Source organism: Oncorhynchus masou, chromosome 30 (assembly GCF_036934945.1).
Source record: "Oncorhynchus masou masou isolate Uvic2021 chromosome 30, UVic_Omas_1.1, whole genome shotgun sequence".
Lineage (NCBI taxonomy): Eukaryota > Metazoa > Chordata > Actinopteri > Salmoniformes > Salmonidae > Oncorhynchus > Oncorhynchus masou.
The window spans coordinates 56355207-56498518 of NC_088241.1; the positions used below are offsets into that span (position 1 = coordinate 56355207).

The 143312-nt window shown below is 43.5% G+C and overlaps 7 protein-coding genes and 1 long non-coding RNA gene across 12 annotated transcripts in view; 2 read left to right on the top strand and 6 right to left on the bottom strand.

Moving 5' to 3' along the window:
* Positions 1-2310: 2310 nt before the first annotated feature.
* On the bottom strand, positions 2311-18967 carry LOC135522842 (myb-related protein A-like). Of its 2 annotated transcripts, XM_064949473.1 has the most exons (16): positions 18546-18967; positions 13800-13899; positions 13543-13614; positions 13179-13271; positions 12009-12229; positions 11585-11783; positions 11400-11474; positions 10893-11003; positions 9803-10039; positions 9336-9701; positions 9044-9183; positions 8799-8913; positions 8551-8664; positions 5298-5402; positions 5025-5216; positions 2311-4783 (listed from the first exon to the last, which is right to left on the bottom strand). In XM_064949473.1, exons 1-16 carry the CDS (start codon positions 18566-18568, stop codon positions 4652-4654), a joined length of 2295 nt encoding a protein of 764 aa, XP_064805545.1. In that variant the 5' UTR covers positions 18569-18967; the 3' UTR covers positions 2311-4651. The 2 variants fall into 2 exon arrangements, with proteins under 2 accessions (XP_064805545.1, XP_064805546.1); XM_064949474.1 differs by lacking the exon at positions 10893-11003.
* Positions 18968-22848: 3881 nt separating this feature from the next.
* Positions 22849-46079, top strand: LOC135522843 (serine/threonine-protein kinase Sgk3-like). Its single transcript, XM_064949475.1, has 17 exons — positions 22849-23029; positions 26872-27175; positions 31976-32059; positions 32836-32908; positions 33200-33275; positions 33599-33674; positions 34037-34086; positions 34279-34336; positions 35011-35094; positions 35210-35341; positions 38024-38136; positions 38827-38863; positions 39487-39573; positions 41231-41326; positions 41448-41603; positions 41837-41926; positions 42040-46079. Exons 2-17 carry the CDS (start codon positions 27002-27004, stop codon positions 42205-42207), a joined length of 1554 nt encoding a protein of 517 aa, XP_064805547.1. The 5' UTR covers positions 22849-23029; positions 26872-27001; the 3' UTR covers positions 42208-46079.
* A 3075-nt stretch (positions 46080-49154) lies between these two features.
* Positions 49155-52645, bottom strand: LOC135522845 (uncharacterized). The gene is made up of 7 exons (XR_010452726.1): positions 52538-52645; positions 51122-51177; positions 50850-50886; positions 50572-50625; positions 50012-50062; positions 49748-49796; positions 49155-49507 (listed from the first exon to the last, which is right to left on the bottom strand). It is a non-coding gene; the product is annotated as an uncharacterized LOC135522845 (long non-coding RNA).
* Positions 52646-55093: 2448 nt separating this feature from the next.
* On the bottom strand, positions 55094-57788 carry LOC135522844 (transcription factor 24-like). Its single transcript, XM_064949476.1, has 3 exons — positions 57695-57788; positions 56373-56827; positions 55094-55810 (listed from the first exon to the last, which is right to left on the bottom strand). The coding sequence occupies exons 2-3, from the start codon at positions 56808-56810 to the stop codon at positions 55703-55705; spliced, it is 546 nt and encodes a 181-aa protein (XP_064805548.1). The 5' UTR covers positions 56811-56827; positions 57695-57788; the 3' UTR covers positions 55094-55702.
* A 1194-nt stretch (positions 57789-58982) lies between these two features.
* On the bottom strand, positions 58983-70179 carry ppp1r42 (protein phosphatase 1, regulatory subunit 42). Its single transcript, XM_064949922.1, has 8 exons — positions 69955-70179; positions 67134-67300; positions 66336-66474; positions 63501-63617; positions 61500-61617; positions 61185-61316; positions 60785-60920; positions 58983-60177 (listed from the first exon to the last, which is right to left on the bottom strand). Exons 1-8 carry the CDS (start codon positions 70084-70086, stop codon positions 60099-60101), a joined length of 1020 nt encoding a protein of 339 aa, XP_064805994.1. The 5' UTR covers positions 70087-70179; the 3' UTR covers positions 58983-60098.
* Positions 70180-74784: 4605 nt separating this feature from the next.
* On the bottom strand, positions 74785-79497 carry cops5 (COP9 signalosome subunit 5). The gene is made up of 8 exons (XM_064949478.1): positions 79157-79497; positions 78667-78901; positions 78347-78475; positions 77834-77899; positions 77413-77498; positions 77033-77144; positions 75955-76103; positions 74785-75058 (listed from the first exon to the last, which is right to left on the bottom strand). The coding sequence occupies exons 1-8, from the start codon at positions 79291-79293 to the stop codon at positions 74968-74970; spliced, it is 1005 nt and encodes a 334-aa protein (XP_064805550.1). The 5' UTR covers positions 79294-79497; the 3' UTR covers positions 74785-74967.
* Positions 79498-79922: 425 nt separating this feature from the next.
* LOC135522847 (centrosome and spindle pole associated protein 1) lies at positions 79923-105003 on the top strand. The gene is made up of 30 exons (XM_064949479.1): positions 79923-80007; positions 80231-80331; positions 80496-80586; positions 80712-80815; positions 81162-81242; positions 81630-81722; positions 81907-82298; positions 83149-83247; positions 83924-84015; positions 84617-84713; positions 84865-84922; positions 85468-85835; positions 85945-86063; positions 86990-87077; positions 87334-87454; positions 88459-88606; positions 90928-91059; positions 91170-91282; positions 91507-91656; positions 91755-91898; positions 91992-92105; positions 92438-92504; positions 92705-92834; positions 93397-93545; positions 100055-100192; positions 100267-100310; positions 100450-100513; positions 101008-101129; positions 101662-101818; positions 103162-105003. The coding sequence occupies exons 2-30, from the start codon at positions 80233-80235 to the stop codon at positions 103377-103379; spliced, it is 3792 nt and encodes a 1263-aa protein (XP_064805551.1). The 5' UTR covers positions 79923-80007; positions 80231-80232; the 3' UTR covers positions 103380-105003.
* Positions 105004-105808: 805 nt separating this feature from the next.
* The window catches only part of LOC135522848 (brefeldin A-inhibited guanine nucleotide-exchange protein 1-like), a 123069-nt gene continuing 85565 nt past the window's right edge, over positions 105809-143312 (bottom strand). For 3 of the 4 annotated variants that reach the window (XM_064949483.1, XM_064949482.1, XM_064949480.1), the window contains 29 exons: positions 140784-141018; positions 139954-140053; positions 139706-139845; positions 139498-139606; positions 131341-131542; positions 130571-130682; positions 129449-129654; positions 129121-129205; positions 128451-128616; positions 127401-127681; positions 125253-125411; positions 124866-125010; positions 123245-123335; positions 123068-123108; positions 122769-122938; positions 121763-121914; positions 117925-118097; positions 117514-117674; positions 116286-116416; positions 116051-116180; positions 115697-115832; positions 114615-114753; positions 114020-114092; positions 113735-113888; positions 113362-113501; positions 111157-111328; positions 110785-110923; positions 107642-107759; positions 105809-107496 (listed from right to left, as the gene is read on the bottom strand). In XM_064949483.1, the coding sequence (XP_064805555.1) occupies positions 107269-107496; positions 107642-107759; positions 110785-110923; positions 111157-111328; positions 113362-113501; positions 113735-113888; positions 114020-114092; positions 114615-114753; positions 115697-115832; positions 116051-116180; positions 116286-116416; positions 117514-117674; positions 117925-118097; positions 121763-121914; positions 122769-122938; positions 123068-123108; positions 123245-123335; positions 124866-125010; positions 125253-125411; positions 127401-127681; positions 128451-128616; positions 129121-129205; positions 129449-129654; positions 130571-130682; positions 131341-131542; positions 139498-139606; positions 139706-139845; positions 139954-140053; positions 140784-141018 (4288 nt within the window). In that variant the 3' untranslated portion in view covers positions 105809-107268. The remainder of the gene's footprint in view (positions 107497-107641; positions 107760-110784; positions 110924-111156; positions 111329-113361; positions 113502-113734; positions 113889-114019; positions 114093-114614; positions 114754-115696; positions 115833-116050; positions 116181-116285; positions 116417-117513; positions 117675-117924; positions 118098-121762; positions 121915-122768; positions 122939-123067; positions 123109-123244; positions 123336-124865; positions 125011-125252; positions 125412-127400; positions 127682-128450; positions 128617-129120; positions 129206-129448; positions 129655-130570; positions 130683-131340; positions 131543-139497; positions 139607-139705; positions 139846-139953; positions 140054-140783; positions 141019-143312) is intronic. The other variant, XM_064949481.1, reaches the window with a different exon arrangement.

Sequence of the window (143312 nt, forward strand, 5' to 3'; positions counted from 1 at the left end):
TCTCCAAAACAGGCTATAGGCTACATGTGCACAACCAAGTTGGGACTGTAGGCTAAATTAGCTACAGTATATCTTCCTGGCATATTACATAATTTATGTAGCAGCTGTGCTCACTTGTCATCAAACGTTGTCATCAAAGTCTGGCATTCTCTGGATGTATGGTGCTTTCAAGACAACTGGGAACTCAGAGAAAAACAAGGTTGAATCATGATGTCAGTGATCTTCAGGTTGGAGTTCTAGAAAGAAGTCGAGTTCCCAACTTGTAAGTCCGAGTTGGATGACTGTTCAAAATGTTTTTTTCAGAGTTCCCAGTTGTCTTGAACTCACTGAAGTCTGAGATTTCCCAGTTCTGAGTTTCCAGTTCTTTCAATGCAGCAGAAGTCATGCTGTACAGCATGGCCAATGTATTCAACTTTTTCTGGCCCATGGTTTTGCATGTGAATGTTTATCCTTTTAAGCTTGGAAAAGAGACCCTTAAACCCAGACCTTGACCACACACCCTCTCCACCAAATAGCAGGCTACAGTAGTGATTGCTTTGCAAAGCTTTCAGTTAGCTACTGATTCCTTTCAAACCACTCATTGTTGAATTTGCAATTTCCAACTTGTGTAATGTTTGTCCAATGGCCGATGATAATTTCTCTTCATATGACAAGGTTTGAAAGGATTGAAAGGATTTCCAGTAGACTGTTGACCTGATTCATGACGATGGCTGCTTGTCTAGCTTGCTAGTTAAGACTTTGAAAGTATGATGTTGACATGATCAGTACAATCAAAGCTACGGTAGATATGTGATTTTACATAATTTCATCTGTGGCCAATGACCTTGAGCCTTCTTGGATGGGCACTTCTAATGTAAATCTACAGCATCACCCAAGGGGCTTGAATTTTCGAGCTCTCCCTGTAAATTTTGCAGTGACGTAGTGTCCCCATGAGTGACAGAACACCGAGTCAATCACGGCACAACTAGAGAACATTACCAACCCTTAATCTCTGTATTTTCCAATGGCTGCCCCACCACCACAGAAAGCACTGAGCTAGGCTGAAACACCTGCATATTGGAGCTGCCTTACTCAAGAAAGCAAAACAATACCATGTTTGTATGCTGCTTCATTAACTTTTGTAAGTTTTTATTTTATTTTTTACAAACTGATATATGACACGTATCAATGCCAAAATAACATGCAAAACAGGCACACAGAAAAACACCTTCCCTGAATGACGGGTCACCACTGACACACACACACAGCAAGGTTTGCAATGGCGCACCTCTGTACATTAGGCCACATCCAAAGCACATACTATAATAAATGGAACAGTATGTTACATTTCATTGAAGTAAAATTTCTCTAAAATCACTGAATTTGTTACTCATTGATTGAGTGCTACTACCACAATAAATGACTGTCAATACACTGTATAGTTTACACATATCTGTACTGATATGCAACAGGTGCATGTGTGGCCAAGCTAAGTCAAGAGGTACACTGTGCAGAACCAAAACAATACACTCAGTAAACATAACACTTTACAGGCTGCTGCCAACAACCAATTAAAAGGCACTTAGCCTTTGACGTGTCTCAAAGCTGAGCACAGACCGTCTGAAAGCAACAATAGCTCAAATCAGATTCAGTGTTTAGTGGTCACATGTACAGGGTTGCAGGTGTGATTGCAGGGTACAGTGAAAATCTTAGGCTCCGAGCTCCAACATGCAGGACTAAGTGAAATAAAATAATGAAAATGGTAATAAATCCTGCCCAGAAAAGAGCCATAGGCAAGGGAAAATACATTGATGTAGCGGATATTTGTTTGTGTTGCTCATGCTTCCCTAACAAAAGGCAAGTCGCTGGGCCTTGTACCCCTCCTTTTGAGGCAATTGAGTGGATGGGGATGTAAAAGCAACAGGCCCTGGGGACAATGGGGCCCGGGGACATTAAGTCACGGATGACTTGGCGTATTTAGGGCCAGCAGCTGACCCTGTGGAGAGGCATCTTGTCCTGGTGGAGGGGGGCTCGTGTCCGCAGACTCCAAGCCAAGCTGACGGCACCCCCAAGTACACCACAGACAGGGGAACATATAAACAGGGCAGGGAACGGGGGTCGGGCCTGCAGTCAACCCCAGCCACTGTTAATCCACTGCCATCAGGACCTGACAGGGTGGGACTGGGAACAGAGAAGTCCTTCCACTGGACGGTAAAGGGATATACAGAAGGTATTTGGATAACCAGGAGGTTAGACATGTGATTAACACTGAAGTGTTAAAGGTGCAACATCATATTGCTATTACATGACACAATAACAAAGAACCACAAATGCAATGCAATAACATTTTATTACTATTCCATATTAAGTACATGGTTCCATTTGCAGTTGGCAGGAATTCTGTGTTGCCTGGTTACGATTACAGCAGAAAGAAAACAAGACAAGTGTTACGTCTGTGATTACTGTACAAACATGGTACTGGAAAGGTCCAGCGTATTGCTTGTTGTTCATGCATGATTATGACAACAACTACTATAAATGTACTTCATTCCCTCATAACATAGGGTTAGATGTCCAAGTATTAACAAACATGTTACAAACCAAACATACTGAAGTCAAACCAACCAACAGAACATACATATTTAGTGTAGCCGATGAAGGAAAATAAGAAAGATCATAGACTGAAGCTCTGTGGAGCTCAGAGAGGGTGAACATACATGATCTTTCCTTGTGAACTCTCCTGATGAGATTCCCTTTTTATTCTCAAACACACTTAATGCTAGATAAATTATAATCCAGATTCTAAACAGTTGGAAGACCGTTGGAACGAATGACACCAATCATCACCACAGGGACCATAGATACTCTGCTGCACCTTTTTATTACAGAGGTAACCAATCAGAGCTATAGAAAACTGCATTGTCACATGAAGACATACAACAAAAAATAATATTTTGTCTGTTGAAAATCTTATTGTCCTGGTGATTATTACTGATAAACAATTGATCTAAAAAAAAAAAAAAAAAAAAAAAAGCTTAATCTTTACAATATTTCCATCTTTACAAAATGTTCAATCTTTACATGCCATGTAAAAACATACATCAAGCAGCTCCATCTATACCTATTTAGGTCAATGTTCAATCGTCACATGTAGCGAGACATTCATCTAACGGCATTGGATTTGAAAAAAAATAACAAAAAAACACACACACATAAAACGAGCTATGTCATGCTTTCAAACAAATGAACGAAACAACACTTAAAACAATGAGCAAAGTGCAATTTGTCTATGATTAGAGACTGGGTCCTGCTTCAAAAAAAAAAGTGATTCCAGGGGAAACTGTTCTATCAACAACAACTCAGTGATGTCACTATACAAATGGTAATTAACTCAATCTGATAGTTCAAATAATTACTGAATAAAAAGGAATTAGTGGCAGTGCTTGTTTGCTTGGTATGTCTAATTTGGAGAGATTAGGTGAAAGGTAGCCCAATCCTTTTCTGATAAGAAGAAAATATAATTATTTGATCATTTATCTTTGTATTGAAATAAATAAATGAGTAAACATTTAATAAATAGAACATACAGCCTTCACGTGAACAGGAGGATCCCCTCAACTAAACATGGTCGTTTTAGCACTCTGAGCACTATTGGTCAGTACCAAACATGACACCTGGATTCTGATTTTGGATCAGTGTACCCTTCCCCAATCACAACCTCAATCAATAGAAGGAAAGAAGTAGAACTGACAGACCAAATCTTAGGGGCAGGGAAAGGCTTTAGGAATATTTCTCAAAGGAGAATGTGTTCAATTTACACTTATATTAATATCTACGTTTTAGAATAGAAATAATAAATAAAATACGGGGGGGAAAAGTACCCTTCCATTTGGAGTTTCTTCGCAGTTTCATGCTATGAAATACATTCAACAAATGTCTCAACTTGAGACTGCTAAAGGAAAGTATGGCCTTGGAACGGAAACTTGATTGCATTTTGAAACAATACAGTCACATCACAAGTGCTATCCAGTTACCTCCTCAACACTGATCGCTTCTCTGCAGCCAACCCCAACTCAGTAGTGCCATACAGACAGCGCTCTGTCTCTCTCCTAAGACTTCAAAACAACAGGTGTAGCAGTACAGGGTAGTTCTACAAACAAGTTAGAAAATATACATGTAATATTACATCATAAAACAGATTTTTTTCATTTTTATTTAAACAATATATAAACAATATGAGACTCAGCCACTGCTAGTAATAATCAGTCTATTTCTACAGCTTACTACTTACTGTATGTGCAGGTTGTTAAGTTTTAACACATTATAGTGCAGAAAATCTAGTACTTCTTATCTGTACAAACCTGTTACATGGCTAGGCTTGTGTGTATTCAAAAGACAAACCAAGGAATTTATGGCTACAAAAACTCAAATCAAGGACGTCAAGGTTCTTGGGTAGTGTGACTGAGAAAAAAAATGCTTGACTTGGCTTTTTCTGTAAAGTATTCTGTGGTACACTTGAGTGTTCACTTAGGGATCTTATCAATACACAACTTTCAAAATGATTTGAGTTGCCTACGCCAGATTGTCTAGGTATGCTAAGAGTCGTTAGGAGAAGGAGCGTGGTTTACATAGCAACTCTGCCGGACGGGTGTAGTTTGTGGTGACTATTGCCTCAGAGGACGAGGGCCCTCGAGGTGCAGGCGGAGGATGGGTAGGTACTACCCAGATACTGCCGGGCCTGCTCTGTCATGATCCGCTGGTCCTCAGTCTTCCCATAAACCACTGCTTCCCACTCGCTTTTTACCTGCATGAGAAGAAGAGAGGATTTATCTCTCCCACCTCTCAACCCTTCTATCCCCTTGTGACAGCCAAGACCTTGATGCTCAATAAATACATTTTTACTAAAAAGTGGCCAGCTGAACCCAACATACTGTGTAATTTGGACAGACAATATTTTCCCTCTCTCCGTCATTATATAAATAATCTGAGGAGCAATAATGTGAGGTTAGTTAGGATTAAAACCTAAGAGACATGTCTGTGTGTACCTGTCTAAGTGAATCGTGGTGGGACATTCTGACCGAAGGGGGGTTCTTCCTCTTGTGGGGGCTGGGGAGGTGGAGCAGGGGGGCACAGGACCCCTCCCTCCCAGATGAGGGGGTGCAGGGGTGCTCTTCTCTGTCTCTCTCAGGGAGGGGGGTCATCAGTAAGGAGCTGGTCAGGAGACTCTCCTCTGGGATCTGGAGGGGGGGTAGATATTGATTAGTTGGTTGGTTCATTGGTTGACTGACTAGTCTGATTGATTAGTTCCCAGAACACACCTGTGCATTATTGCGCTGTTCCTGGAATAGCTGGACGTTAAGACAGTCTTTCCCCCAGGAGTCCAGCACCAGGGACTTACGCACCTTCCTGGCTGGCCCATCCACCTGGAAGGAAACAGGGACAAGGTTGTGGTTAGACTGGATTAGAGGTTGACCGACTATGATTTTTCAATGACGATACCGATTATTGGAGGACCAAAAAAAGCAGATACCGATTATTATTATTTAAAATTAAAAGAAAAAAAGAAAAAATATATTTTTAAATCAGCCAATTTTTATATATTTGTTATAATGACAATTACAACAATACTGAATTTTATTTGATTTTTTACCTTTATTTAACTAGGAAAGTCAGTTAAGAACTAACTCTCATTTTCAATGACGGCCTAGGAACAATGGGTTAACTGCCTTGTTCAGGGGCAGAACAACAGATTTGTACCTTGTCAGCTCTGGGATTGGATCATACAACCTTTCGGTTACTAGTCCAACGCCCTAACCACTAGGCTACCTGCCGCCCAATTAAAACTTATATTTTAACTTAATTTAAAACTTGTTAAGGCTATGCACAATACTGCCCCCTTTGGAGGAATTGCGTGCCCATAGTAAACAGAAATAAAAATCTGTCCAAAATTGCTAATATATGCATATAATAATAATTATTGAATAGAAAACACTATAAAGCTTCTAAAACCGTTCGAATTATGTCTGTATGTAAAGCAGAACTCACAGGGCAGCCATTCTCCCAAACTCTCTCTCTCTCATCAGGAAGGTTAGGCCAACTTTGACGTCATCGCCCCCACCCTTCCCAACCAGCTACGGATCTGGGAACAGTTTCTGTGTCTTCAGCGTGATGTGTTCTTTCAATAGGGCGAGTAATGGAGAAAATCCCGGGAGCTTTGGCCCGTTGGCGGGCAAAATACTGAAGTGTCACGAGAATATAGCAGCGCGTCCTGGTGTAATTGTACACAGGGCATTCTTTGTTCCAGCTAGTCTGAGAAGAGTTGCGTTCTTTCGGTTGAATCGCCACTTAGTTTGACCAGTTTAGTCGACATATAATATGTCATTTTGAAGTTTTGATGCGCAACTGTGCGGGACCAGAAGTCATTTTGGGTGAATTTGAGCTGAAGCTGTTAGCATATGCTAATACAAAGACACACACCCAATACATCGTTTGGTTTCAGGATAAGTATGACTCATTCCACTACATTCTGATCGAAGACCATCAAAGGTAAGGGAATATTTATGTTGTAATTTTGTATTTCTGTTGACTCCAACATAGCGCAGAAATATTGCTTACGTCTGAGCGCCGCCTCAGATTATTGCCTAGTGAACGAATTCTGTAACGTTAAAAATAAATGTAACACAGCGGTTGCATTAAGAAGCAGTGTATCTTTCTAACTATATGTAGAACATGTATATTTAGTCAAAGTTTATGATGTGTATTGCTGTTATCTGGCGTTATCTGGCAGAACTATCTATAATTGGCTCAATGTAAATGGAAATTTCTGGATATAAATGGCATATTATTGAAAAAAACATAAATGTACTGTGTAACATGTCCTATTACTGTCATCTGATGAAGATTTTCAAAAGGTTAGTGAATTATTTTAATTTTAATCCTGCGTTTGTGATTGCATCTTTTGCTTGACAAAATGGCTACATATTGAATGTGTCTTTGTGGTGGTTTGATATACATATGTGCTATGTTTGCCGTAAAACATTTTAGAAATCTGACTCGCTGGGTAGATGAACAAGGTGTTTATTTTTCATTTGAGCTATTGGACTTGTTAATGTGTGGAGGTTAAATATTTCTAAGAATATTTTTGCATTCTGTGCGCCACCTTTTGAGTTGAGCGTGGGGGGGGGGGGGTGCCCTTGGGGAACGTGGTAGCGTGATGTCAATAATACAGAAATAAAATTGATTTAGTTTCAAATAAATAATGAAACATGTTCAATTTGCTTTAAATAATGCAAAAACACAATATGTGCCATGTAAATTTGCTTTAAATAATGCAAAAACACAATATGTGCCAATATGTGCCACGTTTAAGTTCCTTGCTCAGAACATGAAAGCTGGTGGTTCAATATCCCCTTTTAAGAAGTTTTAGGTTGTAGTTATAGGAATTATGACGAGTCAACTATTTCTCTCTTTTCCATTTGTATTTCATATACCTTTGACTATTGGATGTTCTTATTGGCACTTTAGTATTGCCAGCCTAATCTCGGGAGTTGAAGTCATAAACAGCGCAATACTTGAAGCACAGCAAAGAGCTGCTGGCAAATGCAGGAAAGTGCTGTTTGAATGAATGCTTACGAGCCTGCTGCTGCCTACCACCGCTCAGTCAGACTGTTCTAACAAATCATAGAATTAATTATGATCTAATAACACACAGAAATACGAGCCTTGGGTCATTAATATGGTCAAATACGTAAACTATCATTTCGAAAACAAAACGTTTATTCTTTAAATATAGAACCGTTCCATATTTTATTGAACGGGTGGAAACCCTAAGTCTAAATATTGTTGTTACATTGCACAACCTTCAATGTTATGTCATAATTATGTAGAATTCTGGCAAATTAGTTCACAGTTTGCAACGAGCCAGGCGGCCCAAACTGGTGCATATACCCTGACTCCGCTTGCACTGAACACAAGAGAAGTGACACAATTTCCCTAGTTAATATATCCTGCTAACATGAATTTCTTTTAACTACATATGCGGGTTAAAAAAATATATACTTCTGTGTATTGATTTAAAAAAAGGCATTGATGTTTATGGTTAGGTACATTTGTGCAAAGATTGTGCTTTTTTTTCAGCAATAGGCTTTTGTTAAATCGTCACCCTTTTGGCGAAGTTGAAGTAGGCTGTGATTCGATGATAAATTAACAGACATCGCATTGATTATATGCAACACAGGACAAGCTAGTTTACCTAGTAATATCATCATCCATGTGTAGTTAACTAGTGATTATGTTAAGATTGATTGTTTTTTATAAGATAAGTTTAATGCTAGCTAGCAACTTACCGTGGCTCCTTGCAGCCACAAGGTCCATTTGATGCTGCACTCGAGTAACAGGTGGTCAGCCTGCCACGCAGTTTCCTCGTGGATTGCAATGTAATCAGCCATAATCGTCATCCAAAAAGGCTGATTACCGATTGTTATGAAAACTTGAAAATCGGTTGACCTCTAGACTGGATACCAATAAAGACAGCCAGCACTAACAACTACAGTTCTGTAAAAAAACACTTACATCATGTTTCCATGGCATGAAATGTGGTTGTAGTTCCCTGGTGAAGATGTCTGATCCAATCTCCTGCTTCAGCACCTCCCTGAGGTCTTCCTCCAGGAAGGCCAGGGACTGGGGCTGAAATATACACACACACACTTACATTAATACGAGCACTGTCACAAAGTACTTACACTCTTAAGCACACACATTCAATTATAAAATACTTAGACTACAGGGCACAGACAGAGCAACTTTACACTGACACTTACCACCATCTTTAGTGGCCCATGCATCTTCTCCTGGGCGGCCAGGGCATTCTTAAACGGAGTAGGAGTTCTGGGAGTCGGAACCATGATGGACTTACGGATCTTAGGGGTCCTGAAACTGAGTGAGGCAAAGAGAGATATTCTTACAACACCTGCTAAAATGAAGAGATCAATCCATCAACACACATGTAATATAGCCAATTAAAAGCAATTTTGAAGATATGGAGGAACCTGGAGCCGCCTCCTACCCCACATTCTCTTTCTGGTGTTTGGGCGTGGTCTCCCTCAGGAAGGGTGTGTTGAGGAGACACTTTTGGTCACAGACCGGGGTGGAGGTCAGAGCTGGATTGTCCAGGCTCAGATGCTCTCCTCCTGATGTGTTGAAGAACTGGAGAAAGTCATGATCACAACAGTTAGAGAAGGGAGATGGAGAAGAAAGTGGGAGTGTAAAGTAAGCGTCTTTAACAGACTGTACTACCAGAGCCAGATGCATTGTGCCATCATGCTTTAGCTTGATCTAATTCCTAGCATCAGTCTTACCTGGGAGGGGGAGAAGGGCAGTGCTTTCGTGGGGGTGTTCTTGGGCGAGTTGGTGCTGGGTGAGTCTAAGAAAGATGGGCAACTCCTATCAGGAGACTGGTCCCCCCTCTTCCTCCTCCCCAGGTTAGGCAAACTCGATCTGGGCATGTTGTTTGGGGTGTGGGGGAGGGCCTTCCCCTGACCCATGGGGGCACAGTGCTTGGTGGAGATGCCGTTGGGGTGGTCAACTGCGTACCTCATCCCCTCTGTGGTTCTCCCCTGGGGTGCGTAGCCCCCTTGTGTTTGTTTCGGGGGGGTAGTCGCCTCAGACATGTCGAAACTGGACGCCTCGCTCCACGTCATAGGGTCCTGTAGAGCCAGACACATCTACAATGGATTTTTAAAACATCCATACTCTGGGTCTGGTATATGTAAACACACACTGCCACATACACACAGACACCAAATGCACATCTACACACACTTACCGAGTCGATGAGCTCCATGGACTCTGCGAACTCAGGGATGGTCTGCAAGGTGGAGAGCACGGAATTAGCCTCCACAGACAGGAACTTACTGGGGGAGACGTGGTGCTGGACCTGGAGCCCTCGGCCCTCCTCTGGGCCCCTCCAGCCTCCCTCAGCATGATCCTCCAGACTGCTGCTGCTGGTGGTCATGGTGTCATCTGACACGCTGTCTGCCCAACTGGAGTAACGCTCCACATTCTAGGGGAGAAGAAACTGGGGTTAGGGTGGAGGTGATTGTGGTGGCAGGATCAACCAGGGCTACTGTACAGGTCAGGGTTGGGCCAATGACATTTCAAAGAAGTTTCAATGGAAGTTGAGCTGACAAGGGGAAAGCAATCTAAACCCAAATGTATACCCCAAACCTTATCTCCCAACTGCCAAATTTAACCCCTCAGTATTAAACTTCATGTGAACTCTTTAGTCCCCTAGTGCTTGCCAGATGTTGGCATGGTGTGAGATATTGGCATGGTGTGAGATGTTGGCATGGTGTGAGAGAAAGAAGGGAGAGTACAGGGCAGGACACACACTGTACAAGTGGGGTGACAATAGTCAGTGGTAAGCATGGGTTGCACTGCACTAAGAGATTTATCAGATAACATCTAAACCACTGACATCATCATAATAGTTTGATCTTCAATGCAGGTGAAAATCAGATACATGGATGGAGTGAATAGAAAAATGAAGAAAGGAAAAGTCAAGGCTGGTCTCAGAGGGGATTCTGGTTGAGAAGCAAATTTGGGAAAAAAAAAAAGAGTTGAAAAAAAAAATTAAAATAAAAGACGTTTGGTTCCAAACCAAACTGCTGGCTGAAGTGACACACGGTGCACTACTGCTGTGAGGAGCAAATAAGAGATTGGAGGGAGGGAGGGTAGAGGAGGTTTATGTTGGCGGCCGCATGGCAGGATGGCAGGAAGCACTGTAAATGGGGGTGGAAGGGGTAGAACTAGGAAGCACAACTAACGGGAGTGTGGAGAGAGGGGTGAGATGGGTAGGCTACTACGACAACACTACAGTACAACTAGGAGCTCACACACAGAGAGTGTGTCCTTACACATGGGCCTCGGCACTGGGCCTGTCTCCGGACCTCGGTCTCTGCTGACATAAGCAGAAGCTCAAGCTCCTTAATTCTCTGCTCTTTGTCTGGGTCGTCATGGCAGGACGGCTGGAATAAACACACACGGGAAGGAGAGGAGGACAGGACGGAGGGAGTGAGGAAAAGGAACGCACGGAAGGAAGGAGACAACAAATGCACTCGCAAATTACTCAAGTCAGACTCAAAGACTTATTCAGATTAACACCAATCCACACATTTGTTAAAAGACACAGAAGCAGCAAGGATTCAGGCAGATCGTTCAGTTGTTTGATTGAGAGACTGATTAATAAAAGGTGCAGACTGAAGGTAGTAGAGTGGGAAAGTATATGATGGGGAAAGTGGACAGGATTGAACGACTTGTCTACTGATTTAGGATCAGATGCCCTTTCTTCAGTCCAAATGTTGCACATTCTGAGGAAACAACACACCTGACTCTGGGTCAGTTGTAAGGGACAGGTCACTCACCGATAAGTAGCTGGAGGAGTCTTGGAGGCTGTCCATCAGTTGGCCACAGTGAGGGCTATAAGGGTAACCCCCGAGCTACAAAGCACAGGACAGACCCATCAACAACAAGCCTTCAAAACTCAAACAAACCGAATGATCAAGACAAACCTATGCAGAGGATCTGAACTGAGAGACCCGTGTCTCACCTGTGCTGGTCCTTCCATGCCCAGAGGGCTGTGCCCGTGGTGGGGGGTGTCTGGTTGGGGGACACAGGGTCTGTGGTGACTTCTCTTCACCCCCCCATGGTCAAAGCCAAATCCCCTGCAGCCCTCCTGAAGATACCCCTCGTGCTCTACCTTCCTCCTCATGGTGGAGTTCCAGTGGTTCTTAATGGAATTGTCCGTCCTATAAGCGTGACATGACATTTTAGACTGGTCTGAACAAACCTTGTGCCCTAGGCCCAACCCATTTACCAATAATGTAGCTGTAAGCAATATGGCACCACCAGTTGGAGCCATCACCGTACTGAAGGAGATCAGACAAGGAGAAGAAGGGAATCCATTTTACTCTGTTGAGTTGCAACCGCCCACGTCCTCAGGCATAGAACTGTACAGTATATCATTATGTTACCTTCCAGGCAGCAGCTTGGAGATCTCAGCCCAGCGGTTGCCCAGGCGTTTGTGGGCCTGGTAGATGATGCAGTCCTCCTCCTGGGTCCAGGAGGACTTCTTTACTTCAGGGTTCAGGTGGTTGTGCCAGCGCTCACGGCATTGCTTTCCGATGCGTCCCTGCAGGTGCTTAGCGATCACCGACCAGCGCTTGGGGCCATATTTGTGCACCAGGTCGATCACCTACACACACAAACAAACAAAGAAGACAGGGAATTGTAAGTGACTTCTAACAATGCAATCCAGACTGGCATTCCTCTGGACCTCTAAAAATATCTATACTGTTTAATATTTAATCTTTGACTGGAGGGATATAGGCCATTTATGAAACTCCACTACAGCCCCTTACTTCACAAACAGAGCTGCCACATCATCATTGGCAACGTCGTAGAGAATGTCCAGAATGAAGTAGAAGAAGTAGAACTCGGTGCCATAGCGCTTCTATCATGGAGCCAAACATTTACATTTACATTTAAGTCATTTAGCAGACGCTCTTATCCAGAGCGACTTACAAATTGGTGAATTCACCTTCTGACATCCAGTGGAACGTGTGATGATATCTCTCAGCAGTCCCACACCAGCCAGCGCTATTATCTTCCTGCATATCTTACTTCTAGCATGTCACTAAGGGCAAGCCAGAACAATCCTATCACTGGCATGTGTTGTGATGTGAAGCCTAGATGTTGGAGGAGCAAGACCCCAATCTTGACATTCCAGCAGGCAAGGCATCATGTAGTTTTATTTAATGAATGCATTGTTCACCTTCCAACTATGAGAGATATGAACCTACAGCCTGGCTGAGGAGGGTCTCACGACCAGGGAGAGGCTGTTTAAGTTGTTTAAAAGCATGAGGTAGTGGGATGTTTGCAGTCAATGAAAACTACCACAGGGGCTGCCGACGGGGACACAGCGCAGGAGAGGAACGTGTGTACTGTATGTTACTTTCAATGTTTCAGATTACAAGAGACAGGTCTGTTATGTTTATACTGCAGCTTGTTTGTATTATCAATGACCTGCTCAAATAATGCACTCGACCTTCCTTTTCTACCTCTTCCCCTCCTCCCTTCCCATTTCTTTCCCTCTACTCCCCCCTCACTCATGCCAGGTTGGGGTAACTCCCATCTCCACTTACCTTCTGATCCTCCTCTTTTGTCCAGGGTCCTTTCACCAGCTCTGGGTTGAGCACTTTCTGCCAGCGGTGCTGACACTGGCCATCTGTCCTCCCCTGTGACAAGACAGACACAAAGCAGAGCATGACACCTCAGTAACCCCCCCCCCTCCCACGAACACCATGTGTTATTAGTTATTCACACCACACACTGGCTAATAACCCATTCCTTACACAACACCTGTGACCCGTCTTATCACCATTCTTATCCAGATAACATACTGAGTGTGCAAAACATTAAGAAAGCCTTCCTAATATTGAGTTGCATCCCCGCCATTTTCCCTCAGAACACCATTTTCTAGCAGTGTGTCACAGTTGTACCACTTACTGGGAAATTATTAGCTACTAATTTCCAGGAGTCTATTCCATGCTGCTCCACTAACTTCTTCAGCCTCTCATCCTGCAGAGAGAGAGAGAGAGGTGAGGAGCCAACCTTCCTGAGACACTCCCTGTATCTCCAGTACTTCAGAAAAGTAAACGCCCTATAGGGCTTCCTTCATAGCATGATAAATAAATGATAAACCAGTGTTGAACAATACAGCACACATTTACAAAATAAATCATATTCTATCTACTTTGACCCACCTCGTCACAAGACCATTTGACTTTACACAGTATCTTCTTGTCTTTGCTCTTGTCCTTACCCTCAGGATCTGTGGAGTGTAGATCTTCATCGTCAGACTCACTGAAAAGGAGAAAGAGAGAGAGAGGTAGAGGAAAGAGAGACATGGAGGGGAGAGAGGGCAGATAACTGTTCAGAAAAACGACTGCATGAAACTAAGCTTACTCATATCACTTCATTATAATCAAATCATTACTCTTCACATTTCTTTATCATTGAATCAACATAACTGACATAATTAAAACAGAAAAATACAAAAACAGGAATAGTACATTATTCATGCCACAACTGAGTCACATACAGCACCAACCCACAGATACCCCACTACAAATAACCACCCAATTTAAAACTGAATCAGATGTCAATGGATTGAGCAGGCACAGAGTAATTCATAGTAAGGCCAGATTGGCAGTAGTCTCAGTGAGTGGCATGCAGCTGTAAACGGCACAGAAATTCATATTAAAAAGGACATTCCTAACCATAATTAGAGTAGCCTAGCCTCCCATTCCCCGCTAGATCAGACATAATGATGCCTGGCTGTGGCGGTCTCTATGCCTAGGTTGAAAAAGGGTAAGAGATAGTTTTATTGGTTATAGTGAAACAACTGTTACCCTTTTTGAAGAAAATCCAACATCACACAACTGTCCACTTTTTGCCTCAAATGTTGATGTTAGGAAAAAACATATCTCCAATCTATTAGAGACTTGCTGCTTCTCAGGCACCAAAAGGCTGTAATACAGCTGGTCCTTCTCTAATGTGAAACTGTGCTGTAATGCTGGACACAGCTGGTCCTTCTCTAATGTGAAACTGTCCAGTAATACTGGACACAGCTTGTCCTTCTCTAATGTGAAACTGTCCAGTAATACTGGACACAGCTTGTCCTTCTCTAATGTGAAACTGTCCAGTAATACTGGACACAGCTTGTCCTTCTCTAATGTGAAACTGTGCTGTAATGCTGGACACAGCTTGTCCTTCTCTAATGTGAAACTGTCCAGTAATACTGGACACAGCTGGTCCTTCTCTAATGTGAAACTGTCCAGTAATACTGGACACAGCTTGTCCTTCTCTAATGTGAAACTGTCCTGTAATGCTGGACACAGCTTGTCCTTCTCTAATGTGAAACTGTGCTGTAATGCTGGACACAGCTGGTCCTCCTCTAATGTGAAACTGTCCAGTAATACTGGACACAGCTGGTCCTTCTCTAATGTGAAACTGTGCTGTAATGCTGGACACAGCTTGTCCTTCTCTAATGTGAAACTGTCCAGTAATGCTGGACACAGCTGGTCCTTCTCTAATGTGAAACTGTCCAGTAATGCTGGACACAGCTTGTCCTTCTCTAATGTGAAACTGTCCAGTAATGCTGGACACAGCTGGTCCATCTCTAATGTGAAACTGTGTCACCAGAGTAGTTGTGCAAACTTAAATCTGTCCATGGAAATGTCTTGTTGCTGGGCAACACTTCCTTCATGGCATCACATTGTGCCAGGGGTAGAACATCTAATAAACAAAACAGGAAGGAGGCTGAGGACACCGGTTGCCCAGAGTAACGACCGAACAACCCTAACCTATAAGTTCACACTGACACTGTTCTAACTGATGAGAGCTAAACCACAGCTGCCAACAGATATACTGAGCTGTTTCCCTTGTTGTATTCCAGACTGTCAAGTAAGAGTCTGATGTTGGGCAATACCACAGAAACATATGGGCCTAAATGTACTCTAATTGTACAGTAAGGTTAAGCTACCCTGGTAATTGATCAAGGTCAGCCACAGCCCCATACAATCTGGAGACTGAAGGACAAGGACTGCATTCAGTAGCCTTTGTAACATTAACATGCCTGTGTAGCATTTGCCAGCAGCATACCACTCTGCATCCCATGGCTGGCTTGCTTCTAAAGCTAAGCAGGGTTGGTTCTGGTCAGTCCCTGGATGGGAGATCAGATGCTGCTGGAAGTGGTATTGGAGGGCCAGTAGGAGGCACCCTTTCCTCTGGTCTTGAAAAAAAAAAAAGATTGGAAAGGTGATTGTCCTGTGTAGGGTGCTGTCTTTTGGATGGGACGTTAAACAGGTGTCCTGACTCTCTGAGGTCACTAAAGATCCCATGGCACTTATTGTAAGAGTAGGGGTGTTAACCCTGGTGTCCTGGATAAATTCCCAATCTGGCCTTCATACCATCAAGGCCACCTAATCATCCCTAGTTTACATTTGGCTCATTCCTCTCCCCGATAACTATTCCCCAGGTTGTTCCTGTAAATGAGAATGTGTTCTCAGTCAACTTACCTGGCAAAATAAAAATGGCTCTCTAATGTGCAAAATAAGCAATAATTTCTATACAATATTCAGCATTATGCAATCGTCCTGGTAGGGATGAACATTCGGGTGGATTTACAGCACTCCTTTTCTTCTAAAAGAAATGTCAAAGTACAAAGTTCCTAAATATGGCTGTTGTTTTGGTCTCTGAGAAACACTTGCACGAGCCAGCAGCGCACATGAACACACAAATATTGGAACACGCACACATACACACACTGTGGTGGGTAGAACAAGGCCTCCCACAGGTTTTCAGTACTGGCCTGTGATGAAAGGGCTTCTTCAGTGCTGACTGGGACATGCCAATAAAATGTCATCATAACTCCCTCACTACAGGAAAGAGAGAGGTAGAAGTGGCTGGGTAATTCTACATCAACAGGCTCTTTGTCCTATATAGGTGTGTGTGTGTGTGTAGCATAAAGGTATGTGTGTTTGTGTGTGTGGCATAAAGGTAGGTGTGTAGCATATAGGTGTGTGTGCGGCATATAGGTGTGTGTGTGTGTGTGTGTGTGTGTGTGTGTGTGTGTGTGTGTGTGTGTGTGTGTGTGTGTGACATATAGGTGTGTGTGAGTGTGTGTGTGGCGCGCTGCGAGGAGGCAGGTCAGGGAGTGGCTAAACTAATAGGTCAGCCCTAACGGTCCAGGCTGTACTAAACAGGAGTTTCAAAACCAACCTGGGGGGGGGATTGAAATTATTTCTTATATAAGAACTTGGCTAAGGTGCCTGAGCGAGCCTACACTGTTTGAGGCCCACTTTCCCTCTCACACTAGTTCTTCATTTGTAGTGGTCAGATTATCTTAATCTCTGTCTAATACCTATGTAACGAATGAACCTATGTAATGAATGTGTATAATGTTAGCAAAGGCACAAAAATATATTTTCTTAATCAAACTGAACCTAAACGTGTCATCCTCTTCATATGCTTTTTCAATCCCTCATTTAGCATGTGAATAAAATATAAAACTGCAATACTGTCTTTGTCAATGTGTTTCCACCCATTACTTCAATTTAAACTTCCACGTGAAATGTAAAGCAGAGGGAGAGGCGGAGGACCATCCTCCCCCACCCTGGCCCTCCACTTTCACCCCCAGATGGGGCACACCGAAGGGGGTAGGGTCTAGGCGGGTAGGGGGTGGAGGGATACACACACGCGCCACTGAGCTGTTCATTCAGACAGAAATGACAATTGTCATGTTTGTGTGTTTAAGGGCAGTGAGCAGGTTCCAATCAGCCGATAAACCAATAGTTAATTCAGCCATTCACAGGCTTAAACTCATGAATACTAATAACACACAGCTGCATCACTCTGGCCTTAACTCAATAGTGAAAATATCTCCATAAATGAATACATTAGTGCTCTGTCTATTTAATAACCAAAGCATTAGCATTAATATATGTAATTAACTGAACATTCTGATTTGTGAAAACAAAAGATGCCTAGCCTACAGTAGTAGCCTGCTCTGTGTACCATTTTTTGGGACTCTCTGGGACTTTTTTGTCATTGGGGGATTTCCCCATCATGTACCCACACAACAGGGTCGAATGGTGTACAAAACAATCACACTGTTGGATTTAGACTACAGCAACAAAAACGTGCTTTTTCTAAATACATACACCTATATTAACTCCTTTTGTCCTAAAACAATAATGTTCATTCTAAAATAAGATGGCTGGGCCATGACCCAATCTTATAAACAACAACAAAAATGTACCCTGGGATGAAAATAGCAAGCGCTCTACCTGTTCAATAATAGTCCTTCTCATGATACAAAGCCATGTTTTCTGTTCGGGGCTAGATGTCAATGAATGGGTGTTGAATTGAGCCCCAAAATAGGCCACAATACCGACCAAAGCAGTTACATAACCCACCCGACAACTCAAATCAAAAGTTTATTTTGATTTTTTTATCAATGGTATCAATAGAAATGTAGGAAATTACCTAGCTTGCTACAAAATAAGCAACTGTTTTGGTTATCAAGCTCGTGCCGCAGGCCTTGACAGGAAATAATCAGTGAGACATTTTTTTGTGCCACATGCAAACTTTGACTGTTCTATAATCATGCATTTTTCACATACATCCTGCCAAATAACGTATTAATTAAATGATACAATTATTTGAATATACCTTTATAGGCATAACTAGGCTGTACCGTAGCCTACAGAATTTCACTATCCTAAAATGCTACAATGTGACTGAGAGCAGGTGTTCGTGATGTGTAAAAATCAATGTGACATCTGGCTTAATAAGATAATGCCATGCAAAGAGCAGGGGTTCAGAGTGAGTTTCCTTAATATAACTATTCTGTTGCAACGATCATTTTTGTATCATATCTGAAACAATAAAATGTAGCTAGTAAGTAGCCTAATGAACGGTAACTTCAGCAACAATGTATCACCCACCTGAGCGACTTTATTTCGGCCATATTGACAGCTGATCAACGCTTTTTAAAAATATCCTCTATTTGTAGTTGGGCTAAAATCCATATAAAAAGCGAATTAGGTGATCTCTATGGACAGTTTTCCATACCACCCGATGTCCATAATCTTCCAGTTTATTTTATGACAGTGAAAATAAAGTGCTACGTTTGCTGGCTAGCGCTTCACTTCCATGTCAAACTCGTTCTCGCTGTAGGAAATGTGTGCAATCGTATATTTAAAAAAACGAGTCTGCTTAATCTTTTGCATGTCACCACGATGCATGTAATGTCATAATCCGATCGAACAGGATGTGAACATATTTATCTAGCTGTGACCCGCCTTGTAGCCTAAACACTATTCTCACTGTTTACTGCACTTCTATTTTGTTGTTTTCGCAGTCTGATTTTTGTCCATCCCGCCGAATCTCGCGTCCAGCCTCCTTCTAGAAGAGTCTTTCAATCTGCGCAGGCGGCCTCGCACCTGATTGGTCAGAATCGGGGGAGCGCTCCAAAAAGCGCCTGTTGCGTTGAGCGCAAATGAACCTGATAATATTAATACGACAATATTGTCATCACATAGGAGTCATTGTGTCATTGCAATCATCCGAAGGATGGTGACAAAATCTTATTTTATATTTTTTTGTCCGTTGATTCTACAATCCTCACACAATGTTGTTGTCAAAACGAGCCGATTATGGACGTTTTTATAACAAAACAATTTAACAATAACAACAAAACAGTATGCTTTCTGTAGTACTATTAACAGATCCTGGCACACAGAGTACTTACTGTATGTATGACATCATCCGTGGAATGACAGCTCTATTTCAAACGACGTTCTGCTGCCCCCTTGTGTACAACTACTTTGACGTTACATAATTTGAGTACGGTAAACCTACATGAACAATGCATTCGGAAAGTATTTTGTTACGTTAGTCTTATACTAAAATGTTTTTTCCTTCGTCAATCTCAATACTCCATAAAGACAAAGTGAAAACAGGTTTTGAAACTTTTGCACATTTATAAAAAAAAATAAAAAAAGCATAAATAACTTATTTAACATAAAGTATTCAGACCTTTTGCTATGATACTCTAAATTGACCTCAGGTGCATCCTGTTTCCATTGATTATCCTTGAGATGTTTCTACAACTTGATTGGAGTCCAACTATTCAATTGATTGGACATGATCTGGAAAAGCACACACCTGTCTATAGAAGTTCCCACAGTTGACAGTGTCTGTCAAAGCAAAAACCAAGCCATGAGTTGAAAGGAATTGTCCGTTGAGATCGGAGACAGGATTGTGTCGAGGCACAGCTCTGGGGAAGGGTACCAAAACATTTCTGAAGCATTGAAGGTCCCCAAGGACACAGTGGCCAAGACTCTTCCTAGAGCTGGTCACCCAGCCAAACTGAGCAATCGGGGGAGAAGGGCCTTGGTCAGGGAGGTGACGAAGAACCCGATTTTCACTCTGACAGAGCTCCAGAGTTCCTTTGTGGAGATGGGAGAACCTTCCAGAAGGACAACCATCTATGCAGCACTCCACCAATCAGGCCTTTATGGTGGAGTGGCCAGACGGAAGCCACTCCTCAGTAAAAGGCACATGACAGCCCGCTTGGAGTTTGCCAAAAGGCACCTAAAGGACTCTCAGACCAGAAGAAACAAGATTCTCTAGTTTGATGAAACCTAGATTGAACTCTTTGGCCTGAATGTCAAGTGTCATGTCTGGAGGAAACCAGGCACCGCTCATCACCAGGCCAATACCATCCCTACGGTGGAGAGTGGTGGTAGCATCATGCTGTGGGGATGTTTTTCAGCGGCAGGGACTGGGAGACTAGTTAGGCTCGAAAGATGAATGGAGCAAAGTACAGAGATCCTTGACGAAAACCTGCTCCAGAGCTCTCAGGACCTTAGACTGGGCAAAGGTTCACCTTCCAACAGGATAACGACCCTAAGTACACAGCCAAGACAACGCAGGCGTGGCTTCGGTAGAAGTCTCTGAATGTCCATAAGTGGCCCAGCCAGAGCCTGGACTTGAACCCGAATCAAACATCTCAGGAGAGACATGAAAATAGCTGTGCAGTGATGCTCCCCATCCAACCTGACAGAGCTTGAGAGGATCTGCAGAGAAAAATGGGAGAAACTTTCCAAATACAGGTGTGCCAAGCTTGTAGCATCATACCCAAGAAGACTCAATGCTGTAATAGCTGCCAAAGGTGCTTCAACAAAGTATTGAGTAAAGGGTCTGAATACTTATGTGAATGTGATATTTCAGTGCTTAATTTTTAATACATTTGCAAAAATGTCTAAACCTGTTTTTGCTTTGCCATTGTGGGGTATTGTGGGTAGATTGATGAGTGGACAATTGTTTCAACCCATTTTAGAATAAGGCTGTAAAATAACAATGTGGAAAAAAGTGAAGTGGTCTGAATACTTCCCGAAGTCACTGTATGTTGGATCCAGTTTTAAAGTGGAAATACCAATTTCTTAAGCCCTGTGTTTAACTATCTAATTCATTACAATACACATGCCTACTTTGGGTGAGCTTTATCTCAATAGATATCCACCCAAAGGCTTAAATAGAAAGGCCACTATTATAGCCATGGGAAGAGCCAGTCAGTATGACTGTAGTTACATGGAAAGAAGTGTGGTATGTTTCATCATGAACATTCATTCATAAAGCGATGATAAGAAGGTTAGTTTTATTAGTACCGGTTGAGGACATATCTGACAGATGAGTCAATATTTCTTGAAGAGGGAAGCAGGGCCAAGTATAGTTCCTTGGCAGACGTCCACTTTCCTGGAGCACTTTAATGCTGACATCAAGGCACTGCTGCAGCTTGCAGGACTGCTCTCTTCCTGTCACCAAGCCTCCTGTCAGGGAGAGGTCAACCTCCACAGTTATGATATAAGCACCGCCAAGCAAGCCTCCTGTCAGGGAGAGGTCAACCTCCACAGTTATGATATAAGCACCACCAAGCAAGCCTCCTGTCAGGAAGAGGTCAACCTCCACAGTTATGATATAAGCACCACCAAGCAAGCCTCTTGTCAGGGAGAGGTCAACCTCCACAGTTATGATATAAGCACCACCAAGCAAGCCTCTTGTCAGGGAGAGGTCAACCTCCACAGTTATGATATAAGCACCACCAAGCAAGCCTCTTGTCAGGGAGAGGTCAACCTCCACAGTTATGATATAAGCACCACCAAGCAAGCCTCTTGTCAGGGAGAGGTCAACCTCCACAGTTATGATATAAGCACCACCAAGCAAGCCTCCTGTCAGGGAGAGGTCAACCTCCACAGTTATGATATAAGCACCGTCAAGCAAGCCTCCTGTCAGGAAGAGGTCAACCTCCACAGTTATGATATAAGCACCGCCAAGCAAGCCTTCTGTCAGGGAGAGGTCAACCTCCACAGTTATGATATAAGCACCGCCAAGCAAGCCTTCTGTCAGGGAGAAGTCAACCTCCACAGTTATGATATAAGCACCACCAAGCATGTAGAGACAATTTCAAGAATGGAAGGGACACCTGCTAGATAGGATGTGGACATCCATGTGCTCTAACTATCAAATAATATAATTACAGAATATAAATAACATAACAGACTAGACCATAATATATTTATAATACTGTAGCGACCCGCACAGACAGCTGTGTGTTATGTGTTAGGCTAGGAGGTGGTTGTGTTGTACTGACCAGTACCCGGTGTTCGCGGGGTCCGACATGTCAATCAACCTGCTATCTGCCAATCACGGGAATGCCTGGAATGTTCTGATGCCGGGCATCCTGGTGGTTGGCGGAGTGGCGTGGAGGGGGTTGGGCAGGGGGGTGGAGCATTGGAAGTTAAGACCAGGTTCAGCCTTTGTTCTCTCTCTCTTACGTCTGGGCTTCCCAAGAGAAGGTCACGATTGGCTTGTGGGTTATCTGTCATCTTTTTGGCGTGTGCTACGGCCCAAACAGTAGCCTGTGTAAAGTTGGTTTAATAAACCGTCAATTCGCAAACTCAAGCCTCTGTCTGGACAATTGTTAATTTATGATCTAGTCAGGTCATTACAATACAATACAATTGAGTAGAATAGAACAAAAGTTACAAGAAATGACCAAACAGGCAGACAGACCTTTAATAGCCATTAAAGATGACGCTCTACATACATGCAGTGGGCTGTTGATCTTGTGTCAACGACACACTCATTTCACATGGAACAACGTGGTTTAGGTTGTGGCCTTGCCCACGTTCCACCGCTAGGGGGGGGCGGTACTGTTTGCTAATGTTTCCACCTAAATGTTTTCATCCTCTTGAAGTGTGGTCCCGTGACTAATTTCATTTGAATTTGAGCACAAACCACAAAGTACACGCTTTACCGTTGAGTACGTTTCCCATAGTTGAGTCAAACTCACCGGATTTTGTCCTCGTTTTTACCGACACATTCATTTGCTTTCAGCGCGACACGTCATTGGAGTTAGTTGGAGGTATGTTTACACGTATACTTTTCTGAAATGTTGTCGTACAAGATGTCTATGCAACTCACTGAATATCATTGCCTCAATATCGTTGTGCCATTTTACAGCCCTAAAGCTGTTAAATGGTGTCATGACGTAACTTTTTTTATTCAGTTAGAAATATATGTTCAGGAACAGCAATTTACAGGACCTGGTTTCCCAAAAGTATCGTAAGGCTAAGTTCTTGAGATGCTTTTGAGAAACCAAGCCCAGCGCTGTCTCTTTACCTAACGTTTTTCAACTAACAAACACTTTGTTAAAGTCCTGGGTGTATTCGTTACACACACATGTGATCTTAACGGACTTTCCTAGTTAAGTTGAAGGTTCAATAACAAATTACGCCGATTCTGTTGCAACCATTTTTTTAAACGAAAGTAAACGGAACGAAACCGAGAGGGACCGAACAAACTCTGCAACTGTTTGGACTAATAATTATACCCCTATTCTTTCCTGTCTGTCTGTTCACGGAACACCCAGATGTCTTCAATGTGAAAACATCTGTGTGTAACGTTACTTTTCCACTTGTAATTTCACGTCAGTGCAGTGTTCCCTGTTGAGATTGAGACTTCACTCTTGTTATGATGGGACTGTATGTATGCTAAAATGTAACAACTAGTAAGTCTAAATGTCATTGTATTCAACATTCTGGCCTGTAAGGAACGTTAACACGATTTTGCAGGCATTCGTTTCAGGCTGTATATACCGATGACTTGTGTATTACAGCCTGATTAATCCGAGTTTTGCCTAACCAGCAGTCCAGTCCAGACGCCTCAGTCCTCCACCATTAACAAACACAACACTGTCTGGCTGGTCACAGCCGGCAGATGAACCAACTACCATAATACACAGAGACAAACTCACATTATGTCTCATAAAGCTCTACTTCTCAGGATTGGGAATTATGGCTGTAAACGGCACCACTGAGAACTAACAGACCAGAACTTGATGAGAAACTATTTGAACACTAGCATTTTAAATCTGCAAATAGACCAAAAAGTTGAATGATGAATATCTCTGAAAATCTATAATTGACATTGGTGTATTAAGACTGGCGGATCTACCACACAGCAGTCATTTTAGGGTGTGTTTCCTACTTGAGCCCCCCACCACCCCATATTCAATATAATGTTGTAGCTTACTGTTATGGTTGGTTATTTTCAGATAGACCAGGGAAACAGGAAATACAATGCCAGTTTAAATGTAATTGTTTTCACCATTCTGGCTTGTAGGGAACATTTACACGATTTTGCAGGCATTCGTTTCAGGCTGTATATACCGATGACTTGTATATTACAGCCTGGTTAATCGGACTGGTTAATCGGACTGGTTAATCGGACTAGTTAGGCTCACGCTAGGCTAGTCTCACACCTCCCTTTTTTAGAGAGAAACCTTTCATTATCAATTCCTCCCTGGGAGAGGATTTTTGTCTATTGTAGATTAGTGTCTCGTTGCTAATTTATAGCCCACCGGCTAACGGTAGTCAGCTCTTTAGAAATAATCCATACTGTTGCATAACAAATAGCCTAGATCTCTCACCAATTAAACAACACGTAGGTCTGTCTGTAAAAAATACTATTGTGCCATGGCCATCCTTTCATACCAGCAGAGAAGAGGACACCCCTGGTTAGGTAGGCTATGTCCCCCAATGTCTACACAGCTTACTGACTGGGTTCATGCCACGCCTGGTTGCTCTTTCACTTCTGTTTATCAAGAGTTTCCTGACCTCTCGGTCGAACCGCTGACAAGGTACGGTGTGCTGCTGAGACCCCTACAAATGATGCCGTTCAGATTGTTCAACATCCTCAGAGGATGTCCAGAACGCAAGGATGTGTGTGTCTGATCAAACCTGGAAGAGGAGGGTTATTTCTGATAGCAATACATTTGAGCTTGTCAGCACAAGTTAATTCAAGCCCAGTGTTGTAACAAAGCGCACAACATCTGGCAATCAGTGAATGTGTTTTTGTTGTAGAATGTGAGGATTCATTTTCTTTTTGATGTATTTATTTAGTGACCTAAATCCCCTGAACACAAACTTGGGCAAAAGTCTGATTTCCCCCTATGTGATCATGTGTATCACTGTAATATGGGTTTGAGGTTGCAGATTCATCAAGAATATTAATCAAGAATATTCTGCATTTCAAATGAAGGAGTATGCTATAGATTAGACTGCGGTAGTTTATTTATCTTTTGAACAAAAGTATTTCTGGTATGTTAAAAAGCGGATTCTGCCTGGTGACCCGCAGTCATTTTTCCCAGGCTTGCAATAGATGTGAATTTGAATTGAGTTTGGAACTGACGATCCCCGCACTTGTGCTTTTTAACAGGCTTTCTCCCTTGATGTCGTTACTACTACGTGAGTTGAATTAGATCTCCCTACTCGGGACATTCAGTACAGCACAGTTAAACTAACTCTACCAGCGTGTTCTAGCCTACACCGAGCACACAATGCCAGGGCCTGAAAGAAATGACTTAACATGCTAGCTGACCTCACTCGGAAACAAAGGCACAGTCACAGCGTCGCGCCACCAAACAAAGAGCTTTGTTTCTAACAAGATAACAGACATGACGCAATCAGCATGTAAATGTTAATAAATCTGAACATGAATAAGGTCTTCAAGATGACTTCCATATAGGCTACTACGACCTTTGTAGAGAGTGTTCTCTATAATGCCCCTCTTCCTGTCTTGGTGGTCCCACTGGGCAGCTTCCTAAAGGTCTCTTACTAGCCTGTGCGCCTCAACCTTCCGCTGACTCTTTGAAGTGTATCTATAAATACCTCCAGTCCTCCACACTCTGACAGGAGCCAGGGAGAATGTCACAGACCCAGCGTGTGTGTGTGGGCAGCGAGAGGGACGGTGTGTGTGGGTAGGGTGCGATGGAGAGTGGGAGTAGGGGGGTGTGGTGCGAGAGGGAGGGTGTGTGTATGTGTGGGTGTGGGAAGGGGGTGTGGGTAGGGCGGGTGTGTATGAGGGTGGGTGGGGTGTTTTTTTGGGGGGGCGAGCGGGATGGAGGGTTTGTATGTATGTATGGGTGGGGGGGGTGTTTTTTTTGGGGGGGGGGCGTGTGTGTGTGTGGGGGGGGGTGAGAGGAGTGTGGGTGTGTGTGGGATGAAAGGAGGGTGGTGGTGAGCTAGGGAGGGAGGTTGGTGGGGAGGGAGGGTGTGTATGTATGTGTAGGGGGAGTGGGGCGAGAGGTTGTGTGGGGAGTGGGTGGGAGGCAGGGAGGGAGAGGGAATAAGAGGGGAGAAGGAGGTCATGCAGCTCTTGGTCTGCCTATTGGGGGAGAGAGGGTGGGGTAGGAAGGGATTGTAGGCATGTGGGGAAGAGGCGAGGTGAAAATGTGGAGATGAGATGAAGTGAGGTGGTGGATAATATTGAGGGAAAGAATTGAACAGGTCATAGTGGCTGTATAGGCCAAGTAACAAGTGAGAAACTGAATGGGAGTGTAACAGGGGGAGGCCTGGCAGGGTAGCCTAATGTCTGTCTGCCCAGGATGAGATGAGCCTGCTGTTGCTGCTCACTGACCCAGTGTGGTTTCTTCTCTGCCACGCGAGTAGCTAGAACCACCAGCACCCTCCACAACTGCTGAGGATCCATTTGACAGTGCTCTGCAATCAGCTCCACACAGGATCAACGTGTGGGGGCTAAGCTTGGTGTTTATTCAGGTGGTTGAAACATTAAGAGGGTTGTAAGGTAGAAATGTAACATGATAGAGCAGGTATGCTCATTCTCTTATATGGAATTTAGAGCAGTATCCCTTCTCTAGAGTAAATTTCTATCTATAGTCTAATCACTCTCATCTCTTGTACACAGCAGTGAACCAGGATGAGGATGGTCCAGTCGTCAATGTGAGCTCTGTCCAGGACCGGACACTGTGTAGGAGTGCTGAGGGGCTTGACCTGTTGACCCTTAAACCTCTGAACTCTGACCGCTCCAGCTCAGGATGGAGGAGCAGTCCAGCTACCCCAATGTCAGCATTCCCTGCTACCCCAATGTCAGCATTCCCTGCTACCCCAATGTCAGCATTCCCTGCTACCCCAATGTCAGCATTCCCTGCTACCCCAATGTCAGCATTCCCTGCTACAATGAGCAGAGGGACAAGAAGAAGCGCTACACTGTAAGTAATGAGTTTAGTACACTCCCAGTCAGAATTAGATAAAATGTTGCGGCTCGCCTGCCTTGGGGGGAAAATAACCCCTGGTTACCTTGGTTTCACAGCAAAAACTTGAACTTTTCAAACACTATTTGTCTCATTGTTTTAGTCAATTACAAAACTTAATTTAAGAAAAGTACAAAATGCCTAAAGATTACTTTTCAACATTGCCTCCTCCTGAGCTTTCTCATTACTTAGAAAAATGTAAGAGAGGGACCTACCAAATGCCCCTTTTCAAGATGGCGCTTGCAGTCATGTGAGTGCTAGCAAGCTACCAACTGGAACATTAAGCTAGCCAGATCACAGCTCAGGTCAGAGGTCAAGCCCCTCAGATGTAGCAGATGCTAAACTACAGGACTGTTTTGCTAGCACAGACTGGAATATGTTCTGGGATTTTTCCGATGGCATTGAGGAGTACACCACATGAGTCACTGGCTTTATCAATAAGTGCATCGAGGACCTCGTCCCCACAGTGACTGTACGTACATACCCCAACCAGAAGCCATGGATTACAGGCAACATTCGCACTGAGCTAAAGGGTAGATCTGCCGCTTTCAAGGAGCGGGACTCTAACCCGGAAGCTTATAAGAAATCCCACTATGCCCTCCGACGAACCATCAAGCAAGAAAAGCGTCAATACAGGACTAAGATAGAATCGTACTACACCGGCTCCGAAGCTTGTTGGATGTGGCAGGGCTTGTAAATTATTACAGACTACAAAGGGAAGCACAGCCGAGAGCTGCCCAGTGACACGAGCCTACCAGACAAGCAAAATTACTTCTATGCTCGCTTCGAGGCAATTAACACTGAAACATACATGAGAGCATCAGCTGTTCCAGACGACTGTGTGATCACGCCCTCCGCAGCCGAAGTCAGTAAGACCTTTAAACAGGTCAATATTCACAAGGCCGCTGGGATAGACGGATTACCAGGATGTGTACTCCGAGCATGCGCTCACCAACTGGCAAGTGTCTTCACTGACATTTTCAACCTCTCACTATCTGAGTCTGTAATACCAACATGTTTGAAGCAGACCACCATAGTCCCTGTGCCCAAGAACACTAAGGTAACCTGCCTAAATGACTACCGACCCGTAGCACTCACATCTGTAGCCATGAAATGCTTTGAAACGCTGGTCATGGATCACATCAACACCATTATCCCAGAAACCCTAGACCCACTCTAATTTGGATACAGATCCACAGATGATGCAATATCTATTGCACTCCACACTGCCCTTTCCTACCTGGACAAAAGGAACAACTATATGAGAATGCTATTCATTGACTACAGCTCAGCGTTCAACACCATAGTGCCCTCAAAGCTCATCACTAAGCTAAGGACCCTGGGACTAAACACCTCCCTCTGCAACTGGATCCTGGACTTCCTGACGTGCCGCCCCCAGGTGGTAAGGGTAGGTATTAACACATCAGCCACGCTAATCCTCAACACGGGCCCCTCGGGTGCATGCTCAGTCCCTTCCTGTACTCCCTGTTCACTCATAACTGCACAGCCAAGCACTACTCCAACACCATCAAGTTTGCTTATGACACAACAGTGGTAGGCCTCATCACTGACAACGATGAGACAGCCTAGAGGGAGGAGGTCAAGAGACCTGACTGTGTGGTGCCAGGATAACAACCTCTCCCTCAATGTGATCAAGACAAAGGAGATTATTGGAATACAGGAAAAGGAGGACCGAGCACGCCCCCATTCTCATCAACGGGGCTGTAGTGGAGCAGGTTGAGAGCTTCAAGTTCCTTGGTGTCCACATCACCAACAAACTAACATGGTCCAAGCACACCAAGACAGTCATGAAGAGGGCACGACAAAACATATTCCCCCTCAGGAGACTGAAATGACTTGGCATGGGTCCTCAGATCCTCAAAAGGTTCTACAGCTGCACCATCGAGAGCATCCTAACAGGTATGGCAACTGCTCGGTCTTCGACCGCAAGGCACTGCAGAGGGTAGTGAGTAGGGCCCAGTACATCACCGGGGCCAAGCTTCCTGCCATCCAGGACCTCTATACCAGGCGGTGTCAGAGGAAGGCCCTAAAAATCGTCAGACTCCAGCCACCCTACTCATAGGCTGTTCTCTCTCTGCTTTCGCACGGCAAGCGGTACCGGTGCACCAAGTCTTGGTCAACAAGTCTTCTAAACAGCTTCTACCCCCAAGCCAGAAGACTCATGAACAGCTAATCAAATGGCTACCCAGACTATCCCCCCCCCCGCTGCAACTCTCTGTTATCATCTACTTTAATAACTCTACCTGCATGTACATAATTACCTCAGCACCAGTGCCCCGCACATGAACTAACCATTGAAGTTATTTTCTTGACTGCATTGTTGGTTAAGAACTTGTAAGTAAGCATTTCACTGTAAGGTCTACACCTGTTATATTCGGTGCATGTGACAAATACCTTTTGATTTGATCAACACTAACAGACTATACAGCTACAATAGTGAGTGGAGTTACAAATGGACTACACTAAACAAGTGAAATGTCTGTGGAAAACATAGCTATGTGTTGCCTACTTGAAAACTGTATCCCCACAATTTTCCACTCCCACACCGGGGCGGCAGGGTAGCCAAGTGGTTAGAGCGTTGGACTAGTAACTGGAAGGTTGCAAGTTCAAACCCCGGAGCTGATCCCCTGCTGATTTTGTACGTTTGCCACTGACAGAAATTATCACTCTAGAATTTTAAGGGTAGGTTTATTTGAACAGAATAACAACAACAAAATCCAGAAAAATGCATGTCAAAAATTGTATAAATTTATTTGCATTTTAATGAGGGAAATAAGTATTTGACCCATCTGCAAAACATGACTTAGTACTTGGTGGCAAAACCCTTGTTGGCAATCAAAGGTCAGACGTTTCTTGTAGTTTTCACACATCTCGGGAGGGATTTTGTCCCACTCCTCTTTGCAGATCTTCTCCAAGTCATTAAGGTTTCGAGGATGACATTTGGCAACTCAAACCTTCAGGTTCCTCCACATATTTTCTATGGGATTAAGGTCTGGAGCCTGGCACGGCCACTCTAGGACCTTAATGTGCTTCTTCTTGAGACACTCCTTTGTTGCCTTGGCTGTGTGTTTTGGGTCATTGTCATGCTGGAATACCCATCCACGACCCATTTTCAATGCCCTGGCTGAGGGAAGGAGGTTCTCACCCAAGATTTGAGGTCACCGTCCCTTTTGACCTCCCTTTGATGCGGTGAAGTGGTCCTGTCCCCTTAGCAGAAAAACACCCCCAAAGCATAATGTTTCCACCTCTATGTTTGAAGGTGGGGATGGTGTTCTTGGGGTCATTGGCAGCATTCCTCCTCCTTCAAACACGGCGAGTTGAGTTGATGCCAAAGAGCTCCATTTTGGTCTCATCTGACCACAACACTTTCACCCAGTTGTCCTCTGAATCATTCAGATGTTCATTGGCAAACTTCAGACGGGCATGTATATGTGCTTTCTTGAGAAGGGAGACCTTGCGGGCGCTGCAGGATTTCAGTCCTTCACGGCGTAGTGTGTTACCAATTGTTTTCTTGGTGACTATGGTCCCAGCTGCCTTGAGATCATTGACAAGATCCTCCCCTGTAGTTCTGGGCTGATTCCTCACTGTTCTCATGATCATTGCAACTCCATGAGGTGAGATCTTGCATGGCGCCCCAGGCCGAGGGAGATTGACAGTTCTTTTGTGTTTCTTCCATTTGCGAATAATCGTACCAACTGTTGTCAGCTTCTCACCAAGCTGCTTGGCGACGGTCTTGTAGCCCATTCCAGCCTTGTGTAGGTCTACAATCTTGTCCCTGACATCCTTGGAGAGCTCTTTGGTCTTGGCCATGGTGGAGAGTTTGGAATCTGATTGATTGCTTCTGTGGACAGGTCTTTTATACAGGTAACAAGCTGAGATTAGGAGCACTCCCTTTAAGTGTGCTACTACTAATCTCAGTCAAATACTTATTTCCCTCATTAAAATGCAAATCAATTTATAACATTTTTGACATGTGTTTTTCTGGATTTTTTTGTTATTCTGTCTCTCACTGTTCAAATAAACCTATCATTAAAATTATAGACTGACCATTTCTTTGTCATTGGGCAAACGTACAAAATCAGCAGGGGATCAAATACTTTTTTCCCTCACTGTATTTTGACAAAATGCTGTGACATTTTTGTGGTGGTGTTGAGACCAGTTGAAGTTCGATAGCCAAGGTCTATGCCCTTTCGTCGGTCAACGGTACTACTCATAGTAGGAGTGGAAACTATGGACGGGATTCTTTAATGAAGTTTGTCATTCAACGTGAGTCGACTATACACATTTTAACTTGACAAATACTCCACCAAACATCTTAGTTAGATGTAAAATTGTGCAACTAAGACCTCTTCTGCAAAAACGTCAATGATTTAAAGATATCTTGATTTATCTTAGATTAATTCGGACTATTTTGAGGAACTGTACACTTGTTATGTTGTTGCTCCGGTGTTTCAAGAGGGACAAACAGTAATATTTCTGCTTTTTTTTCTCTCAGTTTTTCAACCGAAGGTCTTTTTAAGGGAGTATGCGAGGTACAAACGTTTGCTTCGCCTAGCCGAGTTCTGCTAGGAGCAAGACAAACCTAGTATGGGGATGCTTTTATGGTGTTGTTGTGGCAACAGCTGTTCAACGGGCTGTATTGCAGACTGCAGTATTAGTGTCTATAGAAAGTCGGGCATCATGTCTTTTTGTCTAGATTTATACTAAAATGTGTTTTCCCCCCCGACATTTGTCCAGGTTTACAAAGTGATGGTCAATGTAGGAAGACATGAGTGGTTTGTCTTCAGGCGATACGCAGAGTTTGACAAGCTCTACAACACAGTAAGTCAAATTATATGTTATAGCTTTTCTGCTACATGGAAGTGTTCCTGTGTAACAAATATGTGTTGTAATAAGACTGCAGGCTTCCTTTCTTACTAAACCATTTCATCAGAGATCAGCTGACTAAACTGGGCCAAGCTCTTTAAAAAAAAATCAAAACAGAATCCCTTATCAAAACAGAATCCCTTACCTTATCAAAACAGAATCCCTTACCTTATCAAAACAGAATCCCTTACCTTATCAAAACAGAATCCCTTACCTTATCAAAACAGAATCCCTTACCTTATCAAAACAGAATCCCTTACCTTATCAAAACAGAATCCCTTACCTTATCAAAACAGAATCCCTTACCTTATCAAAACAGAATCCCTTACCTTATCAAAACAGAATCCCTTACCTTATCAAAACAGAATCCCTTACCTTATCAAAACAGAATCCCTTACCTTATCAAAACAGAATCCCTTACCTTATCAGATGTTTTAACATTGAAGGTCTTAGCTTTTTTTATTTTTTTGTGTTTGCTCTTTAAAACCAAAAATTGACTCGAGGTGAAACCTGCGGAGTTGATGTTGTGAGACGTGTTAATGACGTTTCACACGTTATATTACTCACTGTATTTAGACACTTACTGTGGATTTGTGTATAGTTGACATTTCAAAAATCAGGTAATTTAACTCTCATGGTTGGGGTAGAGATGGAGTAATTTTGGTCCCCATGACATACCTATCCTCATCTTTGATATAATCTGATTTGTCTGTGTTTTTTGTTTTGTGCAGTTGAGGAAACAGTTTCCATCTTTGAACTTGAAAATCCCACCCAAGAGAATATTTGGGGACAACTTTGACCCAGGTGACATATTGATTAATCTGACATTGTCTGGTAAAAAGTACCTGTAACTGCACTCAATGTTTTTAGTAGCTCAGAAATCAATACATGCCCCTCTGTTCTCCACTTTACTTCAGCCCAGTATTTTTTTATTTTAAATGTTTAACAAATTAGATCATGTACACATGACAAATTGGATTATGGATAATATGAAACTAAACCAGAACAAGTGATTTTGTCTAGAACTTGTCTTTCATTTGTGAATACAGGGTCAATATTAAATATACTATTTATAACATTTTCCATTTTTTTTAGAGTTTATCAAGCAAAGAAGAACAGGTTTACATGAGTTCATTCAAAGACTGGTCTCACATCCTCAGCTCAGAAACCAGTAAGTATTCTACAACTGACTTCACGGTAAATTAATTTTAAAAAATGACCCGATTTATTGCACTGTACTCGGATGGTTTGACAAATCAATCTGTATCCAAGGTCAGTTTAGCGTTTTCTTCCCTAATGGTTAGGATCTGGGGATGATCGGCTGATCCTAGGTCTGTGACAAATGGAGGATCTAACCCTGTTTTATGGCAGTATCTCCTAACCCAGTGATGTTTAACATGGAGTCTGAAAGCAGCGCTTTTCTAACAGCTGTGGCTTTGTGTGTGTCTGTCAGACCCCTAACATGTGACCTCTCTCTCGCCAATGATCTGACAGGCCTGATGTCAGAGCATTCCTGCAGATGGACAAATCTCAAAACTTCTCAGACCCATCAGAAGACGAAGATGACAAGGTAGGCGATGACAGGACAGCATGATGTCTGAGGGAAGGAGATATGAATCTTTCAAAGATTGAGCGGTCATGTCATTCAAATGAAGAAATGTTGACCAACATCTCTGCTCTGATACAGCACGAATGAATACTTGAAGTATTCTATGTGTTGGATATTGTATTTTCAATGTGGGATCATTGAATCCATTATACAACCGTAATAATGCAGCAGATTTGTATATTGCATTATCAGCACTGTCATTCTGTACAGTATGTGTAGTTCAAACCCCTTGAGACTTCTGGCAGAATAAAGGTTTAGATCCTATGGCCTCACTTTTTAACCTGTGTTTTTAACAGATAATCTGTTCCATCTCTGTTTTACAGAACGGCTCTACCTCCAGAAATATTAACCTGGGACCGTCTGGAAATCCACAGTAGGTTATAGTCTCACATTAAATTGAGGCCTGCAGATATTTCTGTTTTACCTGTGAAAATGTGTGTGCTTTCTGGATGTCTTTTTCCTCCAAGTAACCTTTGCAGGCCTTGTCATAGCCATTCATTTGTTCTAAAAAATATATTTCTAGATCCTTTTGTTTGCCAACCTTTTTTTGTTTTCCACATTTCAGTGCAAAGCCCACAGACTTTGACTTTCTCAAAGTCATTGGAAAGGGGAGCTTTGGAAAGGTGTGTGATTATGTATAATACAGTGCATTACGCAGGGTTGCAAAAAAACTTTCAATAAATACCCTGCTTTTCCAGATATCCTGGTTGGATGATTCTGGTATTCCTGCTGATTTCCTCCTGATTCCGGAATTCTCCAAACAGGATTTCAGGAAAACCAGGAATTTTATTGAAAGTTTTGCAACTCTAATATTACAGCCGTTATAATGTCTTGGTCATTCTTGTCAAACTCATTCCACAGAGGGCCTAGTATCTGAGGGTTTTCGCTCCTCCCTTGGACTTGTTTAATGAATTAAGGTTACTAATTAGTAAGGAACTCTCCTCACCTGGTTGTCTAGGTCTTAATTGAAAGGAAAAACCAAAATCCTGCAGACACTAGGCCCTTCGTGGAATGAGTTTGACACCTCTGGTCTTGAAGTAGGTCACTCAAAAGATAATCACAGCAACACAAACAATGAATATTGAAACGATCAGGTATTTAGTTTGGTCTTTCCAGTGTGGTAACGAAAAGATGTACTACTTTGTCTATTATTAGATAGCCTTTCTATTTGAGAAGTGCTAGTCTTACAGTTCTGGATTGCCACTGCCTCATTGTTTGTACCGTATTGTCCCTGCTATGGTAACTGGGGGGGTTTAACAGCGAGTCCACCATGCTGTCTCTTCTCGCCCACGTGAAGGTTCTCCTTGCTAAACGGAAACTGGACAGAAAGTATTACGCAATCAAGGTCCTGCAGAAAAGGGTCATCCTCAACAGGAGAGAGGTAATTTATTCCAGAGTATTATTGAATTGGACATGTTTCTTATTCTGTTTCTCGATGTTGGGTATGTTATTTGTACGTTCACCCCAATTAGTAAAATGTTTCCTGTGTCCAACAGCAAAAACACATCATGGCGGAGCGCAATGTGCTACTGAAGAACATGAAACACCCTTTCCTGGTTGGCTTGCATTATTCCTTCCAGACGACTGACAAGTTGTACTTCGTCTTGGATTTTGTCAACGGGGGAGAAGTGAGTAGTTTCACTGTTATCAATGATAGACACACTGTTGAGTCACTGAGGTCAAAACACAGGAAACCTGCTAAAAAGCCCTGGGATATGAGCCCTGACCTGAGGGCATGGACCCTTTTATAAACGTTGTGGCTGGTTCCACAGACCCAGATTAAATAGAATTTACATTGAAAGTTTATAGACAGTTAATACACTATCCAAGCATAATCTGTTGTGATCCACTCCCAAACCACCATTTGAGAAGCACTGGTTTAAGCTATACTTGTTTTAGCTATATAGTAGGTGTTGATAAACTCATACATTTCGAAGCTCAATGCCTCCTTTTCAAAAAAAGGAACTGTGCAGTTGGTGAGAGCTGAATTTCCACATTTGAATAAATGCCTCCTGACCACTAGTGCAGTGTTGGCCAATTTAACTCTTGTAAAAATATTTATTTGCATTTTTATGCATACCATTCTGGGACTGTCAAAAAGAGCCAAAACCAAGAGTGGTTCAGACAATATGGAAGGTTTGTAATGTTTCTCAAACATTGGTATAATGGCAAGTCTGTAAAAATATTTTGACTGTATTGAAATACTACAGATATCTTTATAAAAAGCTACAGAGGCCTATGGATATTCCAGATCTGAAGGCTATGTGCCTCAGCTAACGTCTCATATTACCGTTGTCATCAGTATGTGCTTTAGCTGGGGGGAACTACGCTAGATATCTCCTCCTAAATCACAGAATCTGGGAACTGGCAGTGCAGGTAAGCTACACATGGTGTTTTTCCAGGGAGCTGAGGCTAATCTCGTAGCTCATGTCATGTTGATACTAGTATTCAGGCACTCAGTTAATCCCCTCAACGTGCGGTTGGAGACAATTGTAATAGTGATGTGGAATTTGTAGACGGGGCAGGAACTTTGACCCATGGCTGTGTGTCATGACTCGGCTACAATTGTTAGCAACCTGGGCTAAATATTGTGGAAATACAGTGCCCTCCACTAATATTGCCACCCATTGGTACATATTAGCAAAATGTACTGTTAAAAAAATATCTTTGTTTATCCTCTTGGTCTTTCATTTAAAAAAAATCTGACCTTTTAATTAAAGTAAAATAATTCAAAGAAAAAAATAAATTCTTATCATAAATATTTTTCTCAAAGGTGTGTCACAATTATTGGCACCTGTTCATTCAATACTTTGTGCCAAGATAACAGCTCTGTGTCTTCTCCTGTAATGAGGTTGGAGAACACATGGCAAGGGATCTTTCCTCCATACAGAATCTCTTCAGATTCCGAGGTCCACGTTTTCTGTGGGGTTTAGGTCGGGACTGGGATGGCTATGGTAAAACCTTGATTCTGTGGTCTGTGAACAGTTTTTGTATTGATTTTGAGGTGTGCTTTGGATCATTGTCCTGCTGGAAGATACAACCACGGCCCGGTTTAATCTTCCTAGCAGAGGCAGGTTTTGATTTAATATCTGCTGGTACTTGATGGAGTACATGATACCATGTATCCTAACAAGTTGTCCAGGGCCTTTGGAAGAAAAACAGCCCCACAACATCAAAGATCCACCACCATACTTCACAGGTGCTTTTCTGCATGGCTATCTTTCTGTCTACACCATGTTTGTTTCCAAAAAGCTCTATTTTGGTCTCATCTGAACATAGAACCCAGTCCCATTGAAAGTTCCAGTAATGTTTGGCAAACTGTAGGCGCTTGAGGTTGTTGTTTGATGACAGCAAAGGCTTTTTTTATGGCAACCCTCCCAAACAACTTGAGGTTATGTAGGTGGTCATTTCTAGGGGTGCCAATAATTGTGGCACACGTTTGGGAGGAAAATATTGTTTTCATGTATTACTTTCAATCATTTTAAGGTTTGATTTTTGAATGAAAGACCAAGAGGATAATTGAATTTGTAATAAAAAAATGTGTTAACCTTTATTTAACTAGGCAAGTCAGTTAAGAACAAAGTTTTATTTACAATGACTGCCTACCGGGGAACAGTGGGTAAACTGCCTTGCTCAGGGGAACAGTGGGTAAACTGCCTTGCTCAGGGGAACAGTGGGTAAACTGCCTTGCTCAGGGGCTCAGGGGAACAGTGGGTAAACTGCCTTGCTCAGGGGAACAGTGGGTAAACTGCCTTGCTCAGGGGAACAGTGGGTAAACTGCCTTGCTCAGGGGAACAGTGGGTAAACTGCCTTGCTCAGGGGAACAGTGGGTAAACTGCCTTGCTCAGGGGAACAGTGGGTAAACTGCCTTGCTCAGGGGAACAGTGGGTAAACTGCCTTGTGGGTAAACTGCCTTGCTCAGTGGGTAAACTGCCTTGCTCAGGGGAACAGTGGGTAAACTGCCTTGCTCAGGGGAACAGTGGGTAAACTGCCTTGCTCAGGGGAACAGTGGGTAAACTGCCTTGCTCAGGGGAACAGTGGGTAAACTGCCTTGCTCAGGGGAACAGTGGGTAAACTGCCTTGCTCAGGGGCAGATTGACAGATTTTTACCTTGTCAGCTCGGGGATTCGATCCAGCAACATTTCGGTTACTGGCCCAACGCTCTAACCACAGCAAAGACATTTTTTTCACAGCCCGTTTTGTTCATATCTACTAAGGGCGCCAAAATTAGTGGTGGAACTGTATCACGTCATGCTCCTATTAGTTCACCATGTCCTTTGGAACTGTCTCACTGTCCTCTATGATTCCAGCTCTTCTTCCATCTTCAAAAAGAACAGACCTTTCCGGAACCCAGAGCCAAGTTCTACATCGCAGAAATGGCAAGCGCACTGGGCTATCTGCATTCTCTTAATATAGTTTACAGGTACGTGGGTTGTTTGTGCGTATGTAACAATGTTTGTGGGCTTTCACTCAACAGGCTAACAGACCCAGGTTCAAATCCAGTTTGTGTTACAAAGGCCCAGTTGTCATTGCTCTGGTACACCAGCTGGCTGCTGGAGGTCTGTAGTAGGAAAATTCTCTATGCTTTAAAACACAGTTTTCCACAATAACTATCCTGAATGAGCAGTGCATGCAACACACCCTTTTCAATTATTGGGAAAAGTCCCATTTCTAATGGCATCTTATGGGAAATTCCTGGATCTTTGAACATTTTGAAGTGTTTCTATTTAAAGCCGTCCACTGTAGTAATTTTCATTAAGTCAAACATCACAGTTGTACGTGTATAATCATACATTAATTGACATGTGAGGGCAATTTTCCCTTAACCAGTACCTCAAGCCATCCACTCTGCCTGTGGTTTCAGTTTAGTGTAATGCTGGTTCTGTTAATCATGTACATTGTAATCAACTGGATCATGTCTGGATGCATATCACTAGGATTAAATAACCCCTCTTTTCATTATTTGATTGTTTTGATACCCTCTTGCTGTTCAATTGGGCACTTTCCCAGAAGTAGTAAGACAATAGCCATTGTAATCCATTAAGCACAATTCTATTATCCAATAACAGTGACTTTGGATAATGAATGTCCATGAGATGTATTTTTTTCACAGGGATTTGAAGCCAGAAAATATCCTTCTCGACTCTGAAGTAAGTGTGACATCCTAACTCAGTTTGCAGTGCGTAAGTAGTCCGTTCTATGTGTCGTAGCTTAGGGCTGTGTTCATTACAACCTGCACTAGCAAAACTTATGCAGGCTGTTTGTTTACAAACAGCTGTTCACATACAAATATGTCTTGAAACTGGAAGCATCCTCCCATGGCTGTAGTCTACCTTGTATTTTTACATTACCCCAAATAATTCTGCAATTTGATTTAACCTCAGTTAAAAGTTGTACTTTAGTAAAGCCCTTACTAAGTGTTTACTACAAGTCAGTGGAACAAATAATGAGATGTGAATTTGAATGTACCAAACAAACCAATCCAAGCATCTGTGGTGAAAACAAGCATCTGTGGTGAAGCCTAATCCTTCACCAGCTGACATCTGTCACGAACGGCAATTTCACTTTCAGTATAAGTAGAGAATGCTTGTGATTTGATTGTGTTTTTACTCGTTCCTGACCGGCCTTATTGAGAAAGTGAGGGAATTTGTAAGTGGGCTACTCTGTCCAAAATTCCACAATGACAATAGATTATTTAGTACTGACTGAGGATAATGGGCCATCTGTGTGGCGAACAGTGTCTAAAATGTTCCCTGTCTCCCCTCCTTTAAAGGGACATATAGTTTTGACTGACTTCGGGTTGTGCAAGGAAGGCATTTCCCAAGCCGAGACAACAAGCACATTTTGTGGAACACCCGAGGTAACATTAAGCGTTTAGTATGGTCGATTTAATGCCACGTGTTCTTTTTTTCTGCCGTGTGGTTCACATGACATGTCACAATTTAGTGTCAAGTCACTACTAATTAGTAACAAAGAAAATTGTACGTAATGAAAGTGGTTAATAATTTGACATGCCTGTCTCCATTTTAAGTGCCATATACAGTAGTGTGTGTAGAATGGGCTTGAGTAATGTTTTCCAGGGCAGTGTATGTAATAAGAACCATTTCATCTCTAGAATAGGGTTGCAAAGCTACCAAAGTTACCTGACTCTATGGCAATCTATAGTAACTCGGGTAATATATACTTGAATAACTTTTTAAAAATGTATTTATACTGTATTAATTTTCTATATCGGTGTCCAAATTGTCCATGAGTTTCTTGTAGATAAACTATATGGTTCCAGAGAACACAGCCTAATTAATAAAGAAAAGGCATCTCATCAACAAATGCATAATTTTCTATTCCCTCTGCAAATCTTTAAACTATTGACTTTTTTCACAACTGCCACCAGTTTTACGCCAAAACATTTACAACCGACATGTTAAATACATGTATGAATAAATATGAAGGATATTTCATTCAGGAACTCTGGTGAAATCCTTTTTTATGCACCTATTTAACATGTTGGTTGTAAATGTTTTGGTCTAAAACTGGTGGCAGTTGTGAAAAAAGTCAATAAAATGAATACAGTATATATGAATACATTTTTTGAAGGTATTAAAGTATATATTACCTGGCCTCCTGAGTGGCGCAGTGGTCTAATGCACTGCATCAATGCTTGAGACGTCACTACAGACCCGAGGTTGATCTCAGGATGTGTCACAGTCGGCCGCGACCGGGAGACCCATGAGGCGGCGCACAATTGGCCCAGCATCATCCGGGTTAGGGGAGGGTTTGGCTGGTCTGGGATGTCCTTGTTCCATCGCGCTCTAGTGACTCCTTGTGGCGGGCCGGGTGCATGCACGCTGACTTTGGTGGCCAGTTGTACGGTGTTTCCTCCGACACATTGGTGCAGCTGACTTCCGGGTTAAGCGAGCAGTGTGTCAAGAAGATGTGCAAGGTCATGTTTCGGCTCTTGACCTTCGCCTCTCCCGAGTAGCAGCGATGGGACAAGACTGTAACTACCAATTGGCTATCATGACAATTGGGGGTAAAAAGTACAACAAATAAAGTATATATTACCTGAGTTACTATAGATTGAAATGCTTTACCAGCTGACTCATCTAGACACATCTCTCATGAATGGCAGTGTCATTTTCAGTTTAAGTAGAGAATGCTTGTGATTTGATTGTTTTACTCATTCCTGACCGGCCTTATTGAGAAAGTGAGGAAATTTGTAAGTGGGCTACTCTGTCCAAAATTACACAATGACGATAGATTATTTTATACTGACTGAGGATAATGGGCCATCTGTGTGGCGAACAGTGTTCAAAATGTTATTAAAACTGGTATTCACTAAGTTGATGGTTTATATTTAAGATCATTTGTCATTCTGTTTTATTTGAAAATCTTCTTATTTGAAATATCTTACATGTGATAAGGGCCCTTCCTTTGCAACCCTAGTCTAGACCACTGTTCTGGATTGAGACTGAATAGGCCAGTTAATGCTAATGTGTGTAACTCTGTCCTCTCCCCAGTACCTAGCTCCAGAGGTCCTGAGGAAACAACCGTATGACAACACAGTGGACTGGTGGTGTCTGGGATCAGTGCTCTATGAAATGCTCTTTGGCCTGGTGAGTTACTGTTGTAGACAATGAAAACCGGAACAACATTTACTGTCCGTGCACCCTTGACATGCTGCCTGATCACATGCTGCCCTTACACTAATACAGCTGTCTCCCCTCTGTTCCACAGCCTCCGTTCTACAGCAGAGACACCCATGAGATGTATGACAACATCCTTCACAAGCCCCTGATAATGCGTCCCGGAGCGTCAAACACGGCCTGGTCCCTCCTGCAGGCTCTACTGGAGAAGGACGGCACACACAGACTGGGCTCCAGAGATGATTTTGTGAGTGGTCAGCATCAGTCTCACAACTGTGACTAGTGTATTGCCATAGCTGATGGCATCTGACTCCCTCTGGTGGAGAAATATTGTCATGACAAGGAGTTGCTCAATAGCTGCAGTGATCATTTCTCCTGGGCAGATGGATTGCATTACACCACTTATCAGTATGAAGTAAATAACATTTACCTTGGTCATTCTAGAACCTAAACATGAATTATATTCTATATATTTTTCAGAATGAGATCAAAGCGCACTACTTCTTCTCAGAGATCAACTGGGATGACCTGGAACAGAGGAAGGTTCCACCTCCATTCACTCCCAATGTGGTAAATGTTCTCAGGATTATATCTGATTCTGATCACACAGATACACACATATGTAAGACACCAGACCACAGGCATGAATGAACTGAATGTTGTTTTTTTCCCCTATTTTGCAGAATTCTCCTCATGACATCACAAACTTTGATCCAGAATTCACAGGCGAGACTGTTACGAACTCTGTGTGCTATACTGAAGATGCCATAGTCAACGCCATGGTGATGGAGGCTGACGATGCCTTCCTAGGTTTCTCCTATGCACCACCCTCCGATGACTCCTTTCTATGAAAGACTCGCTGTGAGTCCCTGCCCCAGAGTTCTGTGAAATTGCCTTAACTCCGTGTTCTTCCATCATGGTCCTGTTGATCCACAGAGTATGCAGGCTTTTGTTCCAACCCAGTAGAGCTTGTCGATTAGTTTAATCATGTGTGTTAGTGCTGGGCTGGAAGGAAGGTCTGCCCCCCTGCTGGTTTCCAGGATCAGGACTGAAGAACAGTGCCTTAACCTGTCCAGATTCTTTTGAATAAAAGGGAACTCATACTGTGGATGAACCCGGAAAGCGAGCAGAAGTTGTGATCAGACAGCACTTATGAATATGGTTTGGGCTGCAGTGTGTCAAATCTTTATTTTTACCTAATTATATTTATATAACAACATATTTTTTAAGAAATGACACGTTTGTTGGCTTATGTTGATCCACAAAAAAGTGGTGTCAATGTTGGTCCTTTTGGTTTGAAGAAAGATAAACATTCAGTGTCTTTTCAGGATGGGTAAAACTAATCCCCAAAAGAAAATCCACGTTTAGAACTAGAATCCTTCATTAAATGCCAAGGCATTGTGCTCTCCACTTCTCTCTACAAAGCTAAGGGATGGTGCTGGAGAAATGTCACCGCTTTCAAATTCATAGACTGCTATGGATACAAGGACTGACCACCCATGATATCAAATGTATAGTTTTGAGGCTATACAGTGTTTTTTACATTTACATGTTTACAAACTTATTTTGGGTTATAATGGGTACAACAGGTGAACTAATAAGCTCATGAGGCATTTGTGAGTTATATTCTTCAATAATCAATGGGTATATACATTGAGTGGACAAAGCATTAGGAACATCTGCTCTTTCCATTACAAACTGACCAGGTGAAACAAGTTGAAAGCTATGATCTCTTATTGAGGTCACTTGTTAAAATCCACTTCAATCAGTGTAGAGGAGACAGGTTAAAAAATTATTTTTGGGCCTCGAGACAATTGAGACATGGATTGTGTGCCATTCAGAGGGTGAATTGGCAAGACAAAATATTTAAGTGCCTTTGAACGGGGTGTGGTAGTAGGTGCCAGGCGGACCGGTTTGAGTAGTGTCAAGAACTACAACGCTACTGGGTTTTTCACGCTCAACTGTTTTCCGTGTGTATCAAGAATGGTCCACCACCCAAAGGACATCCAGACAACTTTACACGACTGTGTGAAGTGTTGGAGTCAACGTGGGCCAGCATCCCTGTGGAACACTTTTGACACCTTGTAGTGTCCATGCCTTGATGAATTGAGGCTGTTCTGAGGGGAAAAGGTGGTGCAAATCAGTATTAGGAAGGTGTTCTTAATGTTTTGTACACTCAGTGTATTTACCCATTGATTATTGAAGAATATAACTCACGAATGCCTCATGAGCTTAGTTCACCTGTTTTACCCGTTAGAACCCAAAATAAGTATGGAGCAACTAAGGATTCTAGCTTTAAAAGTGTAAGTGAGGAATGAAACAACTTCCTCAATCATTTCTGTTCCACTTTAAAAACAGACTGTGGCCTTAATGAAATGACAGTGAACATATTATATTCTCTCAGAATAACAGCTGAAAGGAATTGTGTTTTGTCTCTTCTCTCTTTTTAAAAGATGGCTTATCTTAGTTCATTTTTTTCTCAATGGGGGAATACTTGAGGTCACTGAATAGAGTCTTGTGTTGACAGAGGTCATTTCAGTTCATATTTTGAGGAAGTTCATAGACCTTTTCTGTGGTGGCTCCATCCATGACTTTACCTTGAAAACAGATGCTGAGCCATCTGATTGCTTTCTAGCTGTTGGTTGCTTGCCTGTCTGTATTATAGCTTACATCTCTTAATCTTGCTTTAATTGACACTCCGATATTACTCAAATCCTCATTCACCATCATTTTGGGTTTTTACACAATTTCTAGGTAGTGAGTGTGGTCAACAGTCCTCATTGTTCAATATAATGATTTAATGAGAAGTCCTGTACATAAAATAAGAATGAAACAACTATGTAGTGTGTTTTAGGATGTACAGTGTATTCAAACGCCTTGACTTCTTCCACATTTTGTTACGTTACAGCCTTATTCTAAAATTGATTAAATAAAAAATACCCCATAATAGCAAAGCGAAAACAGTTTTTTTTTTTTACATTTTTGCAAATGTATTAAAAATAAATAAACAGAAGTATTCTGACCCTTTGCTATGAGACTCAAAATTGAGCTTAGGTGCATCCTGTTTCCATTCATCATCCTTGAGCTGTTTCTACATTGGAGTCCACTTGTGGTAAATTAAATTGTTTGGACATGATTTGGAAAGGCACACACCTGTCTATATAGGGTCCCACAGTTGACAGTGCTCGTCAGTAGAAACCAAGCCGTGAGGTTAAAGGAATTGTCCATAGAGCTCTGAGACAGGATTGTATCGAGGCACAGATCTGGGGAAGGCTACCAAAACATGTCTGCAGCATTGAAGGTCCCCAAGAACACAGTGGCCTCCATCATTCTTAAATGGAAGAAGTTTGGAACCAAGACTCTTCCTAGAACTGGCTGCCCAGTCAAACTGAGCAATCAGGGAAGAAGGGCCTTGGTCAGGGAGGTGACCAAGAACCCGATGTAAACTCTGAAAGAGTTTTAATCAATTTTAGAACAAGGCTGTAATGTAACAGAATGTGGAAAACGTCAATGGGTCTGAATACTTTCTGAATGCCCTGTATATGGAGATGGGTGACTTGGCTGGTTGTCTGGTCTGTACTCTACAGACGTGCGCAGTTCTTATGTTCAGGTGGCCGGCGGCTGCGACTGTCAGGTGCAGGCCCGTGCTAGCTACTGAGGTCTCTGTGGCTGAACGCTGTAGGTAACTAGCTTAGCTAGTTTGTCAGTAACAGAAAATTGAAAATGATTTCCTATTGAGTCTGTTTTGTCTTTAGACATTAGTGGAGCTCTTCAACTTGCTGAAGACTGCAAACCATTCAACGTAGGTTTAGTGGTAGGCTAGCCATCGAGAGCTTTCAATGAGCTGTCAGTGTAGCCACTGGGATTGCGTCATGTGGTCCAGAGGGGGTAACCTAGGCAACCCTGTGTGACCCCTCCGTCACCCTCAAAGCTACGGCACTATTTCAGTCAGTAAGTCCAAAACATCTCCCATTACCCTATTCAAATCTTGAATTTGGAACATACCCGAATTGACGGTTTGTGTCACTCCCCATGAGATTTGTTGTCTCTCCCTCGTAGAGAAAATACACAGTCAGGCAAATGTGATCCTGAAGTTTACACACCTCCCTCCGTTCCCTGAGGACACCCTGGATATCTGAGTTTCCCCGTGGTTCCATGTGCTGGGAGGTGAGAATGACGCCACTAATTGGCTCTGTCCCTGAATGATATCTGATGAAGTAGCCTCACATTCCATGCTTACATGTAGCTGTTGTTTAAATACAATACGGTTTTGAAACCGACAAGCATCTGGTAGAGCTTATCCATGTCAAAGCACTGGATGTCCTGAAAGTCCATCCTCCCAGGCCCTCCGGTACCAGTCTGCCACCCTGTTTCTCAGCGGGAGGTTCACATTCTGGTAAATGTATCATAATGGTAATTTTGTCCAAACATTTTGTAATGTGCACGTACAGCCCAGTACATCACTGGGGCCAAGCTTCCTGCCATCCAGGACCTATATACCAGGCGGTGTCAAAGGAAAGCCCCCCCCCCTGTTTTTACACTGCTGCTACTCGCTGTTTATCTATGCAGTCACTGTCCCCTTACCTACATGTACAAATGACCTTGACTAACCTGTACTTCTGCACATTGACTTGGTACCGGTACCCCCTGTATATAGCATCTTTATTGTTCTACTTTTTTGTTGTTGACACTCGTTTATTTATTAAATATTTTCTTAACTCCATTATTGGGTAAGGTCTTGTAAGTAAGCATTTCACTGTAAAGTCTATACCTTTTTGTATTCGGCGCATGTGACAAATAACATTGGATTTGTATTGCAAGTCATGATTTTGTTTTCAATAGATGTGACTTCGATTATCTCCTTAGAAAAGGTTACAAAGACATTTATGAATATTCTCTTCCTTTTTGAAAACAAAACAATTTTGGAGCCCAACCCCAGTGGTGAAAATAAACAGACGTTTGAGTAGCCAGCCATGCAGTAGTGCCCCTGGGTGAGATATTAGGTGTTCCTGTCCCCTCCAATAACATTGTCCAGCCATTACCCCTGAGAGAGCAGTGATTCTCAGTGCCAGTATTTGCATATTCTGTTGACATAGTCTTCTGGAAGAGTTCAACACAACGAGCTCACGTTACTAAACATATATGTTAATAAGTGTAAGAAACCGTCATTAGTTGAGTCGCACGATGCACACAGTGAGATCTTTGTTCTGAGGGCCTCGTTCCTGTGTTGTTCTTAGCAGACGTGTAGGTACCTTGCACTTTCCTCAAATAATCAGGTGACAGCAAGACAACCCCCCTGAGTGTTATGGTTCCCTTGTAAACGGAACACGCCTGTACACACTGGAATCAGAATCCACGGTATTGAATGACAGAAAACAGAAGGGCACAGAGCATCACTGTCGTCAAAGCGGCATGCGCTTCAAATTAGAAAGCAAGTTTTTTTTCTTGCATCTACACATAGCAATGCTTGTTCGCATTTTGTTTAATTTGGCCTTTAGGTTGATGACGTACAGCCTGGGCCTGGCTGGCCATGGGGTGAGACGTATGCCTCGCTGTCTTGGGGTGAGCACGGAGCAGGCACGGCCAACATCCATGCTGCAAGGACACGATGTCAGGTGCTAAGCCCTGCTTACTGATGTGTTGTCATAACAATGAAGAAACATTATGGCCCCACCTGTGACACACGTGTAGAGTGGATGCTGACAAACAGATGTCCTTTCCCATCCAGTTTCCGCACCCTGGCAGTCCACAGCCCCCTCAAACAAGACCCCCAGGACTGACAGTGTAGTGCTGGGAACAGCGGTTAGTCTTGTTGGCTTTCACTGTGGTGTTCATTAATGTTCAATTTACATTATGATTTCAAATGTATTGGACTACATCACTTGATAAATGTGCCCCCAATGAGTGTCCCTATTGTGTTGTCTGATGTGGTGATTCTGCAACAATGCCATTCCATGTGAGCAATTTGAAGCCTTTTATCATATCACACATTGTCTTTGCCAGTGCGGAGTTCTACTGACAATGTATTCCGGACTGCAGAAATATCAAATCTCTGAGCCAACTGTGTAGGCGTGTGCTTTATGTAGGGAAAAACAGGAAGGGAAGACTATTTACTCTTTCCAGAGGAAGCAGTAAATTGCTCCCACAGGCTGCCGCCCAAACAAACCCAGCCTGAGAATAGACGAGATGCCTTCAGGTCCCCTCTACTTTGGCTTCAGCACCAATTCAGGATGGACAAGAAACGGTAGTGGTAAATATAGTACTGGTGAATACAGTACTTCAATGTTAAGGTAGGTCAGAGTATTTTTACACAAGGGGGGGCGGCCCAGTTCTGGTCCAGGAAGGCTACTATTCTCTTCTGAAGCACCCTCTGTATTAGCTACCAGCCATGTTGACCATTGTGTAGGACATGCACCCAGTCCCTGCCCAGCTGGCTGAGGCCTTTCGGCCTGGTGATCCAGTGTCGGGAAAATACATATGCACACTTTTAGATGCCCCCAAAATGCTCTGTGACAGACCACATTTGGTAGTGCTGGGAGGCATGGTGCTCTCCTTCCCACAGCTCTTGGCCTACACAGGTGATCCAGACAGATCAGCCTTGTAGCAGAGAAGATCCAGTGGTAGGTGTTCTCGTGTAACAGTTGGGCAGGGACTGTTAATGGGACAATTCGGAGTACAACGCATTTCTCATCCCTGGATTGAGGTAGGTTTTCCGAGCCATATGTCACACCAGCACCGCAGTGTCTTAATCTGACCCTAGTGCAGCTGTAAACAAGATTTATAGTTTGGGAAATCTTTTCAGTGTTGTCAGATTGTGAAAAGTAATGTACCCCATTTCATCAGGGGCACAACAAAATAAAAAGCACATCACTATGATCTGAAAGCCCGTTCCCACTTCGTTATTGTGCATTGACCGTTGATTTCACAGTAAATTCTGCTTTTCTTTTTGAATTGTGACATCTTCAGGCAAACAATCAATATCAGCAAGATATAACTGCCACAAATGTCCCAATAGTAATTTGGGCTCCCAAGTGGTGCAGCGGTCTGAGGCACTGCATCACTAGTCCCTGGTTCGAATACAGGCCGCATCACATCCAGCCGTGATTAGGAGTCCCATATGGCAGCACTCAATTGTCGTCCGGGTTTGCAAATTGGTTCTTAAAACAATTTTATTTTAACTGGGCAAATCTGTTCTCCCTTACTGTCTCTGAGGAGCAAGTTATTGGATGGAGAGAGCACCATGTGAGAACTCCTCTCAAACATGGTAGGACCGTTGCCATATTTGTAGCAGTTAAATGTTCAAGTCACCACTACCGTGTCACAGCCCGGATAACTGACAGCACGAGAACAAACCCCTCCAGGACTGCACCATTGGTAGTTGTAGCAATCCAATTGATCCCGAGGGTTTATCTGAGGATCATTTCCACAGGGGCCCTCTAGTAATGGCTACAGCCAAGAGTATCCTGGCTGTCGAAGTATTTGCCTTAGTCTATGTAGCGAAGAGATACTGCTCCCTCTACCCATGGGCCTCAGCGCTCATTAGCTCAGTGTTTCTGTGACCTGGAAGCGCTCCACAGGAGGGAACTGACCCAGGAGCAGCTTTATTAGAGCATCCTACACTTTAGTCGACACCTACATCACTGAGTAGGACCAGGACAGCTAGGAAACTTCCATTACGTATGGTTCAGTGCTAAGATTAGGGTTTATTCTGGGTAACAAGTAGCTTACAATAGAATTGCAAGGTAAAATTGTATTTAGTCTTTAAACAATATTTCAATGAAGCCAGAAGAACACAATGTACTATAAAAAAGTTTATTAACATGTTTCACAATGAACAGGGCAGAAAAAAATAATTTGACTTCATTTAGACATGGTCACATACCAGTTTCTTAATTGATAATCAACTTTATTAAGACTAATGCCTAGATAAATAGTTAAATTATAGAGACTTGCTGGCAACAACTTTAACTTTCTACAATAGTTTAAAGTGCTGGTAATTCAGATTAATGGCTTTTCAGGAGGGTAAATCAGCAGAAGTATGTCAGAAAAGGGATCACAATTCCAGTAAAATGGCTGAACAGTTCAAAGTGGACACCTGAAACCAGGAAGGAACTCACCATAAGACACTCATCTACTGCAGGTCCAATAAACCTACAAAATAATTAAAATTAAGAAAACAAGTCTCAGTAAACCTCATTTTTAGTCAGGGATTGCAGGTTCAGCTATTAATTGATCAATGATCATGCTGGTGGTTCAGTTAGTCACAGTCTCAACACCCAAATTTAGTCAGATGGGTAAACGGCAAAAGTGTGAAGTCATCACAACTCCAGTAGCAGAACAGACCCAAGGAAAACAGTTTCTTGGCTATGTTTAGCCCTCAGACAAACTCACCATAGGGTTGAGATATAGATCTTCATACTCCACATACTGGGCCACCAATCTAGATTTGAGGAACAGCCTATTAGCATATCATTTGATTGTAGTCAGGCAAAATATTCAAGAGATTATACTGATAGTTCAGTTCATCACATTGTCAGCACCCCCAATTAAGTCTGATGGGTAAACGGCAAAATGTAGAACTCATCACAACTCCAGTTGCATGCACTTTCACCAAAAGACATACACATCAGGTTAGGCCCTCAGGAGGAAACTCACCATGGGGCAAGATTTACTTCAGTCTCCAGTCCACATGCTAGCCAATCAAATCTAGGAAAGAACACATTCAAATTAATATCATTTGATAGATGTAATGTAAAATATGTCAAAATACACTGGTAGTTCAGTTAGTCACATTGTCAGCACCCCAATTAAGTCTGATGGGTAAACGGCAAAAATGATAACTCATCACAACTCCAGTATCAACATTACCCAAAGGGAAAACAGATTTCAAACAGCCAACTCAATTGGGCTAATTGTATAATGTCAGTGGAGAAAATGTATAGGCCAAGGGTCAGCAACAGGCAGCACTTCAAAATGTACAGCACAAATGACTGGGAATTCAGCTAGAAATGCATTCAATTTAGGAAATCTGAGTCTGCCCACAAATAAAAAAAATCATGTCAATTTAATCAAGGTATACATTTTTATTTTTCAAATACAATGTGCTTCATTGTCAATTTGTAGTGCACAAAATTATAATTATGTTCCTGCCCTCCCGACACAAATAGGCCCGCGGCAGAGTACAGTTGCCTACCCCTGGGTTAGGCCTAACTCACCAAGACTAGATGATCCTCCTACAGCATCTTCAGCACCCTGCCAGTCCATCAAGTCTGTGGGAGAAAAACGAATTGTTATCCTGATGATCATTGGTCTCCAATTGAGAGATGGTGGTTTGGAAATTGTATTATCTCCTTAGAATAATGCTGATGGTTCAGTTAGTCACAGTCTCAACACCCCAATTTAGTCAGATGGGTAAACGGCAAAGTGTGAAGTCATCACAGTACCAGCAAAACAACCGACTAGGAGAGCACAGCTTAGTTAGGAATGGACGCACCTCGATACCACAGTAATGCAGCCAGCACCATCGATCCCTGAAAGACAGCATGTGAGGGGGGAGGGGTGGACAATTAACTTTACATCAAGAATAGCCAAAGCAGATCTACGACAGTAAGGTCAGTGATAATACTGGTGGTTCAGTTAGTCACAATCTCAGCAATCTAATTTAGTCAGATGGGTAAACGGCAAAAATGATAACTCATCACAACTTCAGTACTATCGGACCAGAGATGCCTTTTCAAAATCTTGGATCAAAATTGGACAACTCACCTTGAGTGCAACAAATAAGCCCGTATGCATGTCTGGAACCATTAATCCCCATCAAACTACAAGAAACAAAAACACATTTATGTAGAATACATCAGAAATCAGCTTACACAGCTGTTGGGTTTTCCAAATGTAAGGTTCAATTATTTCTGTGATTCATATAGTCATGGTCTCAGCCACACCCCATTCTGGTCAGATGGAAAAGGAAAAATGACCACATTGGCTCGTTAAGTGTAAGGTGGGTGATCGAAAAGTGAGACCTTCTGCGTCATCAAATTCATCCAAAAAAAATAGTACTGCCAAGTAATTGCCCTTTAGGACTGTGGAGCTATTGATTTCCATATTGCATGGATAAGCTGTACTGAAGGAATAGCCAATGCACTCAACTTCAATAAGACCGCCAATGAGTGATGAACTTCGGGTCATGGGGCACATGACAGCTCGGGAGCCCAGCGCACACACTACAGCCTCTGCTATGAAGGTTCAACAGCAGGTCACGACTTTTACCAAGACCTTTACCCCTTTGAAGGGCCAAAGTCGTGAATCCCAATGAAGTCATTGTGAAGACAATTCCCAGACCACCGCGGCCTATGACCCGTTAACCCTGGTCAGAGTCGGTGGACAGTAACGTTACTAACAATAGGCGCCAAAATGCCAAAGGGACCATTTATCATCGGATCTGGGACAAGCAGCTGCCAATATGATTTATTACAATACTGTGGGGACGTTTATGCCCAAATAACCGAACACCGTTTGTCGAGTCATGACTTTCTTTGACCATGTGAAGTTATGGATCCATTCTATTCACATGACCAGACATGTTGGTAGTAGGCTGCCAAATGGCAACTTGGATAATTTTTCAATGAATAATTGCTTGATTACCACTAGCCCACATGCACCGACACATTACTGCAGAACGTTAGCTGGGTGCGGTATGCGCCAATTTTGAGCATAAACGTGGGGAGATCAGTGGTTAAATACCTAGCTATGGGTACTAGTTAATGATAAAAATACAATGAGATACGCCGTTCGACAGCCAGTATTCATACAGTATGTTTTGCCTGGCCTAGCTACATTGAGAGGCCTGCAAACTCTTGCGGTCAATGAACACGTGGTCAGTGGCATGCATTGGATGTGTGGCCCTCGAGCACTGTGAGCCAGGCAGAAGGGGTTCGTTTAAATAACATCTACTAACCACGATAAGCATATAAGCATACAACCATACAAATTGAATTTAACAGTTCTTTTGAAACCATTTTAAGGGCTGAAAAAAAAATCTGAATTTCTACGCCGGTAACATTGCACTGAAGTTCAAGCTAGCTAACAGGGCTAACCTAAGCCAGCGTTTAAAAAATAAATCGCACACCGATTTGCATTACTATTAAATAAGCCGACTAGCTAGTGTTATTAGCTACCTACCGGTTGAATAAACGGGAATTTCAACAAGTATTTGTCATAAAAGTAATCTTGGTGAGAGCGCACGTAGACTCCATGCGTCCTCCTCCGTTCTTCTTCCAGAGAGAGAGAGAAAAGGACTTCCAGTTTGTCTTTATTGACATGCGCAGTCTGAGCTCACGTCACACAGGCACTAATCCTTGGGACTTCCCATGTCTGACGTTTCCCCGTTGAAATTGAACGGGTTTAGATTTAGGAAAAGTAGAAAGTAAGGTTAGGGTTACGGTATGGACGCCCCAAGGATCCCAGATAGTAACCCTACCAAAATCACACGACACCAAAGATTGTCTATTATAGTGACATAGTTATAGTTAAGTGACCGGCGAGATCAGGTGGGACCAATGAAAGGGCAGATAGGTGTGTGACCAACAGAATAGGACTCATCTTTGTATCTGTGCCATCATAGCATCTGTGACAGCATGGGCAGTGCCATTTACACTATCTCCATTTTCTTCTTCTTCATTGGCTGATTGCTCCCAACTCATAGCAATCCCCACCCAGTTGACTACTTTAAAATGGTGGAAGCCCTCAATGGCAATGTCCATGCTAAAACTGGTTATATCTGTGATGAGTCCTCAGTTTATCTCTAAGACAACAGACACAACTCCAATACCTGCGTCCACTTATATCAGTGCATTCATAACAACCTAACCATTTCCAAACTTCTATTCGATCAAATAATTCTCACATAGCAAATGACCAATTAAATGTTTTGTTGAATAATTTTGACGCTCATTGACTTCCACACAGAAATTCCTCACTTCGTGAACAGATTTGGGTAGAGTAAAACCCATCACTTAGCCTCTTCCCCTCTGAATACACCCAGTTTCATCAAGAGAGACAGTTTTTTTAGTTATTCTTTTGAATTATTAGGCTAAGTCTCCAATTTGCACATTTCAGCAATGTAACGGTGTCTGAAGACATAAAAGTGGACTTTCTAAATTGATTTCGGTCAATTCGATTTCAACTTCATAATGCCCGAATTATCGCAAAAGTGGCCTGTAGTCACACTATAAAACACACTTTTGTATTATGAATAGGCTTAGTGCCTATAAAGATACATTCCAAGTATGTGCCTTGCATAATTATGGCCAAGACATGAAAAAAAAAGTTTTATGAGGAGTGTGTTTTGGTTACAAAATTGTGCATTTGTGTAAAATACATAACAGGTCTAATAAAAACCACTAAAGCATGATTATCAAGAAGCCTTCTAAGACATAACTATTATGTAAAGTATATTTAACTACACTGAACAAAATTATAAATGCAAAATGCAACAGTTTCAAAGTCAATTTAAATAAGTTAATTTGGCCTTAATCTATGGATTTCACATGACTTGGCAGGGGAGCAGCCATGGGTGGGCCTTGGAGGGCATAGGCCCACCCACTTGGCAGCCAGGCCCACCTACTTGGGACGATCCCGCAGGTGAAGAAGCCGGATGTGGAGGTCCTGGGCTGGTGTGATTACACGTGGTCTGCGGTTGTGAGGCCGGTTTGACGTACTGACAAATTCTTGAAAACGATGTTGGCGGCAGCTTATGGCAGAGAAATTAACATTCAGTTCTTTGGCAACAACTCTGGTGGACATTCAACGCTCCCTCAAAACTTGAGACTTCTGTGGCATTGTGTTGTGTGACAAAACTGCACATTTTAGTGGCATTTTATTGTCCTCAGCACAAGGTACACCTGTGTAATGATCATGCTGTTTAATCAGCTTCTTGATATGCCACACATATCAGGTGGTTTGATTAATTTGGCAAAGGAGAAATGATTATTAACAGGGATGTAAACAAATGTGTGCACAAAACTTAAGATTTGTGTGTGTATGTGCCACCACTCCTACCGAAGGTGGCTGGCTCCCCTTCCTGTTCGGGTGGCGCTCGGCGGTCATCGTCACCGGCCTACCAGCTGCCACGGATCCTTTTCCCCCTTCCTGTTGATTGGTTTCACCTGTTTTGTGTGTAGGCTGATTAGTCGGGCTATGTTAACCAGTAGGCCCGCCTGCTCTTTGTGCGGGATTGTTTGTGTTGCTTGAGTTCACGTTGGAGGTTAACGTGGTTGCCGAGCGTGGGTTTTTCTCTGGACTGTTTTAGTCCCCGTGTTTGGGGCATTTGTTTTGTGTGCGCCCTGTCTTTCGTGGAGTGGCTGATGTTCGCCGTTTGTGCATTAAATAGCACTACCCTGAACTCTCTGCTTCCTGCGCCTAACTTCGCAACCACTACACCCAGATCGTTACAGTATGGAACATTTCTGAGATTTTTTAATTCAGCTCCTGAAACATGGGACCAACACTTTACATGTGGCGTTTCTATTTTTTTTTTCCAGTGTAATATATTTGAGTCAGCACATGCATGCAAAAAAAAGTCATATTGCCAAAGAATGTTTACTCATAATTCCTTTTTAGGCAAATAATAAAATGGAATCCCTCTTGATTGTTAAAAGATATAGCTTGTCTTCAATGAGAGAACATGTTTATTCACTTACAACTAATACATCTCAGTAAACGTATTTACAACCTACGGAGTGGGAGACGTCATTCTTTTTATTTCTCAAGACATTATCAACAAACACATTTACAACCATTTCCGTAAGAAAGAAGGGGAGATGAAGAGGCTCCTACCATTGTTGAGATTGACAGACCACTTCACATGACAGATGTTAAGTTATTCACACATGCATTTAGTGCAAATGTTTTAACTGAAAGTGCATAGCCAACAAGTCAAGCCCGAAAGATCATTACCCAACACATGGAATTTAAAATAAAAGTATACACGGTAATACCTCCAACAAGTACATAACTGCAGAAAACAGAGCAGAGCAAGGCCAAAATAACAACAGAGAAACACTATTTAGGCTTTCTCAAATGTTATATACATAAATCCCATAATATATTAATTTACAATGTGTTTCCTACAATTGAAAGAGTTGACTGTCTCGTGACTGCCCCCTTTACATGATATGAAACGTCAAAAGCAGATACTTCAATTGTTTGATGAATAAAAAGTATAATGTCAGGCGACGAACCACGGTCTGCTATTCATTTCAAAAGTCCTCATGGGTGGATTCTGCTGAAAGAGTCTTCATAATTAATGGTCGTCTGAATGAGAAGTTCCTTATGCAATGGAAAGATTTATGTCCTTGAGGTTGACGATGATTCACCTCGATGTTCTGTCTGTTTTGAATTGTTCAGAAACTGACCGCTGGCTCCGACGTATAACCTGGATCGCATCGGCCACTTCTGTTGAGATAAAAAGAGAACACATCCTCTAGTGAGTGCAGTTGACTAATTTCAATGCACCTGAAATGAGAATATTGAATATTGCTTTAAATATTTTAATTGAACATCATTTATGGTGCAAATTGGTGCTTTCAATAACCAATAATAACAATTCCGCTCTACATCATTGAATTAATAATTAATCATACGACGAAGCCTATTCGTGTTAAAGATCTGTGTGATATAAAAAGTGGTGCATTATTAAATGCATTTTATGCCTGCATGATTGACCATCTCATGTTCATAATTAGGGTATCATCACTTAGGCCTTAGACCAGAGTTATCTTATGCTCGATTTGAATGTTAATTTAATGTAAATTATGATTATTGTTGTTATTATTAGCCTACTATTTTTATATTATCATGATTTTTTATTCCATTATGTGGTATATCGAATAGAGCTGAAAATACAATTATCGCACCACAACACAATTATTACACACAGAAACACTTTGGCAAGTTAGTTTAAAATGTCATTTCGAAATCAATTAAAAATCTAAATGTAATGGCCGGGTCTACTTACTTTCACAGGGTGCAGGTAACCATCACCTTTCAGCGAGCGTAAGGCCTCTGTTTGTCTAGTGCTATCTCCCTCATCCATCCCTTCCTCTTGCAAGGTCTGAGTCAGATGGGCAATGTACGTGGTGGCCAAAATCAACACGTCGAGCTTGGACAGTTTGGTGTCCGGTGGCACCGACGGCAGAGTCCTCTGTAACTCCAGGAACGCGCTTCTCAGGGTCTGCACTCGACTCCTCTCCCGCGCTGCGTTGGTTGCTGCCGGCCGTCCTCTGCCACAGAGCCCACCGGCCTGGACCACCCTGGAGAGCTGCAGGGCCTCTGGACGCCGACTGTCGGTGGTCAGCATGTCAGGACTGGGGCTGGGGCTAGATGTGGGACTCTCATCCATAACTGTCACTGGGCCATTTCCACTATCCATGCGGATCGTCTGTCTTCCAACCATAGGGAGCACTTATTAACCTGACGGGTAACAAATGTCTTGTTGATGAATGTACATTTCCAGATGTCTAATTCCTAAACAAACTGAAAACACCCAGATTGAAAGAAAACAAGTTATCTGTATTTAATTATTTTGAATAAATCTTAGATTTGCCTACAAAAAAATATATAACGTTAATGTAGGCCTATTCACCAGTAGATGAGTGTGTGTAAATGCATTAGATCTGTAACAGGCCACGTAGGTTGCTGAAAATAAATAAAGGCATACAAAATCTTCATCCTTGCCTTGAAATGTGTTTGCACTTTGAACTTGTGTATGACTAAACATTCCATTGAATATTCATGTGATTAGAAAAAGATTAGTGGAACGTCTGTATTGAAACAAATTATGTATCCAATTATGCCTATTGGTCAATTTACATTACACATATAAAGCATTCATTAGGCTACATTTTCACTATCAACATGGCATAACAACATTGCAAAATGATTGTGAAGAATTTGTATCATCGCATTTAATTGTTCCTTCATTATTGCAATAAAACCGAAAAATAATCATATTGAGGCCAACGTGTTTAACCTAAGAAGGCTGCGTTCCCAAATTCAATTTGACATAAGAATGCGAATTTTATCATAAATAGCACTATTACTGTATATGTGTCAATTTAATCATTATTTGGTGTGATGCAGACTAATGTAAATCATTACCAATTATTGTGCATGTTCCATCATTGGCCTAGTTTCACAGCGTAACTTAATATGTTTACTTAACCGACTCTGCTTGATGATGATGCTGATATCAAGAAATCAAAACACCCTCTGAAACAAAATAATATTACTTTGAAGGTATTCCAAGCCATGACGTCAATGAAAATATGGAGAGCTTACCTTCAAATTCACCCAAAAGCTTTGTCTTCAGTAACGACATCAAGGCAATGCGAAGAGAATCTATAGTGCACCACAGACTCCACTGCTGCTCCAATACGAGATGGAGAAAAGTTGTCGTGTGGCTCCAAGTCCGGATAATCTTTATAAAGAGGCGCGGTCGTGGAAGAAGGTGCGCAGTGGGGATGTCCACGTACGTAGCGCTCACCTGAGGAGCCTCTAATTTATTGCATACACAAAGAGCTGACAACTTTTTCACTCCAGAGTAATTAATCACAAGCCCTTAAGACTTCCTGCCAGTGGGAGAGACTTACTGCTCTTTTCCCTTTCGCAACATGTTTCTGTCGAAGGGGAGAGTAGAGAGACCTCTTTTCAACGCCGGAGACGTTTTTCTTCTAGCAAACTAATTTTGGGGGACGGTACTTCTCCCAAAACCATGTATTTTTGTCATAGCCTTTGGTCACATCAATAAAGAGGAGACATATGTGTTATTAACATCATATGGGTAATGAACTGATTATATGCCTTAGCCTACCTGCCTTCTACCCAAGTGCTCTGTCATTGCTTCCCACTAGGCTACAAGAGGCCTATATCAGGTACCTGCCCAAATAAACAGTCCCTAATATTTTGGTACTAATACTTGTTGCAGACTCCAATGGTTGCAACAGACCATGATGACAAGAAGACTAGTGTTAAGGTGATATGCAAAATTGACTAATTGCCAGGGTGCCTTGAGTTGCAGGTCACAAAATAGTCTCATTTCCATTAAACAGCTAATAAATAAACTCTAAACAGTGCAATCAACAGGCATGTATGGGGAAATACTTGCGAGACATAAATTAATCACTCTGATTACCAGGGTCAGAAAACGGAGATGTCGGCAAATTAATTAATGGAATTATTCATAACATGCATATCCTCAGACTGTTCTTAATAAAAAATGTTTTTGTAAGGATGGAGTAACAGTATTGCTCCGGGCCACTAATTATGAGGTAAAGCAAAGAGGGTTAAGTAAGCTTCGTTCCTTAATTACCCCACATCTTTCAGGGGTTACTCCGACATGTCTTTAAAAACACATTCAGACGCTCGGGGGTGAATTTAGACAGGGGATACTACAATAACCAAAGCAATTTTACTCCTCTCTCAGCGAGTATTATTTCCACATTATGAGGGAGTGACTGCAAGGAGTGACATTAGGCTATCACGCTTTTTTGTCAAATAATACGATGCTCTGCAATGACTATTTTGTTTTTCGTTTTAAACAAAAAAAACAAGAAGGTTCCTGTTCCAATTAAAACCGTCACCATTTATTCTACAATAATAATTTATGACAATGCTGGGCAAATTAAGTGCATATCTGACATCATTACGCAAGGTCGGTGTCCCACAAAACATGTCATTAATACAGCAGGGGACAAAAGACAAACTACACTATCAAGGACACAGATAGCGGTTATACTCAAATTATTATTTTTTAAAGTTATTTAATTTGTATAAAACACAAACTCAGATTGGGTTTACGGTGTGGACTTATCTGACATAGAGTTCTGGGATATAACTTCCAAATTGGTGAAAATGGTATTTGTAAAAATCCAATAAAGCCATTTGTATGAAATGAGTTGTACTTCCCAGCATGGACACACCCAAACACCATTCTTTGGCATTCAGTCATTTCATAAATAAAAACATCAGATCTTACACTCTAAAATCCAGGTATTGTACAATTCTTATCAAGTCCACTCAGGTACACAAAACAAACATCAAACAGGCAAAGGACAAAAAAACATAGATATAATATCAGACACTGTTTTTATAGGGCAGCTATTGTTCTGTCATAATATTTTAAGAAGACTTCAAAGGTAGTACATATATTATGACCATAAAGTGCCTCTACTGCAGTCCATCAGTCCCTGACAGTGACAGACCATAGTGTAGACTCTTTCGTATTGAGTGTGTCAGGGGTCAGGTCCACCCCTGATGTGTGGTGATAGCAGTGGGAGGTTATGTGCAGTGCTTGACTTGGGCTGGAATAGGTGCCAGTAATCATTTTGGGTCCCGGAACTGTTTATATTTAGTTGCAGGAGTTCCACAATAGTTTCTAGTTAATATTCTATAAGAGATGCAGGAGCTCAAGCAGTAGAACATTTTAGGTGCTGGTACTCAGCTCTAGTGAGCTCCTGCCCAAGTCAAGCACTGGCTATGTGTTTTCTGTAAGGTAAAGTTTAGGCGTGAGAGGGTCACCAGAGTGTATATTATTTGTGTGTGTGTGTGTTAGAGGTTCACCAGAGTGTATGTGAGAGGGTCACCAGAGTGTATGTGAGAGGGTCACCAGAGTGTATATTATGTGTGTGTGTGTATTAGAGGGTCACCAGAGTGAATGTGTGTTAGCAGAGCTGGCATGTCCGTCTTACAGGCCGCAGACTTTAGCATTGTCGGCCACATCACTAAGCAGCCCCGCACTCACTGGGATCTTCACGTTCCGTGGCCTGGGAGAACAGAGAGAGAGACCTGACTAGTCAGTGATCATCAGCCTCTTCATATTTTATATTTGAGTGGTATGAAAAAGTAGAAAGCAATATATGTAAATTGGCTATTAAAGAGGAAGCCCTGAATGAACTGTTCATATGATACTGATGGTCAACACCAGGCCGACAGCAGGGAAGGCAACTATTTATTTGCATGAAAAGAAAGAAGAGAATTTGACTAATTAATAGCAGGCCTTTCCTCAAGCATGTATATACAAATGGAAGGAAACAAGCAGTTAAGTTAAACGTCTTGATGTTAAAATCACTTACTTCAACTGAGATACAATATACATTTGCCTCTAATTTTGGTCTGAATTAAAGAAGAAATTAATTAATGATCAGACATAGGTGGAAGAGCCACTGTATTCTAAATCTGTCATATCAAAAAGTCTAAAAACACTGAATGTTTCTTTTGTGTCCCATATGGATGTATTAAGACTGTCTGTAACAATACATGACCAAATAAAACATTTTGTATTGATTGTACTGGTGACAGGCATTGATGATATCTTGATGTGAAAACCTCTGCTGCTGCACTGGGTGATAGGACTATAGATTGTTACGGCACCTCATTGCTGCGCTGTCCAGTTGTGAGTGTTCTGAGCGGACCTTCCTGCTGGGTCTCCCACACCCCGGAGGATTCCTCTTTCCCAGGACGTTGGCACAGTTATATTTGGATGAAGGATGGGGGCCCATGTGGAAGTCTGCTGCAACACAAACAAAGCGAGTCATACAAAGCAAGTCATACATACACCTTGTCACAGTTCTAACGATACTTCGGACATACACACAGCAGGACCAGAGTAGGGAGAGCGTTGTGCGCCTTGGAGCAACGTTTGTGAGGCTGTAACATGGGATATGCACGTTTCAAAAGTGCAAAGTGAGTGTCTCTTTTTAAATATTTCTTAGATATTTGTATATGTCTCTAGCAGAATGATGTTAAAATATATAACAGTACATTATCTTACCAGTAAAGGGATAGGTGATCTGGCCTGTCATGATTCTTTCATCTTTCAGTTTTTTCTTGGCATCTTTCGACGCTTTCCAGTTAATCAGGAACTGCCTGGACAACTCATTAATTTCCTTCCCATCAAGTTCGTCTACAAAAACAACATTATCATCGTCTACAATTAAATTATGTCATCTGTGCTATAGAGCTGATATATTTTCTGTAAATGTAGAGAATTACATAAAAGGCATTAGTTATTAAAAAATAATTTAATGTGAAATACATAATGAAATTCCTATGATCATTAGGTGGATGTACACAACTATTTTCTCACTCAGGCTTTTGCACACAGTTATCAGCCTGTCTCTGTACTTGGGTTTGTGGCACACAGGATTTCCACTCAAATCCATTCGATGCAGCTGAGGCCATTGGCTGAACACCAACTCTATATCCTAAATAGAATACAAGAAAAATACAGAGAAACTTACGCTTTACATACTGTACTTACAAATGTAAAGGTGTTGGACACTATATTGCAGAGTCTCTGTAGTCTTTACATGACAAAGTGTGGGAAACAAAATGGCACTTTAACCTTTGAGGAAGTGAAAATGGAGCACTCTATAGTATCCATTTAAAATGCGTCTATGGACTGTACTTTCCACAATGAATAAAGATGTCTTATAATTAACGTAATCAACAAACCACTCTCCAGTGGGAAAAACATACTATCAACTAAAAAAATCTAATACATAATTCAAAGGTAGCACTGCCAAGAGAAAAATCCAAGGGAAAAGGTGTAAACAACACATCAGCAGTTAAAAAAAACAACAACATTTAAACAATGTTGTTGTGTGACTAAAAAGTTTCCCCTGCGGGTGCCTTCCAAGGGCTCCTCTAGCGTGTTGCCTGTCCTGCAATGTGTGTTTATCTAAAGGCACATTAATCCAAGCCTGGAAATATGTATACTCTCTGGACGCGCTCTGATTGTTCATTGCCTTCCTGTCTCGGCCAAAGCGCTTCCACTTTTCCAGCCCGCGCTGCAATCAGTTCAGAGGGGACCCCTTTGGTGCGGCGCGCTCCCAGGCTTTGATAAATGATCGTGTCAGGGCTGTCACTCACAAGGGCCTTTGCGAGGAGTGGCTCAGCGCCAAATTGCATCCCCTGCGGGAGCGCGGAGACGAGAGCAGCCCGGACTGGACGAGCACTGCACGGTGCTAAACTGCTGGGCCCTGGTTTCTCACTGGATTTAATGATAGGCCAGTTACGAACCTGTATTTGACCAGCGATTAAATTAGTCCGTCCTCTCTGGTCCTCTCTACCCCGTGCCGTGTGAACGGCCTCGGTAGATACCAGCCCATTTGTCACCCTGGCTGACTGCCTGTCATAATATATTTTTAAAATCTATAATGCTTCCTCGGGATTCTGACCACACTGGGTTGAAGGCGGGATTGATCCTTCACGGTGCTGTCTTTGCAGGATCAATAATGGCAGAGGGGTTGTATAAATTAAAGGAGATAGCCACTAAATATGAGAACATGAGAGCTCCCTCTTGACACATGTACAGCAATTACCTGCAGAAGATTGCTCTGCTCAGTGGAACATCATTGTGTTGAGTGCCAATGTTGCCCACGCTAACATTGTGCTTCAATGCTGTGTCCCAAAGTGATATTATAGCATGGATGAAGAGACATCCTTTTAAAAAGAATTCAACCATCCAGCCTTTCAGATCCATAGAGAGAAAAATGATTTTCCTCAGAAGTGGAGCCACAGGAACGCACAGCAGGTCGTTTTTCAAGGTCAACACATTGAACAGAAACCATATCTCTGCTTCAAATGAATCTCCCATCAAGTTTAGTGGTGCTGCTGGGGAGGAGGTATCAAATGCTGTACTCACAGAGAAAGAGGAAAAATCAGCCTCCTAAGGAAGGAGAGAAACTTGCGCTTGTTTAAAGCTGTCAGCGAAGGCGGTCCTGGGGGACCAGGCCGCTGATTTGTTGAATAATTCTGACCTTGTGCGAGTCGCAGAGACTGTGAACCTCTGGCGGGATTTTCAGGATTTGGTTCTATAGCACCCTGCTCTCCATATCATTTCACACATCACTTACAGAGAGCAGCGCTGCTATGTTCATGTTACCCTGATCTGCTTATAGTCAGCGTCTTGATTTGAATACATCACGGCACACATCGTTTCTGTGATGTGGTGGGGGTTCTTTTTCGATTGCACGGTACGCTCACAGTTTACATTTTTGTCACGTAGAGTAAGTAGTGACTGGTATTAGCTAACTCCATCAGCAGTGGTAATTTTTTTTTTATGAGGAAACGTAGGAGCTCTTACCTGCATGTCCTGTAGCTGGTTGTCTGCAGCAAAGAAATGTGTGAGTTTCTTTAGAATGGCAAGATCTCTGACATCATCTATGTTGTTCTTATTGATATTCAAGACACCTAGAGATTCCTGCAAAGATAAGTGAAACATTTGGAAAAACTACTTGAATAATATTTACAACCAGTATATATTATTGTCCCTTGAGTACACCTGTAAAATGGTTCACCAGATTGCTTTGGTGCTATATTGGTTCTATTAAATACTGCTGTTGAAATTTGATAAGTGGGAAGTGGGAGCTTTAACATTTGTACTGCAATTTCTTTAATTATTAAAATAAACAAAAACGTGAGATTTGCATTTTGTTTACCCAGGGCCCGAGGAGTAAACAGCCCTGGTTGATCTGTGAGACCAGAAAGTGCCACAGAGCTCTCTTTGACATCATCAAACCCAGTACAATACCACTTTTACAGGGACCACTGGCCTTATGGAAATCTGAGAGACCTTTGTCAGACAAGCACATAATGCAGGTCGTGAACATACAGTGGGGCAAAAAAGTATTTAGTCAGCCACTAATTGTGCAAGTTCTCCCACTTAAAAAGATGAGAGAGGCCTGTAACTTTCATCATAGGTACACTTCAACTATGACAGACAGAATGAGAGAAAAAAAATCCTGAAAATCACATTGTAGGATTTTTAATTTATTTATTTGGAACTTATGGTGGAAAATAAGTATTTGGTCAATAACAAAAGTTTATCTCAATACTTTGTTATATACCCTTTGTTGACAATGACAGAGGTCAAACGTTTTCTGTAAGTCTTCACAAGGTTTTCACACACTGTTGCTGGTATTTTGGCCCATTCCTCCATGCAGATCTCCTCTAGAGCAGTGATGTTTTGGGGCTGTTGCTGGGCAACACGGACTTTCAACTCCCTCCAAAGATTTTCTATGGGTTTGAGAGATCTGGAGACTGGTTAGGCCACTCCAGGACCTTGAAATGCTTCTTACGAAGCCATTTCTTCGTTGCCCGGGCGGTGTGTTTGGGATCATTGTCATGCTGAAAGACCCAGCCACGTTTCATCTTCAATGCCCTTGCTGATGGAAGGAGGTTTTCACCCAAAATCTCACGATACATGGCCCCATTCATTCTTTCCTTTGCACGGATCAGTCGTCCTGGTCCCTTTGCAGAAAAACAGCCCCAAAGCATGATGTTTCCCCATGCTTCACAGTAGGTATGGTGTTCTTTAGATGCAACTCAGCATTCTTTGGCCTCCAAACACGACGAGTTGAGTTTTTACCAAAAAGTTATATTTTGGTTTCATCTGACCATATGACATTCTCCCAATCTTCTTCTGGATCATCCAAATGCTCTCTAGCAAACTTCAGACGGGCCTGGACATGTACTGGCTTAAGCAGGGGGATACGTCTGGCAGTGCAGGATTTGAGTCCCTGGCGGGGTAGTGTGTTACTGATGGTAGGCTTTGTTACTTTGGTCCCAGCTCTCTGCAGGTCATTCACTAGGTCCCCCCGTGTGGTTCTGGGATTTTTGCTCACCGTTCTTGTGATCATTTGACCCCAAGGGGTGAGATCTTGCGTGGAGCCCCAGATCGAGGGAGATTATCAGTGGTCTTGTATGTCTTCCATTTCCTAATAATTGCTCCCACAGTTGATTTCTTCAAACCAAGCTGCTTACATATTGCAGATTCAGTCTTCCCGGCCTGGTGCAGGTCTACAATTTTGTTTCTGGTGTCCTTTGACAGCTCTTTGGTCTTGGCCATAGTGGAGTTTGGAGTGTGACTGTTTGAGGTTGTGGACAGGTGTCTTTTATACTGATAACAAGTTCAATCAGGTGCCATTAAGAGGAGGAGCCTCTTAAAGAATAAGTTACAGGTCTGCGAGAGCCAGAAATCTTGCTTGATTGTAGTTGACCAAATACTTATTTTCCACCATAATTTGCAAATAAATTCATTAAAAATTCTACAATGTGATTTTCTGGATTTTCTTTCTCATTTTGTCTGTCATAGTTGATGTGTACCTATGATGAAAATTACAGGCCTCTCTCATCTTTTTAAGTGGGAGAACTTGCACAATTGGTGGCTGACTAAATACTTTTTTGCCCCACTGTATATGGACTTATTGCTCAAGAGGGTAGAAATTATGAGGTTACCAATATAGAGCAACATGAGATCAATGGTGGAATCCTGGTGCATAACTTGCATTTCAGTTGTCAATTGTGGTGTGAAATGAGCTGAACCACTCTCCTTTACTATAGGATGTGGTTGGTGATGTAGTTGGTGTGTTAAGGCGTCTGCATACTAGGTTTGTCTTGCTCCTAGCAGAACTCGGCTAGGCAAAGCAAACGTCTGTGCCTCGCATACACCCTTAAAAATACATTTTCTTTCAAAACAAGAAAAAAGTGCCAATATTACTTTTTGTCCCTCTTGAGATGGCCTAGCAACAACATACAGCTACACTTCCTCAAAATAGTCCGAATCGATCTAAGATAAATCAAGGAATCTGTAGTCGTGCAATTTTTCATCTAAGATGTTCGGTGCAGTATTTCTCAAGTGAAAAAGTGTGCATGAAAACTAGACATCTCTCGTTGAATGACAACCAACACGTCATTGAAGAATCCCTACTGTTGATCAATCACCAACGAAGGGGCGTAGACTTCGGCTACAGAACTTCGGCTTGCCTCAAGAAAAAAATGTGTGCTCGAACAGCTGAAAAAACCCTGCCAAATGCTGCCAAACACAAAAACTAAAATAAATGTTACAAAATGTATTTCGAAAATATATGCACACACTGTTTAGACTGGGAAGCATACAGTAAGCTTTAGTGTGTCTTACAGCAAGGGAGAGGAGAGTCCTGGGGTCAAAGAGCAGCTTCTCTCCACTGGGGAGTCTCTGGCCCTCCATGTGGAGCTCCTTCAGCTCCCCCAGCTCCTCTAACCCCTCCACCACCGTGATGCTGTTTCCCCCCAGGTACCTGATATGGCACAGAGAGAGAGACACACACACACACACACACACACACACACACACACACACACACACACACACACACACACACACACACACACACACACACACACACACACACACACACACACACACACACACACACACACACACACACACACACACACACACACACACACACACACGTAGGAGATATACACGCCAAGACAAAAATATGGGCGAATGGAGAAACATGGACACATGCACACAGACAGTCAGAGACAGTTGAATATATATCCAAAGTTTTACCACAGACGTCATACATTTAAAGGGATACATTGGGATTTTGTCAATTAAACACTTTATCTACTTCCCCAGAGATAGATAAACTTCTGGATTTCACCTCTTCGTCCAGTATGAATTTCACAAGCCAATGCTAAGTAGCGTAAGCGCAGTGACTGGAAGTCTACAGGAACAGCTAGCATGTTAGCTGTTGCCATAGACTTTCAGTCATTGTGCTAACACTAGTTAGAAATTGTACTAACGCTAGTTAGCAACTTCCTTCAAACTGCACGCAGCGACAAAAAAATGGTATCATCACGTTAATTTATCGCCAGGGAAGTAGATAACAGGCTTCATTGCCAAAATCTCTAAGTATCCATTTAAACTGGACAAGCTCCTACTCACAGTTTGGAGAGCTTCTGCAGGCCGGAGAGGTTATCTATGTGAGTGATGTTGTTGTTCTGCATGTATAGGTGAGTGAGGTTGGAGGCAAAACCCAGGTTGCAGATCTGGCTGATCTGATTGTCGTACAGGTAGAGGACTGTGAGGTTTCTGCACATGGAGAGATCGTCCTGCAACAAACAAACATAATATCCCTACTAGGGACGCACGATATATCGGTAAGCATATCGGAAATGGACAATATTAGCTAAAAATGCCAACATCGGCCCGATGTCTAGTTTAATGCCGATGTGCAAAACTGATGTCAAATCTGACGTGCATACCCATATAACGTAGGTAGATGACGTAATGACTTGAAAATAAAGTAGAGCCGCACACTCTAAGAGCTCAGATGCAAAAATGTAATGTCCGACAGGCAAGCTATCTTCATCAGGGTAGCATCTGAGCTCTTAGAGTGTGCGGCTCTCCATTATTTTCAAGTTTTCCACTCCACTAGCCAGCACCTCACCTGAACAGGTGTGCATTTCTTTTTCCTCTAGATGACGCAATGACACCACGAAAAATACACAGCGCTACACAGAACAAAAGCAGAAGAATACTAAGCACACACTCCAAAAACTAAACAAGTTCAAGTTGAGCAGTCATTTGAAAGACTAAGAACATTTCAGCGAGACAACTCAAAGATTAAATCTATTAACGCCAACATAATGGAATTCATTGCACTTGGCAATCAACCATTCTCTGTCGTGGATGATGTTGGCTTTCGCCGACTGGTCGGTACACAATACCAAGTAGGCGCTATTTTTCAGATGTTGCCCTACCAGAGTTACACAGTATTGTTGAAACGCACATCTATGAGCTACTTGCTATGGGCGTCACTGCTATTAGCTTCACGACTGACATTTGGATCAGCAACGGCAGCCCCATGATCATGCACAGTGGGTCAACAAGGATTTCGTACTGAGGAGAGCCTTATTGCATGCTCAAGAATGTGCTGGTTCTCATTCCACTGCTGCCATTTCAATGGCATTTGAATACATGTTTAAAACTTGGAAACATGAACACACTTAGCACCATTTGAACAACTCACTGGAGAAATAAGCTAACCCTCTGTCATGGCACTGAAATGCCTGCTCAACAAAACTGCAGACAGACCGTGGGGTTAACTTTACAAAAGTACTTGAGGCTGTGAACAAGTGATTCTGTGGTATTCTCTCTGAGCCTCTTTATGGTGTCGCCACCATGCTCGATGCTAGGAACAAGGACCGCTACTTCGATGCAGACAAGAAACAGGGTTTACGTGAAATGTTACAGAGACAGCTGGACAAGATGGAAACGGACACAGTGACAGTGCGCACAGAGGAAGAGAGGCCACGGACAGACAGAGCTGAAACTTCACTGCTTGACATGTGTGATGAAATCCTGGTTGAGAATGAAACGACTGAACAAATGAACAACGAAACAGCACTTGTTTCGTTGAATAGGCCATCTATTCCTCAAGGTGTCCATCTATTCCCCAAGCAGGCCATCTATTCCTCAAGCAGGCCACCTATTCCTCAAGCAGGCCATCTATTCCCCAAGCAGGCCATCTATTCCTCAAGCAGGCCATCTATTCCTCAAGCAGGCCATCTATTCCCCAAGCAGGCCATCTATTCCCCAAGCAGGCCATCTATTCCTCAAGCAGGCCATCTATTCCTCAAGCAGGCCACCTATTCCTCAAGGTGTCCATCTATTCCCCAAGTAGGCCATCTATTCCTCAAGCAGGCCATCTATTCCCCAAGCAGGCCATCTATTCCTCAAGCAGGCCATCTATTCCCCAAGCAGGCCATCTATTCCCCAAGCAGGCCATCTATTCCTCAAGCAGGCCATCTATTCCTCAAGCAGGCCACCTGTTCCTCAAGGTGTCCATCTATTCCCCAAGTTGGCCATCTTTTCCTCAAGCAGGCCATCTATTCCTCAAGGTGTCCATCTATTCCCCAAGTTGGCCATCTTTTCCTCAAGCAGGCCATCTATTCCTCAAGCAGGCCATCTATTCCCCAAGCAGGCCATCTATTCCCCAAGCAGGCCATCTATTCCTCAAGCAGGCTATCTATTCCTCAAGCAGGCCACCTATTCCTCAAGCAGGCCACCTATTCCTCAAGGTGTCCATCTATTCCCCAAGCAGGCCATCTATTCCTCAAGCAGGCCATCTATTCCTCAAGCAGGCCATCTAAACAAGACTTCCTTTTCCTCTCTGCCTCATTTCCAGTGGTATGCACACATGCCTCAGTTCCAGTGGTATGCACACATGCCTCAGTTCCAGTGGTATGCACACATGCCTCAGTTCCAGTGATATGTTCACACTTCTGTTGAGAGAGAAATACACGCACACACAGATCTGCATGTGACAGCAAGTCTCTAAACTTGATCTCTGGGCATGAGCAAGTAAGTATAAGAAATAGGTTTTGATTAAGTTTGACTGGTAATGGGACATACGTAAATGCCAACAAAATAACCTTTTGGTCAGTGTGTGTATGTGTATGTGTATGTGTATGAGTGTGTGTGTGTGTGTGTGTGTATGTGTGTGTGTGTGTGTGTGTTTGTGTGTTTCAACTATTTAACTGTACTAGAATGCATAAAAGGCCTCTAAAAATGTTTATATTGGTTATCTGTATTGTTTTTTTTGTCAAGGAAAATATTGGATATCGGTATCGGCCAAAAATGTCATATCGGTGCATCCCTAATCCCTACCATTAGAATCTAAAAGAGAGAAGCACAGAAACAAAACATAGCTAGCCTATATTAATTTAGGTAACTGTAGTATGTCTTGTGATATCATACTTACAATGTCCTCTATGTTCCTGTTGGAGAAGTTCAGATGAGTGAGTTTCTTGAGGTACTTTGGGAGGGAGTAGCTTCTCTTGTTTTTGAAATGGTTGCTGGATTTGGCAATCAGATCCATGGTGAGGCGGACCATGATGGCTCGTTACAGACACTGCTTCAGAGTGGATCCTTCTCAGCTTCAGCCAACGCTCACAGAAAAACCACCAGAAACATCTGAACAAGGGAAACACATGAACTCGCTGTAAAGAGACGAGTCAGAAGGAAAAGACATGTTATTGGAGTTATGCCACAGAAAATGTCTGTCCTTTTCAAAAATATATATTTCCTCAATGAAATATTTGTGATATTAGGTGCTCATTGAAGTAAAGTGGAATATATCTATGCCTAAATTAAATTGAATGTGTATAAAAGGAAGCTGATAGCATTTGTCAAAGTCAGTACCGGTAACTGCTGCTAAAAGCATTAGCTGGTCATTTTTATTCTCACAACTAGCTTTACACCAGAAAGGATGAGAGGTGCAAAGGTGGGATGGGCACTCTATTTGTGGTAATTAGGTCCATCTATTCCCTAAGCAAGCCATCTATTCCCAAAGCAGGCCATCTATTTCTCAAGCAGGCCCTCTATTCCTCAAGCAGGCCATCTATTCCTCAAGGTGTCCATCTATTCCCCAAGCAGGCCATCTATTCCTCAAGCAGGCCATCTATTCCCCAAGCAGGCCATCTATTCCTCAAGCAGGGCATCTATTCCTCAAACAGGCCGCCTATTCTGCAAGCAGGCCATCTATTCCCCAAGCAGGCCATCTATTCCTCAAGCAGGCCATCTATTCCTCAAGGTGTCCATCTATTCCTCAAGCAGGCCATCTATTCCTCAAGCAGGCCATCTATTCCCCAAGCAGGCCATATATTCCTCAAGCAGGCCATCTATTCCCCAAGCAGGCCATCTATTCTTCAAGCAGACATCTATTCCTCAAGCAGGCCGCCTATTCCAGGCCATCTATTCCGCAAGCAGGCCATCTATTCCCCAAGCAGACCATCTATTCCTCAAGCAGGCCATCTATTCCTCAAGGTGTCCATCTATTCCTCAAGCAGGCCACCTATTCCTCAAGCAGGCCATCTATTCCCCAAGCAGGCCATCTATTCCGCAAGCAAGCCGCCTATTCCTCAAGCAGACCATCTATTCCTCAAGCAGGCCATCTATTCCTCAAGCAGGCCATCTATTCCCCAAGCAGGCCATCTATTCCCCAAGCAGGCCATCTGAACAAGACTTTATTCCTTTTCCTCTGCCTCAGTTCCAGTGGTATGAGCACACTTTGGTTGAGAGAGAAATACATGCACACACAGATCTGAATGTGACAGCAAGTCTTTTCTAAACTTGATCTCTGGGCATGAGGCTTAGTTGACATGGAGAGCCTCTGATTGATTGAGATAAGATCTCCACTGTGCAGCTGCAAGGTCAGTGAAGCCCTCGGGACTGGATGGACAGCAGTTAATCACGTTCAAAACAACTGACACAAGCAGCAGTTAACTTACAGGATAAACACAAAGCCACATACATGAATGCTCTGTAGCAACTAACGTTAGCTAACTAGCTACTTACTACTACTGTTACTAGTACTGTAGATAACGGTAGACATAAACAACACACTAGCAAGGCAACTAACTTCAGCCTTTCAACAAAGCTGTCAGCGATAGCCAGCCAAAAATAGGCTTTCAAAGTACATACAAATCTACCTACCACTGTAGTATATGCACGTGTCCTTGTAATTTGGCGATAAAAGAGACTAATGCTAAAGATGCGGGGTGAGATAAGGTGAAAGTTTACACTCCTGTGTGGATATCCTTGTTGGGAATAGTTGCCATGGGAACAACACAGATGAGCGTGCAGAGAGGACTGCGCAGCTCATCTGCATACTTTCCTATGCAATAAATATATATTTTATGCAGCTACTGTTAATTTCCTTTCACTACTATATTGGAATAGTAACATATTGCTTACAAGTACGCTAATTAACAACCACGGATTTATTTGAGTTTTTCGAGCATGAGCTGTTTACAAACTGTGTCTATGGTTTACACAAGCGTCAATCAAATTGTGCACCATGTGCAGTTGCAGTCAGAAAGAGAGATTGCTATTGTGCTCATTACTAATTACTTGCAATGGTTGTCTGTATACACGCATGTAATTCTTGTCAACGCTCTGTTATATTTAACTACAAAACTTTTTCCCCCGATTATGACAGTTTTGTGAAATGACCAAAACACAGGCCGTTATTAATGTGATTTTTTTTTTTACCGTGCCCCAAAACTTGAGGATATAAATTAATTTCCTTTTTCTTATAGTACATTTCAGTTAAAAATGAACCCAAACGTAACTGGATCTAGAACAAACATAGGAATTCACAAAGGAAGTGGTAGATGAATTACATGGCTTTGGCAGAAATTAATTGGCTGTGCAGTGCATTACATTATTGCTGCAGTCAGCATTCAGGTAAGAAAACAAAACACTTCCTTTAGATTGTTCATTTCTCTGTGAACCACAAGTTTTTTGCCATTTGTATCTAGATCTTCTAAATTGTTATATATGCATCCAAAATATTTGTGAATTGGATTGCATTTCACACTTAATTACCTTTGGGCCAGACTTTTCTGGCTGAGTATATAAAAATAAATATTGGATACATATAGAGAAAGCCAGAATCAAACAAGCTAAATTCCATTCAGCACTTTTCCTTTCTTCAGAAATAGCCAGTAAACAATTCCATTCAAACACCATTAATCATGTAGTATTTTATGTACCTTTCTGATGATCAGCTACTTGTGTGGTATTGACCTCTGAAATTAAAACTGTTTTGCCTTTTCAATGGTGAAATGTAAAACATTTTATGTCCACGATCCACGATTATATGAGGTCAAAGGTTAAATAAAGATCAAAGAGTGTGGAAGATGTCAAACAGACAGAAAGGCAGACAGACATACACACATAAACAGTAAAACAGAGTGAATTTAGTAAAGATCTTGCAGCTACCCCTGAGGTCAGGCCTCTATTGCCTGCGGACTTGTACATGAGGTAACCCGACACCATGTTTATCAGTTTCTCCAACTTTCTGGGCTGAATGCTGTCCCACTTCTCCCCTTCTCTCCAGCCAAGATCACATTGCTCCCAGTAATAATGTGTATAACGCGCCAAGCAGGCCGGGGCCACAGTGCGATTGGCTCAGTGAGTCTCAGCAGTGACCCGTGCATTGTTATATAATGTCAGGGCCCGGGCTTCCTGCGACTGAATGACTTGTCTCCACTTATGCATGCAGAGCACTTGGCAGGGAGGAAATGTAGCGCTATGGGCCCTTATTTCTCCCCAAACATAGCTCCCCTTTAGGGCAACCAGTGAGTTCCAACCCCCTTCACTACATCATGCTTGTTGATCGTGTTCTGAGATCCAAAGTAAACAGGGCCTATAAGGGCCTGGTAATAAATAGCTATTCATCTTTAGCCTTATCGTCTGTTCTCAGAACTACAGTTAGTTTTTTAAATCAGTATTACCCCTGTTTATTATTCCAATTAATTCACCAAATTAGATGGAATTTCACTGTTTCATGGACGATTTGGATAATAGGAAGCACATTTAATGTATGCTTAATGAAAATAAATGTAATTTACATTGCAATAGTACTGAATGCTTGTCTTTCATTGGAATTCACATTTACTTGTTTCCACTTTTGCATAGAAATGTTCATCTGGTGTTGATCATAAGATTTACATGCAGGCCTAAGTCAAATGCTTTCAGTACGGAACACTGGTCTTATATTTAAATGATCATTTTACAAACCTTGCATTAGGTAAAACCATTACTAAGAAAGCACATTCCATATACTCTTAGAGCATCTAGCCATAACAGTACTTAGCTCTTACAGTAACAGTACTGTAATACACTTAATGGTTTGGCAAAACCACTAGCTACAGTGGATTCAATGGACCATGTGAGGGGAAAGCCAATTGTTCACTCTTGTTAATTCCAAAATTCTCAAATTGCATTAAACACTATTCAATAAGTTTCCTATTTCTGAAACACCACATTAGGATACACACTTCACCTACTATAATAATGTAAAAAGAAAATCATTACAAGAATTGGTGCCGAAAGCCAATGTACATGACAAAATGCAGAGACCCATTCAATCAGCACAAAATATGGTTCAATGCCTCTGCAATGCTGCATTGAAAATATACATCCCACCAGTACAATACTACAAGAAAAAAAGTATTATTGCATGAAACTGTGCCAGAGCTGCTGTGAAGAGCAGACGAGTTGTGTGAATAGACTTGTGTGTATGGCTCCTGTCTCTGTGCTGCATCATTGCAGCGGCGCAGCTTGACAACTCCGTCACCCTGAAGGACTGTGTACCATTGAGACAACCTGCCCCGAGAGCCACTCCACGGAGATATCCCGACCATGCCAGCCAGTGTTTAATTTAGAGCCGATGCAGCAGCTTGAGTTTGTTGTTCCATTATGTAATGCTATGATTGGCCAGAGTTGAAATGACTGGCTAACTGGTTGTAGATTTTTTTAATGGAGAAATATGTAACCATGGTCTTTGTTAAAGTGTTAGGTTGTACTCTACTCCAGCCATGGGACATGACAATGGAACAGCACTGTGTCATGTTGAACCCAAAGGAGCATACCATTCAAATGTCTGCAAGCATTCAAAAAGAAGAAATCTACATTATTTAGTGTATGCTTAAAGAAAAGCAATTAAGTTAAAACAATATGGTTCATCAACCTCAGGAATACTTCACTGAAAACTTTGGTCAAGGAAATAAATACCGAACGTAGATACACTTTAAACACCACTATTTATTTACGTGCACACAAGTTGAGATCAATCATTCACTAACTTTCTTCAGATAATAAGTGACAGATCATTCTGCTAACAAGAATCTAAATGCTAAACATACACAGTAATACACACACACACACATACACACGAGGCGTGAACTCGACTTGGGCCGTTTCGGGCTTAGTTGGCAGACGTGTTGATTTGATTGAAGAGTTTATCCTTGATGACTTGAGACATCAGACCATGGATCGCCTCAATGGTCGTCTTGCAGCTAGAATAGCCAGGGGAAAAAAGGAAAGTGAAGTTTCGCTCTGGACATGAAGAGGTGACACAGATTACCTATCAATCAACAGACCGGGCAGATTAATAAACAGATAGGTGTTGCATTCATGGGAGAAACTCAAGAAATCCCAGCTTGAATAAATAAGCAGACATTGATTAGTTAGGTAGGACATGCCACCAGCTAAAACAGTAACTAATCATTCTTATCACATCTACACACAAATCATTTGTGATCAAAATGGTTGCAAAACATATCGCAATAATAGGGATATTGGATAACTTAAAGTCCTGGGGCGGCAGGGTAGCCTAGTGGTTAGAGCGTTGGACTAGTAATCGTAAGGTTGTGAGTTCAAACCCCCAGAGCTGACAAGGTACAAACTGTCGTTCTGCCCCTGAACAGGCAGTTAACCCACTGTTCCTAGGCCGTCATTGAAAATAAGAATTTGTTCTTAACTGACCTGCATGGTTAAATAAAGGTAAAATAAATAAAAAGTAAGCAGACCAGAGATTTAGATTTTACATTGATGGTGTTCATCAGACAATATCATAAGACAGATCAATGACAATTGATTTTGTTTTTGTCAGCCGTTTATTTCACTACTGTGGAGTTTAACAGCATTGGTTTACAGTTTTCAATAACATCAGCAATCATCATCAAAGTAACAGTAAATGAGGAATTATCAACTCTCCAGTCAGTCAATACCTCCGCCTAAACGAAACATATGGTGATGTATGCTTCTATGTCAACAAACTATTGACCATGACAATATTAGAGAATCACGCTATGAATCAATCACTAAATAACCCAAGGTCTGGTACTGAATGCCAAATCAATAAGTTAGCCAAAAATGCCTAATAAACATTATCTAAACTGTGTTGCCTTACCTGTCTCGTGTAGCTTTGGCCAGTTTGTCCTCAGACTTCCTGTCGTGTGTGTCCAGGCCCAGCATGAAGCTTCCTCTTCCCAGCTGAGCCTCCGACTGCTCCAGCTTCTCAGACAGGTCAAACACCTGGCCTGTGGTGTATTCTGAATTCTGCGGACATAAGGTCACACACATTGGATTATGTACCTATATGTTATATTGTCATGTAGTATGATCAGACGAAAGTATACGATTAGGTTCATCAAAGTGCGTGGAAGCAGTAGCCTATATACTGGTCCGTATGTGGGCTTTCTTTACACACACACACACACACACACACACACACACACACACACACACACACACACACACACACGAGAATGTTCATGCACAGAATGTTCATGCACAATTTCACCACCAACTATTTTCTTCACCGCTACTGAGACATTCAATACAAGTATGCCGAACTTGATAAAGGCTTAAATGGCTTGCCAAGTCACCGTGAAAAGGGATCGTGAAAAGGTTTGCCTAAGGTGAGGCCGTGTTTTCCACGGAGCAGGTAATTAGGAGACAATGACAGGGGCCCAGACTGTGGTAACAGTGTAGTCACTGACAAAGCCCTTTGCCAATGGAGCAGCCAATTCTTGACAACTAGCCAATCCATCTTAATCCAGAATGCCCAGAGTGCACTGTTTGGATAGTCCGCTGCCTTTAGACTGTTTAGCCAGAGCGGCGGCATCCACAATGGGAATTCACTGGGGCTTTCAATCTCTAGAATGTACTGGCAATGAGGGAGATGATCCATAGTAAACCACAGTGACAACTGTGGCACATCTCCAACGCATAGATTATTTGTTTGCAGGTTAACGTGGTGGCATCAGTCATATTAATTAACCCATTTTTGTAAATCTGTTGACAGACTTAAAAAAACAACAACATAAAATGGCTATTAATAACAATCTAAATAAACAGAGGGATTTTTATTCATATGCAAGACCTCTACTTCAGCTGCTCCTTGATTCTGCATTGAATTGTTAGATATCTCATTGTAAAGTGTTCTTGAACATTGCTTGATATAGAGTTATATTCCAAACACTTACCGTCAGAAGACTTGAAGAGCTCAGAGTGTTGACCCAGTATTTATTCCAGAGGAGCTCCAGTAATTTCCGGTCGAGGGAAGACTTGAAATAAGTCACCTCCAGGGCATAATACCTAAACAAACAAAATCCCATGGCACTTAGTGAATAGTTACACAATGTCAATTAAATGAAGAATATATTACCTTTTTATTGACCACAGTGTTACGAAGGCATTATTAAAACATAATAACTTGAACTTGTGTTATAGGCTACATCAGCCTAAACACATGTTTTTATTTAAAGTAACTTGTCATGGTTATACATAGACAATTTGCAAGATGATGCTTAAGATTATTTGTGTGCCTAAACATTCTGCCAGTTAAATGTCCAACAGGACTCACTGTTTGCAGTGCACACCGAAGTCTTCGATCTTGTTCAGGGGAATGGTCTGATACTCAGAGGGTCCTTCATCAGGAGGTTTGTAACCCTGAAAACACAGACAATTATTAGACTCATTGATATTTATAGAGAGGAAATGTGGTCTTAAAATATTTGCCCAATTTGATAGAGACACCCATCCATTAAGGAATTAGCCAATTAAGGAATGGAGACAATTAACACAAGAGTTAACACAAGATTGACAATTAATCATAATATTATTTATTATAGATACAAGAAAACTTTAAGTGCTCCATGTTGTATGGGTAAAAAATACTGTACAAAAATGATATATTATGTATTTATGAGTGGAATATCTTTTGCAGTAATTTTGTACCCAACTAAAGACTGAAATAATTGCAATAAACACATTTTACTCCTTACTTTGGGATATGTTCTGAAGGCACCAAGATTGACTTTCCCTGCAGATATGGTGCGAGTGGGGTCAATCTGGGAGGGAAACAGATACAGTAGAACAGGAAAATGCATTCTGAGGTCAGACAGTCTCTAGAGATCACCCCAAGCCGGCCACCAGGTGTGAAGTTTTTTTCTTAACTACTGCTGCCAGTGTATTCAAAGAACACACTTAATTACCCTATGCCCTTGAGACTGGAGCACTGCGAATCCAATCAAGTGCAAATAACATCTACAGTTACAAGAGCCAAATATTTGCCCATGCCTCTTGGTGAACGACTACCATACATCAACAACCACTAAAGGGATGCCTTAACCTAATTACACCCCTCTCTGTTACTCATGCATTACTTTGTACCTGCAAATTCAAAAAGAAAACCAAAGTACTGTATTTAGGAAAGCAAATGGAAATTCAAACATGTGTATTTCACAGGTACTGAGCTATTGAACTATATGCTAAGGTTGATCTTTCACTGTACTCACCACCACTGCCACGAAGGGCTCTTGAAACTGCTGGTTGAGCATCTGAGTGCTGACATCGATACCTGACAACCAGCAGCCATAGCCTGGATGACTGTGGTACCAGCCAATGGCGTTCTCCAGCCGACCAACCTGACAGTTCACAAATGGCATCAGCATCAAGTCAATGAAGAGAGAGTGTCCATTAAGAGATAATGGACACTATGTTGAAACTATGTTACCCTTGTGATAAACAGTTCTCACTAAAATATATGTTTTATCATTCCTTTTCTGCAACGAGGACGAAAAACACGTCCCTCCCTTCCAGGAGTCAGTCATAATACCTGTTTGGCATTCTCAATGTAGGCAGCCATGTATTCATAAGCCGCAGCCTGCGCGTTGACCCGGGTCTCTGTGCCCTCCACTGGTAAGGCAAAGCTGTCCATGATGTTCATGGTCTCCCCGTCCACTTTCCCCAGCATCAGTCCCATCACCTCTAGGTTGCCCCCGGACCTGGCGTGCATCACCATTTTCAGCAGCGCCAGAGCAGAGATCTTGCAGTACTTAAAGTATTGATGACTACGGGACAGCAATCATAGTAGTGTGAATTATGCATAAGTTATAATGACATGCATTTGTTATTGCCAGTTCAGCTAGCTAGCTAGCATTAGCAGCTAGCTAGCAATGTAGGGAGAATTTCCATTGTTGACATGCTAACTAGCTAGCCAATTTAGCTAGAAGCTAGCTGGTAAAACTACGTTAACTCAGTCCAACAATGAACTAGCAAGCAGTTGCAAAGAAAAGCAACTGACAATCTATAAAATGTATACTTACTCCTTTGTCCATGGCTTCGCAGCAAGGATTTCTTGCTGTTGTTTTTTGTCATATTTATAGATTTCATCTATGCTCTGAACTTCCTGCATACTGTTTTGTAGCTCCCATGTTTTCTGTGCCATGCTACTCCCTGCCATTTTGATAAGCTGGTTTCACTACCTCTCTAAAATATAAAGTAATACTAGAGAAAATAAAGGTAGATAGAACTAGAGTGCTATCAAACGCTGAATTTAAAAAACTCTAGCTAGCTAATTATAACATAATCAAAAACCGGTATCCCTTGCTCATCTACTTGTTCAGGGAGCCATGACATTGGTCTGTACCATGCTGTGGGAAAGGAGGACATGCACGTTTCAAAATATAAAATATTGGGTGATATTTATGTTCAGTTCATGACTATAGCTACATATAAACTATCAAATTAGCCCAGAAATGCATGGAATTTAACAAATAAACTCATACTTTTATTCACCAACAGCTCAATAAAACACCCATTGACGTGATGGTTGAGTCCAAACAAGACAGCAGACGACGTGATACAAATCGAAATACTGACATCTTCTGGGGAATGTTTGAAATGCAGACGCTTTTTACTGATTTGTTATTTTGAAACAAAGTAATTAGTACATTTAATTTAAATTTGAAAGCCAAATAATGTCAGTGTGTTACTATTGTTAGAGTGGTGAAGCACAATTTTCGATTCTTAAAAACAACCTGATAAAAAACGTATTGAAGTTCTTGTGGCGTTGCGAAGTCTCGCGACCCTGCTGAACTGGCGAAACCACTTGATGGTCATTCATTCAGATAGCGCACTTCATCATTCATTGTTTGTCACAAAGATTGTTCATGCGGTAAGGTACCATGTTGGTTTGGGTTAATATTTCCCTAAACGTGTTGCATGAAGAAGAAAAAAAATAGTTTTGGGACAACTTTCTAACATTCGCAAGGACTGTAATTCAAATTAGCTAACGTTAGCCATTTAGCTTTGTGTATCCTGGTTGCCTAACAACGGACATATGGATGCTCTATCCTAGCTTTTTCCTCATTTCGAGCATGTATTTGTATTTTATGCAGAAATGGATAACCTAGATCGTTTTTTGGAGGAACATACAGCCAAAGTGGCTAAAGAGAGGGCATGTTTGGAAGAGGAGGAACCACCTTACATGACAATCAAGGTGTGTAATAAAGCCAATGTAATAATGAGTAATGGTCAGCAAACTCCAAATGTTTGGCCAAATGTTAGTTTCATGTTAAAAGCTTTCCTCAAATGTCAGTGATTTGATTACATAAATGATTGAAGTAAATGGCCAATATTATCTTTATTTTTCCACTGCAACAGACAAAGTCAGACAATGTAAACTCTGTAAAGGAGAACGCTGCTCCATTTGACTGGGCATCAACTCAAAGAGGACTTCCAAACCCTGGCAGAGGTACAAATAAAGTTTGATTTGAATTGTCATGGGGCAAGGTGTGGTTTGTTGTGTGTCTGTGGAATTGCTAGTGATATGCAGCACTTATTAATGATTAAAGTCCGATTTTTTATTTTTTTTCCCAGAGGAGAGCTCAGGATTAAGTTTGCAGTTGGGAGCAGAATATGAGCAGAAGAAGCAAAAACTCAAGCAAGAGCTTCGTTTGGACTACAGACGATATATGGCTCAGGTTTGCTGTAGTTATGTTTAGAACACAATCTATTATACTGTTCCTTACTAAGGTACCATGATGGGTATAACAAAAATAACCGTAAGTTTCTAACTGCATTTTCTTAGTTCTCACAAAAACTTGCAGGAATTTACTGGCAGGGGAAGAAAGGTAGGGAATCCCCTTCTCTAACTGTCCACGTCACATCAGCTGAGGTGTTATTGAAAGTAGCCTTTAAAATGGAATTTCCTTTGAAGAACAGAGTTTGGGTTGGATCCATCGTTACAGGACAGTGTATTAAAACAGATCGTTGTCCCCCTTTTGTTATTCCCCGTGTCACACTAACCCTTCCAATCTCTAACTTTAGAAAAAGGATCTGCATGCTGGTGAACCCGGCCCACAGGCTCAAGGCCTCTCCTTACCCATCGGTGAGAGGAGATTTGCCAAGGTAGCCATTTACTCTGTGTGTGTGTGTGTGTGTGTGTGTGTGTGTGTGTGGGACATATTTTAGTGGGAGTAAACAGAATGCCAGGTCGCCATGGCCAGGCCAACATACTGATCAAGCCCTCTTTCATTGCACTGAGAGGACCTTTTACCTTAGAATGACTTAAGGAGTGATATAGTACAGTAGTTTACATTTGTTTCCCAATGTTGATTGTGCAAGATAAGATTTGGTGTCCCACAGCAACTACTTTAGTTGACACTTGTGTATGCTGGCATGCTGTAGCTAACTTAGCATCAGGTTTACCTGGTAAAATAAAGCAAAATAAAATATTGTTCAATTGATATTTTTTTGTGATTTGAAGATGGGCAAGTTTGTGTTGTCTTTCTCCAGGACAAATTAAGAGATGAAAGAAACAAGGAATACAACCTCTTCCTTAATGGACAGTCAGGGCAAATAAGGAGACTACTTTCAAATGCCTCTCAGGTAACAATAGATTATGCATACCTAGAATAAGATTTGTGTTTTTTATGAAATATATCTCTACCTATTCAATGTGTTTTTAATAAGTTTATGTTTGAGTCTCCTGTTTATTGGCTACATTTGACTAAGATCCTACAGCATGTTGCCACATTTTGATCATTTAACACATCTCTTTCCTGATTCACAGGTGCAGGCCCCGGAGACTGTGAGTCCAACTGTACTTTATTCTCCCCCAGCCATACCAGAGGCCCAGCATAACACCCAGCTTAACCATGGAGGCCAGCCTTGGGAGCGACTCCCATCCAGGAGGGACGCTGCCACCCTAACCGACAGGGGGACAGGGACAGAGGGTCAGGCCCCACGAGGGCGGAGGCACTGGGAGCACCACAGACCAGAGGAATCCCTGGAGCGCTGGGAGAGAAGGAGGCCCAGGAGGAGAAGCAGGCACAGGGATGAGTACAACTCTGAGGAGGAAGAAGAGGAGTTTGAGTTCTTGGAGAGGGGGAGATCCAGGCGGAGCCGAGAGCCAGAGTACACTGGGAGAAGAGAGAGGAGTATAGTTCATCACAGCCCTGACAGGTGCTTCACAGGAGAGTTGATCAGATCCAGCACTACCCCATCTATAAGCTATGGGTTTTTTTCTGTCGGCAACTACCTGCCCCTGTAAAGAAATACACTGAGTGTACAAAACATTATGAACACCTGCTCTTTCCATGACAGACTGACCAGGTGAAAGCAATGATCCTTTATTGATGTCACATGTTAAATCCACTTCAATCAGTGTAGATGAAGGGGAGGAGACCGGCTAAACAATGATTTTAAACCTTGAGACAATTGAGACATGGATTGTGTATGTGTGCCGTTCAGAGGGTGAATGGGAAAGACCAAAGATTTAAGTGCCTTTGAGCAGGGTATGGTAGTAGATGCCAGGCGCATTGGTTTGTGTCAAGAACTGTAATGTTGCTGGGTTTTTCACGCTCAACCGTTTCCTTGTGTCTCAAAAATGGTCTATATATATATATATATATATTCCTACACTGTGGTTGGAATAATATTGTGAAAATTATGATAATGCACTGTTAGTGAATAAGCAGTTTGAAAAGACCACTGGAATTTTCAGCCTGTTTTGGCCTGCCTGGTGGCAACACCAGGTGGGAAATTAGTTAAGAGACTGATAAGAAAGAGGATTCCAAACCTTTCTGCCAATATCAGCTCATTTTCAGGTTCCTCCTCCGACAGGACCACTCCCAGAAAGTCCTAGCAAAGTTCTTCCTTGAGAAATTGATCTTTGCTAAGAAGCAATATTTCTTTCTTTTTGACAATTTTAATTGAAAATAATCACAGTAAGGTATTTAATTGTTATCTAGAAATGTTTTGATATTGAGATAAAAAACAGGCATTTTAACAGAGTATTTTCTTTCTATGGCAGAGTTCTGCGGGAGAGGAGGGAGGTGGAGCCGCCTGTTGTTCATGAAGAGAACTTCAGAGACCGGATCAGAAAGTCCCAGTCGGTGACACCAAAACCCAAGTACTGACTGACCCACTGGAATTAAACTCATTAGATCAGTCAGGACCTGTTTCCTTAACTAAAATTGAGGGCAAGTGTATTAAATGGCCACTAAGGTAATCACTTTAGCAGAGTTGGCCATCACGTGTATAAAACCTCTCTATCGATCTGTTCCTGTATTGATTGTTGAGGAAGACTACAAAGGAAGCAGAACTGTAATGTACAAGATTTATCTTTAGTCCCGACTCCCAGGCCTGTTTATTTATTGCATTCCTGTGTAAAATATTTTGTTCTTCCATTGCATTTGATTGTCATGCCATTTCTGTGCTTCTAAATATAACCACTGTTCAATAAGCTGTGTAAGAGAGCATTCCCTCTCATTGAGGTTTGGGTTTTAGCCCCAGGCAGACACTCACTTCAATTCCATCAGGGGAGCTGCATTGATTTGACTGTGATGGGTCTTTACTCTTTAGTGTCTGGGTCACTGGGTAAAGAGAAGACTGCAGTCAGACACAGGGATCTGTTGTGGTAGTGTGTGAGGTGCTGGTGGTGGTGCGGGTTGACTTGGGTGGGGCTGCGAGCAGTACTGATTGGCTAGGCCATGTATTTTATGAGGTGGTTCATTGATTGGGTGAACTGAGCTGCAGACGTTTACCTAGCTACTGTCTGTCTATGTAACGGTGTAACTGTTCTCCAGTGCTGTGATGCCAGCGGCCATGAAGACCGCCGAGAGATCTCGGTCTGCAGCCCACAAGGACAAGGCCCAGTTTTTCACTGGACTCATGATCGGTAGGAGACACTCATTTAATGCATGTGTGTTTTCAGGTCTGATCTTTAGATACAGGTAGGCCATATCTATATACCGGTAGCTGTAACTAATAACATTAGATGTGTTATGTATGTGGCCATAGGAGAAGTGCGTAATGTGAATGATGGGTAACCTGTAATGTATGTATTATGTTGAATGTACAATTTTGTATTTTGTATAATGCAGTACTGTGTGTCTGGGATATGTAAAGTTCATTTAATTAACATAAATGTGAAACGTCATTAGCTGTAACACGGGTGGGAAAACTACGGCTGCTGGATCATTTTTTGGGGGGAGTGAATTATTATTTTGGGTACCAAAAAATACTCCATACCAAACGTGAACATCTAAAACTTAGACATTATAATGGACTTATATATTTGATATTGTCAAATAACTTCCCTTTTTCTGACCCACAAATAGATTTTGACAAACAAATCGGTCCAAAAGAAATCTGTGCGGCCCTCCATTGAATTTTGAAATCCTGATGTGGCCCTCTAGCCAAACAGTTTACCCATCCCTGCTCTAACACACGGTTGTTAAGTTGAACGGCTATTTGTTATGTGTTGGGATTTTTCTCAGGGGAAACAGAGGGGGATGTGGCCACACAGAGGCGGAAGGACCGCTACAGACAGGAGCTGCTGGAACAGATGGCTGAGGGGCAGAGGAACAAAAAAAAGTGAGTTTAACACGGGGAGATTTCATGGTATCTTTCACACCAGTATGGGTCAAGTTGATTGTTAGATATGACCAGGGCCCTATGTTGGGTTATAAACCGTGAATGTCAGTGAATAGTGTTTAAAAATTGTTTCAATATTTGATTTTTTTAGGGAGAAGGATCTTGAGCTGAGGGTTGCTGCCACTGGGGCGATTGACCCAGAGAAACAGGTAAAAGGGTTTGTTAATATTTTCCGAGGTACTGTATTGTCCTTGAAATGCATACTGTATGACATTTGGGTTATGAAAGTATGGTTAACCATATGAAAGAGAATGTAAGGTCATGACTTAACAAATATGCTGTGGTGGTAACAATGTTGTAATGATGTGTACTCTTACATTTTGCCAGAATGTAAATCATGAATTTCAAGCTCTGGAGAAACAAACAAATATGTCATAACAAGATGTTTGTTTGTTCACTCATTTCCAGTGACTGTTTTGACTTGGGTTTTTATGTTTTCAGAAAAGACTTTGCATCATGTCTGACTAGCTTGTCAGGTCTTTTGGAAAGTAGCCCTTCTCACAACAATGGCATGATCAGCACATTTCACATCGCTCTGAATCAATTACACTGATAATCGATTAATATATTTCTGCCCCTGAATTACTTTGTACTTTACCATAGATGGTGACTAAATCTTCACTCTGATGTATTCAAGTGTTCCATAATTTTTGCCCACATGAGTCACATAGTCTCTTTCCACGTGTACTCCCAGCCTGACCGCATTATGCAGTTTGGGGTGGTGAACCGTGAATATGAGGGCCGGAGACGTGACATCCCCTATAGACCCGGAGTAGGCCTGGACGCCCTGGGGACCAACTCTAGCCCTAGGCCCCGCCAGGAGATGCCCGAGGCGGGCACAGAGGAGAGAGGTCCCCCTGGTAGGCCCCGTGTTGCCTTCCCCTCCCCTCCAATGGACTACACTAACATCCTGGGCCAACTAACAGGGGCAGGGGGGCCGCGGTTAGAGATGGGGGCTGGAGCGAGATTAGGGACAGGCATGGGGGTGCCTGGGGGTGCCCCTCTCAATGAAGACTTCCACAGGAGCCTCTCTAGTACTCTGGGAGAGATAGTCGCCCCAAGGTACAGTGAAACAAGATGGGGTAACAAAAGTAAATCTTTACTTGGTCAGTTGTTGTTGTGTTTTTTGAATGTGTATGCTAAAATTGTGTGTGTGTGTTGCTTTTTCCAGAATTGCTAGCTTACCTCCTCCATTGCCGCCCACTCTAACTGATGCCTACAGGACTCCGTATGATGAGGCCTATTACTACTATGGAGCAAGGAATCCCCTGGACAAAAATCTTCTCTACTGTTAGTATCTCAGTTAACAACTGGGGAAAATATACTGTACTGTGTTTTGGTAAAGAGGCCTCGTGACAGGATGTGACCATAATCCTTTTCTCTCTTCTTATTTTGTGATATTGTGCACTCAGAGTTTTAGGATCTGGCTATCCTTAAAATTAGACAGATTTATTACAGACAATTGTGATTCACTGTCATTGAAATCTCTTGGTAATATATGGTGACTCCATTGTCTGCGATGAGTAATCCACCAAGCCTTAAATAAACCCCCCGAGACTCTCCATGGAGGGTCATTACCATTTTATTATGAAGCCACTATGTCACCAGATCATGGGCCAACAGGGCTTGGCACTGTTTCCCATAACGCTCATATGACCCACTCATGATTTATACGGCTCATGGACAGACAGCTTATTGGAAATGAGTTCCACAGACTCCCAGTCCAGATGTATGTGAGCAACTGCATCCAATATGCTCCACTTCTGGAGAAATGCCTCCTATTGTTCAATAGCCAATACTCACTATTCTTGATCAAATGGGAAGGTATCCAGCCAGGGCAGTGGTGGCTGGTTGTACTTTAAATGGGGAGGACAGGTTCATAGTAAGACTGGAAAGGAATTAGTGGAATGGTCTCAAACACCTGGTTTCCATGTGCTTGGTACCATTCCATTCATTATTATAAGCTGTCCTCCCCTCACCAGCCTCCTCTGATCCAGGGATGTGTGTGTGTGTGTGTGTGCCAGGCAAAGACCTGAGTGCTGCTGTTCTGTGCCAAAACATGACAATCTACTAACTTAGCTTGAGAACACCCGTTCTAGCTGCATTCGTTAATTTAGTAAAGGTCTGACAATGTTTTAGACACTTTTCTTTTTGGTGTGTGTGTGTGTTGATTTGATATCCAACTGATATAGTGTTCTCCTATCTTTCCCTTTTAGATGGACCTCAAGGAGGTGGAGGGCAGCCCATGGTCTTCCCAAATCTGCCTCCAGGAATGATGCCTCCACCTGGACATCAAGGGGCCCGGTGGGTGTCCTTAGTACAGGAATTCCATACCTTTCCACATTGTCTGGAGACCTGCACACAAGTCACACACAATCACACAAATTTGTTTTCATACAGCTCATTGCTAAGTAACACAACTTCAAGTTTGAGTTATTTAAAGAAACAGAAGAGGGCACCCTAATCAAACATTGAGAGCTGTGTGTAGGCTATATGTCTCTCACAACTAGGGGTATTGTGTTGATATGGTTACCCATAATATTTGAATGTCTTTCTCCAGAGGAGCCTGTCAGCATGCTGTGGCCCTCCCTGGAGCTGGGCGGGGTGTTGGGGCGATAGGAGAGATGCCCAAGCAGTCCAAGGAGAGTGTGTTGAACTACAAGGAAGCACTGAGACAACAGGTAGGCTACACATTGTAAAATGTATTTAAACATTGTTTAAACAAGGGAAAATCCCATTGACATAAACAATATCACAGGACATTATGATACATTATAAAGTGGGTGGTTCGAGCCCTGATTGCTGATTTGGCTGAAAGCCGTGGTATATCAGACAGTATACGACGGGTATGACAAAACATTTATTTTTACTGCTCTAATTACGCAGGTAACCAGTTTATAATAGCAATAAGACACCTCTGGGGTTTGGGATATATTGCCAATATACCATGGCTAAGGGCTGTGTCTGGGCTTCAATTTCTCCCCAGCTGTGGTATGGAGGCGGTAAGAGTGATGGAGGGGTGTGTTAGCCGTACTCTCATTAGTGTGATAAAAGACTGAGAGGAAAGTCTGTCCTCTTGCCCCTACCTCACCTTACTGACTCCCTGTCTCTCCTTCACCCATTCTCGCTCTCTGCTGGCCATCTCTGTGGACTCACAACTGGCCAAGACGGACTAAGTCCAGTTTTAGTGAAGAATAAACCATTAAATATTGATCCAGTTTCTTAGCAATCACAGCATTATTATGTGGACCAATAACTGCATATTTGGGAAAATATCAAAATGTTTTCTGTGTTGTGCGCTACTGAACATGACCATGTGAGAGTGAAGGTGGAGGGCGGCTTAGTGAGATGCTAACTCTGCTAGCTAGCGGCGTCAGACTGTTTTGTTTCCCTCTGCTGATGCCAGAGGAACAGGAAACCAATGATTCAGATTAGTGACAGACTGCAATATTTTGACAGGAAGAGATCAGGCGAGAGTGGAGTCAGCACTTTTCCAAGGTAAAGGGAATACAGCAGGAATATCACAAGGGCAGTAGAAAAGAGGAACACGTTTAATTTCCTACATACTGCAGAGCTCAGATTGAATAGATTGACTTTTTCTTATCTCTCAAATGAACTCAGACATTTTTTTTAAATGAAATTTAATGACCAGTACTTGATGGCATCTTCCCCCCTCTGGCCACAGATCCAGGAAGGAGAGGAGCGAAAAAGACAGGAGAGGCAGAAAAGGGATCGCTATGATGCCAAGATCGAGGCTGAGATGAAGGCCTATGATCCCTGGGGGAAGGGGGGAGGAGGGGCCCCTCTCAAAGACGACAGGGGAAATCTCATCAGTACGTCACCTTTTTATTTTATATAAACTCAGCAAAAAAATAAACGTCCTCACTGTCAACTGCGTTTATTTTCAGAAAACTTAACGTGTAAATATTTCTATGAACATAACAAGATTCAACAACTGAGACAAAAACTGAACAAGTTCCACAGATATGTGACTAACAGAAATTAAATAATGTGTCCCTGAACAAAGTGGGGGGTCAAAATGAAAAGTAACAGTTAGTATCTGGTGTGGCCACCAGCTGCATTAAGTACTGCAGTGTATCTCCTCATGGAATGCACCAGATTTGCCAGTTCTTGCTGTGAGATGTTTCTCTACTCTTCCACCACGGCACCTGCAAGTTCCCGGACATTTCTGGGGGGAATGGCCCTAGCCCTCACTCTCAATGGGATTGAGATCCGGGCTCTTCGCTGGTCATGGCAGAACACTAACATCCCTGTCTTGCAGGAAATCACGGACAGAAAGAGCAGTATGGCTGGTGGCATTGTCATGCTGGAGGGTCATATCAGGATGAGCCTGCAGGAAAGGTACCACATGAGGGAGGAGGATGTCTTCCCTGTTACCCACAGCGTTGAGACTGCCTGCAATGACAACAAGCTCAGTCCGATGACGCTGTGACACACTGCCCCAGACCATGACGGACCCTCCACCTCCAAATTGATCCCACTCCAGAGTACAGGCCTCGGTGTAATGCTCATTCCTTCGACAATAAACGCGAATCCGAACATCCCCCCTGGTGAGACAAAACCACAACACGTCAGTGAAGGGCACCGTTTGCCAGTCCTGTCTGGTCCAGCGACGGTGGGTTTGTGCCCATAGGTGACGTTGTGGCCGGTGATATCTGGTGAGGACCTGCCTTACAACAGGCATACAAGCCCTCAGTCCAGCCTCTCAGTCTGAGCACTGATGGAGGGATTGTGTGTTCCTGGTGTAACACGGGCAGTTGTTGTTGCTATCCTGTATCTGTCCCGCAGGTGTGATGTTCGGATGTACCGATCCTGTGCAGGTGTTACACGTAGTCTGCCACTGCGAGGCCAATCAGCTGTCTGTCCTGTGTCCCTGTAGCACTGACTTAGGTGTCTCACAGTATGGACATTGCAATTTATTGGATTGGCCACATCTGCAGTCCTCATGCCTCCTTGCAGCATGCCTAAGACACGTTCACGCAGATGAGCAGGGACCCTAGGCATCTTTCTTTTGGTGTTTTTCAGAGTCAGTAGAAAGGCCTCTTTAGTGTCCTAAGTTTTCATAACTGTGACCTTAATCGCTGTTAGTGTCTTAATTGTTTATGGTTCATTGAACAAGCATGGGAAACAGTGTTTAAACTCTTTACAATGAAGATCTGTGAAGTTATTTGGATTTTTACGAATTATCTTTTGAAAGACAGGGTCCTGAAAAAGGGCCGTTTCTTTTTTTGCTGAGTTTATCATAGTCGTTAGTCCTCTTTAGTTGCTCTGTCTACCGTTAGATTTAGGCTTATTCACATACATAGCAACTGTAAAAACCAAAATGATAACTTCTCTGAATTTGTCTATGAAACCTTAGTTTTCAGTCACTTGATTTAGTCTAACATGCTGACCACACCGCTCCATCGCGCGTGTGTTTATTTTGTCCACCCACACCAGTTGCGAACCAGGATATGCAGGTTGAAATATCCAAACAAACTCTGATCCAACTGTATTAATTTGGGGACAGGTCAAAAAGCATTAAACATTTTATGGCAATTTAGATAGGTAGCTTGCTGTTGCTGGCTAATTTGTCCTGGTATATAAACATTGGGTTGTTATTTAAGCCTGAAATGCACAAGGTCCTCTACTCCGACAATTAATCCAAGGATAAAACGGTAAACCGAGTTTGTTTCTAGTAATCTCTCCTCCTTCAGGCTTCTTCTTCTTCTTTGGACTTTATATGGCGGTTGGCAACCAACTTTAAGGTGCGTTACCACCACCGACTGGACTGGAGTATGGACCTCAGTTCATCTTTCAATCACCCACATGGATATGTGCTCCTAAAAACCAATGAGGAGATGGGAGAGGCCGGACTTGCAGCGTGTCAAGCGTCACAAATAGAACCAAGTTCGTTGACACGCACAAGCAGTGTGGGTGCAATGATTGAATAACATGTATGTGTACATTTATTTTGCAATGCATGCAACGCCGGCGTTGTGGTCAGCATGTAAGCCTCCGGGTTATTTCTCTGTCAACATCTCTGTTGTCATTGCATTGGCCCTGGTGTGAGGAGGCACTGTAGCGTAAGCTGTGAGTCACCACTACATTGAAAGTCTCTCTGTAGCTGATAACGATGCCTCCATGTTTCCAGGTGATCTGAACAGAATGCACAGGATCAACAAGGAGGTGTACGTAAACCCAGAGTCCAGGGACAGGAGATGGCCGCCGGGCTCTGTAGGCAGGATTGGAGGTGGAGGGGGACTTACCCCCAGGGGAATATCAGGTAGCCCAACTCTCACAGGCACTCTGTAAATGTCAGTTTTCACTGTCCTGGTCTTTTGTATGTATGTGTGTGTGAATGGATGAGTCACCCCTCTCCATCCGTCCCTGTAGGTTTCTCTTTTGCCCAGACGTCCCAGTTCGCCCGTAGCAACGTGTTCAGTGATCAGCCTACTCCACAGCAACTCCAGGATCAGGACACATACAAAGACTACCTGAAGCAGCAGGTACCTGGCCCTACAGCCCTCAGCCTACACACAGGGAGAACACCTCTACTGGCTCCACAAGAGTAATAATGGAACCATGCTATTGATCTGTGGATACTATGGATCAAACAAGAACCACAAAGGTTCTTGATAGGTGTTCAAAAGAGCCCATCCAGGCTGTGCTCACAGACCACGGTCAGACAGTGCTGTTTGTTGAACAGTGCTGTTTGTTTTGTGATGGACAGATCGAGGAGAAAAGGAGGAAGGAAGCGAAGGAGAGGGACCGTGAAAGGATGGAGGAGGAGAGGGAGGAGAAGAGGCTGGCAGAGCAGAGGGTTCTTATCCAGCAGGAGTTTGAGGAGGAGCAGCAGAGGAGAAAACGGAAGGAGGTCGAGGTGGGGAGGAGGTTATCATTTTTGATTAGATACATGAACCCACATTGGTTGAAGGATGCAAGTATTGAAACTGGATTCTGTATTTTCCCCTGCTTTAGCAAAGTGCCAAGAATGAAGAGCTGATCCGCCAGGCTGAGGAGCGCCGTAAGGAGGCGGACAGGAAGAGCAGGGAGGAGGAAGAGCGTGAGAGCAAGACCCTGAGACAGCAGGTTGAGAGGGAAAGACATGCGCGAAAGGAAGAGGTGTGTAACATGTTCAGAAGAGACTGGATACTGTAGAAACTACTTAGTGTTGTTAGCCGTCTGAGTGGGAGTTGTGCCATGTCCTTTATGCAGAGTCAGAGGGATCCGTCACCACCTATCCCAGCCCTGCAGAAGAGACTGGGGAAGCAGCACTTCACTCCCAGACCTCCCTCTGCTGTCAGCCAGCTCTCCTCTAGGGCCCTGTCTGTAAGTAACTTAGTCACTCTAACCCTAGCTAGTCCCTGGCTTAACCCTAGCCATAACCCTGGTCATGTTCGCCTGCTCAGACATGGCATGCAATTAACAATGGTTGTGTGCCACTTAATGGACTGTGCAGTCGGGCACCAGATTGCTATAACCTATGATGTTGTAAGCTGATACGTAAAATACCGATCCAGGCGTTGTACGATGCTTCAGCAAAGCCTGGGCAGAGGCTTCATGTCCACACCCTGGCTCAACCCTAACCTTACCCCTAACCCCTGCAGAGACACACACAAACACACATACACACTCACTCTCCTTGTTCCTTGTGTCCCCAGGAGCGTTCTATGTCAGCACCACACTCTCCACCTGTACCTGCCAGGAGAAACCAGCTCCGAGCCACAGGTTAGATAGAGCAGGGTTCCCCAAACTTGTTCCTGGGGCCCTCCCCTGTGTGCACATTTTGGTTTTTGCCTTAGCACTGAGATAGACCACTCAAATAAATACTGGAGAAAAGACCTGACTTTACTGATATCTTCTCTCAACTTTTTTTCTTTCCCTTTCTCCACGGTCTGTCTGTCTCTACCTGTCCACCTCCCTGCCAGAGGACCAGCAGCAGGGTGTGATCAGTGAGTTGTCCACGCTGCGGAGGCAGCTGCGGAGCGAACAGAGACGGCTGGAGGGGCAGCTGCTGCAGAGTGACAGAGAGGAGACAGACACACCCATCTCCACCAGGTAGGCAGGACAGACACACCCCTTACAGTAACAGCAGGGCCACAGTAGGTCACGTTGACAAATCTAAACCATTTACCTTGAACAGTCTTGCCCTTATTGCCCAGGGCATGTTCAGGAGGAACAAACATTTCATGAATGGTGAATGCCCTTGGCTTCAATAACAGAACTTTGCTCTGGTCACGCATGGCTCTTCAAAGTGCTGCATGTATTCAAACACTAGTGCACCTTAAGAGCATTGGAGAATACATCTTTGAGCCTCTGCCAGTTAGAAGGCTTGCCTCATGTTGTATAAGCAACCTATGCTGATTACCCCATCATGCCTTCTTCGGGTCTGAAAGAAACACTTGAAAGTGTCGAACATCCACAGGCCCACGTGCTATAGCTTTATTCTGACTCATCCCTGGAACAATACACTGTAATCCATGTTAATTGAAAACTGATTTACCAATTACTTGTTTGTTCTGTAAGCTGTATGCTCGTCGGTGTATGGTTGCAAACAAAACATACATATTTTATAGGGGCGACTGTGGCGTGTTGATGTACCATTCTGTGTTGTGCCCAGGCGCAGAGCGCGCCCCCATGGGGACGTGTTTGAGATGGCACTCATCAGAGCCCAGGGGTCGTCCAGAAGACCCAACTCTGGAACGGCTGCTCCAGATGCCCATGTCAACATGCAGAACATCAGGGAGTTCAATCAGCTCAAATACAGAGGTAAGTCAAGGACACACTCTTTATACTATAACTGGACATGTCTGCTCCCTCTCAGTTCTCATTCTCTTATTGATGCCCTCCCCAGATCAAATATAGAGGTTCATTGACAGCATACAGTGCATTCTGAAAGTATTCAGACCCCTTCACTGCTGCATCAGATGACCTGGCCTCCATAATCACCCAACCTCACCCCAATTGAGATGGTTTGGGAGGAGTTGGACCGCAGAGTAAAGGAAAAGTAGCCAACAAGTGCTCAGCATATGTGGGAACTCCTTCAAGACTGTTGGAAAAGCATTCCAGGTGAAGCTGGTTGAGAGAATGCCAAGAGTGTGCAAAGCTGTCATCAATGCAAAGGGTGGCTACTTTGAAGAATATGAGATATATTTAGATTTTATTTAACACTTTTTGTGTTACTACATGATTTCACGTGTTATTTCATAGTTTTGATGTCTTCACTAATATTCTACAATGTGGAAAATAGTTAAAATAAAGGAGGTCAAGGAGGTGACCAAGAACCTGATGGTCACTGTGACAAAGCTCCACAGTTCCTCTGTGGAGATGGAAAGTTCTCCCAGATGGACAACCATCTCTGCAGCACTCCACCAATCAGGCCTTTGTGGTAGAGTGGCCAGACGGAAGCCACTCCTTAGTAAAAGGCACATGACAGCCCACTTGGAGTTTGCCAAAAGGCACTTAAAGGACTCAGACCATGAGAAACAAGATTTGATGGTCTGATGAAAACAAGATTGAACTTTTGGCCTGAATGCCAAGCGTCACATCTGGAGGAAACCTGGCACCATCCCTACGGTGAAGCACGGTGGTGGCAGCATCATGCTGTGGGGATGTTTTTCAGTGGCAGGGACTGGGAGGCTAGTCAGGATTGAGGGAAAGATGAACGGAGCAACGTACAGAGAGATCCTTGGTGAATACCTTCACCAGAGTGTTCAGCACCTCAGACTGGGGTGAAGATTCACCTTCCAACAGGACAACAAGCACACAGCCAAGACAACGCAGAAGTGGGTTCGGGACAAGTCTCTGAATGTCCTTGAGTGGCTCAGCCAGACCCCGGACTTGAACCTGATTGAACATCTCTGAAGAGACCTGAAAATAGCTGTGCAGTGATGCTCCCCATCCAACCTGACAGAGCTTGAGAGGATCTGCAGAAAAAAATGGGAGAAACTCCCCAAATACAGGTGTGCCAAGCTTGTAGCGTTATACCCAATAAGACACAAGGCTGTAATCGCTGCCAAAGGGGCTTTTTATTTTTTATTTTTTTCACATTTATTTAACCAGGTAGGCTAGTTGAGAACAAGTTCTCATTTGCAACTGTGACCTGGCCAAGATAAAGCATAGCAGTGTGAACAGACAACAGAGTTACACATGGAGTAAACAATTAACAAGTCAATAACACAGTAGAAAAAAAGAGTCTATATACATTGTGTGCAAAAGGCATGAGGAGGTAGGCGAATAATTACAATTTTGCAGATTAACACGAGTTATAAATGATCAGATGGTCATGTACAGGTAGGGATATTGGTGTGCAAAAAAGCAGAAAAGTAAATAAATATAAACAGTATGGGGATGAGGTAGGTAAAATTGGGTGGGCTATATACCGATGTACTATGTACAGCTGCAGCGATCGGTTAGCTGCTCAGATAGCAGATGTTTGAAGTTGGTCAGGGAGATAAAAAGTCTCCAACTTCAGCGATTTTTTTTTGCAATTCGTTCCAGTCACAGGCAGCAGAGAACTGGAACGAAAGGCGGCCAAATGAGGTGTTGGCTTTAGGGATGATCAGTGAGATACACCTGCTGGAGCGCGTGCTACGGGTGGGTGTTGCCATCGTGACCAGTGAACTGAGATAAGGCGGAGCTTTACCTAGCATGGACTTGTAGATGACCTGGAGCCAGTGGGTCTTGCGATGAATATGTAGCGAGGGCCAGCCGACTAGAGCATACAGGTTGCAGTGGTGGGTGGTGTACGGTGCTTTAGTATCAAAACGGATGGCACTGTGATAAACTGCATCCAGTTTGCTGAGTAGAGTGTTGGAAGCTATTTTGTAGATGACGTCGCCGAAGTCGAGGATCGGTAGGATAGTCAGTTTTACTAGGGTAAGTTTGGTGGCGTGAGTGAAGGAGGCTTTGTTGCGGAATAGAAAGCCAACTCTAGATTTGATTTTAGATTGGAGATGTTTGACATGAGTCTAGAAGGAGAGTTTACAGTCTAGCCAGACACCTAGGTACTTATAGATGTCCACATATTCTAGGTCGGAACCATCCAGGGTGGTGATGCTAGTTGGGCGTGCGGGTGCAGGCAGCGAACTGTTGAAAAGCATGCATTTGGTTTTACTAGCGTTTAAGAGCAGTTGGAGGCCACGGAAAGAGTGTTGTATGGCATTGAAGCTCGTTTGGAGGTCAGATAGCACAGTGTCCAAGGACGGGCCGGAAGTATACAGAATGGGGAAGTATACAGAATGGTGTCGTCTGCGTAGAGGTGGATCAGGGAATCGCCCGCAGCAAGAGCAACATCATTGATATATACAGAGAAAAGAGTTGTGCTTCAACAAAGTACTGAGGAAATGGTCTGAATACTTATGTAAATGTGATTTTCCCATTTAAATATTATTATTATTATTTTTTTTATATACATTTGCAAAAATGTACAAAACCTGTTTTTGCTTTGTCATTATGGGATATTGTGTGTAGATGAGGGAAACCCATATTTAATCCATTTTAGAATAAGGCTGCAACATAGCAAAATGCGGAAAAAGTCAAGGGGCCTGAGAACTTTCCGAATGCACTGTACATCCCATGCAATTACAAGCCTATACCCAATTTTTTTTTCTATAAGATAAACTCTATGATCCATTGCCAAGGCTTAGTTCATTCCTGCTGCTGCCCATCTGCTCTGTAAATTTAATCTAAGATCTTTTTTGTTGTTGAGGGATTCTGTGTTCTCTAGTTGCCAAGGTGACTGTCATTGTGGAATCCTGTTGTTTATGGTCAGGAATCCTTCTGCTATGATGCCGTTGGCTGTTGATGGAGCTAAATGAAACACACACCATACTGAACTACCCTGGCATCATGGCTCAACTATTCTGTTTAGCTTGGCTGGATGTGCAGCCCTCATCAAGTCTCCTCTCCGCCACGCTATGGCATTACTCTCATGAGGTCATGGGTTGACTCAAGCCATCCATCGGTAACGGACAGTTTGGACGCATAAACACAGAGGGAAAGAACACAGGGCTGAAACAAAGGAAATTGCCTTTGAATGGATTCCCAGTGCTGAGTTTATTTGAGGGTCCAGAGAACACATAGACACACACAAACATTCCCAAGTAGGTGCTAGACAAGCCCAAGCCCTATCTATGTGTACAACAAAAATTGACCCTTCCCCACAACAATTGATCCCCTCCGTCCCACTCGGTTACTGTTGCAACCTCAGACAACCTTCCCGCCAGAGGCCCAATTCCCCCATCTAACCACTGGTGAAATCCCCTCACAATGATCTCAAAATGTTGAACACAGACGACCTACCCTTTGCTAATCAGGAGGTTTTCTGCTATGTTGTGGTGGACTGTCATTACAATTGCTTCAGGGGAACATGGTCAAATGAAGGTCGTAGTGTGGCTAGCCACTGGAAGATTCTGAAAGCACTGTTTGCATGAAGCCAAAGTTACTAACCCCTTTTGGAGCTAATTAGTGCTCTCACAAATCATATCCTGATGTCGACAGCAGATGAGGGTTTTATTCATAACATGGCTAGCTAGCTTACATTTAGAAAAAACAAGGTATATTAACTTGCTAGATACCTAGCTAGTGTTAGCAATGTTGGGTGGTCAATGAGACTGGGAACTAGCTAGCAAACCAGCTGAGCTAGCAAACAATGTAACAAAAGTATAATTTCAGGATCTAAAAATACTCCAACAGGCTCTGCGTTTCAGGAATCACAGTAGCAACTACCACTGTTACATTATTTAGCCATTTAAACCATTTGTTTTAGATGACCCTTCTCAGTTTTTGTAATGCCCTCAATGGCTATCATGTGCTTCAAACATGAGCTTGTCCGAGGACTACAGTTGCTATCCATTGGAGCGCTGTGATTGGTTGGCCAAAATTCTGGGGCTGGCTTAGCGAAGGGTCTGTACATAAGTGTGCCTGTACATTATAGAGTGATGACAACATTGTATGCCTTTATTATGTATACAGGGGCAGATTTTGTGATTTGGATGCCGGCGGTAGAGGCCATTCTGAGCCCCCATCGCTCCTCAGATTTGATTTATGGAATTTGTAGTAAAGACATGTAATTGAACTGTGTATTAGTGTATTACCTTTTAATGTGCCACAACAACAACCAGTCATGATGTTTTCATCTGATTGTCAAACAAATCAATTCAAAATGTAGGTTACCTTTTGTACATTCATCCAAAATAATTCCAGCATCTGAACAGTGCACTATGCACCTGCCAATTTTGCTTCAATTCGCAAGTGACTGAAACTATCTCACCAGACAAAGCATCCTATCGAGCGAAACAGTGCCCCGCTGTTTTACCGTATGTAGCCCATGTATTTGATTTTGTCTGGCCCAAAATAGTATGACATACCATAATCTTTTTAGCCAGACAGCATCAGATACATGGGCTACACATACATGTCCTCTGCCTTGACGACAATGGTAATATTATCAGCAGTCTTTTTACTAAATAAATGCGTATTGTATCCTCCTAGTGTCTAAGGGCCTGGGGCTAGGTTTCTATTAAGCTAACATATGGAATTGTTTTAAGATGGTCATACCAAGGATCATTTAGTTGTTTAATTTGGAATTTTAGGACCCCTGTAGTATAAAAATGATTTGATGTAACATTGAATTTGGCCTTATTGCGGTTAGCCCATAGAAACGCATTGAATAACAGTAAAAAATAATATCAAAACGAATTATGTTTTGAAGTCTGTCCTATATCTGATAGATATAAGAAAGCGCAGGAAAATGTTAATTGTTATTGCTGTGGAATTACCCTTATACCTTTTTACATGGAAATGCCCTATTCACATAGATTCAATTTTCAGCCTGGTACCTTCAGACAAGTCCCATGGCACTTGTGGGGGACAGAGAGCAAAACGGAGATCACCATTGTGTTCGCTACAGACGTTTTCATGAGCATCTTCGGGATGCTGTCTCCTGGTCTGACAAATACCTCTGTAGCTCGGCCACCTTCCCCCTGAGATTCGGAAGGTCGACAAAAATACAGACATCTCTAGCTTAAATAGACCGATTTGGGTGGGGATTTGTTTTTATTATTTATTATGCCTCAAGTGGAGCATTGTAGATTTCTTATTTGTATATTAAAAAATAAATATGCCCAGCTCACGGGCCACCTTGATTCGAGGCCTGAGGCAATTGCCGCCTCTGCCTAATGGCAAGTCCGCCAGTGTGTGTATACTCCAGCGAGTGGAAACACATTGCTGTTGTGTGTGTGTGTGTGTGAGAGAGCAGAACATCTCTTGCCTCCAGTACTATAGCTCTCCAGAGGCCTACCTCAGAGCCTGCCTATGTCTTCCTCTCCCTTTGCGGAGAAGTTGGGGTACAGTCATGCTTAAGTATGGTTGTTGTGTCTTGACACAACAATTATGTTCCTTACAGTCCATCTGCAGCTCACTGCTCAGTGTCAGACTGTGGAGTAGCTGAGTCACCATGGCACTGCCTCAGCGTATACACCGAGTGTACAAAACATTAGGAACACCTTCATAGTATTGAGTTGCACACCCTTTTACCCTCAGAACAGCCTTGATTTGTCGGGGCATGCTGGCCCATGCTGACTTCTATGCTTGTTGGCGGACCATTCTTGAAATACATGGGAAAGTGTTGAGTGTGGAAAACATAGCAGCTTTGCCGTTCTTGACACTCAAACCGGTGCGCCTGGCACCTACTATCATACCCCGTTCAAAGGCACTTACATATTTTGTCTTGCCCATTCACCCTCTGAATGGCACACATACACAATCCATGTGTCAATTGTCTCAAGGTTTAAAAATCATTCTTTAACCTGTCTACTCCCTTTCATCTACACTGATTTGAAGTGGATTTAACAAGTGACATCAATAAGGGGTCATAGCTTTAACCTGGATTCACCTGGTCAGTCTGTCATGGAAAGAGCTCCTAAAGTTCCTAATGTTTTTTACACTCAGTGTAGACTGATGGAGGGGTTGAGGACAAAGGATGTTTTCTGTTAGAGGTCAACTATCAGTTTAATCTTGGCCGCAGCTGAACCTATACTGTAATACAGAGCTTAGCCTCTCATCATAGTAGACACTGGCCAGAGAGAGTCCCTCTGATTGTCTGGTGTGGGAGGAAATCCACTGTGATAGGCTAATCTGCATCCACCATTAGTGCTGCATCCGTACACATGTCAGGCAGTGCAGAGGTGGTCATCTGTGTCATGGTGAGGAGGTGGTAATCCTGAAGGCAGGGACTAAGCTGTGTGTGTGTGTGTGTGTGTGTGTGTGTGTTACAGACAGCGCATCTCGTGAGGAGGTGCATCATGTGTACCCTGACCCCCCCAGTGATGAACACAGTCTGGACATCCAGCAGCAGGCTCTGCTCAGGGAGCAACAACGTAGGATCAGGAACATGAGAAGAGGAGAAGAGTCAGGTCAGTCTCGCACGCACAGACAGAGAGAGAGAAACAAACACACTGTTCTTAATGTGTCTCTCCCATCCTGACAGACTTCTTTGAGCCGTATGTGGAGCGACAGCCTCGTTATCATCCTGTGAGTTCACTGTTCTCTTGTTACATCTGAGCCAGCTTCCTCTGGCCACTCCTGGCTGGGGAAACTCATGTCTGACTTTGTCCAGACTGAGATTTTTATAGGTGTCTGACTGGCTGTTATTCTGTGTCTATCCTGTCAGAGGGAGAAGCCAGGCCAAGACCACCAGAGAGTCTCTTTATTGGAGTCAGAGAGCGCTTTTATTGGTGAGCCTGCTGGGCATACAGCCTGTTTTTTTTTAGAGGTGTGGCCTGGTATTGTCGGTGACTGAACAAATATTCTCCTGAGGACGTGCTTACTGGAAAGAAATTAATAGTGATACATTGGGGTACAGTATTACAATGAAGTGGATATGGGATGAACACACACACGCTACACTACAGCCAAATGAGGGGAGGGGCATTGGGCACGATCTGGTGCCAACACGGCACATGTGAAGCCAATGGCACCCACACAGCTGGTGCCAGTCCTGCGAGAGGGCAGAGAGCCTGTGCCAGCTGCATGGTGGGTTTAGCAAGACCGGACTGAGAGGAAGGTAGGAATGGAATGTGCTGCAGCGGCTATAGTGTTAACCCCCCAATATTGCCCTCATATTTTTACCACTGCTGTAGCATGTTCATTTTAAAGAGACTTGGAGTAATAGCAATTCAGTCATCCAACCTTGCTTGTTTGTAAATGTGTTACTGTGCCGTGTCCTCAGATTACCACAAAGGTGACGCAGGGTCCCCATCCCCAACGCTAGCCCTTAACCTGAGGTCCAGACAGCCCTTAGCCCAGGAGAGGGAGAGCAGGAGGCCCGCCAGGAGAAGAGACTTTGAGGATGTAAGAGTCTATTCCAGAGGAGTGAAAGAAAGAGCCCTCATCGCATAATAAGTGCCACTTCAACAGCTCTTTAATGAGTCCATTCATGTCCACCATTTGAGAAAGGCATTGGGGAAAGGATTCTAGTGAAGATAAAACACAACCGTCCCTCTTTTCTAGGTTTTAGAATTAGAAGATAAGGGGAGATGAACAAACACATTTCATGGGGGGAAGGAACATGATCAGGCTTTCAACTCGCTCAAGCTGGGTAGTGCAGCAGCAGTTTTCCTCTTCATGTCAGTCATTGCAGAAATGTCCAGTTTATCAACTAGCCCATGTTAGCAAACATTTTTTAGCCCATCGATTTTGTTGAGTCACTCAGATATCGCATGAAGACATAAGACCTGCAAAATGTTCTCTCTACTAACAAGAGGGATGTAAACAGTTTGTGTCATGGACAAGTGTATATTCTCTCTGTAGTCTTTAGTAACCCGTAATCTTTAGTAACCTGCTGTACTCAGAGATGTTGTGATGTTTCCATGTTGTGGTCCAGGACATGGTGACTCCCGGTGGTCAGAGGGATGACGAGGGCCAACCGGATGCCCAGTCTCTATTCTCTGTGGCCAGCCTGAACATTGAGGGGGTTAAGGACCGCAACCAGAGACGCATCCGCAGACTGGATGACTTCAACGACCACAACTGGAGATCAGGTGAGAGCGACATCACGTCTTTGTGGTTTATCTTAATTACATTAAAGTACAGAACAGTTATTGACAAGGACATTCAATTCTACATTTAAAAAATATGTAATTATTTAACAAGGCAAGTCAGTTAAGAACAAATTCTTATTTACCCTGATGGCCTACCCCGGCAACGCTGGTCCAATTGTGCGCAGCCTTATGGGACTCCTAATCATGGCTGGATGTGATGCAGCCTGGATTCGAACCAGGGACTGCAGTGACGCAGTGCCTTAGACCGCTGCGCCACTCGGGAGCCCAAATAAAAATATTTCTATATTGGAAAGACACCAAGAGACAACAAAAGTCAAACATTTGGACACACCTACTCATTCCAGGGTTTTTCTTTATTTTTACTATTTTCTACATTGTAAAATAATAGTGAAGACATAAACTATGAAATAACACATGGAATCATGTAGTAACCAAAAAACTGTTAAACAACATTCTTCAAAGTAGCCACCATTTGCCTTGATGACAGCTTGTACTTTCTTGGCATTCTCTCAACCAGCTTCATGAGGAATGCTTTTTTATTTTGTCTTGAAGGAGTTCCCACTTATGTTGAGCACTTGTTGGCTGCTTTTCCTTCACTCTGCGGTACAACTCATCCCAAACCATCTCAATTGGGTTGAGGTCAGGTGATTGTGGAGGCCAGGTCATCTGATGCAGAACTCCATCACTCTCCTTCTTGGTCAAATGTATTTAGTACTTTTTTGGTTACTTCATGATCCCATATGTGTTACTTCATAGTTTTGATGTCTTCACTATTATTTTACAATGTAGAAAATAGTAAAAATATAGAAAAACCCTTGATTGAGTAGGTGTGTCAACTTTTGACTGGCACTGTATATATATATATATTCATATTGATATATACAGTATAGTTAAACTAGATCTTTAGAAAGAGGAGAGGCACTGTCATACAGTAACCTCTAGTGGAAGAGCGTTCTATGATGGCATAAAGATCACAGGCTGCCGGTTGCACCTTAATTGGGAGGGCTCATAGTAATGGCTGGAACAGAATGAATACAATGGTATTGAACACGTCAAATACACAGTTTCAATGTGTTTAAAAACATTTCATTCACTCCATTCCAGCTATTATTATTATGAGTGTCCTCGCCTCAGCAGCCTCCTGCGCTTTATATATAACTGAATAGAGGTAGAGAGGACAAGGTTGTCCTCATCCTTAACGCACCAAGAACTGCAAATCATTCACTGCTGCAACATAATAGAGGCTTTTTGGTAGATTCCTTTCTAAAATAAATGACATGATAAATGCAGATCTAGGAATGACAAGGCTCTCTGGTCTCCAGGAGGGCTGTCAGCCGATGAAGGGGACCACCTCTCGCTGCGGTCCACCCCATACCACCCGGACAGGCGTGTGTCTGTGGAGACGGTTGCCACGGAGCCCTGGCTGCGGCCTGGCACATCGGACCCGCTGAAGAGGTTAGGGACTGGTCAGAACCGGAGAGAGAGGCCGGTTACTAGAGACATCCTGGATGGGGACGGGCCCTCCACCTACCATGGATGACCTGTGACCTTTTTAGGTCTGTTGACCTCATCTACACTTAGGATCCCTTTCTAGTGCACTACTTCTGACTAAAGTCTGTGTCCTTGATTTCAAAGCCAAAGAGGTGTATTTTCTATATGCAGTCAATCACTATTTCTCATTTTACAAAATTAACATGGGCTATATCTGTCTCGGGATCAGATGAGCGCAATAAAACATACATGTTTGTGCTTTTTACTCTGAAAAAACTATGAATGTAGCTTATGTATGTGTCCATTTTGAACCTATACAGCCCCCAGAGGTGACGTCCTAATGGAGATGAGAGCGGTAGTAGCAGAGATATTTCAGTCTCTGTATACAAGCCTGGGTACCAGTCTCTAGCGAACATTCCACTCCTTGCCACGCCTTTTGGGCAATCTCAATGTTCAATATGCAGCTGGATTTACAGCGCAGTTGCTGATTGGTAGTTGGAAACAACATTCATATTTTCCATGGCAACGTTCTGGAACATGAGGTGCGTGCAAATTTGACGCCATATAGAATTACAATTGGTGGATTAATAGCCCAGCCTGTGGATTAATTTCAAATTTACACATCTGTCTTCACTGTTCCCTTGTGCAATTCATGCATCTCAGCTGGCATCTCCATTGGGCCCTTTTCCATCCTCTGTATTCCTTTTATAGCTCTTGAACCAGTAGCCTAGCCCAACGTCCCAGCAGTAGCAATATACAATAGTTTGGTCACTTATTTTGAGAAATAGAAAATATATTTTTGGGTGTTTCTCAAAATAATATATAACTATTTGAGGAAAGAAGTGCCTTGCTATTGCTTGCTGGATATGAAATAGGCTACAGCATTCACAATGAACTGCTGGGGAACTTTGAATGGCGAGAGCTTCTCTGGTGTGACGCGATCACATTGGCTGGCGGTAAACATGAAATAAACGTAAATCCTCTTCTCCCAGCGCCAAATGTTTGTTTACAATGACATATATTACGTTAGAAAGCCCAATGTTTCCAATCGCATGTATGAATGAAGTTTTCCAATCAGTCTCATTTGCATTAAACATTGACTGGAAGATAGCTGTGAGGGTTAGAAAATCAGGATCAAATCATCTGATCTCTTCGAGCTCATTAGTGATGATATAATGTTCATATTTGAAGATTGCCGAATGGCCAGTGTCTTTGGCAAGGAGTGGAATGAAAGCTAAAGGGACTGGTACTCCAGCTAGAATGGCTCCGTGTCGTGAGGAGGAGCAGGGCAGCGTCAGTGAGTGTCTGCTCTGCTCAGAGGGAAGCCAGTAGACAGGCTGCACCACTCAGAGATACTGCTGAAGGGCTACGGTGTGGATGATGGCTAGGCTCTGGTCTGGTCTGCTAATCTTTTGAATGTACTTTGGCAAAATTAATGTATATTTAAAATGTGAAATGTGAATCTGATGTTGAAATGTTTGTATGTATCAAGTAAAGATGTGATAATATATATATAGAGAGAGAAATATTCAGGTTTTAAAAATAAATTTTAATAATCTTGCCTTTCTCCAGGCTGGTCCTTGAAACTGAGTCCGTTCCTTGTGAGGCAGACTCATATGGGTCTTTTGCGTCCCTTTGATATTTTAATAAGAAATTGTGAACCAATATTGAATTTTAAAAGCCTGTTATATTAAATATAGACCACATGGACGGTTGAATAATTCTGTAATAAATTCAGCATATGGACATGTCCCTCTGTCAACCCCATTTCACTTCTAGGAAGATTTCAGTCCACTTAATCCCAAGTTTTCACCATCATACATCTGTCCCTCATTTTAAGGTCCACCCTGTTATGTGAACTGAACTCTAGTTTTAATATGGTGAAACTATTCCTTAACTATTGTTTTCAAAAGTGACATTGAACATCTAGTCAAATAATTTTCTGGTGTTTTGTGTTGGAAAACTGAGTGTGTCGCGCATGACGTCCAACCTGTTACCCAGCAAGTTCCTTTTGTTTCTTCTTGCATTCAATTGCCACTCCCTGTTGCACACAAGCTTCCATTCCCCTGGTCACGAAGGGATTTATGGCTGATTTTAAGAGATTTGACCATTTTTAAAACAATACAACCACACGCATTTAAAGTCATCAAGGATGAGTTTGAAGATTAAATCATCAACCCTGTTACTTTATTAGTAACTTATGTAAAGTGGCTGTTCCACTGGATGTCATAAGGTGAATTCACCAATTTGTAAGTCGCTCTGGATAAGAGCGTCTGCCAAATGACTTAAATGTAAATGTAAATTTAACCTCTTGAGATGGGAATACTTGTTTTTTTAATGAAGTTGAACATGTGCTCTTTGACAGAATGTTGCATTTTTTTGGGGGGGGGGGGGGTGGACCAAGTCACACTTCTCAAAAAGGCATGGAATTGGTGGAACGACCCATATAGTCCAATCAAATCAAAACGGCTGAACAAATCAAGTTCAAAAACTTTATTGACCTATAACCTGATTAAAATGTCGGATGATGACCAGTTTTGTACAGAAAGTTGTACAGAAGTCTTTTTTTCAACATAGAAAACTTTACATTGCTGTACCATATACATTGTTTTCTACATCCGTGAGCAAGGAATGCGTCCCATTCACAAGTCTTCTTTTAAACCACAGTTAACATTATTCGTCATTTACTCTATACATACAGCATGTCCCCAAACAAAAGAAAAAGGATATTAAATATATTATGAATTTATTCAAATTTGTACACAGAGTGGAAACTAACTTGAAACATGGAAACAGACCAGTGATTCAGAAGCAGCTCACACCAGGGGCCTATTCAGAAGCAATGCCGATAGAAATGTTGTATATAGAGCTGATAATTCCTTGTAGTATATGACAATCATATCTACACACTACATTTCTATCTTGAACGTTGGAACCTCCTGAACGGGCCGTAGTTGCTCTCCTTTTTCCAGTTTTAGGAGGAGTTCCAGTTATCGACTATCAGTCTCAGAACATATCAAATGGAATAATTTACCCATAACTTTCTGCCGTGTCGTTGTTCAATTACAAACTGCAGGACAGATGGTTCAGTCAAAATAAATAATCACAAAAGCAAAAATCTTCAATAAAGAGATCAAGTGCAGCAGAATACAGAAAAAAAACGTAATAAAATCCAGTGTTATGAGATTACATTACAAAGCGCCATTTCTGTAGTTAATTTTTAATCCACAAGGCTATTGGTGTTAACGTTAGCCATCAGTGGTGCAGCCAGGAAAATATCTGAATTATTATTGAGTAAGAATGTCACATTACTGAATATTCGTCATTTGCATTGCATGATGTATGTGTATCCATTTCATTCTCAAGAGTAGCTTGTAAGGACACAGTCATGTCAAGAAGCAGTACCTTTTTGAAATATATTTGACTCGTCGGAGTCAGAAAGGTGGGTAGGCCAATTGTATAATCATAGTTATTCTGCAGTCGTCAGTAGAATTGGAGAATCATATTTTCACACAATGCCAAGCCATTCTTCCAGTGATATGAAGGGCTTCGGGTAGAAGTTGCTCATAGGATCTAAGATCAGCTTGACCTCCCAATATTTTAACCTTAACCATAAGGGGATGCAAAAACTGGCCTTCGATCAGTTTCTAGGGGCAACTTCAACCTACTCCGAAATGAGGGGGCATTTCCTGTTACATGACCAGTCAGGTTCACAGTAGAGATCCCTGGCAGTTTCCTGTACTGGGGGATTCTGGGTAACTGCCAAATCCAGAGGGGGTGAAGTCTGGTCAGATGCACCCCTTGTAGTACCCTGGGGGATGGGAGACCATAGTCCTAAAGGGTTTGTAGACAAACCCAAGGCAAGAGGGGAGGAGGACTTCCAAGTTCCAGGCTTCCCTATCCAGAGGTCTCGGTGCCAGCCCGCTACAAGTGGAACATCACTGGGCTTCCTCTCCAGCCACCTCCCCTCTCTCCACCTCAACTTCCAGTCCTGGTTCTGGCATTGGTTCTTGTTCCGGCTGGGAGGTGTCAGGTAGCTGGGCGATCTGGAACACGATCCCGATGCGTAGGTAGAACTTCCGCAGCACGGACCGCAGTTCTGGGATTAGATCAATCTGCATGATCTCACACAGCAGAGGGTAGTACCTGGACGCATGGGCCTTGAACTGGGGACCAAGAGACAGAGACAAAACATCTACATACAGATTGATATCCATACAAAGACGGAGTTAGGTCTCCTTGAACATGTCACTGACAATGACCTGACCAGATCAATGGCCTGTCAATGTTGTTAATGGTTGAGATCCTTACCCTGTCATCACTGATCTTCAGGACCTTGGTTAGGAAGAGGAGGAGCAGGTTTGTCCAGGCTTCTCTGTGGCTCTCTGATGTTAGAGTCAGGAAGTAGGCTACTGCCTCACTGCACACACTAGAGGGAAATAGGAAGGGATCATGACAACATGACTCATTTGCCATATGAAAACTTTTCAGTGACACAGGATGAAGATGCGGTTCACTAATTAATTAGCACCCAGACTTATTTCACTGCCAACGTGAAATTGTTTGATGAGTTGACTACACCAGCCACAGGGAGAGGAGCAGCCATGACCTCAGCATTTCCCTCGAGCCCTCACCCTGGACCTTTCCTCAGAACCACCATCTGCCAGCCCTTCATCCCTCCACCTCCTCCTCCTCTCTTTCCCATCTTCCAGTTCCCCTACACTCCATGACCTAGTCACCTCCCAAATCTGTTTAGTTATTTTAGAACACTGCCATAATCAACCCTGCAGTACTGTTGCAGTCTCCTCTAGCATGCCCTGCTATGTTTGTGTGGTGTGTGTCAGTTTGCTGTTGCAGTCCCCTCTAGCATGCCCTGCTATGTTTGTGTGGTGTGTGTCAGTTTGCTGCTGCAGGCTCCTCTAGCATGCCCTGCTATGTTTGTGTGGTGTGTGTCAGTTTGCTGCTGCAGTCTCCTCTAGCATGCCCTGCTATGTTTGTGTGGTGTGTGTCAGTTTGCTGCTGCAGTCTCCTCTAGCATGCCCTGCTATGTTTGTGTGGTGTGTGTCAGTTTGCTGCTGCAGGCTCCTCTAGCATGCCCTGTTTATGTTTGTGTTTGGTGTGTGTCAGTTTGCTGCTGCAGGCTCCTCTAGCATGCCCTGCTATGTTTGTGTCAGTTTGGTGTGTGTCAGTTTGCTGCTGCAGTCTCCTCTAGCATGCCCTGCTATGTTTGTGTGGTGTGTGTCAGTTTGCTGCTGCAGGCTCCTCTAGCATGCCCTGCTATGTTTGTGTGGTGTGTGTCAGTTTGCTGCTGCAGGCTCCTCTAGCATGCCCTGCTATGTTTGTGTGGTGTGTGTCAGTTTGCTGCTGCAGTCTCCTCTAGCATGCCCTGCTATGTTTGTGTGGTGTGTGTCAGTTTGCTGCTGCAGTCTCCTTTAGCATGCCCTGCTATGTTTGTGTGGTGTGTGTCAGTTTGTTGCGCATCTTTGTGACAGTGCAATTCAGTGAGTGTTCTCTTTGTCTCTCCCTCTCCGGCTCGCTCTCTCTCCCCCTTCTTTCTCTGTCTCTCTCTCCCTCACACACGAATGCACATAGAGACCGACAACCTAAAAGTTTCCTGCTAATCTAGACACTGCCTTTAATACAAAGTGAATCGGAAAGAGACAAGATGATAGATACTTGGTTATCCTCTAAAAGAGACAAGGCGATGACAACTGTGTTGACTCGGTAATAACAACGGCATCCTGTCTGTTTGTGGATCCATATACAATACCCACTATCCATTCCAGACATTTCAGATAGCTGTCACATTTAGACAGGCTGTCTAAATGAGTGGAGAGAGTGGGAGTCAGACTGTTGGCGATACATCAACACAATCTGACTCAGTCATTCTCTCTCAGGACCAATTTATTTCGATTCCACTCTCGCTTTGGTGGATAATTCCGTTTTGCGTCGGCGACTGTGACTTCTCTATTCCCTAGTAAACAGAGGCGTGACTCTGTCTCAGTCCCTCAGACAGCTGTGGTCAGGGTCAGGACAGAGCACCGGTGTCGTATTGAGATGCGTGCCCACCCCCCCATTAAACTCTGCTCCCCTCTAATGACATGGACTGATCAATGCCTGCCCTCTCCCAGCAGCCTGCCCTCTCCCAGCAGCCTGTCCTCTCCCAGCAGCCTGTCCTCTCCCAGCAGCCTGCCCTCTCCCAGCAGCCTGTCCTCTCCCAGCAGCCTGTCCTCTCCCAGCAGCCTGTCCTCTCCCAGCAGCCTGCCCTCTCCCGGCAGCCTGCCCTCTCCCGGCAGCCTGCCCTCTCCCGGCAGCCTGTCCCTGTGCCCTCTCCCGGCAGCCTGTCCTCTCCCGGCAGCCTGCCCTCTCCCGGTAGCCTGCCCTCTCCCAGCAGCCTGTCCTCTCCCCAGCAGCCTGTCCTCTCCCAGCAGCCTGTCCTCACCCAGCAGCCTGCCCTCTCCCAGCAGCCTGCCCTCTCCCAGCAGCCTGTCCTCTCCCAGCAGCCTGCCCTCTCCCAGCAGCCTGCCCTCTCCCAGCAGCCTGTCCTCTCCCAGCAGCCTGTCCTCTCCCAGCAGCCTGTCCTCTCCCAGCAGCCTGTCCTCACCCAGCCTGCCCTCTCCCAGCAGCCTGTCCTCTCCCAGCAGCCTGCCCTCTCCCAGCAGCCTGCCCTCTCCCAGCAGCCTGCCCTCTCCCAGTAGCCTGCCCTCTCCCAGCAGCCTCCCAGCAGCCTGTCCTCTCCCAGCAGCCTGTCCTCTCCCAGCAGCCTGTCCTCTCCCAGCAGCCTGCCCTCTCCCAGCAGCCTGCCCTCTCCCAGCAGCCTGTCCTCTCCCAGCAGCCTGCCCTCTCCCAGCAGCCTGTCCTCTCCCAGTAGCCTGCCCTCTCCCAGCAGCCTGCCCTCCCAGCAGCCTGTCCTCTCCCAGCAGCCTGTCCTCTCCCAGCAGCCTGTCCTCTCCCAGCAGCCTGTCCTCTCCCAGCAGCCCTTCATAAATAACAGGCGTCTGACATGCCCTTGCTCCCCCTCATGAAACATTATGAAAGTTGTTTATTCTGGTAGATAGCTGCCTGTTGCCTGGTTCTTAAATACCCCAGACATTCCATTTATAGGATTTCAATAAAAGTAATGTTTGCAGAGAGTTCCACCCACAACAAAGCAGCAAATTAGTAATACATTTTTTTTGTAAATCGAGAGCACATTCTGGGCATCCTCCAGACACATGAAAATACAGTAATTCCCTTCGTATGACTCCCATCACACACTGCTCCATGAGGGATGTTTGTGTGTGCAGTGAGAGGATGATCAGGGATTGTCGTGACATGGTGAAAGGCTCGTTAGTGAGAGGGAGAGGAGCAGAACAACAGCAGGAAACAGTAGAAAACAACTGCAGAGGGCATTTGTATAGTTTGACAGGCGCCATTCAGTAATATGGTGGTGGGGCGTGGCGGTCCTTCCTTACTTGAGCAGCTGTCTCTGGACCTCTTCCCAGGCAGTCTGACGGCTGTCATCAGTGTACATCCGGAACAGGATCCTCAGGCCACACGCCAGACTGCTGGTCTCCTGCTTCAGCAGATTGGGCTTTGACTTCCCTTTAAAACCTGGAACAGACAGAGAGAGAGAGTGGTTACTGCCCGTTACAGTCACAGAGAGGCCCATCACAATTAGGGAGTACAAACGAGGGACATTGTGCCAATTGTTCAAAGAATTCCATTTGAGATTCATAACATCACTCTTCTACTTCATGTCATTCTAGCAGATTCCTCGGGTGGTGCACTGCAGAGCCATAGATGGACGCTGGTATAGCCGCCTCTGTTCTGGTGCAGTGACCCACCTGCCTTCCAGAGAGTGGTCCTCTGCTCGTTGTTGGCGTTGAAGGCTTTGGCGAAGTGGTGGGACTCCAGCAGACAGTCCAGCAGCTTGAACAGCTGTTCTGAGGTCAGATAGTGGTACATTCCCTGGTCCTGGGTCTCCACAAGTACGTCTGCTGCGTCCAGAGAATCTCTCTGGAGAGGACCAACACATACATACACAACCATTAGACAACCAACACATACACAACCATTAGACAACCAACACACACACAACCATTAGACAATCAAACACATACATACACAACCATTAGACAACCTTTCAACAACCAATACATACACAACCATTAGACAACCAACACTTACATACACAACCATTAGACAACCAATACATACATACACAACCATTAGACAACCAACACATACATACACAACCATTAGACAACCAACACATACATACACAACCATTAGACAACCAACACATACATACACAACCATTAGACAACCAACACATACACAACCATTAGACAACCAACACACACACAACCATTAGACAATCAAACACATACATACACAACCATTAGACAACCTTTCAACAACCAAACACATAGAGCCTTCTCACTTTTTTGTTGTCAATAGATTCCTCCTTCCATAACAACAACTACAATAAGAACATACAGTGGGGCAAAAAAGTATTTAGTCAGCCACCAATTGTGCAAGTTCTCCCACTTAAAAAGATGAGAGAAGCCTGTAATTTTCATCATAGGTACTTTTCAACTATGACAGACAAAATGAGAAAAAAAATCCAGAAGGATTTTTAATTTATTTATTTACAAATTATGGTGGAAAATAAGTATTTGGTCACCTACAAACAAGCAAGATTTCTGGCTCTCACAGACCTGTAATTTATTCTTTAAGAGGCTCCTCTGTCCTCCACTAGTTACCTGTATTAATGGCACCTGTTTTAACTTGTTATCAGTATAAATGACACCTGTCCACAACCTCAAACAGTCATACTCCAAACTCCACTATGACCAAGACCAAAGAGCTGTCAAAGGAAACCAGAAACAAAATTGTAGACCTGCACCAGGCTGGGAAGACTGAATCTGCAATAGGTAAGCAGCTTGGTCTGAAGAAATCAACTGTGGGAGCAATTATTAGGAAATGGAAACATACAAGACCACTGATAATCTCCCTCGATCTGGGGCTCCACGCAAGATCTCACCCCGTGGGGTCAAAATGATCACAAGAACGGTGAGCAAAAATGAGAACCACATGGGGGGACCTAGTGAATGACCTGCAGAGAGCTGGGACCAAAGTAACAAAGCCTACCATCAGCAAGGGCATTGAAGATGAAACGTGGCTGGGTCTTTCAGCATGACAATGATCCCAAACACACTGCCCGGGCAATGAAGGAGTGGCTTCGTAAGAAGCATTTCAAGGTCCTGGAGTGGCCTAGCCAGTCTCCAGATCTCAACCCCATAGAAAATCTTTGGAGAGAGTTGAAAGTCCGTGTTGCCCAGCAACAGCCCCAAAACATCACTGCTCCAGAGGAGATCTACATGGAGGAATGGGCCAAAATACCAGCAACAGTGTGTGAAAACCTTGTGAAGACTTACAGAAAACGTTCGACCTCTGTCATTGCCAACAAAGGGTATATAACAAAGTATTGAGATAAACTTTTGTTATTGACCAAATACTTATTTTCCACCAAAATTTGCAAATAAATTCATTAAAAATCCTACAATGTGATTTTCTGGATTTTTTCCCATAATTTTGTCTGTCATAGTTGATGTGTACCTATGATGAAAATTACAGGCCTCTCTCATCTTTTTAAGTGGGAGAACTTGCACAATTGGTGGCTGACTAAATACTTTTTGCCCCACTCTATAGTACATCAGCGTTTCCCAAACTTTGAGCTGGGGACCCCAAGGGCTGCAAGTTTTGTTTTTTGCCCTAGCACAATTCAAATAATCATAGCTTGATGATGAGTTGATTATTGGAATCAGCTGTGTAGTGCTAGGACAAAAACCTAATTGTGCAACCCTTAGGCCCGGGTTTGGGAAACGCTGCAGTAGATACATTTAACATTTTCAATGATCAGTCCATCCAGCCAAACTATTGAAAATTAATCTGGCAAAAACAAACATTTTAGCAAGAAATGTGTCCTTCCCCAAAGTTCTGAAGCAGTGATACCTCTCATCCTCCACAGAGGGAGTGAGCCGTACCTGTGCAGCAGCCAGGTTCTCAGCATCCTCCTTCCTGCTGGTCGCAGGGTAGAAGACCATGTTGTCTATGGTCTGGATCAGCTCCAACTGCACCACACACTTAATGAGCAAGGCTGAGAATAACCGCTGCTCCTGGATCTCTGTGGAACACACACACACACACACACACACACACACACACACACACACACACACACACACACACACACACACACACACACACACACACACACACACACACACACACACACACACACACACACACACACACACACACACACACACACACACACACACAAATAATGAGCATAAGGTTGAAAAACACTCCAGTTGCATAAGGCGTAAAAGTGGTAAAAGTGAGAGAGACACTAACTTATTGGGGTCCTATTTCTGGGGCCGTCCTCATAAATGCCTGTGCTGTACTGACTCTGCCGCCGGGTCTCCATGGCAACCCTCTCTGCGCTGTTGATGGAATGCTGGTCCTCGGAATGGGACTGGATGTCCACGGACTTCTGGGAAATTGAGTCCTGAGGGCACATGGGCAGAAGTTATTTTGTCTGCATGGTACTGGGTTACGTTGCTGTACGGTCTAATCTGGCATAAGAGATACACCAGACTGACTGGAAGACCTACAGTACAGTCAGGGTTTGAAACATACCAGCTGTCTGTCTGATATGTCCTGTGGTGTCATGGGATCTCCCTCTGCTCCTGCTGGTCTCCATGTCAACAGCCTGACAAGAGGGCAGAGAGGTACGATATGTGACAGGACAGTGCTACTCTACTTTTACACAGCGTGACAGTGTTATACCATACACAGACAGTCAGATATCACTCTGTTAACTAAACAATGGCAGAAGTGACCACGGCCATTAAATACCACCTCTCGCATCTCTTCTTATTGGGTGTTTCTTCATATGAAGTTTATACTGGTGCGGCAGGTAGCCTAGTGGTTAGAGCGGTGGACTAGTAACCGAAAAGTTGCAAGATTGAATCCCTGGGCTGACAAGGAAAAAGAAATCTGTCGTTCTGCCCCTGAACAAGGCAGTTAACCCACTGTTCCTAGGCCGTCATTGAAAATAAGAATTTGTTCTTAGCTGACTAGTTAAATAAAGGATTTTTTATTTTTTATAAAAAAATCTGACTCGGTGCTCTCCATGTTTACTATCACTATGGTCATCAATAACACAATCATCACAGACAATATTCCCAGATGAATCTCAGCGATATGAATAAAGCCTGCATCAGTAGCTTACGCGTGTGGGATAGTGGTCTTGAAGATGTCCAGCATGCAGTTACAGGTCTTGTCCCAGGTGTCCGGAGTAAACTTCTCTCCATTCAGGATGACCACGTTCTCCAGACAGTTGGTGCCTGACCGGGCCAACTGCTCATTATCTAGGCCGAGAGGGAGAGGAGGAGTCAAGAAAAGAGAGAGTGGAGAGAATAAGTGAGGGACTGCTGGTTTAGCAGTCCATACGCATCTGGATCACATATACCGCTGCAACATGGGTTTAAATCCACCCTACTGCTATTTCACTACACTATCTATAGTCTCTACCTCCATCTTATCCAGTCAACCAAAAAATGACCCACTCCTTAAAGAAAAAAGGAGAGGAAATATGCACAAGAAAGAGGGATGGAGGTAAACCCAGACCTGAATGGAGGTGTACTCAGTATAAACCCAGGACTGAATGGAGGTGTACGCAGTATAAACCCAGACCTGAATGGAGGTGTACTCAGTATAAACCCAGGACTGAATGGAGGTGTACTCAGTATAAACCCAGGACTGAATGGAGGTGTACTCAGTATAAACCCAGACCTGAATGGAGGTGTACTCAGTATAAACCCAGGACTGAATGGAGGTGTACTCAGTATAAACCCAGGACTGAATGGAGGTGTACTCAGTATAAACCCAGACCTGAATGGAGGTGTACTCAGTATAAACCCAGACCTGAATGGAGGTGTACTCAGTATAAACCCAGGACTGAATGGAGGTGTACTCAGTATAAACCCAGACCTGAATGGAGGTGTACTCAGTATAAACCCAGACCTGAATGGAGGTGTACTCAGTATAAACCCAGGACTGACTGGAGGTGTACTCAGTATAAACCCAGGACTGAATGGAGGTGTACTCAGTATAAACCCAGGACTGAATGGAAGTGTACTCAGTATAAACCCAGGACTGAATGGAGGTGTACTCAGTATAAACCCAGGACTGAATGGAGGTGTACTCAGTATAAACCCAGGACTGAATGGAGGTGTACTCAGTATAAACCCAGACCTGAATGGAGGTGTACTCAGTATAAACCCAGGACTGAAGGTGTCTGTCTGTCCTCACCTTGCTGAACACACCAGTACAGCTGTGCCAGAATGTCATCCAGCAGGACATCACTGAGAGACTCAAAGTACTGTGTGAACACGTCAGAGATGGCGTAAAGTGCGTGGTTACAGGTCGTCGTCATCCACTCTGCTTTCTGGCAGACCAAAACACCACAGAAGGGTTACAACAATTACACCAGTGCCTCTGGGCATAATCTAGTCATTGTAGCAATTGGTACTGGATACTAGTTGTACCCAGGGATTGGTGCTGTAAATTGTGGAACCAATGGTGTACATTTGGAAATAGGCATTGGTTCCACAGGAGATAAAGCTGGGTCTTTGATGAATGGGTATTTAGGATGTGGAGACTTGCCTCAGTTTGCTGCTCAGGCAGCTTCATGTTGTCAAAGATCCTGAAGACGATCCTGAACAGATCCTGCCACCAGTGTTTCTCAAAGGTGTGTCCATAGGTCTTCATCACCTCAAACATCACCGTCAGACCCCTGACACACACACACACACACACATTTACTCAACAGTACACCCTTACCATTAGTTCAGACTTAATATTCCCATCTAGGATGGCACAGGACTGAAACTCTTCTCACCTGGTCCTGACGTCCAGTTTACACCTGTTGATGATGCAGGACAGCTCAAAGAGGATGGGGAACCACCCTCTCACCCACACCCGGTCCTCTGGGACGACATTCATATCATCACTGGTGTAGTCTTTGAACGCCTGCCAGAGAGAAAACAGGATTGCTTACCACCATGCCCGGAGATGACACACACATGCCGACAAACACTAACGTTTTAACGGTCTAAGCCGGTTCACTGGAGGCTTTCCCTGAATTTGCCCCTCTGCCCATGCACACACACACACACACACACACACACACACTCACACACACACACACACCTAATCCCCTCCTCTCCTCTTGTCCACCCCCACACAGACAAACAGGAAGCAGGCAGTGGGGCTGGAGGGTAGAGACATGAGACCTGGGGAAAAGTACTGGCAGTAAGCACCATATTTTCTAACATGGTACATTTTCATATGCAAAGCTGTCATTAAAGCAAAGGGTGGCTACTTTGAAGAATCTCAAATGTAAAATATATTTTGATTTGTTAAAAACTTTTTTGGTTACTACATGAATCCATATGTGTTATTTCATAGTTTTGATGTCCCTACTATTATTCTACAATGTAGAAAATAGTAAAACTAAAGAAAAACCCTGGAATGAGTAGGTGTGTCCAAACTTTTGACTGGTAGTGTGTATATACAGTCACAGTGGTCAAGTACTCTGCCACTGTGGACTCTCAGTTCAGGGCCAAATAGCATTCTAGTTTGCTCTGTTTTTTTGTTAATTCTTTCCAATGTGTCAAGTAATTATCTTTTTGTTTTCTCATGATTTGCTTGGGTCTAATTGTGTTGCTGTCCTGGGGCTCAGTGGGGTCTGTTTGTGTTTGTGAACAGAGCCCCAGGACCAGCTTGCTTAAGGGACTCTTCTCTAGGTTCATCTCTCTGTAGGTGATGGCTTTGTTATGGAAGGTTTGGTAATCGCTTCCTTTTAGGTGGAATACGGGTAAAACATTATTATTATTTTTGTTTTTACACAAATATATCTCTAATTTGGGAGATGCTATCATCCAGAGTGACTTACAATGTTAAGCTGGTAAGTCACAAGAAAAATATGAATGTTTGGGGACCAGTCATGGTCTAACATGAACAACTATGGGCAGTACCATTTGATGTTCAGCAATAGCTGATTTGGGTTCAGGTCTTAACTATGAAACCTGGTAATAAACCCAGTCCAGTGTTTGTTTGTAACTGACCTGGGGCCTGTCAGAGACGTATTTGGCGCAGTGTCGGATGAGGCGGATGGCCTCCATGCTGGTGTCGGGGAAGGAGGCGTTGCAGGCGAACTCAGACAGACACTTGACTGCATCCTGGAAGGAGTCTATGGTGGCTGGGAAGTGCTTCTCAAATACATTAGCTGAGAGAAGAACAGATGAAGATCAGAGGAAATAGATCAAATTGGAATCTGATGACTAAAGTTAACTGATCTGTCAATCAGAATTACATTCCATGGCCCTGTCATCAATAATACTAAAATAAACAACTTGAAGATTAAATATTAATCTAATAGTGAAACCATCATATTGAAAATAACATATTATAAGATAGACAGAACAGATCAGATGTGAAAGTTCTTAGCCCAAGGTGTGTGTGTGTTGGTAACTCACTGGAGATGTGCCCCGTGGTCTGGAAGGCCAGCTCTACGATGCTCTCATCCTGGTCCGAGGCAGCCAGGTGGAACACTGAGAAGATGTTCTTCCAGCCCGACCGGATGTTCCCCGCCTGGGAGTTGACCATCTGGGCTATGCAGCGCACCACCATGTCCCTGATCGTTGGAGATCTGGAGGAGCAGGAGGAGGACATATGGGTTATACTGTATGTGAAAGAACGTTGGACTATGAGGAGGATCATCAATACTGCAGTAGCAGTCAAAGTACAAGTGCCCCTGCTACAGCCCTTTATTCAGCCCTTCTCATTTCCCCCTTCTGGATGTTGTGACATACTGGTTTCCGACAGTGACTGTTGTCATAGCAAAGAGCTAGTCTATTTTTCCGGGTGCTTTGAAGAATGAGAGAGGACCAGCCTCTGCACAAAAGTACTCTCACACACTGAGTCTAATGAACACACAGCACCACAGGGCGTCCGTGGCTTTACGTGGCTCCCTGCCACTTCCTCTGTGCTGTAACACTCTTCTCACAGTAAACCAGTGGTTGGATTTGGGACTGGTAGTGCTCCTTCACATCAATGAAAACAGCCTTTAACTCCAATTTGAATCAACTGCATCTGTGTCACAACTTCAACTCTGTTGTCTTTGATTTAGTTGCCAGAGTGCAATTCTAGTGTTCAAAACCAAGAAGAGATATTATATAAAATCACAATCTCCATCTCGGGTTAGATATGACTAGGGATGTTGCGGTGACCGTATAACCGACGCACCGTCGGTCACGAGTCATGAAGGCAGTCAAATTCCATGTGACCGTTTAGTCGCGGTAATTAGGCTTCTCCAAGCTCTGATGCTGCTGCTGGTCATTAATAGCCTACAAAGCCTTCTAACTTCCTGGTACTCAGCACTCTATTGTCCCTCTAATCACTCTGACATCAATGCAAATGTCTTCGAAACAGGTGCATGATAATGGTCCATTCGAAATCAAATCAAATTTCACACATATATATTATTTAGTATATGTAATGACAAGATTAAATCAAGAATAGTCTGCTGGGTGACAATATGAGCCTATCAGCTGTGAATTATATATTATCACTTGTGAATGATGCCCATCATAAGACACTCCCTTTTTTTGGCGACTTAGAATCATAGTCACACACCTCAATGCACCTTTAAATCTAAAGCATTACATGCATAATCACATTTGCAGTCACTTTTGATAATGGTGTTTTCAGCTAATGGAACATTCACGCTTAAAAGGCTACTGCATGTGCGCATTGCTGCCCTTATAATGTGAAGAAATAGCCTAATAGTTTATCAGCATTTTAAGCTAAATGTTCTGATCTGTTGCGTCGGCCACATTGCTTCAAAGTGTTTTTGATGCTAGTGGTTGTATTAATTAATTTGGGATATATTGCATCTCACAACTGCCCAGACTATGTTGGGAACATTTATTTCTCGCACAGAATAGGTCAACTTTTGTACAATGGGGGATAGTAGATCGACATAGGCTAGTGATTTTGCTGTTCGTTAGGCCTACTCGTCTTGTTGGCTGACGAAAAGTAAATGTGGACGGACAGTTCTTCCAATATCTTCAATACGCACTTCGGAATTGGATAAGGACGTGTTCAGTTGCGTCCCCGATGTGTCTGTCTTCACTTGTAGCCTGTGAGAAAGACCCAATCAAGTGATAGGAGAAGGACACCACTGGCCGCAAGAAGCATGGATTTTTTTAGGGTGCATTACGGCCACAAAGGGGATGCTGCCGTGAAATTCAAGGCTTTATCAAGTGCTTGTCAAATTGTGAATGAGAAACTAATGAAGTGTGTACAAAAAACAAAGCAGAGCTCATGCCTTTTTTCAAATCATCATTAGAGTCTCATCATGCAGCCTAACAATGTATTACACATCAAAACATTTAGCCCAACATTTGAAGAACAACTAAAGTTATATTAATAACTCTAAATTAAGCATATAGGAGTACCTATTTCTTTGTTAACCGCACAACACAGAATAGCCACATGTGCACACTCCCTCAAATCATTTGGAGAAAATATTTATATTTTATTCAGCTTTGTTCAATTGTATTCTTCATACTATAATAGAATGCCATGGAATTCTAAGCAAATCTTGTCTGCTAAATGAACTAGTGTAGCTCACAACCATTTGGCAGTCACGTGTGTTCCCTCTCCGGCCTCTAGGTCACCAGACGGCTCGTTAGGATGCACACCTGTCACCAGCGTAAGGCGCATAATGACACTCACCTGGACTCCATCACCTCCTTGATTACCTGCCCTTTATATGTCATTCCCTTTGGTTTCTTCCCCAGTGGTCATTGTTTCTGTTCCTGTTTCATGTCGGTGCGCTGTTTGTGTTTCTTGTTTTGCTCAATTATTAATTAAATGTATTCACTCCCGGAACTTGCTTCCTGACTCTCAGCGGACATCGTTACAGAATGATGATTCACCAAAGAGAAGCATCTGGGAGTGTTTTTTGGTGTTTTCTTTGGAGGTGATGTCGGGTCCAGGTGTCAAAACCGGAGCTACCTGGGAGGCCTCAGCCGGTTCGATAGGCTTCCATGCCGAAGCCGGTGGAACAGGTTCCCTTGCCTCAGCCGAGGCAACCGGGGATGTCTCAGCCGAGGCAACCGGGGAGGTCTCAGCCGAGGCAACCGGGGAGGTCTCAGCCGAGGCAACCGGGGAGGCCTCAGCCGAGGCAACCGGGGAGGTCTCAGCCGAGGCAACCGGGGAGGTCTCAGCCGAGGCAACCGGGGAGGCCTCAGCCGGCTCATCAGGTTTCTGCTCCTCACTGGAGACAGCCGGTCTGCTCCGGATCCCGGGGATCGTCCCTGTGTTTGGCGTCCTTCAGCTGGAGCTGATGCGCCTGGGAGGGGGTACTGTCACCTGGACTCCATCACCTCCTTGATTACCTGCCCTTTATGTGTCACTTCCTTTGGTTTCTTCCCCAGTCGTCATTGTTTCTGTTCCATGTCGGTGTGCTGTTTGTGTTTCTTGTTTTGTTCATTTATCTGTTCAATGTATTCACTCCCTGAACTTGCTTCCTGACTCTCAGCGGACATCGTGACGTTAATAATGGATTTATTGTGGTGTAGGCTATATAACATGGATTTATTAGACTTTGTAAAATGTAGATGTTTCAAAGGTCTGCATCAGTGGCTTGTAGGCTATGTGTGGAAGCCAGGAGATGCTAAATGTGTTTGTTAATTAACGGACAATTACTGTGAGACCGACAGTTATTTGCTTTACAATCACCGACTGGCAAAGTTTCGTGACAGCCACAGCCCTAGTTCTGACTGTCTGCTTGCTCCTCCTCAGAGAGCTGGGTGGGTGTTTGACACAGAGCAGTGACTCAGCCCTTACAGAAAGACCAGATTTCACATGTGACCAGATTTCACATGTGGAGAACCGCATGTGTTTTGGGAACACTTCACATGTGGTCACGCAAAATGAGTGTGCGTTTTTCCCGTAAGGGAGTACAGAGAGACTGGCTGACTGCAGCGCAAAGCGAGATAGGTGCTGAAATGTGAACCACAGAGGCAAAATACAAAACCGACCTTGTGACGCCAGACTACCACTGCCAAGTGCCTAGGCAACCAGCTTGTGTGTACATGTACCACCATACACGCACCTAAGCAAGCACAACCACAAGCATATTCATGCAATTAAGGTAAACACGTGCACACAAACACACTCAAATCAAATGTTATTGGTCACATACACGTGTTTAGCAGATGTTATTGCGGGTGGAGTGAAATGCTTGAACCTGATTGAATCACAGTAGTCAATCAGGAATACCGTTGAAGGCAACATCCTCTTTACCTGTTCTTCTTCATGATGTGCTCGAAAGGCCTCAGAAAGTCCTTCTGGAATCTGAAGTTCGCCAGCTCTCCCTTCTCTAGAAACTTCATGGACAGCTGCCGGAGAGAATCCACGGCAAAGATAGCCACGTCCTCGTTGGGGTTACATCCAACCTGAACATATAGACAGAAAGAAGTTTAACATCTCTACCCCACTCACTTACTGCAGTCATTTTGCAGTGTAACTGGAGTTAGAGTGCAGTATAACTGCAGGTAGAGTGCAGTGTAACTGCAGTTAGAGTGCAGTATAACTGCAGTTAGAGTGCAGTGTAACTGCAGTAATTTTGCAGTGTAACTGCAGTACACTGCAACTACTGCGTCCAAAATACCACAGTTGACTGCAGTTACTGCACTTTTACTAAATTTACTGCACTTTTACTGCAGTTTCAAAACTGCAATCTTTTTTTGCAAGGGTAATAGCCTATTTTAACACTTCTGTCCTCTCCAAATCACTTTGTGTGTTCTCTGATAAACTAGACCCCAGTCAGAAACATGACTTGCAAAATAAGACATGCCACACTTCAGAAACACAGCAGAAATCAGTGAAGTACTAAAGCCCTTAGATTAGATTCTTTAAGCTATGTGTTGCTGAGGGCAATGTTACAAAGACTGATTAACACCTGGTTAATCAGGTGTGTGGACTTTCAAGCCCAGTGTTTTCCCAACTCCGGTGCTCCAGTACCCCCTAACAGAACACATGTTTGTTGTAGCTCCGGACAAACACACCTGATTCAGCTCATTTAGGGCTTGATGATTACTTGACAAGTTGAGTCAGGCGTGCTTGTCCGGGGGGATACAACAAAAACATGTTCTGTTAGGGGGTACTGGAGGACTGGAGTTGGGAAACACTGATCTAGCCAACAACGTGAATTGATCAATTAATGCGGAGGGGAAAAAAACAGCTGTCCCTGACAACCAGAGTTGTGGACCCCTGCTTTAAGCAGAGAAATAAACCCCAAGATGTTCACCTTGTTGAAGTGGTCTCCAATGACCTCCCAGATCCTGGACCACTGCAGTCTGATACGTCCCATGTTGTAGTAGGAGATCTCCACTATCTTCTGCAGGCTGAACATGCGGGGGTGTGTGGGCGAGGCCAGCTCATCCATAGACACAGCACACAACCAGCGCACAAAGTCCACTGAAAACACAGAGAAACCAGTGTTAGTCAACCATCAGGACAGCCATGGTACAATGCCAATACATCCACATCGGGTAAGGATGTGATCAAACACTGTAATTGAATTCTGTTCCGATTTAGAACACTCACCAATTGCATTACCATCCAGTCTGGTAGAACCTGTGAATATTCTGCAAGAACAGAATCAATCATATTTAAAACATCTACAGTACATTTATTCACATGTTAGAACAATGGCAGAGTTAAGACCCCAAAGCAGTCAGTGGTGATACAGCAGGATCTATAAGAGACTACTACAGTAACTACCTGTCTACAGCCACCACCACACTCTGGGAGCTGGTCTCTCCTATGGACTCCTGGATACTGAGGATCTGCTTCCGGTCTACTGTCCCACCTGCTGTGGACCACAGGACAGTCAGTCACATCTCCAGAGTCAAGCATGTTACCAAGCATCTCCAGTCAAGCATGTTACCAAGCATATCCAGAGTCAAGCATATTACCAAGCATATCCAGAGTCAAGCATATTACCAAGCATCTCCAGAGTCAAGCACATTACCAAGCATCTCCAGAGTCAAGCACATTACCAAGCATCTCCAGTCAAGCATGTTACCAAGCATATCCAGAGTCAAGCATATTACCAAGCATCTCTAGCATCAAGCATGTTACCAAGCATCTCCAGAGTCAAGCATGTTACCAAGCATCTCCAGAGTCAAGCATGTTACCAAGCATCTCCAGTCAAGCATGTTACCAAGCATATCCAGAGTCAAGCATATTACCAAGCATATCCAGAGTCAAGCATATTACCAAGCATCTCTAGCATCAAGCATGTTACCAAGCATCTCCAGAGTCAAGCATGTTACCAAGCATATCCAGAGTCATGCATGTTACCAAGCATATCCAGAGTCAAGCATGTTACCAAGCATCTCCAAAGTCAAGCATATTACCAAGCATCTCCAGAGTCAAGCATATTACCAAGCATATCCAGAGTCAAGCATATTACCAAGCATCTCTAGCATCAAGCATGTTACCAAGCATCTCCAGAGTCAAGCATGTTACCAAGCATATCCAGAGTCATGCATGTTACCAAGCATCTCCAGAGTCAAGCATGTTACCAAGCATATCCAGAGTCATGCATGTTACCAAGCATATCCAGAGTCAAGCATGTTACCAAGCATCTCCAAAGTCAAGCATGTTACCAAGCATCTCCAGAGTCAAGCATATTACCAAGCATCTCCAGAGTCATGCATGTTACCAAGCATATCCAGAGTCAAGCATGTTACCAAGCATCTCCAAAGTCAAGCACATTACCAAGCATCTCCAGTCAAGCATGTTACCAAGCATATCCAGTCAAGCATGTTACCAAGCATATCCAGAGTCAAGCACATTACCAAGCATCTCTAGCATCAAGCATATTACCAAGCATCTCTAGCATCAAGCATATTACCAAGCATCTCCAGAGTCAAGCACATTACCAAGCATCTCCAGTCAAGCATGTTACCAAGCATATCCAGAGTCAAGCATATTACCAAGCATATCCAGAGTCAAGCATATTACCAAGCATCTCTAGCATCAAGCATGTTACCAAGCATCTCCAGAGTCAAGCACATTACCAAGCATCTCCAGAGTCAAGCACATTACCAAGCATCTCTAGCATCAAGCATGTTACCAAGCATCTCCAGAGTCAAGCATGTTACCAAGCATCTCCAGTCAAGCATGTTACCAAGCATATCCAGAGTCAAGCATGTTACCAAGCATCTCCAGTCAAGCATGTTACCAAGCATATCCAGAGTCAAGCATATTACCAAGCATCTCCAGAGTCAAGCACATTACCAAGCATCTCCAGCATCAAGCACATCACCTGCTTGTTAACTACCGTTTATTTAACCAGTTTATAACCAAAACATGTATTAAAGGGATAAGCACTGACCCAGACCCAGGTATTCGTCGTTGCTCTGCTCCTTGGTGCTGGTGATGAAGCCCTCTTTCCCACGAACCGTCCCTGAGATGTACCTGGCCTTCACCCCTGTCCCGATCAGCTGAGCCAGCTCCAACTGACTGATACACTTCATTATCTGTAGGGGGGTGGGGGGGCACCCATACATTCACTTATTTATTAATTCATTTGCACAGATATATCTACTCATTAGTCGACAGAGAAACATACTTATCACATCGGTTCCACATCAAAATAAACAAAATGGAGACAAAATTATACAATATAAAGTAGGTCAGCAATACTGACAGAGATACTATAACAGCTACTACTGATTACTAGACTGAAAAATGAGATGAAAAGTGGGCAGCGGGTCCAGACCTCGTGCCAGGAGGTGCCCAGGTAGTTTCCGTCTGTGTGGGCGACGGTGATGAGAGTCTTGATGGTGTCGATGTTCTTCTGCTTCATCTCAGTGATGCCAGAGCTGGCTGTGAGCAGGGTGAACCGTGCCAGGGCCTGGATGTACGCATCCCGCTCCAGCTGCGTGTGTGTGTGTGTGTGTGTGTGTGTGTGACAGAGAGAGAGAGAGTACTGCTTTACTCTCGCCATAAACCTTTAGATCATGCCGAGACATACAAAGACACAAACCCGTATAATCTAAATAGGTATAATAAGTGGGCTATGTGCAGTTTTTATTTGATTTCTGTTGAAGTGTCTGTATGTCATAAGATCAATGGGTTTAAATGTCTGTTTGTACATAATGTGGTCATGTTTATATGTTTAGCTGCCTGGCGAATGTAAATGAGCTGTCAGCCAAATGTGGTCCAACGCATCACTTCTTATACTCTAGGATGTACAGTGGGGAGAACCGGTATTTGATACACTGTCAATTTTGCAGGTTTTCCCACTTACAAAGCATGTAGAGGTCTGTAAGTTTTTATCATGGGTACACTTCAACTGTGAAAGACGGAATCTAAAATAAAAATCCAGAAAATCACATTGTATGATTTTTAAGTAATTAATTTGCATTTTATTGCATGACATAAGTATTTGATACATCAGAAAAGCAGAACTTAATATTTGGTACAGAAACCTTTGTTTGCAATTACAGAGATCATACGTCATACTGTATTTCTTCACCAGGTTTACACACACTGCAGCAGCGATTTTGGCCCAATCCTCCATACAGACCTTCTCCAGATCATTCAGGTTTCGGGGCTGTCACTCGGCAATACGGACTTTCAGCTCCCTCCAAAGATGTTCTATTGGGTTCAGGTCTGGAGACTGGCTAGGCCACTCCAGGACCTTGAGATGCTTCTTACGGAGCCACTCCTTAGTTGCCCTGGCTGTGTGTTTCGGGTCGTTGTCATGCTGGAAGACCCACCCACGACCCATCTTCAAAGCTTTTACTGAGGGAAGGAGGTTGTTGGCCAAAATCTCGCGATAAATGGCCCCATCCATCCTCCCCTCAATACGGTGCAGTCGTCCTGTCCCCTTTGCAGAAAAGCATCCCCAAAGAATGATGTTTCCACCTCCATGCTTCACGGTTGGGATGGTGTTCTTGGGGTTGTACTCATCCTTCTTCTTCCTCCAAACACGGCGAGTGGAGTTTAGACCAAAAAGCTCTATTCTTGTCTCATCAGACCACATGACCTTCTCCCATTCCTCCTCTGGATTATCCAGATGGTCATTGGCAAACTTCAGACTGACCTGGACATACGCTGACTTGAGCAGGGGGACCTTGCATGCGCTGCAGGATTTTAATCCATGACGGCGTAGTATGTTACTAATGGTTTTCTTTGAGACTGTGGTCCCAGCTCTCTTCAGGTCATTGACCAGGTCCTGCCGTGTAGTTCTGGGCTGATCCCTCACCTGATGCCCCACAGGGTCAGATCTTGCATGGAGCCCCAGACCGAGGGTGATTGACCGTCATCTTGAACTTCTTCCATTTTCTAATAATTGCGCCAACAGTTGTTGCCCATCCCAGCCTTGTGCAGGTCTACAATTTAATCCCTGATGTCCTTACACAGCTCTCTGGTCTTGGCCATTGTGGAGAGGTTGGAGTCTGTTTGATTGAGTGTGTGGACAGGTGTCTTTTATACAGGTAAAGAGTTCAAACAGGTGCAGTTAATACAGGTAATGAGTGGAGAATAGGAGGGATTCTTAAAGAAAAACTAACAGGTCTGTGAGAGCCGGAATTCTTGCTGGTTGGTAGGTGATCAAATACTTATGTCATGCAATAAAATGCAAATTAATTACCCTAAAAATCATACAATGTGATTTTCTGGATTTTTGTTTTAGATTCCGTCTCTCACAGTTGAAGTGTACCTATGATAAAAATTACAGACCTCTACATGCTTTGTAAGTAGGAAAACCTGCAAAATCGGCAGTGTATCAAATACTTGTTCTCCCCACTGTATGTGTTGTGGTACATTGTCCCTGCCAAAAAAACGTAAGAAATACAATACAATACTATTTGGGAAACACACCATTTGAACACATACAGTGTTAGCGTGCTAACTAGATTACCTGTATGGTGAAGATGCAGGCTATCCGGATGGCAAAGCGTATTCCCTCCAGACAGAGAAAAGCCACCTCAGTGTCGTCACAGTCCTGGAGGCCCACACTGAAGGCTGCTAGGAACGGGGTCCAGGCCAGCTTGAACATGGGTCTGACGTGCTCCAGGTGTGTGGCGCTGGTGAAGGGAGCCTGGACGTGACTGACAGCCTCCATCAGGGCCTTGGCTGTCTTAGCCATCTGCTCCATCTCTACATTATACAACAGCCGCCTCTGCTTCTCACTGGCCACACCTGATCCAGGAACAAAGGTAAAGCCAAAACATCAACAAACAGTCTCTGCTTCTTTTGGCTACACCTGAACCAGGATCAGATTAAAGGCTTCCTCCATTTAGCTTTTGCCTATATTTTCAGATCAGTGCATATCATAGAGGAGATGAGAGGAAGACACTTGAACAAAAGCATTAAGGCCCAAGGGGGTGTGGTATATGGCCAATATACCACGGCTAAGGGCTGTTCTTAAGCACGACATATGTGGAGTGCCTGGATACAGCCCTTAGCCGTGGTATATTTGTCATATATCACAACCCCGAGATGCCTTATTGCTATTATAAACTGGTTACCAATGTAATTAGAGCAGTAAAAATACATGTTTTGTCATACCCGTGGTATACGGTCTGATAGACCACAGCTTTCAGCCAATCAGCATTCAGGGTTCGAACCCCCCAGTTTATAACTGAAAATAATCCACTCATAAACTTTCCCATTGAACAACAGAGACTATCTCAAACATTTTCCACAGATCAGTAATACAATCTAATCAAACTATATCTTAATCCCCTTTATATCTCTTTGATTGTTATGAGAATTCTATGATCTCCACAAAGATATCAGATGACTCTCGGCGGGTACATCTATAGCTGATTACTTGAGAAAGATCCATTACGCCGCAAAATAGGCATTTCACATCTTGACGTCTGAACAAAATCATATTTGACACGCTCAATTTCAGTCTGTAATGACACAGTTGTGCTGGCAGACACAGAGGAACAGAGATACGCACTGTGCTTGTTGGATTTCAGAGTAATTTCCTTGGTCTCCTTCATAGCGATCTTCTTCCCTGCGATCTCGTCGTAGATGGCAGACAGATATTCCTCCGGTAGATCCTTGCTGTCGTTGATCCCTCTGTTCATCTTGATGTATTGCTCTTTAGTCATCTTGTTCTTCACCTTTGAAAAGTAAAATATGAGATGTATTACCATAACCATACCCTGTCTGTCTGTCTGCCAGCCTGTCTGTCTCTCTGCGCCGGCCTATTTGTCTGTTTATCTGTCTGCCTGCCTGCATCTCTGCCTGCCTGTCTGTCTGTCTATTTTCCTGTATGTCTGTCTGCCTATTTGCCTGTCTGTCTGCCTGCATGTCTGTCCGTCTCTCTCCGCCGGCCTATTTGTCTGCCTGTCTGTCTGCCTATTTGCCTGTCTGTCTGCCTGCATGTCTTTCCGTCTCTCTCCGCCGGCCTATTTGTCTGCCTGTCTGAATGCATATTTGCCTGTCTGTCTGCCTGCATGTCTGTCCGTCTCTCTCCGCCGGCCTATTTGTCTGTTTATCTGTCTGCATCAGCTAGCATTGCTTTCCCTGTGTGTCTGCCATGGATAAATGTCTTCTAAACACAGCTGAGGTGATTGTTTCTGTCAGCTCATCTTCCCAGAAACTGTCTCCGGCTACGGTCTTACCTGCGGACTATGAAGGTCTGTTGTCAACATAATGATTGAGTAGGCAAGGACGTACGCAGTGTCTGCACTCGCAAACTCAGTTTGCCTGAAGAGAGGAGAGAGGAAGGAGAGAAAGAGAGAAAAGAGGATAAACATAGAGCTGAATAAAGAATTGATGCATTTGTGCGAGACAACACAAATATTTAGTGAATGCACTGACTTGATAATAGAGAGCAATCTGACTCCTGACATTCAATGTCCTTGAATGTGCTTGACATCACAAATGAAGTCTTCTTCTAAGTCTACAAATCCACAATACCAAGACTAGTACACTCCACTCCACACTCACCCCTGGTTGCATTCTAGGTATCTCGCAGCGAATTTCTCCATGAGCCTGTCAATCTTCTGAGCCTCTCCCGGGAGACGGAAGCCCTCGAGGAACGTTCTGAGAGCGTAGACAAAGTCCTTGCCTTGGAAGTCCATCTGGTCCACGTAGGCATACATGACCTCTTTATTGAAGCGATCATTGTCCCCCAGGAACTCGCCCACCTGAGTCTGAGAGGTAGGATGGGAGAGAGAGCAAGAGAGAGAGAGAGAGAGAGAGAGAGAGAGAGAGAGAGAGAGAGAGAGAGAGAGAGAGAGAGAGAGAGAGAGAGAGAGAGAGAGAGAGAGAGAGAGAGAGAGAGAGAGAGAAAGAGAGAGCGAGGGGACAGAGAAAGGGAAGAGGTCGATGCAATGACATTGAGTTCAATCAATAGATATTGAGTGTTATAGAAAAACAGCTTACTCGCTTGACTCTTTAATGCATGTGCTACACATTGAAAGCCAATTAACACATATTGTCCTAACAAGCATCTCCTTTCCCTCAGAGGCACAGCCAACTGAGAGGAAAGGACTATGTTCTCTCCCAGTGCTGTCAGACTAGTATCTCTGGCTAGCTGTTTGAGGGCCTCTTGTTCCAAAGCAGATGTTATGAACACACTTTAGTGCCTATTACCACCGAACCGAACCCCCCCCAGAGGCCAGCCAATCAACCGGGAGAGTGCTTCACTCATTAAAATATAAATTGATGTGCGCTCGGTGGAGGACGTAGGAATCCTCTTGGAGTGGGATGATAATGCTGGCAGTTCAGCATTAGGAGCTAAGAGCCTTGGTGTTTCTATGGGATGGATGTGTTCTGCTCTGGGCCTGCAGCTGTGTGGAGGCCGGATGAGAGAGAGAACTGTGTAAACCTAGAGTTTAATGAGCTAGAATGGGTATTCGTATATTTACCACCCAGATCCCCTATTAGCTGTTACATTCGCAACAACCACTCTACACTACTAAATCACAATGGACAGGTTAAAAGGTGAACGGTTCAGATAGCACAGAGCTGAATGAGGTAGAGGGGGTTTATTTGGATCCACACAAGTCAAATGAAATGCAGATAACTGAAATAGATTGGTTAAACAGATTTCAAAAGGTTCTTTACCGAGTCCAGCCTCTCCTCCTGGTGCAGGAACTGAGCGAGGTCCTCCGGGGTGGTTCCCAGCATACCTTGCTCCTGGAGGTACTGGACACCCCTCTTTGGTTTCTTGTTGAACCTGACCACGGATCAGAGAACAGAGACAGTGCTACAGTATGCTTACGACAGTATGCTTACTAAGGTGGAGAAGGAAGTTGCCTTCCAGAGCCATAGTCTATCATTTATATGTTGTCCTAATTACATTAACTAACTCATTCATAATTGGCAAATTAATCAATGGCATTAATTGATAAATGAAGTGCCAGGGAGAAATAAAAAAAATAAAACAAACAGGACAACTTCCCTCACTAGAAGGACAGGAGTTGTGCACCCCTGGGTGTGAATATATTCAGCTGTCAATACAGGATAAGGTGAATATATTTAGCTGTCTATACAGGATAAGGTGAATATATTCAGCTGTCTATACAGGATAAGATTAATATATTCAGCTGTCTATACAGGATAAGGTGATTATATTCAGCTGTCTATACAGGATAAGGTGAATATATTCAGCTGTCTATACAGGATAAGGTGAATATATTCAGCTGTCTATACAGGATAAGGTGAATATATTCAGCTGTCTATACAGGATAAGATTAATATATTCAGCTGTCTATACAGGATAAGATTAATATATTCAACTGTCTATACAGGATAAGGTGATTATATTCAGCTGTCTATACAGGATTAGGTGAATATATTCAGGTATACAATATAGCAGCACTAGTCTGGCTTACAGGTCGATGCCCTGCTCGATGATCTCCTTCTGTTGTTTGAGAACCTCAAACTGCTCTGGGTTGTCTGTCCCTGACATCTGTGTACTGTAGCTCCCGATGCCCGACGAGGCTGTGGAGTCCAGGGAGTTGATGCTTCCGTAGCGGTTGATGGTCTCTGGGGCCTTCGTCTCATTGGTCTCCTGCTCCGAGGGCTTCTCCTGACCTGGGGAGGGAGAAGAACATTGAACAATCAATGGTCTGAGAGAGATGAGTAAAAACCGTAGTTGGTGTTAGGACCCCAACACAATCAGCAATCCAGCACAGCCAAGCAAGCCAACACTAAATGTTTTCAATTGAAACATACAGTACCAGTCAACAGTTTGGATACACCTTCTCATTCAAGGGTTTTTCTTTATTTGTACTATTTTCTACATTGTAGAATAATAGTGAAGACATCAACACTATGAAATAACACATTCCGAATCATGAAGTAACCAAAAAAGTGAGATTCTTCAAAGTAGCCACCCTTTGCCTTGATGACAGCTTTGCACACTCTTGGCATTCTCTCAACCTGCTTCATGAGGAATGCTTTTCCAACTGTCTTGACGGAGTTCCCACATATGCTGAGCACTTGTTGGCTGCTTTTCCTTCACTCTGCGGTCCAACTCTTCCCAAACCATCTCAATTGGGTTGAGGTCGGGTGATTGTGGATGCCAGGTCATCTGATGCAGCACTCCATCCGTGCTTCTACACCTGCATTGCTTGCTGTTTGGGGTTTTAGGCTGGGTTTCTGTACAGCACTTTGAGATATCAGCTGATGTACGAAGGGCTATATAAATAAATTTGATTTGATTTGATCCATCACTCTCCTTAGTCAAATAGCCCTTACATGGCCTGGAGGTGTGTTGGGTCATTGTCCTGTTGAAAAACAAATGATAGTCCCACTAAGCGTAAACCAGATAGGATGGCATATCGCTGCAGAATGCTGTGGTAGCCATGCTGGTTAAGTCTGCCTTGAATTCTAAATAAATCACAGACAGTGTCACCAGCAAAGCACCCCCACACAATCACACCTCCTCCTCCATGCTTCACAGTGGGAACCACACATGCGGAGATCATCCGTTCACTTACTCTGCATCTCATAAAGACACAGTGATTGGAACCAAAAATCTCCAATTTGGACTCATCAGACCAAAGGACAGATTTCCACTGAGCAATGTCCATTGCTCATGTTTCTTGGCCCAAGCAAGTCTCTTCTTATTATTGATGTCCTTTAGTAGTGGTTTCTTTGCTGGAATTTGACCGTGAAGGCCTGATTCACACAGTCTCCTCTGAACAGTTGATGTTGAGATGTGTCTGTTACTTGAAGTATTTATTTGGGCTGCAATCTGAGGTGCAGTTAACTCTAATGAACTTATCCTCTGCAGCAGAGGTAACTCTGGGTCTTCCTTTCCAAAAATTCTTGAAACGTTCCAGATTGACTGACCTTCATGTCTTACAGTAATGATGGACTGACGTTTCTCTTTACTTATTTGAGCTGTTCTTGCCATAATATGGACTTGGTCTTTTACCAAATAGGGCTATCTTCTGTCTTCAATATTATTCTACAATGTAGAAAATATTAAAAAGAAAGAAAAACCCTGGAATTAGTAGGTGTGTCCCAACTTTTGACAGGTACTGTTTTTTTCATCAAACTTTTAGCCAGTTCAGCCTTGAGTTTCTAGATCCAGGTCTCTGGGAGTTCAGCAATAGTGGGAGGGACACTGCACTGCTGAGAGAAAGACAACATGATGAACCAGAGGCTTTGTCTGGTGGTATATTGTCTGCACACACACACACACACACACACACACACACACACACACACACACACACACACACACACACACACACACACACACACACACACACACACACACACACACACACACACACACACACACACACACACACACACACACACACACACACACACACACACACACACACACACACACACACACACACACACACACACACACACACACACCACACACACCACACACACACACACACAGGATCTTAATTTGAGCCAGTTTGCTTCAGCAGGAAAATTATTCTGCAGCAACAGGAAATGTGAATTATTATGTGGATTATAATTAATGGACATTTTTGTTTGGGGTTGATACATTTTTCACAAGGAAAAATCAAGTCTGAAAGTGGAAATGACAAACTTCAGAAGCCTTTTTAAACCTCAAATACACTACAAGTTTGACATTTCCTACAAAAGTGCGATCAAATGAAGATCGTACATCTGCACACGCACACAACAGGCAATAAAAAAGGTCAGTTATCTAATAAACCAGGCGGGCTGCAGATGAAGCAGTTTACAGTATGTATAACATGGAGGTAGTGTTGTGTAACATGGAGGTAGTGTTGTGTAACATGGAGGTAGTGTTGTGTAACATGGAGGTAGTGTTGTGTAACATGGAGGTAGTGCTGTGTAACATGGAGGTAGTGTTGTGTAACATGGAGGTAGTGTTGTGTAACATGGAGGTAGTGTTGTGTAACATGGAGGTAGTGTTGTGTAACATGGAGGTAGTGTTGTGTAACATGGAGGTAGTGTTGTGTAACATGGAGGTAGTGATGTGTAACATGGAGGTAGTGTTGTGTAACATGGAGGTAGTGTTGTGTAACATGGAGGTAGTGTTGTGTAACATGGAGGTAGTGTTGTGTAACATGGAGGTAGTGTTGTGTAACATGGAGGTAGTGTTGTGTAACATGGAGGTAGTGTTGTGTAACATGGAGGTAGTGTAACATGGAGGTGTGTAGCATGTAACATGGAGGTAGTGCTGTGTAACATGGAGGTAGTGTTGTGTAACATGGAGGTAGTGTTGTGTAACATGGAGGTAGTGTTGTGTAACATGGAGGTAGTGTTGTGTAACATGGAGGTAGTGCTGTGTAACATGGAGGTAGTGTTGTGTAACATGGAGGTAGTGTTGTGTAACATGGAGGTAGTGTTGTGTAACATGGAGGTAGTGTTGTGTAACATGGAGGTAGTGTTGTGTAACATGGAGGTAGTGCTGTGTAACATGGAGGTAGTGTTGTGTAACATGGAGGTAGTGTTGTGTAACATGGAGGTAGTGTTGTGTAGCATGTAACATGGAGGTAGTGCTGTGTAACATGGAGGTAGTGTTGTGTAACATGGAGGTAGTGTTGTGTAACATGGAGGTAGTGTTGTGTAACATGGAGGTAGTGTTGTGTAACATGGAGGTAGTGCTGTGTAACATGGAGGTAGTGTTGTGTAACATGGAGGTAGTGTTGTGTAACATGGAGGTAGTGTTGTGTAACATGGAGGTAGTGTTGTGTAACATGGAGGTAGTGTTGTGTAACATGGAGGTAGTGCTGTGTAACATGGAGGTAGTGTTGTGTAACATGGAGGTAGTGCTGTGTAACATGGAGGTAGTGTTGTGTAACATGGAGGTAGTGCTGTGTAACATGGAGGTAGTGTTGTGTAACATGGAGGTAGTGCTGTAACATGGAGGTAGTGTTGTAACATGGAGGTAGTGTTGTGTAACATGGAGGTAGTGTTGTGTAACATGGAGGTAGTGTTGTGTAACATGGAGGTAGTGTTGTGTAACATGGAGGTAGTGTTGTGTAACATGGAGGTAGTGTTGTGTAACATGGAGGTAGTGTTGTGTAACATGGACGTAGTGTTGTGTAACATGGAGGTAGTGTTGTGTAACATGGAGGTAGTGTTGTGTAACATGGAGGTAGTGTTGTGTAGCATGGAGGTAGTTCTGTGTGTGTAGCCTGAGGGGACAGAACAGGGCAGAACAGGCAGGTCTGATGCTACTGTTCTGTGGGTGAATCAGGTCCATGGTGGTTGTCTGGCTGTAAGAGACGTTGTACGTTGGTAAGGGATCTAATTACCCATCGGAAACTCTCTAAAACATTCAGGACATCATCAGGGTAATGTGAGCTGGCAGTGTGCTTCCTCCACTCAACAACTTCATAGAGCAGAGCACATGGTAGAGGAGGAGGGTGGCAGAGCCAGGGTAGAGGAGGAAGGTGGCACAGCCAGGGTAGAGAAGGAGGAGGGTGGCATAACCAGGGTAGAGGAGGAAGGTGGCACCGTCAGGGTAGAGGAGGAAGGTGGCACAGCCAGGGTAGAGGAGGAAGGTGGCACAGCCAGGGTAGAGGAGGAAGGTGGCACAGCCAGGGTAGAGAAGGAGGAGGGTGGCATAACCAGAGTAGAGGAGGAAGGTGGCACAGCCAGGGTAGAGGAGGGTGGCATAACCAGGGTAGAGGGAGGAGGGTGCACAGCCAGGGTAGAGGGATGAGGGTGGCACAGCCAGGGTAGAGGGAGGTGGGGGCACAGCCAGGGTAGAGGGAGGAGGGTGGCACAGCCAGGGTAGAGGGAGGAGGGTGCACAGCCAGGGTAGAGGAGGAGGGTGGCACAGCCAGGATAGAGGAGGAGGGTGGCACAGCCAGGGTAGAGGATGAGGGTGGCACAGCCAGGGTAGAGGGAGGTGGGGGCACAGCCAGGGTAGAGGGAGGAGGGTGCACAGCCAGGATAGAGGAGGAGGGTGGCACAGCCAGGATAGAGGAGGAGGGTGGCACAGCCAGGGTAGAGGGAGGTGGGTGGCACAGCCAGGGTAGAGAAGGAGGAGTGTGGCACAGCCAGGGTAGAGGGAGGTGGGTGGCACAGCCAGGTTAGAGAGAGGAGGGTGGCACAGCCAAGGTAGAGGGAGGTGGGTGGCACAGCCAGGTTAGAGAGAGGAGGGTGGCACAGCCAAGGTAGCAAAACTCTCTTCAATGTTTACTAGTTCTAATCACAATGTACAGTATAACCAGTGGTGTTTTTGTCCCATATTGTACACAGAGCTGGCTTAAAAAACTCTAAATCTATCCAGAACCTACAGCGTTTGAAAGCAAGTAACATGAGATTATGCAAATGAAAGGTAGATAAGGCATCTAAATAACACTCACAGTACTAGTCACAGCCACCGTAGCCCCCTCCACACTCTAATCTAGGTCCCAATGACCCCTACTGTTGCAACAGCAACCAGTCTACCAAACACTCCACACCTTTCTGCCATTACCTGCTCTTCCTGTGAAGTCAGTCAACCAGAGAACAAAGAGGAAAAGACCGAAATTAAGAGAAAGTGGAGAGGTATTATCTATGTAATGATGTAAAAACACGTTTTCAGAAACACAATGCATTAGCTGAGCTACAGTATCTACATGGAAATTAGGATGCACTTTCACTGACTCAGAAAAACACATTTTGTAACCTAAAAGCGTAGGAGACTAGTCACAGCAGCCAATACCAAGACATACTGTCTACTTCGGCATGGTCACTAAATGAGTTGGCACTAGCTGTATGGTGACTTCGGCATGGTCACTAAATGAGTTGGCACTAGCTGTATGGTGACTTCGGCATGGTCACTAAATGAGTTGGCACTAGCTGTATGGTGACTTCGGCATGGTCACTAAATGAGTTGGCACTAGCTGTATGGTGACTTCAGCATGGTCACTAAATGAGTTGGCACTAGCTGTATGGTGACTTCGGCATGGTCACTAAATGAGTTGGCACTAGCTGTATGGTGACTTCAGCATGGTCACTAAATGAGTTGGCACTAGCTGTATGGTGACTTCGGCATGGTCACTAAATGAGTTGGCACTAGCTGTATGGTGACTTCGGCATGGTCACTAAATGAGTTGGCACTAGCTGTATGGTGACTTCGGCATGGTCACTAAATGAGTTGGCACTAGCTGTATGGTGACTTCAGCATGGTCACTAAATGAGTTGGCACTAGCTGTATGGTGACTTCGGCATGGTCACTAAATGAGTTGGCACTAGCTGTATGGTGACTTCGGCATGGTCACTAAATGAGTTGGCACTAGCTGTATGGTGACTTCGGCATGGTCACTAAATGAGTTGGCACTAGCTGTATGGTGACTTCAGCATGGTCACTAAATGAGTTGGCACTAGCTGTATGGTGACTTCGGCATGGTCACTAAATGAGTTGGCACTAGCTGTATGGTGACTTCGGCATGGTCACTAAATGAGTTGGCACTAGCTGTATGGTGAATTCGGCATGGTCACTAAATGAGTTGGCTCTAGCTGTATGGTGACTTCAGCATGGTCACTAAATGAGTTGGCACTAGCTGTATGGTGACTTCGGCATGGTCACTAAATGAGTTGGCACTAGCTGTATGGTGACTTCGGCATGGTGACTAAATGAGTTGGCACTAGCTGTATAGTGACTTCGGCATGGTCACTAAATGAGTTGGCACTAGCTGTAGGTGACTTCGGCATGGTCACTAAATGAGTTGGCATTCGCTGTATGGTGACTTCAGCATGGTCACTAAATGAGTTGGCACTAGCTGTATGGTGACTTCAGCATGGTCACTAAATGAGTTGGCACTAGCTGTATGGTGACTTTAGCATGGTCACTAAATGAGTTGGCACTAGCTGTATTGTGACTTCAGCATGGTCACTAAATGAGTTGGCACTAGTTGTATAGTGACTTCGGCATGGTGACTTACCCCTGTAGCAGTAATGCTGTTTGTTAGTTCTGCTGCCTTCCGTGACTTGGTAAAGTTAGCTCTCTGAGTGCCAGAAGGTAGCCTGAGGCTAGCCTTGTAGAGATCCTCTCTAGGGGGATATGTGGGCATAGCTGGCACCCCTCTCAGAGCCTCTACTTCCCTGCTTCCTTCCTTGCCTTCGTTAAAGCTCTCTTTCCCTCCCATCATTAGAGCCCTCCCTTCCTACTTGGTTAAAGGATCGAACAGGAATGATTCCTCTCAGCTCATTCTGAAGCAAGCCAGGGGTCTTATCCAGGAGCACTGACAGAGGGTCTGTCTGTCGCACCATGGCTTTTCCTCATCAGGCGGTTCAGGGTATTGAGTTAGCCTGCCCTGCCCTGGTGTATTAGCCTGCCTGTATTGTATTAGCCTTTCAGTGCTGCTGAGGGAGAGACTGTCCTGTCAGGGTCTGACTGGGCTAGCCACACTGATGGATGCTAGCCATCAATCTCTTTCTCAGGGTCTGACTGGGCTAGCCACACTGATGGATGCTAGCCATCAATCTCTTTCTCAGGGTCTGACTGGGCTAGCCACACTGATGGATGCTAGCCATCAATCTCTTTCTCAGGGTCTGACTGGGCTAGCCACACTGATGGATGCTAGCCATCAATCTCTTTCTCAGGGTCTGACTGGGCTAGCCACACTGATGGATGCTAGCCATCAATCTCTTTCTCAGGGTCTGACTGGGCTAGCCACACTGATGGATGCTAGCCATCAATCTCTTTCTCAGGGTCTGACTGGGCTAGCCACACTGATGGATGCTAGCCATCAATCTCTTTCTCAGGGTCTGACTGGGCTAGCCACACTGATGGATGCTAGCCATCAATCTCTTTCTCAGGGTCTGACTGGGCTAGCCACACTGATGGATGCTAGCCATCAATCTCTTTCTCAGGGTCTGACTGGGCTAGCCACACTGATGGATGCTAGCCATCAATCTCTTTCTCAGGGTCTGACTGGGCTAGCCACACTGATGGATGCTAGCCATCAATCTCTTTCTCAGGGTCTGTGCTAGCCATAATAATGAACGCTAGCCTTCTCTCTCAGGGTACAGTATTGAATTAGCTTTCCCTCTCAGGGTCTGTACAATCTGTAGGCTACTGATGAATGCTAATGGCTAGTCTTCTGTCTCAGGGAATATGCTATAGCTGTATTGATGAATACCACTCTTCCCTCTAACCCCAGTTAACGCTAGTGATGAACGGTAGCCTCAGGCAGGTTTGACTGAGAGTAAAGCCTTGGTCGTCTTCCCTTTGCTCATAGTTTTACCATTCTACAGGAAAAGGTAGATAAGCACAATATGCCCCCATGCATCAGCGGCTATAAATATGGTAAATACACACTCTAGGGTTCCACCATTGCTGATGTGGAGAATTGAAGTTCTAGGATGTGGGAAGTCAGAGTGATGTAAGTGGAATATATCAAATACACTCTAAATAGTGGAGGACTCCAACTGTGCATCCAAACCCTTTGATCCTCCACAAAGAAGCAGGCAGAACGGTGCACTTGAAGAATGGCTAAACAGTTTTCCTCGGAATCTAAATCCAACCCAGTGGCACAACAGTCCCCACCAGCCTCAGGGTAACTGAAGTTTGGTCAGTCTCTTACCAAGGCTGGTCTGGGAGTTGGGGTTGACATACTGGTCTTTACTCCACTCTACCATACACTTCAAGATGGACACCAGACACTCCAGGCCTTTCTTCCTCAGGGTCAACTCCTGGTGGGAACAGAGAAATGTTACATCAACTTTAGAGCAATATACATGTACCAAATACACAAAGAAATACACTTTTCAATAGCCATTGGTCAGTCTTACTTGGAGTGGTGTTGTGCCGAGCTCGTGGCCTGCCCGGCCCTGTGCGATCTTTGAGAGGTCATTCACCAGCCTCTCAAAGATATTAGCAGCATTCAAGTCACAATCATAATTCACATAGATATCCACCACACCCTGGGCATCTGAGGGAGGAGACATGGGATAGTTGGTACTTGACTTGTAATTGACGTTGATGCGCTGTACCACAGAGAGCAAATTGACACCACACACACACACACACACACACTCACCTGCACATATTCTGGTGAGGGTCTGTATGACCATCCATTTATGGTCGTAGGAGCTTGTGGACGTCTCCAGAATGTACAGGAAAATCTCCTTGAAGAACACCTGCGCAGCGAAACAAACCGTGACAGTTAAAGATACAAAGAGGCCGAGATGAAAAAAGCTTCATGAATCTTCATTTACAGAACTATCCACTGTAACAAAGCCATAAACACATACATCTCACTGCAGGCTGACCGCTCAACTATGAAATCATAACATCTCAACCAACAACATCTGTCTCCGGAAAAGACGATGATTTCCTTCATGGCCACAAACAGTCGCGGGTAGATTAAGTCATCAACTTCAGCATGAGGAAATATTACAACCAGACCACTGTGGAAGTGGACTACAAATCAGAAGCAACAGCTAACAGGTAATACTGAAACTCAATCGCACTGAGACAGAACTACATTACTGTGCCCCTCTGATCAACTTCATCTCCCATTAATCACCTGTGTCAGGTGCCTGCTGTATTGAGAGCTGAGAGGTTTACAACATTGGGAGAGGGAACAGGAGAGATTGGCATTTGGGGATAGGACAGCTATTCAGCGATAGAACAGAACAGTGTCTCGGCCTGCATGTCGATGGGTTTTCAAGTAAGACAAGAAAGGAGGAATATTAGAAGCAATATGAAAGAGGAATATATGGTTTGTGACTTTGGGGAGGAAGATAAATACTATTTGGACTAATAGCTGGTCAGGTAGCTCAGTTAGTCCCCCATAATGGAACAAAAAAACTAAATCAGCAGCTTAATCTTTTGCGACAGAGGAAAAACCTAAATGTAGGTAGCTACCTCAATCTGCATCTTGAGGTGGGTCTTGAAGTGGGAGAGGAGGGTGAGGAAGATGGAGAGCGAGAGCGAGAAGACCTCTGGGATGGAGGAGACGCCGTTCTTAGACAGCGCCACACACAGGTACTGCTTGATGGCGTTGATGAACATCTCGTTGGTCTTGAAGACGGGCCCCGCGTTCTGCAGGATGGACAGCAGCAGCTGGAGGGACAGCACCTTGGAGCGCAGCTCGTGGGACCTGGCAGGAGACCGAAAGAGGCATCGATTCAGACTTCTAACATTCAAGTGCAACAGGAATAAGAATTCTTTATATGTTCAGTAGCCAAACATTGTCAAACGTTGGAGATAGAAATGCCATGAATAGAGTTCAAACCCCCGAGCTGACAAGGTACAAATCTGTCGTTCTGCCCCTGAACAGGCAGTTAACCCACTGTTCCTAGGCCGTCATTGAAAATAAGAATTTGTTCTTGACTGGTTAAATAAAGGTTAAAAAAAAAAAAAATGTGACTCCTTATTCTAAATGTCAGAGATGTTTGTTCCAGCATATTTATATCTGAACGCTCCAAAATGTTGTGCCTGTTGAATTTTCCCTTGATTTATACCATATGCCATCAATCAGCTTAATATGCACATGAAGTGACCCCTGATAATGTATGTATTATTGTGGGATGAAGACAGAGATCAGGGGTGGACTAGGACCAAAAATGGCCCAGGCATTTCTAACACATCGGCCAATTATTTTTTCTTGAGGCCGCTACACTGGCCCATTTTCCCTTGAGGATCCCATTATTAGCCAGATAATTATCATTTTGGACAACGACAACAAACAACAATTTATTCAGGCCCTTAGACCGAAATGCCAGATAGCCAGCCCACCCCTGACAGAAATGCATCAATAACAGGTGCTCTGTGAGACACCATCTGATTCATCAGTTATTAGCAGCACTTCCTGGTTGACCCACAACTGACAGAGAATCCTAATGGTCTGGTGGCAGTCAGGGGATCTGGGGATGTCCGCCTAATGTCTGCCTCTAATGTCCACCTCTATACTAAGACCTAGCGAGATGAGCTGGAGCTGTTTTCCTTTTCCAATAACATTTCCAATTATAGATCTGCACATACAAACACCATATGTTACAATGTAGAGAAGGCATATTTCCGTAATAGGTCATTATAGTTAGATAATTATATTGTCCATTTCCCCTATCCATAAGTCCGACCCGTATTTCTAAACAGCTGTATGATAGAGGACCTGGAACCCAAAATATGTATTCATTTGCAGTGACTGGCTTCCTATCTGTAATGCTCCCAAGCCCTCCTCCACAGACAGACTGATATTAATGTAGCATACAGAAATATAGTGCATTCGGAAAGTATTCACACCGCTTGACTTTTTCCACATTTGGTAATTTACAGCCTTATTCTAAAATGGGTTATAAAAAATGTCCCTCTCAATCTACACACAATACCCCATAATGACATCACAATACGCATCATGACATCATAATACCCCATAATGACATCACAATACCCCATGTCATCACAATACCATATAATGACAAAGCGAAAACAGGCTATTAGAAATGTTTGCAAATTTAAAAAAAGAAATACCTTATTTACATTAGTATTCAGACCTTCGCTATGAGACTTGAAATGGAGCTCATGTGCATCCTGTTTCCATTGATCATCTTTCAGATGTTTCTACAACTTGATTGGAGTCTACTTGTGGTAAATTCAATTGATTGGACATGATTTGGAAAGGCACACACCTGTCTATATAAGGTCCCACAGTTGACAGTGCATGTCAGAGCAAAAACCAAGCAATGAGATCAAAGGAATTGTCCGTAGAGCTCTAAGACAGGATTGTGTCGAGGCACAGATCTGGGGAGGGTACCAAAACATTTCTGCAGCATTGAAGATCCCCAAGAACACAGAGGCCTCCATCATTCTTAAATGGAAGAAGTTTGGAACCACCAAGACTCTTCTTAGAGCTGGCCGCCCGGCCAAACTGAGAAATCGGGGGAGAAGGCCCCTTAGTCAGGGAACCCGATGGTCACTCTGACAGAGCTCCAGAGTTCTTCTGTAGAGATGGGAGAACCTTCCAGAAGGATAACCAACTCTGCACCACTCCACCAATCAGGCCTTTATGGTAGAGTGGCCAGACGGAAGAAACTCCTCAGTAAAAGGCACATGACAGCCCACTTGGAGTTTGCCAAAAGGCACCGAAAGACTCTCAGACCATGAGAAACAAGATTCTCTGGTCTGATGAAAACAAGATTGAACTCTTTGGCCTGAATGCCAAGTGTCACGTCTGGTGGAAAACTGGCACCGATTGAACATCTCTGGAGACCTGAAAATAGCTGTGCAGCAACGCTCCCCATCCAACCTGACAGAGCTTGAGAGGATCTGCAGTGAAGAATGGGAGAAACTTCCTGAATAGAGGTGCCAAGCTTGTAGCGTCATACCCAAGAAGACGTGAGGCTGTAATCGCTACCAAAGGTGCATTAACAAAGTACTGAGTAAAGGGTCTGA

Bases quoted from the DNA above. Each gene is read 5' to 3' on its own strand.
- LOC135522843 (XM_064949475.1), top strand. From the start codon at position 27,002: ATGGAGGAGCAGTCCAGCTACCCCAATGTCAGCATTCCCTGCTACCCC. The intron at 33,675-34,036 runs GTAGGCGATGAC...TCTGTTTTACAG, and splicing joins CAGAAGACGAAGATGACAAG to AACGGCTCTACCTCCAGAAA. The intron at 41,927-42,039 runs GTAAATGTTCTC...CCTATTTTGCAG, and splicing joins CTCCATTCACTCCCAATGTG to AATTCTCCTCATGACATCAC.
- LOC135522844 (XM_064949476.1), bottom strand. From the start codon at position 56,810: ATGGTTGGAAGACAGACGATCCGCATGGATAGTGGAAATGGCCCAGTG. The intron at 55,811-56,372 runs GTAAGTAGACCC...TTATCTCAACAG, and splicing joins GTTACCTGCACCCTGTGAAA to AAGTGGCCGATGCGATCCAG.
- ppp1r42 (XM_064949922.1), bottom strand. From the start codon at position 70,086: ATGGTCCGCCTCACCATGGATCTGATTGCCAAATCCAGCAACCATTTC. The intron at 67,301-69,954 runs GTAAGTATGATA...TGTTTGTTGCAG, and splicing joins ACAGGAACATAGAGGACATT to GACGATCTCTCCATGTGCAG. The intron at 66,475-67,133 runs GTGAGTAGGAGC...GTGCCATATCAG, and splicing joins CTGCAGAAGCTCTCCAAACT to GTACCTGGGGGGAAACAGCA.
- LOC135522847 (XM_064949479.1), top strand. From the start codon at position 80,233: ATGGATAACCTAGATCGTTTTTTGGAGGAACATACAGCCAAAGTGGCT. The intron at 81,723-81,906 runs GTAACAATAGAT...CCTGATTCACAG, and splicing joins TACTTTCAAATGCCTCTCAG to GTGCAGGCCCCGGAGACTGT. The intron at 101,130-101,661 runs GTAAGAGTCTAT...GTTGTGGTCCAG, and splicing joins GGAGAAGAGACTTTGAGGAT to GACATGGTGACTCCCGGTGG.
- LOC135522842 (XM_064949473.1), bottom strand. From the start codon at position 18,568: ATGGCCGAAATAAAGTCGCTCAG. The intron at 10,040-10,892 runs GTAAGGACACAC...CTTCTCCCCTAG, and splicing joins CCCAGTGCCGAGGCCCATGT to AATGTGGAGCGTTACTCCAG. The intron at 8,665-8,798 runs GTAAGTGTCAGT...TGTATATTTCAG, and splicing joins ATGGGCCACTAAAGATGGTG to CCCCAGTCCCTGGCCTTCCT.
- cops5 (XM_064949478.1), bottom strand. From the start codon at position 79,293: ATGGCAGGGAGTAGCATGGCACAGAAAACATGGGAGCTACAAAACAGT. The intron at 77,499-77,833 runs GTAAGGAGTAAA...CTGTGTTTTCAG, and splicing joins CCTTCAGAACATATCCCAAA to GGTTACAAACCTCCTGATGA. The intron at 76,104-77,032 runs GTAAGTGTTTGG...TTATGTCCGCAG, and splicing joins GCTCTTCAAGTCTTCTGACG to AATTCAGAATACACCACAGG.